This window comes from Podarcis filfolensis (assembly GCF_964270895.1).
Source record: "Podarcis filfolensis genome assembly, chromosome: 3".
Taxonomy (NCBI): Eukaryota; Metazoa; Chordata; class Lepidosauria; order Squamata; family Lacertidae; genus Podarcis; species Podarcis filfolensis.
The window spans coordinates 73816456-73938351 of record NC_139606.1 but is presented as its reverse complement, the minus strand read 5'-3'; the positions used below and the strand labels follow the sequence as shown (position 1 = coordinate 73938351).

At 40.6% G+C, this 121896-nt stretch overlaps 1 protein-coding gene across 5 annotated transcripts; it reads left to right on the top strand.

The window, feature by feature from the left end:
• The first annotated feature begins 803 nt into the window (after window positions 1–803).
• On the top strand, window positions 804–63383 carry WDR27 (WD repeat domain 27). Of its 5 annotated transcripts, none has more exons than XM_083606019.1 (26): window positions 807–1151; window positions 2944–3208; window positions 3766–3964; window positions 4510–4651; window positions 5182–5306; window positions 5540–5653; window positions 6054–6105; window positions 6676–6746; window positions 7684–7795; window positions 9142–9274; window positions 9988–10091; window positions 10575–10642; window positions 11972–12105; window positions 13022–13089; window positions 14181–14259; window positions 15084–15158; window positions 15416–15522; window positions 15814–15903; window positions 19043–19164; window positions 20042–20175; window positions 22277–22374; window positions 23025–23146; window positions 31532–31629; window positions 34152–34254; window positions 39984–40082; window positions 62825–63383. In XM_083606019.1, exons 3-26 carry the CDS (start codon window positions 3773–3775, stop codon window positions 62882–62884), a joined length of 2502 nt encoding a protein of 833 aa, XP_083462145.1. In that variant the 5' UTR covers window positions 807–1151; window positions 2944–3208; window positions 3766–3772; the 3' UTR covers window positions 62885–63383. The 5 variants fall into 5 exon arrangements, 4 of the variants coding, with proteins under 4 accessions (XP_083462148.1, XP_083462147.1, XP_083462145.1 ...); XM_083606020.1 differs by lacking the exon at window positions 807–1151 and adding an exon at window positions 1208–1429; XR_014546230.1 differs by lacking the exon at window positions 34152–34254 and having other exon boundaries at window positions 805–1151.
• The last annotated feature ends 58513 nt before the right edge of the window (window positions 63384–121896 follow it).

Here is a 121896-nt window from a genome sequence, read left to right as displayed (position 1 = left end):
CCAGCCATCCCAAACACAATCTCATGAATTATTATAATAGCGTCTGTATTTCTTTGTGGCAATTTATACACAGAGAACCACAGGAGGCAACAGAAACCTATACACCAAGAATTAATTGGCACTGTTTATCCATTCACTTAAAATGTAGTGCACAGCTTTCTGTTGCCTCATGTGGCTCTCTGGATCAGAAATACAGATTTAAATGGAATGATTCATATAATGCCCTCAACCCTGTTAGTCTAGCACTGCTAAGCTGCAACCTGAAGAACAAATGTTTATCTGATCTCAAGTGAGAAACAAGTCAGCTCCCTCTCGCAGCTCCCTGCACCCTTGGTGCAGTATGACTTCCCTATCTGCATGCTGTTCACTCTGATGGCTATGGAGAGTGAAACTGATACAAGTGAAGAAATGGGTAGGCACAGATGCAGCTCTTGCCTGGCAGCTGGCAGTGGATTTAAAACAGTGGTTTTCCATGTTGCAACTCTGCAACTGTACATTTCCCCCCTTTGCAGTGGAACCAATGAACGCACTTTCCTTAATTTTAAAAAGTTTGGCGTAAGAGTGGGTAAGAAATTTAGCAGGACGAGGGGTATTTCTAATTTGTTCTCACTGTGTACATAAATTGATACAGTGCTGAGTTCATCTGGGCATACTCCAAATTAATGTGAATAGGATTACAGCCATGGTCGACAGTCGGCCTCTTAATGTCTCTCCCACCCCGGCGCGGGAGATGCAAAATCTGCAGGAACCTTGCTACAAGAGGCGGGCAGGCACGCGCGTGTGGTCAACTGAAGGCGGCGGCTGGAATTGGCCTCGCGGCCTCGCCGTAGGCGTCACTGTAACCTAGGAAACCGGATTGCTCCTCGCACTCGACCGTTCGCTGGGGAAGGATTAGAGCCACCTCCTCCCTGGCCCCTCACTTCCGAGGGCAGGCGGGTGTCTCCACAGCAGCCGCGGACGGCGAAGACAGGCGCGGACCAAGGCTGTACCCGGCTGGTGGTTGTGAGGCAGAGACGGAGGCGGACTCGAGTGCGAGTTTCCCCTTCTCCGCTAACCGCCTGTGTCCGCAAGGGCTAGGAAGGGGCAAGCCCCGCCCCCTGCTCTCCGAGAAGAAAATCACTGAACGTCCCTCTCGCGGCGCCTTGCCTGACGTAAGTATTCCTGCGGGAGACCACGCCCCCAACGGTTTCGCGGCGGAATCCAGCAACGGCCAAGTGCCGGAGCCTCAGAGCGCAGTTTGCGTTCGGACCCCTCGCAGGGGAGTCGACGCTCCTGTTTCCTCCACAGCAGGAGGGCCATGGGCTGCTCCACTTCAGGGAAGGGGGCAGATGCGACCACTTCCCCGAGAGCTTCCCCCTTACACTTCTCACACCACGAGCCACGGTGAAGGACTCCTCGGCCAGGTTGAAAAGGACGCCAGAATCCCCAAGTATTTCCTCGAGCCTTTTCGGCTCTGTATTATTTGTTGACACTTAGACAGTGCCGGATTTACGTATAAGCTAAATAAGCTATAGCTTAGGGCCCCACTCTCTTGGGGGTCCCCAAAAAATTTGAAGAAAAAAACCCCTGGATGTACATTTCCAAAATATAAGATAAAAAAACAAATAAAATAAGTGGTAACTCTGTACTGTTATGTTATCGATGTTTGTATGTGATGCCAATAAAAGGTTTGATGATGATGAAATAAAATAAAAACTACATACAGCAACAGTGTTTTGTGTTGTGTAGGATGTAAGTCATGGGCCCCGCCTGCTAGCCTGCTCCCTAAAATATCACTGGTTTGCTCATTTCTATATATAGGGTGCCTACATTCTTCATTGACTGGTTGCATGGCAACATGTGCAAATGGCTTTAGACACCTATTAGGTCCATAAATTACTATATAGCATATATTCAACACAAAAAAACAGTGGCAATTTGTTGTTGACAAAGGACAGCTGGACATATAAAGGGCCCCATTGCTGTCAGTAACTTAGGGTCTCATCAAACCTAAATCCGGCCCTGCACTTAGTCTTAGACCTTTCCTTCAAGGAGCTCTGGGTGGGGTGTACAGTTCTCTTCCCACCATCCCATTGTGTCCCCGCAACAACCCCATGAGGTAAGTTAGGCTGAGAAACTGTGACTGGCGCAAGGTCACCCTGGCCTGTGAACTTCTTGGTTGAGTGGAGAATTCGAACTCAAGTCTGCCAGGCCTTTGCCTCTCTCAGCGGAAGTGCTGCCCAATGGAAGCAGCCGGCAATGCTTCTTGCTTCCCGCTCCCATATATAAAGGAGAAAAACAAAAACAAAGCGAAAACTGGTAATAATTTATTTCACCATTATAAAATGCCGAGTTTCTTTCCTATTTAGGACCTTGGGGTATGAGGAGATTGAAGCCCTGAATGAAAAACACTGACTTGGGGTGAGTGCAGCTGTGATGGTGCCCTCTAACTCCCGTCATCCCAGACCATTAGCCATGCTGATTGGAGCTAATGGGAGTTGGAGCCATTGGCACATGCAAACTAGACAGATGCAAAGAGAAGGAAGCCCCTCTCCTGCATTCTGTTTCTGCTGCTGAAATTCCTTACAGCACAGTGATCTGCGACTCCCTTGCCAGCACTTCCAGAGAAAATCCTGGCCCTGCTCATACACTTGTCTGCTTGAGACTCACCAGCCACCCTGGGAAGCAAATACTGTTCTGTCCTCCCATACAAAGCTGATGCCAAAATAATGTAGTACAGCATTGCACTGAACAAGCTTGAATTCTTGTAGGACACTGGCACTGAAGATAAAATTTAAAAAGTCTGAATTGTTTTACGTATAAGAGAATTGTTGCCTGTCTGGCAACACTGATGGAAATCCTTTGTTGTCAGCTTTTGCTATGTTGTTGCCAACAAGGGACTTGAAACTGTCTAATCCTCTTTGCTTTTTAGAAGTTTAATCACCAGCAGTTCTCTTTTCACAGTTACCCATCTTTGGCAACAAAGCTCAGCTTGCCTACGTTTTGTTTCAAAATAAAAAATGGGCAAAAATGGAATGCACAACTGAAGTTCCAGCATTCTGTGTTCATCCAGTTGTGTATGATTGGATGAAGACTATGGTCTTTCAAGAAAGGAAAACAAACCAGAAAACCAAACAGTCATGGTGATGTGGCAGTCCTAAACATTACACTCTTGGAAATGGATAAAGTTTGACTGTCTTGAGACATCGCAGTACTTTAACTGGAACTGGTAAGCAGCAGTGTTTGATGTAAAGATTTGCATTGTAAATTATCAGCTGGTCAGCAGCACCTGCAAACCCTGATCTGAAGACAAACGCTTCATTTGCCTACATGGTTTGAAATCAAATTGGGCAAAATTTCATTTCTTTTGGGGGGTTTTGCAGACCAGGTTGAAATAGGTGGGTGCATTGGAGCACTCCTTTCTGCTCGGTCTCCCTTGCTGATAACTGAGCAACTCTGCTGGCAGAACTGGGCACAGGATACCTAAATCCTCCCAAAGCTAACCCTCCCCCCTCCCGGCTCATGGCAGATGATGGGTCTGAATTCTTCTCTGCAAAGTCATGCCTATGCGTTCTGTGAGGCTTTGCCCTTGTCTTACTCTTGCATATTTATTATCCTTTAATAAAGGGGTCAATAATTTTGTGATGATTTAGCCATGTTGTCCTTCTATTAAATATCATAAATATTTTACTTCAACATCATAAATACTTTAAAATATTATAAATGTAGCTGCTATCCAATGAATGAGACATTTCTAATCAAATGCTAATTTGGTGTCTATTTCAGCTGTCCAATGGAAAGCCCTGTGGACCTCTGTTTTGCTGAAGAAGGATGTAGCAGCAGCATTGTTCTTGAAAAACAAGTTTTTAGATCCAAAGTGCCAGAATCACATGTCCAGCTTGCTTGTAGCATGCATTACTGTGCTTTTCCTTTGAATGGGAATGAGCTTTGTATTTTGAATACTACTGATGATCCTGACTGCCAGGTTGAAAACTTAAGTTCTTTCTGAGGATTTAGTTTATGTTCAAGAATCCATAAGATTGGCATGTAAGATGTATATTCACAAGAACAATAACAATGTTCCAAAGAATGCAACCCACTGTGCAGCACTCCTGTGCAAATTCTTTGAAAATGAATGGAAACAGTGCTTAGGAGACAATATAGTATATGAGCCAGAAGGGGTAGTCACTACGATCTGGGGTGAAAAAGCAAGGGCATCCTTTATTTGATAGCCATATTTGATACTAATAAAATTAGCAGCCACATTGGTCCTCAGTAATGAGTAGCTTTCCCTGAAAAAGCTACGCCTTTAAAAACGGGCAGATATTTGCTAGTTGGTTCTTAGACTGGAGGTATTTTAGCTGTATATTTATATTTTTATATATGTTTGAAATGTTTGTATTTAAATTCTATAAATCACTCTGAGATCAAGAGATAGTTTGTATAACTAAAATGAATATTTTGGAAGAAACTGATTGATTAGCTGCGTATTTTATATCTATTTCAAATTACCAAATACTCTTTTGTCAGCCATTACACTTACTAGGTCATCACCATTCAATTACTGCATTGGCATTTGGGAGCAAAGACAATCCACTCCTCATTTGCTCCGCTTCACGTGACTACGTAATAGTGTGGAATCTGGATGAATGCATGAATAAGTTTTTACAAGGTGAACACTTTGTGATAAAAATTCAGTGGGCGGGATTCTCCTAACCAGCCTCGATTTATGCTTGTGAAAAGGAGCTTATCAAGAGGGAAGATTCCATGGTTGTGGGAGATGCTGAGTGAAGGTTTTGTTGAGTTTTAAATTTCTAATTTCTGTTAGTTTTGTCTTTTGCTGTATTGCAGAAGGGAAAAAAATAACAATGGTACAGAGGGGCTTCTTTGTATGTTTTTGGCCGTAATTCTGTCCATTTACTTGAGAGTAGGTAGGGTTTACTTCTGAGTAGAATTGTATAGATTGCAATCCTAATCCCACTTACCTGGAAGTAAACTCTATTGAATTAGGTGGGACTTATTTCTATGCAGACATAGTTAGGACTGCAGCCTACGTTGCTTCAGAAATCAGTATGTTAATTAGCCAGCTTAAAAATATATATGTTGTTTGCTATTAAAAATAACTAGCTTTCACATAACTATTGAAGTTTTAGTTTTGTCAAATAGTCATAATAATTTAGTGTTATGTTTCAAATATTGCAGGAGTAATGCCAGAAGGCATTGTTATAGGAACACTTTTGGGAATGGTGCTTTATGTGCGATTTAGTCCAGATGATGAGACAGTGGCAGTATGTGCTGGCAATCGGATATACATGCTAAATGCAAAGGTGAGAGCCTATGTTGTCAAACATACCACAGTGTGATATTGAAATATAGCTATCTGTGCCATCAAAGAAGTAGAAATCATTTGAAAGCAAGTTGTACTCTGGTCCATCAGGTAGCTGTATTTTTCACAAGTGATGGACAAGTACATTACTTGAACTTCTCACATTTATTGGGATCAAACACTACCAATTTTATTTTGAAATTTTATCTTTTTTTCTTCTGGGATCAATTGCAGGATGAGGCTATACTTGCTGAATTGGAGGGTCACTTGGCTCCAGTGACTGCTGCTGAGTTTTGCTCTTGGGAAAAAAATAGACTTATATCAGTTTCTGAAGACAGAAGTTTTAAGGCAAGGAAATTCTCTTTTTGGTTTTTTTAAAAAATATTTTTATTTTGGCTCAGGCTATGAGGCTTAGTATGATGTTAAGACAAAAGGAGAAGCACTTAAATATTTAAACATATAGTGCTAATGTGCTTTGTTTTACTATAAAGAATATTCTAATTAGAAGAAGGAAAATAAAGACTGGGTATACTATATAATCTTCAAATCTGCTTTCCATGATCAGATATTAAAAGTAAACGTATTTCAGTCATAATTAAATTTTCTGCATTGCTTGGTCTGTGAGGTTCTGTTCCCATCCCATGGAATCAACAGAAAAATCAAATGGCTTTTATAAAGTATTACATTGGTTACATTCATTATTATATAAACTGACATTTATACGTTACCATGTTTTTCCCTCCAAAAGGTATGGGACTATTGTACTGGACTGTTAATATATCAGTCAGCAGTAATAACAGGTATGCTTTTAAAAATAATGAATCAGTATCAACCAACCTCTTTTTCATATAGAATAATACTTGACATAAGAGATGAGCATTTTAATCCATTCCAATATTGTTTTTGGATGAAAACAACAAAATAAATTGTTAGAACAACACAATGCAATATACATTCAGTTCCATATCATTACTCCCATTCTCCATGCTACTCCCAGTGACAGCAGTAATTGTACTTACCGTAGTTGCCATGACCCAGAGTCTTCACGTATATTTTCGTGCATATGTAGAATTTCTCCATTCCAAAGTGCCATCTTGTTAATTTCAGTGGAGGCAGCAGATCTCAATTGCATCTGTTACCTACATAGAAATGAATGGGACAGATGTTGCAGCTATGTGTGCTATGGAGTTCCTGTATCCATAAAATAGCATTATATTGGGATGCAAAATTATATTGAGTATTAATTTTTTTTTATTTCTGTGTTTTACTGTTGTATTGATTTGATAGTGAGGATTTTCTGTTTAGGCCCAGTGGTTCCTTATTTCTTTTTCTTTCCCATATTGTGCTTCTTATCTGCCTCTTTTCTCCAGCATTTCCTCTTCTGAGTCTCTTCATTGATGAAGAAAATAAACAGATTATCACTGGATGTGCAGATGGACAGGTAAGAAGCATTCTGGGAATTTGACATGTTGTAATTTGAGTTTTATACTCCTGTTTTCACCTACATCCTTATGTTCATGCCTCCTCTCACCTCCTTTTGTGCAACCTGCTTTGCACACACATTATCCACGTGTTAAGTTTCTGCCTCTTCCTCCCCACACACATTTTGAGTACTAAGCACCATTTCCAACTTCTGCATCCCTGCTTTACTCAAACATTTGCTGTTATTTACAGCTGCCATTTTACTGTGTGCCCCTCTATCCCTGCTTTACTCAAGCCTCTGGTGTTTAAGACTGCCATTTTACTCTGTGTCCCTCCATCCCTGCTTTGCTCAAATCTCTGCTGTTTAAAACTGCCGTTTTTCTCTCACCCCACCTTTACTTAAACTTCTGCTGTTTGTCCCTCCCTTTTTGCTCCTATGTCATGGCCATTGCTGTTGTGCAACCTAACTTCTCTTTTGCTCTGTTCTCCTCCCCAGACATTATGCAAATCCTAAATTGTGATGAGGCACTACAAATCCTCCAATGGGATCTACACAGTGTATATAGCAGTCTTCCTCAACCTCAGCCCTCCAGATATTTTTGAGACTACAGTTCCCATCATCCCTGACCACTGGTCCTGCTAGCTAGGGATAATGGGAGTTGTAGGCCAAAAACATCTGGAGGGCTGAGGCTGAGGAAGCCTGGTATATAAGAAGAAATCTAGCCCAAATCAAAGACAGTAACTTGAGCTGATTGCCTGAGAAAAAGTTGGTTGCCAAAATACAATTTCCTGAACAAGTTGGAGAATATGGAAATTTATGTTTGAGGTGAACTTTATTATATTTATAGGTTTTGGTATTTGGCCACACCACTGAATTAAGATGATAATACCAGAAACATTTACTTATTAAAAGAGAAGTTCAGAAAGCTAGTTTATAGTTTTATTCTCTCTTTCAGCTTTGGATCTTCAGCTTGAGTAGCGGGCATCAGTATCGCTGTGTGGTACATATAAATATAAAGAAAGAGAGAGAGAAGTTTTACAACAAAATAAGGAAATCTGAACAATTGGGTAACATGATGCTTCTGGAATACATTTTAAAATATTACTAGTTAGCCAATGACATGGTTAAAATGTATTTTTCATATAGATACTGTCAGGGAATCAGGAGCAGGAGCACTGGGGAGAGAGGAATTGGAGAGCGAAGGGGAAGAATCCGAGGGAAGCGTAGGGGACTATGACAGTGGCCCAAGAGATTCCATGAACTTCTCCAGCGAATCAGAAGATTCCCAGAAGGGGGCGCCGATGGTCAGGGCAAGGGGGGTCCCAGGGGGGACGCACCAGAAACAAGGAGCCAGAGGGGAACCCCAAAGCAGCAGTGGAGGATCGGGACCAGTTTCCCCACCAGAGCGTAGTGGGGGGGAAGAGTCACATCTGTCAGGGCCAGCGTCTCCTCCGGAGGGGAGGGAGAGTAAGTCAGGGCTGACCACGCCTCCATCGGAGAGTGGGGGAATGGAGGGGAGGTCAGTTGCAGCTAGCCCACCCGAAGGGGGAAGCAGTGACAGCAGCAGTGAAACGGTTAGGAGGAAAACGGCTGGCTGGGCGCGCGCGCCAAGTTCAAATGTACAGGCGCGCGGAACAGCAGGAGACCCGGATGGGGAACCAGCTCCTAAAGCCTGCCGGAGGGAGGGAGAAGGCTCAGGGGAATCAGCGTCAGAGGAGGCTAGGAAGGGCGAGACCCCGGCGGGCAGGCGGACCCAGAGGAGGAAGGAGCAGCGGAAAAGGTGGAGCAAGGCTAGGGTCTTAAATTGGTGTACAGGGGGAGGAGATTCAGAAGGGTCATCAGCGGTCTGACAGTTGAGACGTGGGGCTGCGCGCTGCGGCTCTGGAAGTAAAACTGAACTTCAATAAAGACTTTTGTATTTAATTAGAAAGCAGCGTTGGTCCTTTGTGAGCTGGGACCTTGGGCAGCCTTGACAGATACTTTTTACGAATCTGGATTAACTTTATATCCAGATGTCATAGGAATTGATAATACAGGCACACAAATCAAGAAGGCCTCCAAAATAGACAGCTCAGAAAGACTGATCTTGAAGGAGGCCTTTACTTATAATGTGAATATGTGTGAACTTTGTCAGCTCCAAAGAAGTCACATTCAATTGACAGTATGATACCGTCTCCTGCTGTGTGCTGTGATAGATAGTACTACACAGAAATTGTCTTATACTAGTTGAGAATTATCAAAGCTAATTTGGAGCTGTGTTTTGCTAGCACAAGTTTCCCAGGCTAGACAGCTCTGCCAGATGAGTTATATAGCAGCAGTGCATAGCTATGAACTTAGCTTATTGCTTCTAGCTTTCATTAAATGTCTTAAGCAACTTGTTTCTAGTTTAATAGGCATTGTCTGTTTTCCCTAGATGAGATTCAGAATCCTTCTAAGGCATATACTTCAAATAATTTAAGGGAAGAAGAAACAGTTGAAACTACCTTTCCAGTTCTCAGAATTGAACTCTGTGACAAGTCGATAAATGTAGGTGATGAAGAACACAGGTAAGTGCACTAAGTTTTCATTCACTGCTTGATAATTGTATGGCATGTAAAAGAGAATAAGAAGAAGAATTAGAAAATCATATAAAAGTATTTTGTGTAGGTAATATTTTATAGTAGGTGATGACTTTTTAATGCTGTATTACAGCCTTGCTGTAATAACCTGAAGACATTGTATGGAGGACATGCATGCCAATTTAATAATGTGTAGTGTCAAACCCTTGAATAAGCAAATTACAAATAAAATTTCACACTTAAAGCATCATAACTCCTAACCTTAAATTTCTATCTTCATGTCAGTGTTCATTTATATCTATGCAGCTGATGAGCCACGTAAAACCACTGTTTCCCCCTAACCTCCCTCCTTCATCATCTTGACACTGCACCTTTCTTTTTAAACATAAATATAAACATACTTTAAAGTGCAGGCTATAGCTTAGTAGTAGTAGAACATCTGCATTGCATGCAGAAGGTCCTAGGTTCAATCATCAGTATCTTGAGATAGGATTGAGAGATACCCTTTCTGAAATCCTAAATGTTCCTAAATGAAAGGAAGAACACATGTTCATGTGTGCTTATTATCCAGCTCACATCATGAGTTATCAGTATAAAAGCTATGAAACTTAAAAATACCTCATTGTATCTGTAACGAAGAGAATGCCAGATTTTTTTTTTAAAAAAATAGATACTCTATTTCTCTTTTTATTTTCAATTAGTTTGCCTACTGTGAATGCCCGATGTTTGTGGATAGGAAGCTCTACTGGTTTATTCATAATTAACATGGCAAATTTTGAGTTGGAAGCTGTTTTACATTACAGAGGTATGATAATTTATTATTACAGCTTGGTGTGATTTACATATGGAAAGTCCATCACTGCATAAGCGGAGTTCCATTTGCACAACAGATATTCTCCTTTCTCCGCTCCCTCTGTGTGCTCCTCAAAGTCTGCCCCTTTGGAGCAGATTTTGCTGATGGGCAGAGAGCTGCAGGCGACAGGAAAGGAGGGAGAAGTTCTGTTGCACAAACATCAACCCAAGGCTCATTGTTCATGTGTGACTGTCTTGTTTCTGTTTCTACTAGCTAGTTAGAATTACAGAGGTGTGCTTGTCTGCTAGCAGGTTTGACTTGTTATTGCACTGGAAGTTTATGCATTGGCATTAGGTTGATGAAATCAGTGGAATTATATTGACTTACCATACATATGATGAAATATTTGTAGCCAGTATTTAATTTAATGTGGAGCTTTTCTATATTAGCAAAGGAAAAGAATGTTTTATAACATTGGGTTTTGTGTGTGTAAAGATTTCAGTGCCCTCAGCATTCAGTTTGCTGGATCATGTGCTTTAATGAGGAAGGCAATCAATGGCAAGGTGAGTACAGTATTGAAATTATTTTTAAATATTAATTTTTTATTGTTTATAGCACAGTTTATTCTTCCTTGAAACTGAAAATTTAGAGGAACCTTAAATTTGGGGGGAAAGCAAACCTCACAGGGCATGCATGTATACAGTTGCGCATGGATCTTTATTTTTTATCTTTTAGAAAACACTTCCCCAACCAAGAAATGTGCAAAAGCACAGAGTCAGACAGTTGTGAATTTGCTTGTGTAGTTTTCTAGTTTTGTGCAAATACGAGAGATAAAAAATAATATACCGTATTTTTCGCCCTATAGGACACACTTTTCCCCCTCCAAAAATGAAGGGGAAATGTGTGTGCGTCCCATGGGGCGAATGCAGGCTTTCGCTGAAGCCTGGAGAGCGAGAGGGGTCGGTGCGCACTGACCCCTCTCGCTCTCCAGGCTTCAGGAAGCTATCCGCAAGCCTTGGGAGCTCCGCGGGAGTTCCCGTCGGGCTCCCAAGGCTTGCGGATAGCTGCCTGCATCCCAAAGCCTGGGGGGCTGGGGTCAGGGGAAGCTCCCCCGCGCCTGGGGGAGAAATAATTCCCCCATTTATTTCCCCCCCCAAAAAACTAGGTGCGTCCTATGGGCCGGTGCGTCCTATGGTGCGAAAAATACGGTATGTATAAGGCTACATACATGGAAAAGAAATGAAAGAATTGAGGAAGTAGTAGGCTTGGATAGGCTTGAAAAAGGGAGTAGTAGACAGCAGGGATTGAGCCATCCACCCAGAAACATCGAAAAAAATAGTATGTGACCTCAAATTTGTTGTTCAGTTCCCCCAATTCATCGGATTATCCCCATATCAGGTAAACCTCAGTTTACAGGGGGTAAGCATCAAGACTGGTGCTGTTGGAGAGTAATGTCATGTGGACTATGCAGATTAAATGGGAAGGCAAACAGCTGCAAACACACAGTGAACTCTGGTGTAGACAAGTCTCAATTAAAATGAATGCAGAGCTTCAAACACACATGCATAACACTGAAATAGCCCGTGTCTTACTAATTCTAATGCCTTGGATCCAAAGGTCTCCTGTGTGAGGATTCATGATTTTCACCAATTTCCCCACCCTTCTGCATCCCTGCACACTGCATCCCACATTGTCCCAAAGGGATTCCTACTCCAAAGGAGTGGATTTTAGAGGTGTTGAGGGGGATGCACAGAAAGGGGAGATGGGAAAGTCCTGTTCCATGAGCCAAACTCCGCCCACAGACATTAGGTTACAAACCACTGATTACTGTTTACTATGTTGGCATTATTTTGGTTTGAAGGGAGAAATGCTTCATGGACATGTCTCTGCAGGTGTTCTGTTTGCTAACTTCAATGTTTGAGAATAGAATTGCCTTACTGGAGATTAATGTTGCTGCCCTGTTGAGATCCCAGCAGAGTGAACTCCATTTAAGTGGAAGTGAGAAAGGCCTTTCTGTAGTTGCCAGGTAATGAATCATTAAGTCACTTGGTTTTATTTGAATCTCTACCAGTTCCACCATACAGCTAGCATGTGTAACAGGTTAGAAGATAAACTGTTAGATATAGGGTACATTCAGATGTGGGGATTGTAGCATTAGTGCTTCTATTCCAGATGCTAATGTTCCTTTTACATGGCATTACCTGCTGCATAATGAAAATGTGACTTTTTGATTGATATATACCACCATGTTGTGCTAATTTTAAATGGTGGGAAAGGACGGGATACTTGAATATTGCCCCAGATTTTATCAAGTGAAATTGCAACACAAAGCTCCTGTGATTTTCTGGGTTGATGGGTTGTAATCATCAGTTTCAAGTACAGTACAGTGGTGCCTCGGGTTACATACACTTCAGGTTACATACGCTTCAGGTTACACACTCCGCTAACCCAGAAATAGTGCTTCAGGTTAAGAACTTTGCTTCAGGATGAGAACAGAAATCGTTCTCTGGCGGCAGGGCAGCAGCAGGAGGCCCCAGTAGCTAAAGTGGTGCTTCAGGTTAAGAACAGTTTCAGGTTAAGAATGGACCTCCAGAACGAATTAAGTACTTAACTCGAGGTACTACTGTATTGATCTTCAAGCTCATGAGAGGAGCTGATCTTTTTTGGAAATCAGTGTTTCTAGCAGTGCCACAAAGTCACTAGTACTGCTCTTTCATAAATGGTTTATATATATATTAGTCTTCTGATTTGTTTGATTTGTTGTTGTTGCTGCTGTTGTTGTTAACCCACCCTTACTCTAAGATCCCAGTGTGGGTTACAAGAATTAAAGCCCAGTGTTAAAAACAATTTAAAACAGCATACAATTACAAAATCACAGTGGGTCCTAAAAATGCACGTCTCCCGCATCCAAAGCCCGGGTTAGGAAGTGTGTCTCTTCTTAGGTGCTCTCTTCTGCCAACCTCTCCTTTGTGCCTGAAGAAAGAAAAAAGCCAACTTGTAAGTAAAAAAGGTAAGTTTGGTAAACTTTCAACTAGTTTGGCACTTATTTATAAAAAGCTATTCTTTGTTTGGGGTGAAGAAGCATCCAAAAGGGATGGGTTATGACCCAGTATCACCTGGGAACACAGCTGGCATCAGATTAGGTATCTGGGGTGGTAACCAGCCATCTTTTGTCTGTCTGTCTGTCTGTCTGTCTGTCTGTCTGTCTGTCTGTTTTTTTCTGGGGCTGTGTTATTCTTTCTGTTCTGTTTTTATTGCTCACTTTGTTAGCTGGTTTGAGGTTTTTGGACTGAAGAATTGGATTAAATATTAATTTATAAATAAATGCTTTGGTAGAAGATACTCCCAGGTAAATTGATGTAAGATCAGATTATTCCACTATATCCAGCACTAATTTCTGGATGCAAGATCATGTACATGTGGAGTTCTACTTGATGCAAGATTTTTCCTAGTCATTGATGGTACCTGCCTCTAAAACCTCCTCCATCTTGAGATCAGGCTGACCCACACATTATTTTTGCTCAGTTGAAACTTTAAAACCTATTTGTTCCTGTAGGCTTCTGGAACATCATGGGGAGGGCATCTTATGTATAATGTAATACTGACATTATAGGATATGATATTTAGTTTTGTTTTTGTATTATTTTTATTATTAGTCACTGTGGACATTACAGGAAGGGCGGTGCATAAGAAATCAAATAATATTAATGCTCTCTGCGGTGGAGACAAAATACAGTAAATACGTATGGGAAACGTTTCCCTCAATTGAAGCAGTGAGAGAGGCTACACAAACAGGGACAGTAGATTTGCATTACTACATCTCTGGAACTCAGGCATGTTGCACAAAGCATCCTGTTTGTTCAATTTAAAAATAATTATGCTTTTAAAAGACAGAATTATATAGCAGAAGTTCAACATCTTAAAAGCTGAAACAAAGTAACCTGAACTTCCTGGGTATCCATATTTGTAACTGTGGTTGTTAAACGTATTTATTTATTGTTTCTTAGTTGTAATTATTAACTATTTTATAATTACAACTATATAGTTGTAATTATAACTATTTATTTATTTATTTATTTTTGTATGTATTTTTAAACTCAGGTACAAAAAGCCCAATAAAAGACCAGCCGCTGGTCTTCCATAATAAAATTAAGTCCTCAGGTTACACGTCAGCGCCACAGTGAGTACATATTATGTAATTATTTTTAGTGTTTTAAGATTGATTTTTAAATTTTATTGTAGGAAGAGAAGCTGCATGAATGTCACAGCATATTTGACATATGTAAAATGGGCTAAAGAGTAAAAAATATTAGTCTGACACTATTAAAACTAAGGTTTAAAGAAATGCTTGTTCAGGAAACTGGCACATTCACAAATAAATTAAAATTGTAAGTCTAAAATTATGCAATTTTAGCAAAATCTGCATAGCTTGGTCTACAAATACCACTATTTTTCATAATTTATTTGGATTTCTTAGTGATGGGGTGGGGCCAGGAAGTATGTAGTTCACTGAAACCTTTCTGTCAGCTATTGGAAATCTCCGTCTTCTGAGATTCCTGCGCTCTTTCTGCATCCCTTCAGAATCACAGCATGGCTTTATATGAGTTAGTGGCTATATGTGTATTGCCAGCCTGATTGTCCGTGTAACTTAGATTTTGATATTCCTATACTGATGCAGTTATTTCTGATTGCTTATTTAATGGGTTTGAATGCAAGAATTCCCTTCCTCTGAAAGAAGAAGCTTCCTCTTGCGGAAGAGAACTTTTGGATTCAGCTCACTGTTGTAACAGTAACACCAAAATGTTACAATCATTTCGTAATCCATAGAAAATGAAGTTACTGGACATTTACATTGTATTCACTTGTCTCTAGTGAGTTAGGAAAACATGGTACCCTACCTGATGTATTTGCACGTTTACAAACCTATACATTAAATGCAAAGAGACATTTCTTGTCAGGTCTTGTTTGGCCCTATGAACTATTGCCCACTGTTTTCCACTGCAGAATGACCATGTTCTCTCCAAAGACCAATGCAAAGCAAAACAATCTGGAACTGAAGTGCAAGAGAAGTTGCAAACGGTAAGCAATAAAACTGACATGTCTGAACAAATGCATTAATGACACTGAAGCAGAACTAGTATTATCCTGCATTTACACAGTGGGGGGGAGATTCCAAATAAAAGAGGCATTAAAATTATTTTAGCAGTATGTAACTTCTATTACACCAACACTTGTTAATGAGAAAATATTGTAAATTTAATGGTAATACATTTAAGTGTACATCACAGTTTGTCATTTATCTTTTTAAATGTTCTCCTGTTTCTTTACCATTGAAGACGAAATAAGGAAGACTATCCACATGTCAACATCCCTCCAAACAAATCTGAGAGACAGATTATCGTAGCTGATAAGCCAACTTCTATATGCTGTATTCAGTATTCAGGTACAGAAAAATGTTCATGCATTACATTAGATGTCTGCAGCATTCACCTGCTAAACATCATTTTTACGTACATAGGGCTCATAAAGGTTCATTCAGATAGCAAGCCTGCCTTGATTTTCAGCATTGACTACACAATCCTGTACATGTCTACACAGAAATACATCCCATTGACTTCTGAGGAATTCTTTAAATGCAGCGTATATATAACTACAATATATATTTTTTAAATGATTTGGTATATTCATGGTTTAGAATTATCAGATTAAGTTCCTATACTCCTTATTCTTACAGGGGATGGAGAGTTGTTGGCTTGTGGCTTGGCTGACAAAACTTTGCTGGCATTCAATTCAAATCTTACAGGAACACCAACAGTTTATTCAGGTAAATTAATTCCAGCCTTTTTCAGTCTTAGGTCTTCTGTTTACTTCCTATTAGTGCAAGATACAGCACTTTAAGCAAATGTCGTTTTTACTATGCTACCTGTTTTTAGCGCTAGTACTGTATATTATTGCTATGATTTCTTTTTCATTTTAGAACCTTGAAACCCACCATGCTCGGTTTCATTTCCACTAATTTGCCTATTTTGTCTTATATTGCTAAACCTGACTGGAAGGTGAAATTTTCTTCTGTTTGTTTTCAGGGGTTGATTAAATCACTGAAAAGGTTTGAAGGGAGCTTACAGGGGCTGTGGAAGCAGAATTTCCTTGGAGGTGTGGGCCTCTCTGCTGGTGGTAGCAGCAGAGCTGCTCTCTTTTTTATTTTTGCACAAATTTTCCAACATAACAACTGCAAAGCAACATACCAAATCTTTGGTTATCACAGCCTAAGACCCCTTCTAATGGTTTTCTACATTTCTTTCTGATTTTGCATTTTATTACTATGCTTATTGCTATAAATCCAATCTTACACCAGCTAATCTTAATGCTTTCCCCAATAATTTATAAAGTCCTCCTTACAAAACTTCTTGTAACCCTACAAGCGATGTTAAGTAATTACCATTGTCTTCCAGATACAACATAAATTTCTTCCAGTCCTTTAGGAAAATCTGGTCCTGCTGGTTTTGAATTTTCCCTGTTAGTCTCGCCAGCTCAGCAGCAGCAGAGCTGCTCTCAGTGCCTGCCTACCAGACTACAATACCCTCTGCTGCCGCCTCCTGTCATTCCAAAAGCTCAGGAACAGGGCCTTGTCTAAGGCATCACATGGGGAAATTGTGGCTGCCCCCCCCAAAGGCTGCCAGTGGAGCCCCCACCTTAACCTAGAATGCCTTGGAATGACACCACTGCCAGGGGATCCTGGGAAGAACGATAATGGCTGTTGGTTAGCAATGCCCCAAAGAAGGTCTCCCACTGCTTCCAGTAGGTTTACCCCATCTCAAAAATCCCCCCTTGAAAACTCACTGAAACCCGTCGTTCATAGCTTATGGAGATTGGTTGTGACAAAAATGGAGAATCAGCGTATAAATTTATAAATGAAATGCATACATGTATATTGCAAATTTAAATTCAGTGCACCAGGGGGCAGTCTAGGACTTTCAAATACTATATCTTTAACATTAACAGTTTTCATCTTTGTAAATGATATGTGCTGGGTTATGACAATGGGATGTTAGATCGGCTCTTTTAACACTTTGAATTTGTTTACAGTTTATAGGATTGAAAAATGAAGTGGCCACACTGAACTGAAGTTGCTAAATTAATGTTCTACAATACCAGTCTTCCCTTTGTAAAGAGAGAAGTTTATTTCTTCCATAAGTGTTGATGAAACTTGCAGTTCAGTTACAATTCTGATTTGCATGTGAAGCACAATAAAGGGCATCATTTAACACTGTAGTAACAACAAGTTTAGGCTAACCATGCTTTTATACTGCTACCAACTTGCAGTATATTTATATCAGAATGCCTGGCTAAAACAAACTGTAGTCGGAAGCAATCTTTATACTTGAAATAAAATTTAAGGAATATATTCCTGTTCATCATGGTAAAATTCCAACTGCACTGTATATTCTGTTAAACATATTACTGACGTGTATAAAGTAAAACATTCTGAGACTTCTCTGATTCTAAACCTAGACTTCTGAAAAAACAAGAACAAGTGTGTCACAAATTCATACTTTTGCTATGTGTATTTATATCTCTGCCTCAGAATTTTTCATAATAATAAACTGTTTTTAAAAAGAGTCAGAGCAGCTGTGGGCAGGTGGGCAGAATCAGGCTATTCTTGTTTCTTTCCCCAGATCCTAGGCTGTAGAGATGCTTTAAGTGGGGTTGGGAAATTCCATTTTCTTGGTTTCTCAGGTGTCACATTTTCCATAAGAATGTCTGGCAATACTGGGAAATTCTGGGATGTGTAATTGCCTTGAGAAATTTTCATGAAGGGCAAACAAAAAAAATTGTTTATGTGTAGTAATACTTGTTTCATTATAAATCAGCTCAGACTGCAATTGCATAAATGGAAAAATACATAGATACTAGCTATTTAACTTCAGTTTCCATGCCTGTTAAACCAGGCATCCTAGTGGATTCAGAAAGAAGCATTATGCCATTGCATATTTTACTGATTGCATTCCAGTACTAGAAATTGATTTCCCTAGATAATAGGAAATTTATATAAATATTTGGTTAACGGCATGTTGTGATCAGTCTCGGATTTGCTAATGGCCTCTCCTCTGGACAAGCATGTTTTGGCCAAATAAAGTTCTACAAGAAAGACAGTATCAGGACATGAGAATTAACAAAATGAAGTATGAGCAAGTCATCTCTTCTCACTAAAATATTTAGCTTACAGGGAAAAATGTAGCCTGTATGTGGCCTGAGGATACCTAAACCTATAAGAAGGAGGAATTCAAGTTGGAGGGTGAAACTGTACACTGCAACAAAAAGAAAAGGGATTTATTGGTAAGGCCGATGAATCCCTACTTTGCCCTTCCTGCTCTGCTGAACAATCTCTGTAATTGGCACTTCTGAAGCAGTTTAGTTGTCCAGGATGGGAATTTTGACAAATAAGGGAGATGGCTAACTCCACACTGATTCCAGGTCTCCCTAAGTCCACCTCAGCAGGAAGAAGAATAGGTATCTTATTAGTTAATAGAAAATCCATTACAGTGGTACCTCGGGTTACATACGCTTCAGGTTACAGACTCCGCTAACCCAGAAATAGTACCTCAGGTTAAGAACTTTGCTTCAGGATGAGAACAGAAATCGTGCTCCGGGGGTGCGGCAGCAGCGGGAGGCCCCATTAGCTAAAGTGGTGCTTCAGGTTAAGAACAGCTTCAGGTTAAGAATGGACCTCTGGAACGAATTAAGTACTTAACCTGAGGTACCACTGTATTTTCCTTTGTGGATTGAAATTTTAATTTAATTATTTAAAACCCCTCTTTGTATCTCCACATACATTCATACATTATTATATATAAGAATTTTCTTAGATGAACAATGATCTTTCTGGGGGGGAAAGTCTTCTGATTTATTAGGAATGTATGACAGACCTGTTTTCCAAAAACATTTTTTCTTTATTTTTTTAGGGCATGATGGTGCCGTTAACTCAGTTGGTTGGAGCCATGACAACAACTGGCTTGTTTCATCTTCTGAAGACAGAACATTAAGGATCTGGTCAGTCAGCAGTGCAGAACCTGCTTTATGTCTGGTAATAAACATCTCATGACAGTTAGATAGATTTGGGGTACTGTTCTCTATGATGCCTGTTCTCTATGACCCCAAAATCATTTGGAATGTATTTCCAATTGCCACCTTAGTAATTGTGAAAAAAATTCGAGGATAGATTAACACTTCTAGTTAGCAATAGTGATGGCACTGAAATTATCAAGCACATAAAACTGTGTGTTCTGTAATTCATGCGCACTTTATGACTTGAGTGCCACTCGCCTCGAAGTTCTCTGGTATTTCAAAATGGTTGCTAAATTGTTACAATGCTCCACTTCCATCATGGGCCATTGCCTGGAATGGAGAAAGAGGTGTGTGTGTGCGTGCGTAGTCTACACACAAAGGTAAATTTTAGATTTGTTAAGATTTGTCCATGTTTGCTTCTGACCCCACCCAATGCTCGCTTGTGGCTCCATAAAAGTTGCCAAGAAGGGAATGTAGCCCTCATGCTGAAAAAGAGTTCTCCTCCTCTAATATAGAGAATGCAAAGAAGAAATAATTGATTGTGTGTGTCAAAGAGGTTGAGGAGAGATTGGCATTCAGGACATTGTAATTTTTGTGATGTGATGTTATTGTGGGAAAGAGCACTGAAGTCAGACTAGATTCTTTGTAAATGACTGGATTTTCAGAGTGACATTGTATTTTCTTACAGCTTTAGGCCTTGACTAATTTAATAGTAATTATAAAGAAATGGACAACAGTGTAAGATGAAGCAAGATTTGTAATTTAGAGAAATCACCTGTTAGTCAGAAAATTAACAAAAGAAGTAATCTGACAGTGTGCCATAAAGAAACCATCTGTATTTTTCTGACGGAAAATTATACAGTATACATAGTTAATTATATATATTTTACTTTTAGGGAAAGGAAATGTTTCATAAATCCATTCGATCAGCACAGTTTTATTATATAGATACATTTATATTGTTGTCTTGTGGAGCAGAGTTTCACATGTTAAGATGCTACCTTGATACCAGCAAGGATGAGATGAAACGGTAGGTAAAGTCTTATGATTCTTAGAAATACCAAGTATTCTTTAGATCCTGTAAGACACCTAAACAAAGTAATGAAAGAGGAAAAAATAAAACTGCAGTCCTATGGATAGTTACTTTGCAGAATGTGCTATGGAATAGAGTGGGACTTTTTAATATACATGCATCAGATTTTGCTATTAATGTTACATCTTGCATCAGAAAATAAAAATAGGAATATTGTTAGCATGAAAATTGCCTCTGGTCACATTCAATTCTATTGCAGTTAATCTCATTGAACCTCAGATTTAATTCTGCCCAACACTACCTTGGAATCATTACTGTCTTTTCGGCATCTTTTGCTAAAGTATTATTCTATGTTATTTCTAGGGCTGTAAATTGTAGTACAGGCCTATGCATGTTTACTCAAAAGTAAACCCCACTGTGTTCAACGGGGCATAATTCTAGATGTATTGGGTTGCAGCCTTGATCAGTTTGATCAACAAAAGTTATAGTTTAGGATGGGGGAACCTTTTTCAACTCTATGGTCACATTCCCATCTGGGGGCTACACGCCAGTAATGAGTGAGGCCAGAGGCAAAAGTGGGTGGATCATCAATGAATATAAACATTACCTTTGCACAGTGGGCAAGTTTCTACACACAGCCTCACACACCCCTGTGCCTTCCATCTAGGAAAGCAAGGACACATTCCAGCCATGCAGAAACAGTTGATTGAGGCTGTGAAGCTAGGCTGGTAAAAGATGTGCTCTGCAGAAAGGAATAGCTTGGGAGGAGGTGTGGCTTGGAGAGACTCCCAAGGGCCAGAAAAAGAGACCTTGAGGGCTGCATTTGAGTGCTGGGTCTGACGTTCCCCACCCTGCTTTAGTTAATGATTTGATCAATTGTAATCCTGAGAGCAAATTTTAATTATTGTGGTTGAGAGTTCCGGGAACACTTGTCTGTTTTTGAGGCTAATTTGGTGTTGCTGTGTTAATGTAACAAGGAATGAAAAAGAAGGTATTAAAGATGGCCTTGCCTTTCATCAGTGAACATTACCTTATAATGTAAAAAAACAAAAGCTATCTCACAGTTCCTTCCAAATGTGTTGATTTCTTCCAAACAGTTTACAGGCAGATGCTTAATCAGATAAAATTCTTTAATCAGTGGACAGTAATGAAACACTTTTCATCAGGGTATAGATCCATTAGCAGTTGGATGTGAGGAATTTTAAATATGCAAACAAGTTAATACACACATACATCAACCAAAGTTACACAAGTTTAAATCTCATTGATTTCAGATGTCTAAGATGTTTATTTGGGGGGATTATGCTATTAATAACTACTAGGATCACATTTTTTCTTTCACTTAACAAATCAGCTGATTTCATTGCCTGTGCTTAGTTCCTTTACTGGATTTAATTCAGTGCTGAATGCCAAACAAACAATAGCACACAGAAGGAGAGAGGGGGAAAAATTAAAACACCCACAAATTATCCTGACAGCCAAGTTTGATATAAGTAAAGAAACACAAAAGAAAAAGTTTAATTTGTCCTGATGTTTTGTTTGTGGCTTTCTTTATTTCGATTTCCCACTAATTTTGCTTGTTATGTACCATTGTGCTATTACTCCCATTTCACCTAATTCTTCACTCAGTTCTTTGATGAGTCAGATTTGGAAAAATGCTTGTATGGAAAAGATTCAGTGCAACTATAGACAGAAACATCAGGAATGTGTTAGATCTCTTAATTAGAAGAACATGCTAACACAGTCTAAATTATCCACTCACTTCTTCCTCCCCTCCTTAAAAACTGTGGTGTTTGATCTCTGATGCCATAGTCACACATGCAAGTTTGCTGCATTTCGACCAAGAGTTCAAGCATTTCTTCCTTCTTTTCCCAGTAATAGGAATAGACAGAAATACAAAAGAAAATTAACTGATGCAGTGCTTTGAGATGTACACTAGATTTAAATTTCATAACAAAAAATTATGTAAAATATTTTTACATAGGCATCTTTTACTTTATGTTTGTAAGTATAAGAACTGTTTATAAGATACCTGTTAAACTTTTCATTGTTTATTTCATTGTTTTTATTATTTGATGTTATTTATATATTTCTGTAGATACCGAAATAAGAGCATTTGTAAATCAGTACAGAAATTCCCCATGGCATCTACAGTGGAAATTACCAGCCTTTCAGCAGTCAATGAATTCTATTCTTGTATCCTCTTATCAGTTATTACCTATGTTCAGCATTCAGTCAGAAGCACTTAATTTGGAACAATTGGCATTAGCCTCTTATCACGATTACTAAGCTGCTACATGTGTTTTAGTCTGTAGCTTATTGTTGATTTTAATTAGTTTTGAATGTTTTTTAAATAAAAAATATGTCTTTTATTGATAAATTTTAATGTTTTATGTTTTTGTGTAAACTGCTTTGAGGTTTTATTACAATCAATTGGTATATCAATTTTGTTAAATATAAATAAATAAAATTAGTCCCATTTAGTTATGTGGAACTTTTGCACAAGTAAGCATGCATAGGCTTGCACCCTTAGCTAACTTCAGTTCTTTAATATAATGATATGATAGATTTATCTTTTAATATCATAAAAAGCAAAGCCATTAGCTTTACTATGCTGCTATTATCATGCTGTAAAATCATTAGTGGTATAAATTTGGAAACATGCATTATGATGATGCACCTTTGTCATTGGTGCTATTTCTACCAGTGTGTTGAACAACACTGGCTAGTAAAGTCAGGCAAAACTGCTTAATTTATTTAAATGTAGTGTGCATTTTGCTTGCATATGAAAGAGATGTACATACATATACACAGCTTAACAGAACTTTAACTTACAGAGATAACAGATATTATACTGGCAGCTGGTAGCAATCGAGCACTAGAAGTCTTTGACCTCAATGTGGGTTGTAGTGCAGCAGTGATAGCGGATGTTCATTCTAGATCAGTTCACCAGATTTGCCAAAACAAGGTAAGCCTAAGATCTCTTAATAATTTTAATTAAAGCTTATATTCTAAATGGCGATGAGCATGAAAGACTCCTGTTCATAATGGCACTCCCTTTCTTGGAAAGATTTAGAATTTTACATGTCTAATAAATTGGATAGAGACGCATCAAGCTCTACTTCTCAACCCACATCGTTCTCTAGCTTGTTGCTACAGTGTTGTTGTTTAGTCGTTTAGTCGTGTCCGACTCTTTGTGACCCCATGGAACCAGAGCATGCCAGGCACTCCTGTCTTCCACTGCCTACTGAAGTTTGGTCAAACTCATGCTGGTAGCTTCGAGAACACTGTCCAACCATCTCATCCTCTGTTGTCCCCTTCTCCTTGTGCCCTCCATCTTTCCCAACATCAGGGTCTTTTCCAGGGAGTCTTCTCTTCTCATGAGGTGGCCAGAGTATTGGAGCCTCAGCTTCACGATCTGTCCTTCCAGTGAGCACTCAGGGCTGATTTCCTTAAGAATGGATAGGTTTGATCTTCTTGCAGTCCATGGGACTCTCAAGAGTCTCCTCCAGCACCATAATTCAAAAGCATCAATTTTTCGGCGATCAGCCTTCTTTATGGTTGCTACAGTAGTTCATCTGAATTACTCTCTACTGTGATGACCATAATTATGAAAAAGGAAAGCAACACCATGACTCAGTATGGGAAATGTTTTGTGAGTTGGAGAACTGGTGCTAACTTGCATATTCTATTTGAATATGGGTAGCCAAGCATATAGCGGCATAGTCAGTGTGGTGCTGTATGATTTGGCATCTGCTTTGCCAAATGTTCTGTTGTGCTCTCAGACACCCAAAAGCCAGAGGCATAAGCAGCGTTGCAACATGTTTTACACATACGTTCCAGAACATTAAGAATTAAATAAGGATACTTTTCAGTGCCTATTGAATGTGGTCCAGATATCCCAATTATGAATGCTCATATGATTGTGTGTGCACGTTGAGGGATACTATGCTGAAAAATTAAGAGTGCCGTTCAAGTGCTGAAAGCCAGTGGTAGGAAGTAAGAGGCCTCAAAACATGGTGCTTCAGGCAGGGCACCATCAGCTTTAGATCTGCTGGATCCAAAGCTCACCAGCTATGCCAGCCTTGGGTTGGCATAGTGAGGCAAATGCCCCTCCCCATTAACCATGGTTGGTGTGAGATAGCGGGGCTTGGGATACAGTGATATATCTGCTGCTCCACTCTATTTCACTTTACTACTGCACAGCACTAGTTAGGATTGTTTGGGTAAACCATTTTGGAAATCCCTTTCAGATGTGCCACCATGGGGGCTGTTGTGTTCTGCTGTTTACACACATCTGGCACACATATGCTTCACTGGATTTCAGCCACCATCTTCAGTCCCTTGAGATGTAACTCATACCACACCACACTCAGTTGGCATGCTTTACTTCAGTATGCTTCTTACAAGTAACTTGCAAACATTGATTTGTACCCTGATATTTATATTTACTTGGAAGTAAATTTCAGTTAAGCATATTTCTAAGTATTTGATGCTTAGATCACAATCTCAGTTAAAAGATTTTTTAAATGCTGGATTGGCATCATTAGAGCTAAAACAACATTGCTACTATAAAAAATGGTCTGTCAGCAGTTCCATTTTAATCCCAATTTTCTTCTTGTATTTATAAAACGAATATAAAAATTCACTCTTGGCTAAAGCTTGGTAGTCAGAAGGGGGAAATGTTCCCAAATTTAATCTAAATAGATTCCACCTTCTAAGTTTCAGTAGTGCAAAACAGTTCTTGTGGTTTCCGATATTTCTTGTTAATCTATAAATCAAGGTTTTAAATGCAGTTTTGAAAGCTAAGTATTCTGTAATCTAGACTTTATTTTTTATTTCAATGACATGAAACTAGATCACTCTCTTAGATGTCTGCTACAGAGATAATTTTAACAGAACAAACTCCATTAAAAAGTTGCATAATCAGTCACATGGAGGAAAGTAAGTCCAAACAGCAGCTTTTTGCTGCTGTTGCCACCCATGTCTCCTGCTCCTGTCACATTAGTGGTATGCATGTGAGTATGCAGGTTCAGAACAGTTTGACATGGTGGGTAAAGTTTGGCTTGGCAAGGACATATCGTGGAACCACATCCTGGTTTACATGTGGTATTAGTAGGAAGCGTCTATCCTCATCAATTTGAGCTAGTTGTCCTTAGCTTTTCCATGTTTGGTTGCTTCACTGGTTATGCTTTCTCCACAGTTAAGGAACTGCAAGCTTTTTTAATGTTTGGAGTTCTGCTAATATATGTCCGCTTTCAGGTTATGAACATAGAGGCTGTTCAGCAAGCTGACACGTGGAAGGGAGAGGGAGAACTCATTTTTGCAAGGTTTCCAAATATTACATACCATTGAGGAAAGTGTTTGAAGTTGCCCTGAGGGTCACTTCACACTTCACTGTGGCTATGCCAGATTTCCTGCAGGAAGGTGTGAAAGGAAGATGCACGTTTCTTCAACCTGATACTTGTGTACTGATATTTATGTGTCTGCCTTTATGGTTTATGGTTATTTTTTTACAATCTTTCCCAGTCTGCATCTGCATTAGAATTGTTTTTGGAGATTTTAATTGTTGTTGTTGTTTTTTTTCTTTTGTGCTTGCTGCCCTGGGCTCCTTTGGAAGGGTAGGATAGATATTTAATCATAATAAGAGCTAAAAAAAATACTAGGAAATAATGGAATAAATCCAGTACAGCCATAAACATTGTTTACACTCTGAATCAGCACTTCGGGTCCTACTTAATACTAGATATAGGATCGATTGAACTTTTATGCTTGTAGTTCAGTTTGCAATATGCAATGGAATTTGCATGGGGCCATTGGTAATCCTGTGTAAAATGCTCTTGGCATCTCATTAATGATGGTTGCCAGGTTCTGCGATACGTAGAACATAAGTTGTGGTGTTCAATCACTGGAGAGTAAAGTTAATGTCTTACATGACTGCCTAATATATTTGCTTGGGATGTTTTGGACTACAACTCCCATCAGCCCCAGACAGCGTGGCCAGTGATAGTATAAGTTGTATTTTAAAACACCTGGACAGCACTAGGTTGGGGAAGGTTGTTCTAGAGAAACAACCCTGTAGGGGAAAGCTTCATAGGAAATAGAATGGTATTGCAAAAGCTATAGCAGCTTGATGAGCTGATTATGTGCAAGATTCTGATATAAGTGTTTAATGAAAGAAATGAAAAGAAAACCTCCCTATTAACACTTATTCAGAAACAATTATGCACAAAGATGTCTCTGTATAAAAAGTAAACTGACTTTTTATATTGACTTGCTATGTCCATAGACCCTGATTTAACCTTGGACTTGAAGTAATTTACAGTCATGGTGGTATTTTTTTTTTCTAAACAAAGGGTTGCTTCTCCACTTCAATCCTGGGCAGATGACACAGAATCACTGCATTTTCTAATTTGCCAAGTTGTTTCAGCAATATATACAAGAAGTTTGGGGGTTACAGACACGTTGTGATATTGTAGTTGTTCCTCATGCCCAGTTTTGTCTTCCTGCTGTGCTTAAGCTCATTGGTTAAGCTACAGACAGCAGTCCGTCCTCAGTTCTGAATGTCTTTTCTTTTGTGGTTTTAAAGCAGTTCCTTAGAATGACTTTAGCATAGGTTTTGTGGTTTTCTGAGAGCCTGGTCTGGTATAACACTTAACTTTACTAAACTTCTGCAGTATTATTTGTAATACATCGATGCTTTGACTTCTTCTGGCTTTTCTTTTTCCTCTGTCAGCAAAGTGACTTCAAGTTATTTAAGTAGAGCACATTTTGAAGCTGTGGACACACATTCATATGGGGAGAGAAATTGGAGCTTGTTTTTATGGAAAATTGAAGATTACAATCCTAAATCAACTTTTGCCATTTTGTAACATACATTAAAACTTTTAAGTAAAATGCTTAGTGGTAAAACTCTATGGCCACACTCCAGCAAGTCCCTTCAGATGGAAAAGCTTTGGAAAGCTGCTGTTAGAAGAATAAAAAAGATGAAATCCCACCGAAAGCAAAAGTGATATTTCTCTGGATCATAGCCTATAACAACTACATGTTGATGAGATAGATGAGATGCTGACTTTTACATCATATTAGTATAAGTCAGACAATCTCTTTTATGTAAAATTATCAAATCAGCCTGTAGTTAATAAATCATTCATTTTTAATGCAACATGATGCCCTAATTTTCCTTATATGGTATCATTATGTATAAAATCCATAATTGTTTTGTTGTTGGGCACAAAGGCCATGATCCAGCACAGTTTTAAAGTGCACTCTTAAGCTTGTTGTTATTGGTGGGCTTAAGCATACTTCAGTCTGTGTTGGACTACGGCTACCAACAGAATTTCCTTGTTTCAGTATCCCTCTGGTAGGAAAATAGGTGGTAAGGGGACACCTAGCTACTTTAAATGAATTACAATTTCCAGGGCTTGATGAGCTATACCCAAGGGTACTAAAGGAGCTTGCAGATGTAATCCCAGAGAGTCTGTCTACCATTTTTGACATTTATTGAAGAACAGGTGATGTCCTTGCAGACTGGAGGAGAGTAAATGTTGTCCCCATCTTCAAAAAAAAAAGGGGGGGGAGTAGACCCAGGTAACTACTAACCAGCTTGATGTCGATACCAGGAATATCCTAGAACAGATAATTAAACAGGCGGTCTGTGAGAACTTAGAAAAGGATGCTTTGATTACTAAGACTCAGCATGGGTTTCTCAAAAACAAGCCATATCAGACAATTCTCTTTTTTTTAAAAAAATAGAATTACAAGCTTGGTGGATCAGGGGAATGCTGTGGACGTAGTATACCTTGATTTCAGTTTAGCTTTTGACAAAGTCCTCCATGATTTTCTTATGGAGTAGCTGGTAAAATATGGGCTGGACGAGGTAACTGTTACATGGATTTGTAGCTGGTTGACTGACCAAACCCAAAGTGCTCACTAATGGTTCCTCATCATCTTGGAAGCAAGTGACAAGTGGGGTGCTGCAGGGATTTGTCCTGGGCCAACAACTTGGAAGAAAGAATTGAGGGGTGCTCATCCACTTTGCAGATGACACCAAACTAGGAGGTCGCTAATGCTGCAGAAGACAGAATGTCTAAAGGGCAGTCACGTGTTAGATGGAGCAAGCTTGTTTTCTCTTGCTCTGGTTGTGAACTCTCCTTCCTTGGAGGTTTTAAAGCAGAACTTGGATGGCCATCGGTTATGGATGCTTTAGCTGAGATTCCTGTCTTATAGGGCGTTCCTTCCAACTCTGCAATTCTATGATTCTATAATCCTCCAATGCTGCTTATGTACCGTATTTTGCGCCCCATAGGACGCACCGGCCCATAGGACGCACCTAGTTTTTTGGGGGGGAAATAAAGAAAATTTTTTTTATTTCCCCCCCAGGTGCAGGACTGGAAGAACCAGGTCGGGGAACAGCGGGAAGGCGCGCTCCGCCTCCCCGCTGTCCCCCAAGCTTGTGGGGCTGGCAACGGGGAGAAGTGCGCTGAGCCCGGGACTGGAGGCAGCTCTGCGCAGCCATCGGGAGCCGGGCGGGACTTCACGCCCCGCTCCCGATGGCCGCGCAGAGCTGCACTGAGCCTGGGACTGCAGGCAGCTCTGCGCAACCCTCGGAGCCGGTCTCCCGAGGGTTGCACAGAGCTTCCTGAAGCCTGGAGAGCGAGAGGGGTCAGTGCGCACCGACCCCTCTCGCTCTCCAGGCTTCAGCGAAAGCCTGCATTTGCCCCATAGGACGCACACACATTTCCCCTTCATTTTTGGAGGGGAAAATGTGCGTCCTATAGGGCGAAAAATATGGTATATATGGCTCACACCTAACAGCTTGCACAATACTATTCAATGTCTCTGAGGCTGAACAGGAATATAAATCTAGGTTTCCCAGTTCAAAGCCCAACTTTAGCCAAGGAATCACACTGTCTCTTAAATTAAAGTAACTATCATAAATATAATTGCTGGTTCTTCCTTACCAGTCACTTAGAGGAAGTCATTTCTTCATTCTACAGCAGACAGAGAGAAGGGAAAAACACCCCTCCTCCTGTCTGTGTTGAGACCAGCTGCCTTTGAGTCTACCTTAACTGTCATTTAGTTGCAACCATTCCATCAGGCTACATGAACTGTTAACTTCCCAGTTGCTCATTACAGAAACTATAACATTAAGAATTGGTACCTAAGTTTACTTTTTTCCTCTTCCCTACTCGTCCCCTTCTCTCTTTTGCATTGTGTCTTTTAGATTGGAAATATGAGAGCGGGAAGTGCCTTGTTTTTAATAGTTACGTAAGCTACTCTAAGAGCCTTTTTGGCTGAACAACAGGATAAAAATGCTCTAAATAAATAAAAAAATGTAACTAAATATTAGCAATTGCCACAAACTATTTGAGGTTGTTTGTCTGAAGATGTGCTTGCTGATGCATATTTGATTTGTAACCTCATTCTAAAAATGTGCATATACCTTTAGCAGGAAATGGTAGTATAGTTTTAGTTCTCATGTTAAAACTAAGGACTAAACTGCGTCGATTGTAACTATGTTAGAGACATGCCTTTAACTATGTCAGGGACATGCATTTGACTCTTATCCATGTTAAGCATAGAATCTTCTGCAGAAAAATAACAAAGAGCTTTTATTGTCCTAGCTGTGACTTTCACACTATTATCTTATGCACCAAAATGCATATGGCTGGAATATGGATTCAGCAGTAGATTTGAGTGTCAGATAATATCTAATGCACAGGTAGTTAACCTTTTTATACCTACCACCCACTAATGCATCTTTCTTGATGGTAAAATTTCCTTACCGCCCACCAGTGCTCGATGGAAGGAGGATTCAGCTTGTGCCGTAGAACCCCCTACCGCCTACCTAGAATCCTGAAAAACCCACTAGTGGGCGGTAGGGACCAGGCTGACAACCCATGATCTAATGTATGCCAAAGAATTGAGACACCAGTTTGCCATCTTGGAATAATTATGCACAGAGTAAGATATGCTATCTTATCTATCCTTCCACTGATGTATGATAAAAGTGCAGGATATTATTTATGCAGAGATAACTTTGTCTGCTGCTGAAACCAAACATCATCTAGTAAAGAGCCTTACAATTACTTAGAAATAACATTGATTCCAAAGCTGTTGAAGATGCAGCTGCCATTGTGATGAATATACCTTTCAGATGGTTAATAGAGCAACAATGCCTGGTGAAAGAGGACAGCTTCTTTCACTACAGGGATCTGAAACACATATACCCATCTCTGTTTTATGAAGAGAATCTTGGAGGTTGCTTTTCATGATTGTTTTTGACACAGAAAAGGTTCATGGAGAGGCGTAGCCTTGCAAATCTGTGTTTTAGTTGTGATCCCTGCATTGCAGGGAGTTGCATTAGATGACCCTTGGAGTTCCTTCAAACTCTGCAGTTCTATGATTCTTTGAAATCTGGAGCTAATTTGGGGCAATAACATTTAATAACAGCACTTTGGGTAGACCTTTCCATGACAGTTACTGATGTCGTGAGTTTTAACTTTTTTATATGGTTGTTATTATATGGTTTTATGTTTTGTTGTTGTAAGCTGCTTTGTTTTTTGTGAGGAGCAGTATACATTTTTTATAAAATAAATAACTGGCCAATTTTACTTAAGGAACATCTTTGTTTTTCTGGTATTGGAGAGGGAAAATTTGTGGACCATTTTCTTTCACAACAATCCCACAGCAGAACTCCGTCTGGAAGAGCCACTGGAATTCTGATACTTTAATGTTTAAGTGATGACTAGGACTTAACCTCATTGTACACAATGAGACTTAATTCTGAGTAGACACAAATAGAATTGCACTGTAAATGAGATCAATAGGAATTCAGAGAATATTTGTATGAAATGGCTATAAACTATTAATGGCAAGGGCTTACAGTTACTTCTTTGTAAGAAAACACAACATTGGTAATACCGGATCTTATTTCTTCTAATATTTATATGACCTTTACCAGGAAGGAAAATATCCCTTTGTCAATGCCAACTATTGGAAGACATCTCAATTCTCATTGCCAATACTTTCCACATTTGGTATACTGGGAATAACCTCTTAGTTTCTTCCTAATGATTTTCCTACCTACACTTTACTTCAGCATTGTCTGTGTTTTAACTCCTGTTAATGTGAATGAATTTGTTTATTTTGCTTGTGACATAATACCTCTAATTTGGTGATTCAAGCAACTAGCCTTCTCAGAAGTTGTTGCTGCAGTAATTGAAAGCTGTTTCAAACAAGTGAAATTGTTCAGCCTTTGCTAAGATGCCTATACAATTTTTAGTGCAATTTCCTTGATGGTTATTATCTCTTGCGTAGGACTCAGCAATTTTAAACTAATGTTTTGCAGGGATCAGCTTTTAGCAGTCAGCAATATGAAGCTTACAACCTTTTCTTAACAACAGCCATTGGTGATGGCATCAAGCTCTGGGATTTGAGAACACTGAGGTAACAACAGTTTATTTGACTGAGCCTGTGCACAAATGCTAACTGTGACAAAAGTGGCTGGATTGTCACTAGGCACTATGAATCTAGGATAATCTCTGTTTTTGTGAACAGCAAATCCCATTTTTTCTCCTCATGTTCAATTTATATGTCTCTTTTTCTATCATGTTTATGTGAATTCTTTTTAACATTTATGTGTCTGCATATGCCTAGATATGTACTGATGATTCTGCAAATTTACGTTTTGTATAGAATAACAGTTACAGTCCAAAGCACCAGTAGACTCTGTAATATATAGAATCAGATTCTATTTTTATTCTAAACCATCCTATTCTGACCTGAAGCCTTCCAGATGTTTGGGACTACAGCTTCCATCTGTCCTGACCATTGACCATGCTGGCTGGAGCTAATGGAGTCCAAAACATCTAGAAGATGCCAGATTGAGGAAGGCTGCTGGGCAGAGCAATCCCAACCAGTCAATTATGCCAGAAGGCAGATGTGCTAGTATATGATCTTTGTAAATTTAAACTGCATCCTAATGGCTCCTCACCATCTGGGAGAGATTAGGTTGTGGCATATCCTGCTACCCCACATGCCTGGTTGAATTGACCTTCAGCTGGTGTAAGTGGCTTACCCTGGTATATCTACTTACACTGGCTGAGAGAAAACCTTCTTGCCATAAGGTAAGAAGGCAAAAGTTATGCCAGTGTAAAGGGCAAACACAGTGCTTGTTAAGAGTGGGAAATGAGAGTGTCACAGCCAGGGAGAGTTACGCTGCATCCTAACTCCATTCATTGGTCCCAACCACAGAGTTTGGTGTACACCATCAAAAATGCAAGTATAGCTAACATTTAAGCCACGAGAGTCAGTGGAAGGGCAGAAAATGCAGATTTACACTCCTCCTCCCCCAGCCCCTTCCCCAGCCAGGAGCAGTTAAGATACAGCTTATTTTTCGCTCTATAAGACGGACCCGACCATAAGACGCACCTAGTTTTAGAGGAGAACAAGAAAAAAAATGTTCTCTCCCTCTCTGTGCAGCGCCTCTCCAGCAAAGCGGGAGGAGAAATGGAAGGGGCTCCGTTTCTCCTCCCACTTCGCTGAAGGGGCGTTGCACAGCTCTCCCTCTCTGCGCAGCGCCCCTTCAGCGAAGCGGCAGGAGAAACGGAGCCCCGTCCATTTCTCCTCCCGCTTTGCTGAAGGGGTGCTGCGCAGCTCTCGCTCTCTGCACAGTGCCTCTCCAGCAAAGCAGGAGGAGAAATGGAAGGGGCTCCGTTTCTCCTGCCGCTTCACTGAAGGGATGCTGCGCAGTTGTAAATAGCCCTGTGGTTTATGCAGTGGGTGATATATGAATAACTTAAATAAGTAAATAAACCTGCCTCTTGGTAGATTAGGATTGCTCTGTCCAAATGCAGGAACATTTTTAATACAGGTGCACTTAACCAGGGAGATGGTTTAAGTCACATTTTAAAATCTATGTACATTTAAGAGCGCACATGGCAGTGAATCCTATTCTAAAGCAACGGAACTTTGGAATTAAGTAATGAAACACACCCTTTTAATCTTGAAAACTTTTTTCATCTTATCTGACTTGAAAAGCATTTCATATGCAGATTAGAGCAGAAGAACAGAAAAAACATATATGGGGAAAACGGTGTTTATTATTGAATTGTAGAGGATGTAGAAGTGAAGTGTGTTTGAAAAACTGCTTTGGAAGAATGTGGCGGCCAGCTTAATATCAGCTGATTTTTTTGGTTATTGTTTTATAATTTAATCTTATCCTTTTTTAGAGAGGTTGTAAGAATGTGCCAAAATATAAAGGTTTATTACCCCTACCAAATGTCAAAAAGTAATAAAATGAGATACTTTGGGGGTTGGACTCTGTTACATCCTTATGTTTTTGTAATCAACTGGTCTAACTACAATTCATGAAAAATGAAAAATTGGAAAGTTTTTCACAGGTCACTTATCTGCTGCCTCCTTTTCAAACATTAATTTAAGTAAAGCAGTTGAATGGTAAAATAGTTAAAAGTAAAATCTGGGTAAGCAGTTTAACTGTATTGTAGCTAATGGCCTTGCTGTATGATGTGTTATTAATGTTGTCAGGTCTTTTTTATAAGAGTCTTTCTTTCCACTCCTGTTTTTTGTTTTCTCCTCCCTTATTTCTGTTTCCACACTGTTTCTTTCAGCGGCATTAGTTGATTTGATGTGATGTCATAATGAGATTGTGTTAGTTGGTGGGTTATATCCCCAGCTGTCATTGACTTAGTGGGCTTAATATCCACTGTATGCTTAGAGGGCTTGTAGAGACTTTAGACCCTGAATTATAATTCTATAAATTCTGTGGGCCTTCAGTGTGAAAATACTAATTTCCACTAGCCCATCTTTTAGTGTACACCATGGACTGTTGAATGAAATATTCAGAGGTTGTGAACCTTCTTCTAATGCATGATTAAACATAGAAGCAATTTGTTTATTTTTAAAAAAAGAAGTAGTGCTTTATTTATTTAATTAAACCCTTTCTGAAGGTGTGAACGTCATTACAAAGGTCATAGTAGCCGCTGTCACCCTTGTGGAATCGCTGTTTCTCCTTGTGGACAATTCATTGCCTGTGGATCTGAAGATAAATGTGTATGTATTAGTAGTTTATTTCTAGTGTATATATGCTATTGTAAATGCAGAAAGTTTTGTGATCTCTTATAGCTTTTTGAACTTACAGGAATTTGGAATTGTTGACCTTTTAATTGATTCTTTTTTTTTTTTACCTGAACTAAATTCAAGAATTCCATCACATCTGTGTGTTTATTTGGATTTTGGAACTTGTTGCATATTTCATAAGTTAGCTATGCTATTTTATTATTTCATGGAGAGGATGCATCTGTTTATATGAAACTACACCTATGTCTGGTAAATCCAGGTGTGAGTAGGTAGAAAGATGAAGACCAGGACTAAGGGAAATTGAAATTTGAATACTGTGAAAACATAGGCTGCCATTTCAGCTTTCCATGCAGGGAATGGGAAAGGAATTTTAAAGCAAGGTTTAAAAGCTTTTTCCTAATATATACAAGACTATAGTGTAAAAAATAAAATGGAAAATGGCACATTAAAAGATAAGATGCTGTGGCTTAGGCTATGCATGTTCTTCAAGAGTAATTACATGAGCTCTGAAGTATGGGAAGGGGTTGGGATACCGTTATGAGGAAACTGAGCCAGGCCCAAATTGGCAAGATACCTATTTTAGTATTTATGTAATTAGGAGGAATGTTCTGTGGTTTTCCTCGGTATATTTGGGGAACAATAATGCAATTGAGGATGCTACTCAAGGAGGTGATGGCTGATAATTCACTTCTACCTCTTTTAGGCTGGAGCATGCCCTACATCCTGAGCTTTGCCTCTTGTAATTACGGTTTGCCGACCCAGATTAAGTGGGAATAGCCGCCTGTTCACCCAGTATGGATTTTATTATGTGATTCTGTGCAGAAGGGTCTCGCTCCCATCTCCCCATCAATTCTGTTAGCCAACAGTGATATTATTCTTGACTCTAAATAGTGGAATCCAGAAACAAATCTGTTATATAAGCTTCCTCTTTCCTGTTAAGCTTGCAACGATTGTTTTTGTGACATACGCAGTTCCATTTAGAGAGTTTAGTGCTTCACCTCTTCTTTTAAAGAAATGTGTAATGAATAAGAAGCCAAAAGAAGCAATAAAAGTAGGATTATTAATCATAAACTGCCTTCCACAAGTGTTGGATGGGGAAGAATATGTGTTTGCTGTGCTGCTTAGAAAAAAAATGGAAACCATATTCCCTCTTGATTCAGGGACAGGTTACTGTAAGCAAGAGTTTCAGGTGCTTTGCCTCCTGTTTCCTCCTTGTAAAAATAGGTTGGGGAGCTATGAACTAAGAGTTCTCCATTCTCCAAACCATTCCTGAGGAAGCTTCACCGCTCTACCACCCATTCACTTTGGGAGGCTACAGGGGGCTGCAGCCAAGGGGTGTAAAAGTGCTGTTCTGTTTGCAGTTTGTTGAATCCAAGCTAGTATTTTAATTCTAGTGTTGTAGCCTTAGCTCTATGAATGTTGTGAATTATAAAAGTACCTTAGAAGAATTCAGGAAAATAAGTGTTTCATGGGGAGGAGGGTTGGAGAATAAAATTACAGCAGAATCCTAACCATGCCTACACAGAAGTAAGCCCTACTGAATTCAATGGGGCTGACTCCCAAGATAAGTGTAGTTAGAATTGCCACCTCAGTTGCTAGTTGGTTAATTAGATGCCACCTTTCTCTAAGGTGAAAGTATACATAGGATTCCCAGGTGGTCTCCCACCTGAGCACTGACCAAACTCAGACCTATTTAACTTCACCATGGTAGTTATTATTATTATTATTATTATTTATTTCATTTATAAATTGCTTCCTGAAGTGATTTACTGTTGTCTCATGTGCCTTCAGACCATACTCTAGGAGTTAAGTTGACGGAGTGCTTGTGTCTGGTTCCAAAATTTACACACACTTAAATAATGGATAGGAGCATTCTGGATGACCTTCACCTTGCCCTGGGACCTGAGAGGTCATCCATGACAAGCATAGTGATGTTAAATTCTCGAGAATATTCTCACCTCACGCAGACTGTTAATATCCTATTTTTTTGGCCAGAGGAATGAGAATTATTAATATTACAGAGAATAAAAGTAATTCTTAGAAGAAGCCAAAAAGAATAAATATGTCCAGCATGAAGTGCAAATGTTTATCATGAACACTGAAAACTGGGATATGAACGTATACTCCTAAAAGTATGCCTTGTTTCTTGATTATTTCATTGGAGGTTTAGGCCAGAATAGTATGTGAGGTGATAACTATGGCTTCAAATACTGGTTGTCACCAAACACCTGTAAAAAGGGGACTTAGGGGTGATTTCAAATGGGAAAATGGCAAGCCAAGGAGTGCTGAACCTTTTCTTTGCTTGCTGCTTTTCCTCTGGCAGTGTCATGGTGGCCCCTGAATTCCGTGAGGACCCTGCCCTTCCAGTGACCCAAGATTTGGGTGAGCAAGCCTTTGGGAATGACTCCCCCCCAGGTTGGCTTCTAGGAGATGCCCTGGAAGAACCTTTAGGGTAGGTTCTTGACCCACCCCTGGCAGATGAGTCCCCAGTCAAGTCAAGGGAAGGTTGAGTCACCCCCTTCCAATCCTCAATAGAAATGGTGCTAGGAGGTCCAAGCCCAGGCAGCTGTTGGTCAACAGAGTGCAAACCTGCGAGTCTAGTGTCACTGCTTGACTCTTGAGAAAAGGATTTATTGAGAGTAATGGCATTCCTCACCTCAGTAGAAAGGGCTTTTAGAACAGACTCGAGTATGTGCATCTGGCGTTGGTTATGTAACATTCCTTCAGCTCTTGCTCCTGGAATCTTCTGACTGTCTTCTAGCTGCCACCCTCTAGATCTTGTGCTTGACCTCTGCTTTATACTGCTCAGTGCTATCATGTTTTGGACCTGAGTCTGCAATGGACTCTGTTGTGCAGTCTTGCCCCTACTCCAGCTACACCAGCTGAAGTCGGAAAGGCAGCCTGTTTCCCCTGCTGCTTTGACAACCTTCTGTTTTCCAATTGAAATCACACATATACACATGATTTACATTAGTTTGTCAGGAACCACTGTTTGAAGAACTTCCACTGTAATGCAGTTAGGATTGGAGATGGCATAATCCTTAACCATTGTTAGGGCCAGGAATGAGAATTGATTTCATGGAGATAGGTGGCATGTGATTCCATAACCTGCTTCTAATCCCTTAACCATGATGTAAGCATTGGGGTGCTGCATTCTGTTGGTAGGCCAATAGAAATATTAAACAAAATTCCATGTTTGTTGTCTGAGAATCAGCTGACAGGGTTGAAGTTGCCATTTAGTTTCTTCTAAAGTGATTTGTATTGCACAAGTGAAACATTTAAGAACGTTCTTCAATAACATTGAAGCAGTGCTTCAGTAACATTTCCTGACTGTGTGTATGTTTTTCAAAAATTCATAGTTAAAATGCCCATCAATCATCCTCTAAGGCAGTGATGGCCAAACTTGGCCCTCCAGCTGTTTTGGGACTACAATTCCCATCATCCCTGACCACTGGTTCTGTTAGCTCGGGATGATGGGAGTTGTAGTCCCAAAACAGCTGGAGGGCTAAGTTTGGCCATCACTGCTCTAAGGTTTCTGACTGCACATGCAAAAAGGAGCAGCAAGCCTGTATTTAGCGATACACAGTGTCATTCTGTGTGTTTACCCCATCTTCAGCCTCTTGTTACAATGTTATAGAAAATTAAACTAGAAAATGGATGGTAACTGGGCACATCTTCAACATATGTGGTATTATAGTGTCCCTGCTCAGCTCACAGAGATAGTGTGTTTCATTATCTACTTAAAAAAATATATATCTAGAAAGAATTTACATCTTGGTGCTTCTTTTTTGTAGCCCTAATATAACGACACCAGCAAATTCTCCTTTGAACCTAATTGATTTTGAAAATGTGCTGAGAACAATCTGTACATTTCCAATAAAAGGAAACAGAAGTAGGTGTGAGGTTACATACTCAGGAAGGCCATATGGATGTGAATAGTAGAAGTAAACTATTTTTACTTCTAGCTGAACTGGGGCAAAGATGAAAAGGAAATATCAGTAGTTTCTGAATCAGTCATTTTTATTATTAGGAATAGGGTTAAATATGAAAAAGTGAATTTACTTTGGCTTTAGTAAACCAGATTTATATGCACATGTGAATTTTCACTATTTGTCCATTTCCTTCATGGCTCTTTTCCTCTCTTTATAACTTGAAGTTTTAAGGAAATATGTAACTTCTACCACTAAATCACATACCTGATGGATTTTCAGAGTAACTGCTATTCATTTAGTATTTTTCCAGAAAATTTAGTATTTCAGAATTTCTTACTGGTTAGTAATGACAACATGTGATTTTATCATTGGTTGTAAATCACTTTGAGTGGTCTTTTTTTAGCAGGAAGTGATACCTAATTTTCATAAACCTAAACCTAACTTAAAGTAGTATGAATGCAATTGAAATCTAATAAAACTAATCAAGAGGTGGGGGCAGAAAGCAGTAAATGACTGCTACTACTGAGTGGAAACCAAGAGGAAGGAGAGCCTCATGATCTTACTAGTGGTTATTTGTTGTGTATGGCCCAAACAACCCCACGTAGGTGGAATTTTCTTCAATGCACTGGGTCTCACAAGGCCTTTGAAAAGGCTTTGCACTTCTCAGCACTGACACAAGTTGATGATAAGCTGTCTTCTGCATTTGGATGGATAAAAAGATAGAGTATAAAAATACTTGATGAATGTCTTCCTCTAATACTGTGTGTGTGTGTGTGTGTGTGTGTGTGTGTGGCAGCAGCGTGTGAAGCCAGTAACTTGTTCTTTCTGAAAAGAAGCTAGCACCATATTTCTAGTCTCAAGGAATTACATGTGTAATGTGTTTTAGACCGAGCTGCCCAAAGCATCAATTGAAAGTCCACCTTTATAGTATGGATATATCAGCGAGACTATGCAACTGCACTGACCATCAGTTTACCTGTAGATGGAATACTATATGATAGTTTTTTACCTATATAATTCCCTGAAGGACTGGATCCTCCTTTGTGTTACCTACTGAAGTGTATGTGGGTTCCCATGAAGCGAGACACAGTGATAACAGCAAGAAAGTTTATTGAAGTAACAGAACTGAACAACGGGGGCAAAGCAACTGCTTATATACTCTGAAGGCCTGGGCCACTCCTACTCTCAACGTGATTGGCTGTCTAAATTCCCAAGCTGCGAATCACAACTCAGAGTTTAAGGGCCAATGGCAGTAGCCCAAATTCTGAAATGTTCTGTGATTGGATATCATGTATCAAATCAGAACACAAGGGCTCAGAATCCTTAGTCCAGACTCAAGCTCCGGCAAACACAGACCACTGAATACATAACACCTACACTGAAGGTACAACTCCTTGTTAACTAGTTGAGCTTCTTATCCATGAGAGGCTACTAATAGTGCTCTCTCAGCTTATCTCGGTGAAAATCATGTCATTGTAAAAAAAAAGAACAAGCTGGAAAAGCAGTTTAATATTTTTGGAGTTACTTGAGATATTACTAACATTACAGTTATATTTATATATTGTAAATATATTGTAACTTAAAGTGTGATGAAAAAGAGTCTGTAAATACTTTTCATTCTGACCAAACTTAAATTTGATTCAGTGATTGAAATTTATATAATGGTATATTTTTTTTACACTACTGAACCCTGCTTGTTGTTTTTTTTTTCAAAAATGCAAATTACATTAGGTGCTTCTGACAGCTTTAATTGTGTGTTACTTCTTTCAGGCATATATATATGAGATGCATTCAAGCACTTATTCCCATAAATTGACTGGACACACAGAATCTGTCATCAATGTGGCTTTTAACCCTTCATCTCCTCAGGTATTTTTCTTTGTTTCTCATTTATGAATTTTAATTTCTAATTGCTTTTAGCATTAATCAGATACTGATTTCCCCCCACTGCTTTTTCCTATGCCGTCGTATTTTCTGTTATTAATATCATTAAGGGTCAATTATATTTGCCTTATTTATTAATGTTTGTGGAATGACTTTCCCACTGAAGTGCATCTTTCTCCAATTTTATATTCATTTAGCTGTCAGGTAAAAACCACACCTTTTGTCAGGTTTTAAGAGGCTAAGTTATGTCATTTTCATGGTGCAGCTAATTACATTATTTATATATTTAATTGGATTTATTTTGAATGCTTTGCACCACCTTGTCCCTATTCCTCCCAGTAAGCAACAATGACTACTTGCCAGGAAGCTAACATACCAGCTCCATTCCACCCAGCACGCCACTTCTGGTGACGTATAACATTTCTGAAAATACAATCATTTCACAATTTAATATAACTGATTATTTGTAAGAAATGTGACTGTATTTCAGATAAAGTTATAGTCGTACCTTGGAAGTTGAACAGAATCTGTTCTGGAAGTCCGTTCGACTTCCAAAACATTTGAAAACCAAATCGCAACTTCTGATTGGCTGCAGCCAATCAGAAGCCATGGAACCCTGTCGGAGGTTTGGGTTCCAAAAGAACATTCACAAACTGGAACAATCACTTCCGGGTTTGCAACATTCGAGAGCCAAAACGTCCGAGTTCCAGGGTGTTCGGGATCCAAGGTACGACTGTACTTTAATTGAATATATCCTGACTGATTACCAAGTAGGCATTGTAGTATAAATGTTTTAAAGGGACTTTTTCATTGTGTATTTTAATTAATTAAATTAATTTATTAAGAATCTTTATATTGTATAAACTTGTGTAATTTTTTTATGCTTGTAAACTGCTTAGAAGCCTATTTTAGAATTAACTGATAAATAAATGTGATAATATTTGTCATTAGCGAAAGAATATTTGAATCTTGCTGTCATTTAAGTGGGTCATTTTAGCTAGTGTAACTTTGGAAATCCCCCTTTCAGTTACAGTTGTACTTCAGTTACAGATAGAGGATGTTTTCTATTGAATTTTGGTGTGGAGGTACCTACCCACTGGCCAGTAGGGAAATTTACATCCAATACAAGTTTCCTAGACAGCAGAATTTTTAGGGCTGAAATCATCAGAATTTATTTATAATTGGATATAAGTAGTATTGGATGGGTCTAAAAATACAAGTTACTGAATTTTTACTGGCTACTAGGAAAAGCTTGTTTTCCCTGGTGACAACATCTGGAAACATTGTTCTTCTTTGGTTCATTGCCACCTGTTCATTTAATCATCAGTAGCATGTAATTTTCCACAAGCAAGCTATGTTTTGTAGTGATAGGGGGAAATCATTTTTCTTTTCATCATTCACCAAATTTTGGCTTTGACTTTGCATTAAATTAGGTTATTCCTCTGTGGCTTGCCGTGTGCTTTCCATCATGTGAAAGATTGCAAGATTCTTTATTAAAAGACAAGCATCCTAATTCTCAAAGTTGTATTGTGATTGCAATAATGCATTAGTTGTGAGGCAGAAAGCTCTTAAAGACAGAGATTTACATGTGGTTTCTTCACAGCTGACCTAAACTGGGTAGATTGGAGATATGGAATCTCTAAGTCACCTTTATGATATAATGGTTTCCAAGAAGTAGAATTTATCAAGTAGAAATGGAGTACCGTTTTGCACGTGGCAAGTAGAGAGACGGAAGTAAAAGGAAGCATTGCTGTTTATAATAGAAAACACAGGGAAGAACAGGGGTGAAAACAGCATTAATTGAAATGTCCTCTTAATATAAGAGAAGTAGCCAAGACACATTTTGGGACATACACATTCACCCATTTTTTAAAAGATAAATTAGGGGTGTGCATTGCATTTAGACAAATTCCGAATCTTGAGCTGAATTGGATTGATAAGACTGCATGACCTGAAGCAGGATCCCTCTGAATTGCCACAAATAGAATCAGGGACATCTGAAGCAATTCAGGCCAGTTTGGAGATTTCAGTGTCTAAAAAACTGCATGCTGTGTTGAAATGTTTCTTCCCAAGCTTGTCATATAAGAAAAGACATGCGGGGTGAGAGGAAGGAGGGAGAGCTGGGGTGTTTAGCTTTGTAACTGACATATCTAGCTTTTAATCAGGTGGAATGATTTTACCTGGACTCTCAAATAAGAATGCTTTGGGGAATGATTTTTGTTATCTTTAATATTTGTGTACGCTTGACATTTTGTCTCAGAGGCTTTAAGCATGCTAAGACATCAGAAGCAATAACTAAAGTGTAATAAACATTTCTATTTTGACTAGACAGCATAGAATAATTTAAATCATCTTATTTATTAAAGGAAATATGATCAGAAGACTAGATGATGTAAAAATTGAATACTGCTTCTTTCAGAAATTACTACTTACTTCTTTCAGAAATAACTGCTTACTAATAATGGCATCATTTATGTCACCACAAAATCTTTCCCTTTGTCATTGTGATTTCAACCTTTCTGGATGAGACTTATTTAAGCTGCGACAAAACCAAGGGCAATATGACATCAATAGTGTGTGCCATTTGGAGTCTTTCAACCATATTTGTACTGAGTAAATCTTTGTACATGGTGGATTTATTAGCTTCTGCAGTACTAAGTCACGTAACACTGCGATTTAGAACACTGAGTTTGTTCCTTTTCACTTTTATTAGCAAACAATTTGTGAACATTCTCCAAAGCCAATTACTGTCTGTATTTTTCAAATGAAGGAGATTGCAGATAATTAACTTCTGCTTCATTCTTTTTCACTGCTATTTTTCCTACTTTAAAAATATTTTTATGACACATTGTATGATACTCAGAAAGATGTACCTATTGTAAGGGGAAATTGGATGGGCGCTAATAATTTGCCCAAGCCAATCTGAGGTTTCAGAAAAATGTCCCTAACAGCTCTTGTTATTACTGAAAACCCTTTTTGCTCCCCACCCCCAATCCCAATACTTTTCTTCACTTCTCTTTATTTCCCCGTGTCAGTACATGGGAGAAACGAGAGAAGGAAGATTTCTTTTCTCTCCTTTCTCTCTTCTACCTCTGTTACCGGGTTCCACTAGGTGGTAGTGCACTATGGCACAAAGCCTTGGGTATTATGGGAGATTTAGTTATCGTGAGATCTCCTGCAACTTGCTGTAGCTCTCAGGAGAACTACTACTCCCATGTTCCCTTGGTATTTGTTCTGTGGCAAAGAGCTACCCAGAGCATCACAAACAGAGAGGGAAGGCGGAAACCCCCATTATCTACCCTCCCACAATCACCACTTGACAGGAAGCAAAGAGAAGTAGGGCAGATGTTTGAAGGGCTAACAGGGAAGGCTTTTGTTGCTGGTGAAGGATGACGCAGGGAAACTAGACATGAATCTCCAGCTTGGAATTTCATCTGAGCTGGAGAAGAATTCAAGGGTTTCAAAAAAAATTTCTTCTTGTCTGAAGCAGGCTTCTGTGAATCCCAAAGTTCATACCTGAGCTTGACTTGGAAGAACTTTACTAGCATCTCTAGACGTCATATAATGTAAACTTAATTGAAGATCTAACAACTGGGCAAAGTTACAATGTAGTAGATAGGAAAATAGAGGGGTCTTGAAACAAATTCTCATCTCTAGACTATATTATTTATGTGCAGCTTGTGAGGTAGCACACATACAATTTTTGCATGCAATATTCTACCTTGAAAATAAACATCAGGAAGCAGTTTTCCTCGCAAATCTTATAAAAATGAAACCGTTCAACATAAAAGCATTGATGCCAAACCCTGCTGCATCTTTCCAAAAACAATTGGGTTGGCTGTTTTTCTCTCAAGCCGGATTGTACTTTTATTGGAGAGAATCAGCTCTTAACAGTGTTGAAATGTTGTGTTTTCTTTTCTGCCAGATGTTCTAACTTTATATGCCAGTTATAACATAATAGCAAATAAGAGGGGGAAAGCTCAGTGTAATCCCATGTATGTGCATTTGGAAATATGTTCCTCTATATGCAACCAAATTTATTCCCAGAAAGGCGTACAGTTTTACAGATTTTAAATTGAAGTCTTTTAAAACCAACTATGATGATATTGGTGACAATGGACAAAATTCTACATATTCATAAACATTTTGAGATAAATTTAGGGTACATCATGTTCCTTGTATCCAAGATCAGCTCATGCAGACAGAATGCCACTTTAAGCCACAATTAATAAATACATTCTTTCAGCAGAAATTCATTACAACCTTTTTAGGTTGCATTTCTTCATCTAGCATCTCTGAGTGTTCTCACGGTTGATGTATCTGTTCTTTTAGCCACACAGAGCTAGTAGCAGGTAGGCAGTTGTGTGTGTGGTTTAGATTAGGAAATAGGAAATAGCACAGGAGGAAAAGACTAAACACACCCCACATCTGGTGCTACTTCCCCCAATTAAATTAGCAGACCCAGGAGTGATATGGATCACTGATCTCCCATATCCCATCTAGTGGTCCTTATGGGGACCTCAAATCAGGTATTTCAGTATATGCAAAGATTCTGCCAGGAGTTTGAAAGATGGCAGAAATTCTTTGAAAGAACCTTACGTTAAAGTGTTTCAGGGAACAAAATAATGACACCTGCTGAATTTTGCCCTTCTTGGTGATTCTTAAAGGGATAGAAGCCTTAGGTTATGTTACATCATATCAACTGTCCTAGTTCCATGTCTACAAATGTTATTTATATCCCTCCAAAGGGAAAACAACATTTTTTCTGTGACATAACACTGTGAAGTAAATCAGGTAGTGAGATTTCTAAAACTATGAAGTAAGCTTCATAAGCAATGCAGATTTAAGTTTTGTGCACCACCAGAGATGTATTTATGGGAGGGCAAATGGGACAATTGCCCAGGGCGATAAATTTGAGGGGGTGGCATTTGCAACACCAGCAGGGTACCTGAACTCTTATCTTTCATTTAAGAAGAAGAAATAAATAAATGTGTAAGCCTAATTCCACCCCCCCTTCTATGAAATTAATAGCTTGACTCTGTTTGTAAACACTGTTACAAAATCTTTTGAATAAATACATTTTTGTGGTTATATAAAAATAAAAGAAACGTAATTGAAACTATGATGAATTTGTTAGAATATTTGGTACTATTCCAGGCACCAAAAATCTTTTTTGAAAACAATGTCAACAGATCATAAAATGTTCAATAAAAACATGTGTTCTTATAGTCATAAACATTTCTGCTAAGCATTTTCCCAGCCATCCTTGCAAGATTATGCTCTCACCTTTTGGTACTCATACAAAATGACAGGTAGTCAATGGAATATTCCTTCACTGAAGAGCTGAATCAAATTTTATAGAAAAATCTGTATAAAAAAGCTAGCCAGCTGTCTGGAAGACAGATATAAAGATTACATGGCCATTTGGATAAGGAAAAGGTTAGTGGAAATCGGAAAGTTTCAAACCTGCTGATCTAATGGATGAAAATCTGAGGCTGTAACTCTATGCACACTTATTTGGGAATAAGTCTTATTAAGCTCATTGGGCTTCTGAGTAGACATGTATAGAACTGTAGTATTAATTTGAATTGAGTTTTTAGATTGTATGTCTTTATGAAAAAACTCCATTGTGAGATTACTGTCCAGGCTTTTTGCCAGGCTACTTTTATGTCTTAAAATGCAATTTCAGCATCATACCTCCCAGTAGGGACTGGCACAGCACTTGCCCAGATTTTAGGACTATTATTCTTTTTATTAGTATCTCCTTCCCGGTCACTTTCTTTTAAAGCAGTTCATTAGTTACTTCCTGTTCCCTCACTGTGGCTGGCGGTCAAATTCGGTGTGGCTGAAATATGAAAGTAGGTATGGTGAGAACTGCAGTTTTCAAGCCTGTGTTTCAAATGACTCACCAGCTATTCGTACTCGTTTAAATCATTTTCTACTACTCATTATGATATTAAATTCAGTAAAATAAACTTAGCTTCATGTTTAAAGAATGTGAGTGGTGGTGTGTTGGTGGCAGTCTCTGGGCTGCACTGTATTGCACTTCCAGGCTGACCAGATGTAAACATGGCTGGGCCAGATGTAGAGCACTGGAGTGGTAGCAGCTCAGGGAACGCAATCCCATGTGCAGTGTGGCAGTATAAGAAATGGCCATCAGTTGTGGGTGAGCAGAGTGGCTTAGCTCATTACAGGGGATGGAGAGACAGTTTTGTTGAGAGCTGAGGGGCTTAAGGTGCTACAAAGGAAGGGAGAGATCAGTAAAGAAAGTCAGAAGCAGCAGGTGACCTGCTGAGCAAGGGAAGTACAGTCTGGGCACCAAAAACCCATGTTAAAGAAGATCTGGAGGAGAATTTGAATGAAAGCTATAACTTCTGACTCCCTGGGGAACCAAGGACCCACCAGAAGGATCCTAAAGAAAGTGTTTGTTCATTATAATACCACTAGCCTTGATTAGATAGTATTTGGAAGTGGGCTGAGTTTGAAATTCTGAAGTAATTTTAGATGTCTTAGTGGCTATTGACCCAGGAATATACTTGTGGGAATTATATGACAGTTATATTTTCCTTTTGCAAAATCGGTATATTGATTCTGTACCTGCTCCTGCCTGTACAAAAAAAAGGACTTCTTTGCAATTTTGTATTTTTTGTTTGAGACAACATACTGAATTTATTATTGTGAATGTTCATTGTGCTACAGTGTGGCACAGTGAACACTGTTATGATACTTGAAGTAGAGATGTAGTGTGAAAAAACCCTCTAAAAATTGCAACCAATCTTGAGCCAATCCTCAAAAAGTGTTGTAGATATAGCCTTGCGTGTCATTCCTTCCATCTTCCCTTCAAACAAAAGAAAGAAAGAGAAAGGGAGAAAGAGAAAGAAAAGCATAAACTTGCAGAATTGATGATTTTCTAGCATTTGAGTGGTCCTCAAGTCCTGGACATATAAGACAAGTTGCTGGCTTTGATATGACATTCTGTGCTGAAAACCTTCATTTTCGGTTGGGATCATTTTCACTGCTGCATAATTCCATGAAAATGGCAACCTACAGCCTCATTTTTCATATTCATATATAATTCCCCAGAGTTTCATGATATGGCAACTGTTGTTCAAAATGGCATTTTACACGTGAATAAAATAACCAGAAACACCAGACATACAAGGTGTTTCAAAATTTATTTAGTCCCCCCTCCCCCATGTTTAGTTTAAGACCTCTTCAAGAAAATAGACAATAGATTAATGATCTTTTATTGAGTTGATAGTTTTGCTTTTTCCTTTGGCACATAGGGAATTTTTTTTTTATGTTAGGAACAAAATCCGACATGCTTAGGACAACAAAACCTACTTTGGTTCAGCATGTTACGTAGGTCACAAAAAAACACATGCTCCCTGCCCCTTCAACAAACGAAAATAAAAATCTGAACGTTTTAACTTTTTCTTTTTCGAATTTGTTAAAAAATTAAAGAAACTGTTGAGATGATGGCTAAGTTTTTTTTACATGTAACAGTTCTTTTGCCAAACATAGCACCAAAATGTGCAACTTATTTTTTTACAAACAAACCAACCTTAGTGAAGTGTCATTTGCTTCACATCAAACCTTTTGTAAAGTCATAAAACGTGTTTAGCTCATCCCCCCAGCTCACAAAAAACAACTTGTAGTAAGAGAACTAATTAGAAGAGAAAATGCTTCTGAAAAGAAGAGTGATATTGGAGCTCCTAGCAGAAAGATGGGGGCTGTGGAAACTACTGACACTGTACAGTGTTTCTGTAGAAGGGATAATGTATCTTGCCAGCTCTCAGGAAAAAGAAAGAAACCAAAACTATGAAAAACAGAAAAATGGGGGAAAGGAGAAAGTACATAAACAACTCCCGGTATACAGGTTGAAAGAAGAACATGACATATATAGTAATGAGCATCCCAAAACCCCTTTGGGATTTCAAAAGTTTGTGAACTTCATCCAGAGGCAGTTGGGTTAATCTCTAGTAAGGATCATCAAGTTTTCTACTGTGTTTATTGTGAGAACTTAAGTCTTCTTTTGGCAGCATGCAAAATTGAAGACAGAACAAAGAAAATTAAAGAACCAATTGAATTGATTGTGTGTGATAAAAACTCAACAGACTGTAGGATGCAGAGATTCCAAAGTTGCAACTTGGATAAGCTACGCAATATTGAATAGAAGATTCTGGTAAATCAGTGGAATGAAGATAAACTGGAGCTGTAGTCTGTTACCTGGAGTGAAATAGAACAAATGCTGTTTAGTCAAACGAGAAAAATATTGAAGCATGCATACAGTATATGTAGACAAGTCAAAAGAGCTTCAGAGCCAAAAGGAAAAAATTGTGGCAAAGTGAACTGATTCTGCAAACTGACTTTGCAGAGAATTATTACATAGAGTATCAGAATGAAGCAACGCAGACTCATTGGAATACAGAACAAGGAACTTCTGTAATAATTTACACTGCTGTGATTTATTATAGGCAAGTCACTGGCGAAGAAGTGCAGGTGTATGTTGTCTTTGATGCAACTGAGCATTTCTCTTTCATTGAAATTCTTCCAGATTTCAATGCAAAACATGGCATTGAAATTGGACTCATTATCCTATGGGCTGATGGTGCTACTGACCACTTTAAGAACAGGTATTCCACAGTGACTTCATCATTTACAAATCCTGGAACTTAAGTAAATCTTCCCATGGCAGAGGACCACATGATGGAGTTACCAAAAGAATTGTATGGGACAGAGTTTTGAGAGGACAGGCAGTGATGCACAATGGATTTGATCCTCCCCCTTAAACTTGGAAAAACTTCAGAAAGGAGGCCATCTAGACAAGAAGATGGGAAGGAGGGGAGGGAAATCAAGGACTATGACAGTTTAATGGTTGAGATAAGGAAAGAATTTAAACATAATGAGCAATATATTGAAAGAAAACTACTGGAAGTACAAGATACGTTGGACAAAAGATTGGAGGGGGTGGTGGGAGAATTAACAGGAAAAGTTAAAGATCTATCGGTAAGAGCCAAGGTGCTTGAGGACTCAATGAAAAGGGTGCAAAAAGACACGAAGGATAATAAGAGGGATTTGGACAGGATTAAAGTAGAAGTTAAGGAGATAGGTAAAGTACAGGAAGAATTGTTGGATAGTATGGCAATGACCCAGTTGAGACAGAATCAAGCAAACCTGAAATTTAGAGGGTTCCCAGAGGAGACAAATGAGAACATAAGATTTAAAATGGTGAAAGAGCTGGCAAGCTGGTTAGATAGAAAGGAAGAAGAGATAAGCTACTCGTTGGCAAATATTTTTCGGATAAAAACAAAATCAGCTAAAGCCAGGGGGAAAAGATTGCCAGGAGATGTATTAGTTATGTTCAATTCGATGGATATGAGAAACGAAATACTGAAACAGAATTATAACAAAAGGTTATATATTGGAGGAAATCCAATTATCATATACAAAGAAATTCCTTCGAGATTTCTTCGAAGGAGGGATGCCTACAAAAAATTAACTAACCAACTGAAGAAAAATGGGATCCTATATAGATGGGAATTTCCGGAAGGAATTTCATTCTATTTTAAGGAAAAAAGATTCAAACTGTCCAACCCTTCAGAATTAGAAAAATTTGCAAGAAGATATGAGAAAGAACTCGGAAAGATGGTGGGGCGGGAGGAGGAGGGTGAACGATCGGGGAGTGGGGACGGAGGCGGAGAGAGTGGAGAAGGAGAGAGGGAGACAAATTCAGGACCAGAGAGGGAAGGAGAAGAGATAGACGATAAAAAACAGTAGATTTAATTTAGACTTGTTATCTTATTATTTGCATATAAGTGATGGCTCTAAAAGTTCTGACCTGGAACGTGAATGGACTCAACAATAAAAATAAAAGGAACCAGATTGCGCATATTTTACTAAAAAAGAACCTCGACTTAATCTGCCTACAAGAGACTCACGTAATAAGAAAGCATGAGAGAATTTTAAGCAATAAGAGATTAGGATTGGATTTTGTGGCTTCAGATAGAGTTAAGAAACGAGGAGTGGTTCTATATATAAAGGAAAAACTTGATCCAAAATTACTGTATAAAGATGAACAAGGGAGAATGATTGTAGTACAGATTATGTTTCAAGGAGTAAAGATTATTGTCGTCGGACTATACGCACCTAATGACAGAAAAGCAGTCTTTTTCTCTGAATTAGGTATTAAGTTAACAGAGTGGATGGATCAAAAAATGATAGTGATGGGTGACTTTAATGGGGTGGTGTTACCAAATCTGGATAGATCAACAAGAAAACAAGAGATTAAGGAAGGCAAGCTACCACAGACTTTTTTTGATTTGGTTGATAATATGGGACTAATTGACGCGTGGAGATTCAAAAACCCTACTGTAAAACAATATACTTTTTTCTCAAATCCTAACCAGAGTTGGGGGAGAATAGATGGTATTTGGATCACTAAGGAATTGATACAGAACTTAATCAAATCTGAAATTCTCCCACAGACTATATCTGATCATAACCCAGTATATTTAGAGTTAAAGGGTAAAGAGGCTAGAGTACTTAGATGGAGAATGAACGAATCTCTATTTAATGATCAAAAGATAGTGATTAAGGCAAAAGAAACAATTGAAGAGTACTTCAAGTGGAATTTAAATAAAGGGACAGCTTTAGAAACGGTTTGGGACGCAGGGAAAGCCGTCATGAGGGGCTTTCTAATTCAGAAAAACAGCCATCAAAGAAAAGAAAAAGAGAAAAAGAAGGAGGAGATTTTAGTACAGTTAATGGAGAATGAAAGACAATTAACTATTAAGCCAGGTGATGAGACTATAAAACAAAATATAAAGTTATTACAAGCCCAATTTTCTATGATAGTAAACCAGGAGATTGAGTGGAAAGTCAAAATGTTGAAACAGAAGAGTTTTGAATCCGCTAATAAAATAGGGAAATACTTGGCCTGGCAACTAAGAGAAAGGAAAAAACAAAATATGATCTGTAGGATAAGGGATGGAGATAAGATAGTGGAAGACCCAAATGAAATAAAAAGGTTGTTTCAGAAATACTATAAGGATTTATATAAAAGAGGTAAGGAGACAGGCTATGATATAGAACGCTATCTGAAAGAACATCATTTACAACAGATATCAACCGAAGAAAAAGAATTATTAAATCAGCTGATTACAGAGGAGGAGGTAAGGAAGGCAATATCAAAGATGAAAATCGGTAAAGCGCCGGGGCCAGATGGTCTGTCAGCCAAATATTATAAAGTACTAAGTGACCAAATAAGCCCAACCCTATGTGAAGTGATGAACAATACTTTAAAAGAAGGGAAGACCCCGAATACCTGGAAGGAAGCCTATATTACATTAATTCCTAAAAAAGATGTGGATGCCTTAGAGGTGAAAAACTATAGGCCAATTTCATTATTAAATAACGACTATAAACTGTTTGCGGATGTAATGGCAGAAAGATTAAAAAAAGTATTAAATAACAGAATCCATAAAGATCAAACGGGCTTCCTTCCAGGGAGACAATTGAAGGACAACGTAAGAAATGTGATAGATATCATTGAATATTTGGAAACTAGAATAGACAAACAAGCCGCTTTGATTTTCATTGATGCCGAAAAGGCCTTTGATAACGTTTCTTGGTGCTTCCTGACAGAAAATCTAAAAACGATGGGGCTGGGTGAAAGGTTTAGAAAAGGTATAGAAGCTATCTATAATGAACAAAAAGCTAAGCTAATAATAAATAACTCAACATCAGAATTTTTTGACATATCTAAAGGGACTAGACAAGGCTGCCCCCTGTCTCCTCTGTTATTTATAACAGTACTTGAAGTACTTACTAAGAGACTGAGAGAGGCAGTGGAAGTGAAAGGGATTAAGGTAGGGATTAAAGAACATAAGATAAAAGCTTTCGCGGATGATATTGTATTAACTCTAGAAGACCCAAAAAATAGTATGAAAGAAGCCTTGCAAAAATTTGAAGAGTTTGGAGCGGTATCAGGCCTCAAGATTAATAAAAATAAGACTAAAATGTTGACTAAAAATCTAACTAAGGAAGATATTGTAGAACTAGAACAAAAGATGGGAATTATGACAGCAAAGAAAGTGAAATATCTTGGAGTGTGGATATCAGCGAAAAATATTAACCTATATAAGGATAATTATGAAGTCACTTGGAAGAATATTAAGAAAGATCTTGAAATCTGGGAGAGATTGAGGTTATCTTTTCTGGGGAGGATAGCAGTTATCAAAATGAACGTTCTCCCCAGAATGTTATTTTTGTTCCAAACCATTCCGGTACTAAAAGGTCTAAAGCAGTGTAAAGAGTGGCAAAGAGCCTTAGCGAGATACATCTGGCAAGGCAAAAGACCACGAATAAAAATGAAAATATTGGTGGACAAAAAAGAAAGAGGGGGATTCTCTCTACCGGATCTAAGTTTATATTATGAAGCGGCGTGTTTATTGTGGCTGAAGGATTGGATAAGATTGGAAAATAGGGACATCTTGGACTTGGAAGGTTTCGATAACAGGTACGGGTGGCACTCGTACCTGTGGTACGAAAAGGTGAAAGTTCATAGAGGCTTTCTAAATCATATTTTTAGGGGACCACTATTCCAAGTATGGGAAAGAAATAAAAATATATTGGAAAGGAAGACACCTTGGTGGATTTCACCAATAGAGGTGTTAACTATAAAAAAAATAAACATGGAAGGGAAGAATGCCACCTATGAAGAACTAACTTGGAAGACAGATAAAGGGATTAAACTTAGACCATATGAAGAGATCAAAAATTTATTTACAGGGTGGTTGCAATACCACCAAGTAAATGATCTGCTAAAAGAAGACAAAAAGAAAGTAGGATTTGAAGATAAAAAATCTAAATTTAATGTAGAAGTTATAGAAGGTAAGAACAAAACACTGTCAAGGATGTATGATATTTTGCTGGAGTGGTATACAAAAGATGAGGAGGTGAAGGAGGCTATGACTAAGTGGGCGATAGATATTGGATATAACATCGACTTTGAGAGGTGGTTGGAACTATGGAACAAGAATATGAGATTTACGGCATGCACGGCACTAAAGGAAAACCTGTGGAAAATGATCTACAGGTGGTATCATACACCAGTGAAATTAGCGAAGATTTATAAGTTGAAGGATAAAAGATGCTGGAAATGTAGAGAGGTAGAAGGTGACCTCTACCATATGTGGTGGTCGTGTTGCAAAGTGAGAGGCTTTTGGGAATTGGTTTATAATGAACTTAAAAAAATCTTGAAATATACATTTCCCAAAAAGCCAGAAGCTTTTTTGTTAGGAATGGTCGGTAAAGAAATTAAAAAAGAAGACAAGACCTTGTTTCTATATGCTACGACAGCTGCAAGAATTATGTTAGCACAAAATTGGAAATTAGAAGTAATACCTAACATAAGTGATTGGCAGGTTAAAATGATAAATTATGCTGAGCTCGACAGAATATCAGGAAGAGTAAGGGACCAAGACGAACAGAAATTTCATGATAATTGGAAGAAATATTTAATGTATATGGAATCTAAATCTCAGGTGACACTGGCGGGGTTGAAATAACTCTAACAGCGGGAAAGGCCTATGTAAAAGAGTTAAAAAGTACGCGAATATATAATTTATTCGATACTTACCAAAGGAGTGGAGGGAAGTCCAAGGCTCAGTTGAGACTAGTTCAGTTATGTATTTTATTTATGATTTGTGGATATAATTTCTATAAGGTATGTGGTGGATTTTTTGTTTATGTTTTTTCTGGATATATGTGCAAATATGAATAAAAATTTATAATTTAAAAAAAAAAAATAAACTTGGAAAAACTTCAAGCATGTTTGCTCGTCATTGAGGAAAACAGAGGAACATAAAAAGACCTCAGTGAGGTGTTTGAAATGTAAATCCCATGAAAGGCATACAATCAGCAGAATGTGTTGTCAACATGGAGTGATTTAGAGTATGCCTTTATCTAAACACAGTACATGAGGCATAGGCAAACTCGGCCCTCCAGATGTTTTGGGCCTACAACTCCCATCATCCCTGACTACTGGTCCTGTTAGCTAGGGATGGTAGGGGTTATAGTCCCAAAACATCTGGAGGGCCGAGTTTGCCTATGCCTGCAGTAGATTATGCCCCAATGGGAAATGTAAGTATCCTGAAAGAAAGCACAGAATCGGAAACAGCCACTAAAGTACTGGCTTCAGTTGGCAACTTTGTTATTGTTGCATTTGAGACAAGAAAATTGAAGGGAAAATGATAAATGTTGTGTTGAAAAGAAAACAAATCGTTAGGGTGTTGCCACAGGCAAGTATGAATTCAAGTAGATATTACAACTTCCTACAAAGACCTGGTGCTGACTTGCAATTTATAAATGTCTAGTTATGTCTAGTTATGTGTCGTATGCACAGAATCTTGCCTTGGAGTCATTTTATTTGTATTTATCTGTCAGTGAACAATTATGTTGGTCACATTGTGTTGCTAAAGGGTCATTCACTCATGCCAGTGTACTGCAGCAATTCAGGCAGTATGCAATTACTTCTACTTAGAAGTAAATCCTACTGTGTTAAATGGGACATACTTCTGAGTAAGTGTATATAGGATTGCAGCCTTTCTTGGTTTTTCTCCTATTTAATTGTGAACTTTCAGAAACTCTTAGATCTAGGCTCGTTTTATATATGAATATTTGGCCTAACGTTTGTGAATAATGACTCAACATCAAAACTTTTTGTTTATACTGCAGAATATGATACTCTCTTCAGTGAAGAAAACTGCTGGTCTGGCAGACGTGCTTGGCTTTTCCTCACTGACTTACCAGGACTTACATAAACTTCAATAGGCTTGTTTAGCATGCATCCTTTTGTAATTAAAGTGCAATGGATTATAATTGGTAGACTTATACATTTGTATAATTGGTAGACTTATCATATGTCTAGAATTAGAATGTTAGCTTTATTCTTTTAGTCTAGTTCAGGGTTTCCCAAACTTGGGACTTACACTGTTTTTGGACTACAACCCACATCATCCCTAGCTAGCAGAACCAGTGGTCAGGGATGATGGGAATTGCTGTCCAAAAACAGCTGGAGATCCAAGTTTGGAAAGCCCTGTTCCAGTTTATAATTCCCAGCTACTTAGTTAATCAGACTTTCTAGCTGTACTTCTGTTGGGTATTTTGGTTTCATTTTATGCTGCCATCTTTTCTAATAAGTCCACCTCATTTAAAATTAATGTCTGACTGAAGCCTTGATACTAAACCCAGTATTAGTCACTTGCTGTTGAGTAATTTGGTGACTTTGATGCTCAGGGAGCAGAGAGCTGTGTTTTCTCTCTCCTGCTCCTTTAGAATCAGAGGGTGTCCAGTAAAGGTCTGGGAGTCTCCTGACCCAAGATGGTTGGGCAGAAAGAATGGTGGCAGTGTCCCTTGCAGGGCTGGTGACAGACCCTGAATATCTGGACCCTGGGTTTTGGATACCAGTCCTTGACAGTCACAGCCAAGAGTGCCCTCTGCACCTACAGTGGTACCTCTGGTTACATACGCTTCAGGTTACAGACTCCGCTAACCCAAAAATATTACCTCGGGTTAAGAACTTTGCTTCAGGATGAGAACAGAAATCGCGTGGCGGCAGTGCAGCAGCAGTGGGAGGCCCCATTAGCTAAAGTGGTGCTTCAGGTTAAGAACAGTTTCAGGTTAAGAACAGACCTCCAGAACGAATTAAGTACTTAACCCGAGGTACTACTGTATATCTAGGCATCAGCTGTGTAGTTTCCTAAAAGATAAGCTTCTTGAGGTTGCAAAACTGTTATGTTATGACACTTTCTCCAAATTACCTGTTGGCTAAGATTGTTCATTAGTAGGACCAAGGGAGTTTCAGTTGCCAAATTAATTCTGAAACCCTACGGGAAATGGTCTCCTCATTAAGAGAACTGGGGCCACACAGAGAGATGCTGACTGTTGTAATAGGTTCATTCTGTGTCTCCCAGCAAGTTTGTCACTTAGGAAAGAGAAGGATCGAGGATTTCATTGGCTGGCTGAAAAGTTTTAAGTCTTCTTCACAACCTGAAGCTGTACTAATTGAGACTTTTTCACACAACTGCAGTTGATAGATGCTAAGAGTCATATATACAGTTCCAAGGCATCTATTATACAAAAGGCAGTTTGGAATAATTATAGCTCAGCACTGCTAAACATAGTTTGTTTTTTCTTCCTGGAACAGTACCCTTTCCTCATAAATTCAATATTTTTGTGGGCTGTATATGATGATAGTTTGGCTGCTGACTCTGCCATTATTTGCAAAATATTTTCCTTTAAGGAAGGTGGATGGCTCAGTAATAACATGATTTTTTATGATGTGGGCACAATGAGGCAGACAGAAACATCTAAGAATATATGTCCAGCAGCAGTAACATCTATGTGAACTCACACATTAGAAATATAAACTGCAGAAACATATGTAGCATAGTTATTTGTTCATTCACTTAATCTCTAAGCCATTTTTTCCAGTAAGAACCCCAGGTGAGTGTAGCAGATCCAGTGAAACAAAAATAAATTATTTTAAGACAACTTAGTGACTCCATCCAGAAAAGTGGAACCACCATGCCCTAGAGAAATTGTACCACCTACCACCAGCTTCTCATCTTGTCCAGATTAATCTTCTTGGGTACAACAGCATTCTCCTGATCTGTGATTCTTAGCAACTGGCATTCAGAGCCTGCCTCCTGTCTCTGACAGTGGAGCGCAGCCCTCCTGGCCAGTAGCCACCTATAGCCCTCTCCTCCTCCGTGAATTTCTCTAATCCTCTTTTAAAGCCATCTAGGTTGGTTTGGGATGGGAAAAGCAGTTACTAACATGCTTCTCTTTCCACCTCCACTAGTTCGGTTGTTTTCAGGGGCAAAAACACTTTCCTTGAATTTCTCTCTCTCCCTCCCCCCCATCCCTTCACACCTCAGCATTAGGTAATCATAAAAGCATACCAACGAAAGTAGATAAATAGTTACCACTGAGACAGAAAGGCAAATGGTGTTTCCTTGTGCTCTGGCTTCCGTCAGGTTGTCCCGTTGAGCCAGAAGCAGTTTAGTCCTGCTAGCCACATGACCCAGAAAGCTGTCTGTGGACAAACACCGGCCCCCTCGGCCTGAAAGCGAAGTTGAGCGCCACACTCCATAGTCAAATTTGACTGGACTTAACCATCTAGGAGTCATTTACCTTACTTTATCATACTAGGTAATCACCACAGAAATATTTTTATGGGAAGGCAAATCTCAGGATAGATCAATCCTACTGTAAGGGAAGGGGAGAGTCCAAGGCAGAGGAATCACCATATCCAAACTCTGCCAGGTTTACATGGGCCAAAGCAAAATCATGGGTGGGGGCAGATCTTACCTGGCTATTTACATTAATCTCTCTTTTGATTTCCAAATTTTCCTGCCATTGAGTCCTATGGGAGGGAAATTCACTACTCCATATCCATGACTGGTAGATAGATTTTTGCTGTTTTGCGGGTGTGCCAATGGCACAAGGGAGCTTTGGATTTTGAAGATCTAAAGTCTCCCTCAATCCCCTGGCATGCCTCTTTTTCCTCCCTTATACATCTGACATTAGAAGAGGGATGGCTGTAGATGTTTCTGTGGTCACATCAAGGAGGCCTCCAGTGGAGGACCTCCCCCTCTATGAACAGAGGGGAAGATCCACTGTGTCCTATGGCTCCTTGAATGCCTGTTAAGCAACTATGTATTTAGGATATCCACCTATTTTTATATAAGTGACAAAGTTTAGCCATATAAAACCATATATATTTGTCCCCATCTGCTGCTGGGTGTAAGTTATTTGAGACCTTAAAATCTGAAAACATACAGCAAGCTATATTAAGGAGATTATGCATTTTTTTAGTTGTTTGCTTAGCATGGGACTGAATCGTTTTGATTACTTTGGAAGCATAGCAAAATTCCGTTTTTGTTGCTTGACTGCTAGAGATGACACTGCTTTCATTGACAGTGTTCATTTATTTTTGTAAGGCAGCAAAAATGCTAGTGCTGCTTATAACAGGCTCTGTGTCTTCCTTGGCTAATATATGAAGTCATTCTTAGTGGTTTACAGGAGCACATTTTGCTTGACAATTTAGGGGTGCTATTCTAACATTATCCATCCTCAAGCTGTCAAGTGCTCTGTAAGATTTTAGCCATATGTGAATCTTAGCTTGTTGTCAAATGGCTCAAAGGATTTTAGGTCATTAATAATTCTTACTTTGAAATGAGTAATCACTCAAAATATATTTGCATTTTACTCAAATTACAATATTTGTTGTATTTTTCATGCTGAAAGAAATATAGTTTACCATATACTAACAATAGCTATCACTCATTCTTAGATGGAAATGCCATCTTTAATATTTTTCTTCGATATTATCATAACAAAAATAGTTGAGCTGGCTTTTTTGAGAAGTAAGCAGTTATAATTTCAGTCTTTATGCTGGTCCAGCAGATTTATTTCCAACAGTGTGCACACATAGAGTACATCCATTTGGTGCCTATTTCCCCATCCTTTCAAGATTCTATCCCCATTTTACAGATATGCAGATAAGGGCATAAATTAGCAAGTTCATTTGAAAATCCAGGTCAGATCAAGCTTCAGGAGCAAGAGGCCCAGTATTTTGGTCTAACCACCATTTCACCCAGCTTTTCAGCAGAATTATGCTTTCCTAGAATGACAGCATTTTCTCGAGCTTATGTAAGTCTTGAGCAAAAGCACAGAAACTTATTTTCTTCACATTAGTGCAGATTATTGTGGTTTGCTGTACCAATCTTACTCTATCTCAATATGCACTTTTCAATCTATATTTTCACCAAGTGGCAGTTTCAAAATCCAAATGTCTGTCATCATACATTGAAGAAAGTTTTAGCTTTAATAGATGCTGCTAAAAGGCAACCGCTAAGTATCACTAGGATTTGCAAAAAGTGTCCAGAGAAGTAGTCTGATGTCTGATCATAAAAATGTTTCTATTCAGCAAGAATACCTCTGTCTGATGGAACTGTCTCAAAGTTTTGCTAAGGTCTGATCCTGATTTGCCACATTCTTTCTAAATGAAAACTGCCTCAAAATGTGATTTGTGTAGTAGCCCTAAGTAATATAACCATACTTCTGGAATTACATATAATCACAAAAGTCCTTACTGTTTAAGCAATTAAGTCATAACAATTTTAGAATGACACAAAAGTTGGATCTCAAGGAGTTCACCATTTATCTAGGTTTCATCTGGTATCCAGGCAAAGGCTATCAAGGGACAGTATTTGTGAAAGTTTGAAATTATATATCATCTCTGTAGCCTCCCCTTCTTAGAAATAATTTCCCCCAGTTTTTCCCATTACTTGGGAGATAATATCAGGTTGAGAATGATGTCATATTAACAGCGTGAGAAAACAGTGCTCTCTTACCAAAAGAGAAGACATATTAGAGTTATTTTAAGCCATCTTTTTTTTAAAAAAAACCTTAATTTGAGTCCATACTCTTTCAGCCATGTGAATTCTGAATACATGTTATAGACTCACAAATGGCTATTACAAATGTGAGTGGCAAACCATTATACATTTTCATTGTTTCCATTACATATTTTTAAACTCTTTGCACCACAAGTCAGAATGGGAGAATCACAATTATTGCGTAGTACAGAGGAAGGCAAATTTCTGTGGTGAGAAAAAATTAGGTGGGCAAAATACCTGATGTAATTTACATACCTCAAGATGTCTGTTAGGCTACACTTATATGAATGCATATACCACACAAGAAGCTTACTGATCGTAACAGAAGATAGTATAGCAAGCAAATTATGATGACTGCATTAACCACAATGTCCTCTGGAGCCTAATTTATGCTAGCTGGGAGATGGTGATTGGTTATGGCGATGAGAACAATATTGTGATAGGAAATGGCTTAGGCTGCAATCAGCCCATTTACCAGAAACCATCTTGCTCCTCCCTCTGGCAACCATCTTGCTCCTCCCTCTGCTTATTTATGCCTTGTTCCCTCTCCTCTACCATCTCCAGTAGGGCAAGCTGTTCAGCCCTCATCCCTTCAAGGAAATGCAGAGAACAGTATTGTTTACATCTGGAGCTGTGCAGGTGCACATTGAAATGCAGCCTCCCTGCTCCAAAACAAATATGAGCATCGTTAATATTCCCATTCAGTGGATAGAAAGTTGAGCGTAACCTTCCTTCCCACAGATCCACTGTAACATCTTAAGATGGAGCAGGGGAGGAAGGTAGAGAAGGGCCTAAGTGGTTCTGCAGGAGGAAGTCACTTCCACCCAAACAGCAATTCTGCAGTGTGCTGCTGCTTCATGTGATGTAAACAGCAGTAGTAAAATGCGGTAACTCAAAGAAGTTGACATGAAGCTAGCATGAGACTTTCTGGACTGGTGAGTTGGAAGTACAGTGGTACCTCGGGTTACATACGCTTCAGGTTACATACGCTTCAGATTACAGACTCTGCTAACCCAGAAATAGCACCTCAGGTTAAGAACTTTGCTTCAGGATGAGAACAGAAATTGCGCAGCGGCAGCGCAGCAGCAGCGGAAGGCCCCATTAGCTAAAGTGGTGCTTCAGGATAAGAACAGTTTCAGGTTAAGAACGGACCTCTGGAACGAATTAAGTACTTAACCCGAGGTACCACTGTAGTGTTATCAACACTAGCAGGGGTGAACATTGTGATGCAAGAAGCAATAATACAGATATATATTAAAAGTCCATTCATCTCTTAGGCTACTTGTCTGGGCAGAGAGTAGCTGAACAAAACAACAGTATTCTTCAATAGTTGTAGGGTAGAAAGGAGAGATACAGGAAAGTGAGTTAAATAAAAACCTTTATGCACCACTCTGCCACTCCCTTTTTGCAACTCTGTTTGTATGCATTTCCTTTATGTTTGGATTTTCAGCAGAGGGCACTATACCATAATGAATATCATGGAGCTATAATGGCCGTTACTATAACTGATGGGTGAGATACAAGCCTTCATAAGTTTTTTTTAAAAAAAACAACAACACCCCCCTCCAGAAATATGAGAAACAATGCACTTTTTCCTGAAGTAAATTTCAAAACTTTGTCATTATGTACCCTGTGCAAAGATGGAGTTTAAAATGAAAGTATTATAAGTGATACTGCACATTCTGTAATTTAAGATGCATCATTCAGACCATGAGACTTTGTAAATGGTTCACCACTGTCTAACAGCCGCAAATAGGACTCGTGCTTTCTTTGTCGGGTCTCAGATGCTGCAATAGAAGCAGGCGTTTTCAGTTGTGGTCCACAAGCCCCAGGCCATTAATATGCACCCGGTGACTTTTTGTTGCAGCTATTTTGTTGTTTTATGAAAAGCGTTAATAAGAAAAACTCATTGCAAAATACGCACCCATTGACTGTGAACAGATAAAATCAGAAAAAACTGAGAACTCAACATCTGTGCAACAACTGGTGGTTGGAGCAGCTTCAGCAGCTCCTGAGCCTGTGCTGATTTGTAAAAGAATAGGGTGCCACTGGCACAGGATTCCAACTTCTGGCCAGGCTTATGTTCAGCTGTGAGACAGAATAAGTTGCATTTCCGGGCTAGGAGCTTGCGCAACTGCTCTGCTCAACAGCATTAGCCTTTACAAATATTGCATAATACAGTGCCATGTGGAATCCAAGATAACCCTGGGGCTTGCCCAAGCTTGGCTGCTTAAAATGACCCGCAGGTGTGTTGGGAGCAGGGAGGGCTACATCAGCACAAGCAGATTGCATCACAACTGTTTATTTACCCATCACCCCATGGGGTCAATACTCCCATTGCTCCTTGTGTTCTGCTTTTCATTAGCCTCATGGGACAATGAAAAATACTTAATTTTTTTCCACTTGATGTTGCTACTGCCATTAATTCTAGAAAACAGACATGTAGAAGTAAGCGTTATCCTTTTCCTTCCTTTTTTTTACCAGAATATTTGAACTGAAATGTGAATTAATTCAAAATGTACTCAGACTCATTTTCTCAACCCTTTGTATAACAGCTGCCAGTGCATGGAGTGAAAAATACCAAAGAGTTAGAATTGGCTTTTTAGTAACTTTCATGATCCATGCAAGTGCAAGCCAGTTAATTGTTCCAAAGCCATATTTGGAATTTGCTTCATTGTGCTGTTTTTCTTATTCTTGTATAATTGCTAGCAATAAAAAAACTCTTCAGGCTTTAAAAATTGATTTTCTGTTATTTCCATTTTGAAGGTTCTTAGCTTATAAGTACTTATATGGCAAACAGCAGCAGCATCAATAACCCCCAACCAATCTCCACATATAGCATAACATTTGGTTCATGTATATGTCAGAAACCACCTAAATACCATGGGGAGATGGAGTGGAGGGCTGCAGGGGAAGCAGAAATAGGAGAAAATAGCCTCCTGTTCTCTTATAGTAGTGTTCACTCTGTTGGATCAAAAGATGTTCTGCAAGCAGAAGGACAGCACTGGATTTCTAATTCATCACAGTTCTTTATCTTGGTAGTAATAATTGGCATTTACACCACAGGAACCAACTAAAATGAATTCTAAATAAAAGTAGACTTCCCAAGCAAACATGGACATAATACATGAAAAGTAAATTCCAGACGCCTTTTAAATTTTTATAATAAGATTTAATAAGGTAGCTAGGCCTTTGGTCAACCATTATTCAACACAAAGCATTCTATGCCAATCATGTGTTTTCTGTTTTGAATTACAGCTCACCACAGCCACCCTGGATGGCAAACTGCAATTGTTCCTACCGGATTGTCAGCCTTGACTTCCTTGGCTCTGCAACTTTAAGAATAAGGCTCCCCGACAGAAAGGAGATATTTGGTTACTGGGCAAGTTACAGCACTTTTCTGTTTTAAATATAGGCTTCCAGATTATGTCTGCCCTGGGATTTGCTCCAAGGTCTACTCTGCTGGAAAAACATTTTGTATAAGGGTACAGAGTCCTTTCTGCCACTGTCCTTGCAGAGCATTCTCACATTCAGGTTATCTTGGACTGCAACTTTGGAAGTGCTACAGAATAGGCAGATGTATAATATTATGTTGGGTTGTTTCCCATTATTAATAGCTCTAGCCATCCTAGTGCAATTTGTCTGGAAATACCAAGTAAGATTTAAGAAAGCTGGTGTCCAGCAGCATATATACACTTTTTGTTGTAGTTTGTTGGGATTTCAACAGTTATCTCTACAACCAGACATTTAACAAATAAACCTTTGTACCATTCTTGGCTAAACCCTTATGCCCAATAATAAAGTGATATTCTAGTCATTTGTGTCCTTGCCTGTTGATTCAACGTGAGGTTCTGAGCATTACTGAAACATACAAGCAAAGGTTTACTATAGTTCAGACACCAGTGGATATGATACCAAACATCTTTCAAGACTAAATGTTATGCGGTCCTTTTCTCCTTGTCATGTATAAAGACTCTGGAAGACAAATCACATTGGATTTTTGGCTCCTTAAGAACCAGTACGGAAAATGTGGTTTGCACAATTTCGCAACAGGTTGCTAAATATGTCACTGTGGTATATTCAACTTTTACATGAATTTTTTAATCTAATTTTGAAGAGCACTTTGAGGATAATCTTTAAAAAGCTGTGCACACTGAGTTGGGTCTGACTAAGTCATACTCAGAGTAGATCCAATGAAATAAATGTCATTCTTAGAACTATTTCCCAAAAGAAAACCCAATTCTAATAAGAATGTCAATACCAGTAAGAAGTCCAACCCATCCAAAAGTCATCTTGTTCAATCCATCTTTAATTCACTGGGGCAATACTATGACTGTGCTTAACTATCCCACTGAAAAAAATGTAACTTTGAAAAGTATTTCTTTTTGGTAGAATTACTTTGACCCCACTTCAGGCCCCACTTACCCAGAGCAGTTTACTAGAGGTGTGTGTATTATATACACACTAGGGATGCTGCAGTAATCTGACAGGATTGATTTTTATCTAGATGTTATAATTCCATTGGTGCAAACCATTTTAAAATTATGCTTAATTCTATATTATTTGCCTTCTAGTTGTGGGGCCATTGGGTAGGTGTGTGCACAAATTCTTCAGAAGGGTTGTCAGAGGATGAAAATAGTGGTTAAATGTTGAAAGTTGTGCAGCTACTTTGGGGAAGGTTCAAGAGCCCAAATGTGTAGCAAAACTGAAGATCCCAGTGACAACAGTGGGGTAGCTAGATGGCACTATTATACCCCGCCCATCTGACTGGGTTGCCCCAGCCGCTCTGGGTGGCTGGTATTTTGGCAGTACCAATCATGCTGATTGTTCTGGAAATCAAGGGTATTAAACTTGGTTCCTAAAGTTTCTATTGATATCAGCGACTATGGGGCAGATAAACACATTCTGACAAAATAACAAGACAGTTATTGCATACCAGTGTTTGAACCATTGCATAATAACCAAAGGAACATTTGGTTGCTACATTTTTTACATCCAGGAAACTGTCAGAATGATTTGTAATGAAATTCTTATCATCGGATGTTCACTCTAGGATTGGTATCCGTCAGCTGTTGCTCTTACAGCTGGGAACACTTGTCAAGTGGCAGGCTTCACTGTTTTGAGACAAATCAATAGTCTATAGTAGCTCAGCAGAGCAATGCAGATACAGAGTAGACAGAGCTGGTTTTTCTCAAGAGAGTTATAAAAGCATATTACTGATAATGTAAAACAAGTAGCTGAAGCTCTGAGGAGCTGTGTAATAGTGACTCATTCTGAATCACACAATCTAATGATTCTGACCCTTTATGTACACCGATCAAAGTCAAACATCTGGTTCTGTGCTTCAGATAATTTGTGGCATTTCATAAGCCTATCTTTGTTGAAAGAGCAGTTTCCAGTCATATTATTGGTCTGCTATACTAGGCTTATTCAGTGTTACATTAGAAATGCCCACATGTCTTTGAATTCTGCTGAGAAGGGAAGTTTTAGTTCACTTAAAGGTGAATTTTTGGCTTTCGAACTTCCTCTGTGGACAATATGAACCTTTCTTATGCTTGCTGATCGCACAAGGGCAATCTGGTGTGAATTGACATTCAACCAAATGCACAATTGTGGCCCTTTTCCCTTTAAAGTGGAATAGCAATTGTGGATATAGACTACACAGGTTGGATCCAAAGTTTGTTTTCGCAGGTGGTAGTATCCTCTGAGAAGAGTTCCACTCAGGATGCTTCTGTCAGTGGAAAGGATAGGAGAGGTGATTTTTCCTAATTTCTTCTTTCCTCTGCCAACTGCTACTTCCTGTGCTGTTCTGGAGAAAGCAAACCTTGGATCCGACCCATATTGATTGCACGAACCGTTGACTCATCCCAGAGAGTCTTCTCTCCACATTTTCTACAGATTCACAATAGCTATGAGTAGAGCCAGGGTGTCTGAAAAAAATTATTGTCTCTTATAGGGAGGGTTGTTGACAGGTTTTGGTCTACCCATAATTCATCTGTTGCTGTTGATTTTGTTCCTTTTCAATTGTTACATTTTCGGATATTTAATTGCAGACCACCCTGAAGATCTCAGTGTGGGATACAAATAAAAATGTGAACCCACTCATTTTGGTGCTCTTCATGAGAGACCCTGCCATCAGAGATTTAGGCAGGTGGTGACCAAAGACAGGACCTTTTTGGTTGTGGCACTCTAATTGTGAAAAGAGGTGTTGTGCCTATGCTACTTTCCACCAGATGCCAAATAATAAATTTACTGGCTGCCTTTTCTTTAGTTGAGTTTTACACCCATTGATTGTATTCCTTTTTTGCTGTATGGTGGTTGTTTTTATAAAGAAATGTTTTATGACTTGATGACTTATCGATTTACGTTTTTAATGTTTTCTTGGATAATTAATAGGAAAGCTGGGATATAAATGTATGAACATATAAAATATAATAAGAAGGAGAATTTAGCTTGTGTGCCACTACACTATATGTGATTGATGCTGACAGTGAACCAGCTGTAAATCGTTACTTTAATGCCACCTTGAAGTTCATCAGTGAATCTTTTTCATGCAATATGGCTGCTTTGATCCTTGTAAGATGGGAGAGATCGGTGCATTGTCTAAAGCGGGGAAGTGTTCCCTAGCTTCAGGAAATGACAAGGAATTCCCATACCCGGTTTCTGGCTAAAATGGGGGAAGCAAAGAGACAATCCTGCTCCGCTGGTGGATTTCCTTTTTTGAGAGTGTGTGGAAATGTTGCTGATGTTGGGAAAGATGGAGGGCACAAGGAGAAGGGGGCGACAGAGGACGAGATGGTTGGACAGTGTTCTGGAAGCTACCAGCATGAGTTTGACCAAACTGTGGGAGGCTGTGGAAGACAGGAGTGCCTGGCGTGCTCTGATCCATGGGGTCACGAAGAGTCAGACACGACTAAACAACAACAACAACACGGAAATGTTGCTAAGCTCCAGTAAAATCAAGCAACCATCCAGCCATTTGCTGCTGTATCTAGACAGATCAGGTCCTGGAAAAAGAAAGGGAGCTTTTCCTGCTAGTATTGCTGAAGATGAATGACTTTCTCTGTTTCCCAATGCTGAACATTGGCATGTCCTAGAACACAGAAAATTGAAATTTATGTTAAATACACATTTAACTTTTTTCATTATAACTACAACCAAAAGTACAAACTACATGGTTTTAGAACAGTTCAGGTCATGTTTCAAAGTAAATTAATACAGCAAAAGGTAGATGGAGCAGATAATAGTTAATACGGGTGAGGGAGGGGAGGGAGATTACCAATGGGGAAGAAATTTGGTTCAGCCAATTTACACTTTCCAAATTGAAACACAAATCAAAACACAGCTATCCTTCAGAACTCATTTCTTCAAATTTTATGATGCAGTCCTCCAGCAAAAAGAAAATGTAGAAAAAAGTGCATATTAGGGATAGTATGTACAGAAACAAATATATAAATGAAAGCAATATACAAAATACATTAGGGGCAATCGCTTGTAAAATGTGTATATTAGACTATTTTGTCTAATAAAATTATATATTAGGAGTCGTATGCACTAAAATGCTGACAATTTTTGGTGATGACTTTTTAATACAAATAATCACAAACTGATGCAGAAATCCAGTAAACTGGATTTAAGATTGGAAAAGTGAAAGCTGAAGAAAAAATAATTGATCGGTTCACCCATCCTGAGTGCATCTTAAGCCCTGTTTCTACCTTTGAATATAAGGGTGTTAGAAGCAAGTGCCTATGTCTGCCTGTGAAATATTCAGTAGTATCCAATGTGGTGGGCAGAGCTGCCGAGCTGCACTTCTGACACCAGCGTTGCTATACTTGCCTGGATGGGGCTGAGATGGGGCAGAGCATCAGCAAGGAGACAACCCATTCCAGCACTCCTACCAACTGCAGCTCTGCTCCTCCACCATACTGGACACTACTAGAAATAGTGGGTGGTGCACAATTGCCTTTTCCACAGATATTGTGCATTGCCTAACCTTGTGTATCTATTTGATAATAAGGACAAATGAAACTCAAGGGAAAGTACTCAGCCATCATAAATCAACAATTTATTGCATAACTGGCAATTAACTGGCAGCAGCTTATTTTTCTGGCTCCTGGGAAGGCTTGTTTCTTAAATATGGTAGCTTCGCAGTTGTCACTGGGGTTCTGTAATGAAATGTTTTCCGAGGAAAGCTTGAGTTGATTTGCATGTTGCACTAATAATTTGTTTCATGTCTCCTTCCTTTCCTATACTTATTCAGGGCCACTGGTGGTATGGCTCTAGCTGCAGTGTTCAAACATTTGACTTCCACCACTAGAATTTTCCTTTGCTAAGTAAGGTCTGATCCTGATTGAAAATCATCATTTCAAATTATGACCGAGATATATGTGACAGTGGCAGACCTGTCTCTTTCAAAGAGACCCTTCCCAAGTCAGACATCAAATAAGTAGTAGAGGTCCAGTTCTAAGGATAAAAAGCAGTGCAAAGTTCTTTTTAAAAATAAAATAAAATACATCATGTTGAAAGTTGCTTAAGGACAATAGTAGCTTTTCACCTATGGATTGGCATTTTTCTCATCATTCAGTGGAAGTTGCTGCTCATTGGGACCATTAGCATGGAAAGCAAAGATGCCAACTGTAGGTGGAGCCAGAACAAATGACTGGCAGAGCCAGTCAATTACAGGCAGAGCTAACTAATTCTGGTTTTGTTCCCACATAGAATTCTATAAAGGCAAATACTCAGACTGAATTGGAATAGCTCAGAAATCAAACTTTTTCACTTCAGAAAATGTACCCCCAATACAAGTGTAACCCAGACTTGTATTAATACAGGGGTAATCCAGCCCTCCTATAAATTATCCACTCTATTTCCAAGCAAACTTAACTTTGCAAATGGGGCTGGTGTTTCCCTGCTCTCCCATCCCCTCTGACTTCCCTCTTCTCCCACCCCCCTTAAAATAAAAGATTGGTTAAGCACTTAAAAGCTGAATTTGCACAAGATACATGCATATGAGTTGTAAGTCAACTGTATTATTTTTTATGTGAAGCAACCAGAACTGTGCACAGTATTCCAAATGTAACCACACCATAGATTTGTATAATAATATTATGATACTGGCAGTTTTCTTTTCAATTCCTTTCCTGATTATTCCTAGTATGGGATCCACTTTTTTCACTGCTGCTGCACAGTGAAAGACCCATTGAATCCCAAGAGGAAAAGATGCTCTTGAGCATGCATCCTTGCCTCAAAAGTGAAGCCTATATGGCGTATCTGTTGCTAGGCATCCCTCCCCTCTGCCAGTCCTACCCCTTGCATGAGATAGCAGGCTGTGGTTGGCAGAGAGGGTGGAGGCAAACTCATTGTGACTTGGGTTCTCCAAGATGTCTCAGAGAAAACTCCGAAAGACCTGAATTTCCCCCAATTACTTTCAAAGATAAACCAAATTAATTACCAGTCGAGTTATTCTTGCACAATGATTCTCAGAACAATTAAATTAGCAGAGGAAAGACTGTAGCCTTTTAGAGAAAGGAATGCTTAATTCCTGTGTGCTTCTACTAATGAAGGATAAATTGTTTCAAGTTGTTTCTAAGACACTTAATAAAAATAGTGGAGAAGTGTGGGAGAATTAGCCTTGTTTCAATTTTGAAATGGCACAGAACCTCCATGTTCTGAACATTGCTTGAATTCAAGTTCTGGTTAATTCTTTTTCTTTGCCAGTCAGCCTTTTACAAGGCAAGCAAACACTGGTAGCCTGATCTCATAAATGTATAGCGGGAAACAAAACAAAAACAATTTTACAGCTAGCTGGGAAGACCACAGAGTCCCCACAGTTCCAGTTGCTGAGTTGATCTTTAAAGTTTGTGTGAGGTCAAGTGTGATGCTAGAGCCAAGTAAGCCTTGGATGCTTCAGGGCCCAGAAAAAGGCCCATCCATGGAATAGTTTCACCTCGTGACAGATGGAAGTACAGTAAGTGGTAGGTTGAATTCTCACAGTATGTCATAGTTCATGTTAACTGTCCCCTTGATAGAAAAAAAGTGCCACTCTTGAAATGGTGGTTGTCTTGAGACCTGCTTTCAAGCAGGCTGGGCCCTACCATTTGGTAGAGTGAGACAACTGCCTCATACATAGCAGATGAAGGGAGCGGGGACAGTGATGGACAGCTTCCGTTCTTCTATGAGGGTATAGAACTTTGTGGGCCACATGCCGTTTCCTCTGCCTGCCTAGCTAGATTTCTGCTTTTAGATACTATCCTGTTGCCAGTACAGTGGTACCTCGGTTTAAGAACTTAATTCGTTCTGGAGGTCCATTCTTAACCTGAAACTGTTCTTAACCTGAGGTACCACTTTAGCTAATGGGGCCTCCCGCTGCCAACGCACGATTTCTGTTCTCATCCTGAAGCAAAGTTCTTAATCCAAGGTACTATTTCTGGGTGGAGTCTGTAACCTGAAGCGTCTGTATCCCGAGGTACCACTGTATTGAAATAAGGACCAAGGACCAGCTGTTGGTGCAATCAGCTTCTGCATTTGGAATGGTGAAGGCACCAGCTTATCCTTTCCTTTGGGTTGCAAAATGCCTTGGACCATTTTCAGCTCCTCAAAGGAGATAGAGGTGGCTCTTAGAAAGAGATACAAGGGAGAAAAATACATCCTAGCAAAGCATCCTTGACACCAGTGGGGTGAAATGCAAGTTGGAGAATTAACACTAAACACATTGTTCCTTTTCAAAGATAAAAATGGAATCCTTGGAAAAAGGAACTAGAAGAGAGAAAGGAGCCAACTTTACCAGACACAATGCTTGTTTTGCAAGCGTACAATGAGAAGCATCTCTAGGATGCAATAAATGTGCATTAAGCTCTTTATGGTGGATTTTCTACCCACTGGTGAGTTCTTCTGTCAGTCCTAGGCTCTGTGGTTTAACCCACAGCGCCACCCGCGTCCCTCCGAGAACCCAATTAGGACCTGCCTAAAGGGACTCCAACAGGTGTGAAGCTGGTTGGAGGAACAATGCAATAGCATTTTATAACAAAGCACAGAATACATATGCATTTGGAATAACATTGTATGAACAGGGATGGAAAAACCCAGCACTGGAAATGCAGTGAGTGCAAAGTAAAAGGGAATGTGAACATAGCCTTACATTCCCAAGCAGGAAGAAAAACAGGAGAGCTCTTGTAACTGAATGACATTGACTTGGGTAACCAGTAGGGGTGTTGCTAAGTACATTAGGAATAGGTCCCTGAGGCAGCTTAGATACATTTATGGAGTGCCTCTGGGCAAATTCAGATGGTAGGTGGCTAGAATTGCACTTTGCAGAATGCCCAAAGTGTAAGCAAATTTATATATAAAAACAGAAATAAAAAATGTTTGGGGCTCCTTGGGCCATCCCTTGAGAATGCCCTGATGACCAGCTGAACATTTGCATTTCTGTGCAACTTGGGAAGAAAATCTCCTCTAACCACCTTCCACTCTCTTAAAAATTATTGACTGTCTCCAGCCCTTTGCAGAGCTCTGAGCACTGTAATTAGGAACAGGACAGAAGATTATATGCATTCCAATGATGTGTCATGAGAACATGTATTTTGGGTGGAGGCAGCTATGTGGAGTGAAAAATCTGTGTAATGAGAAGAAACCAAAAGGGAATAAACCAGATGAAAACCTGCAAGCTCTATACATTTTTGGACATTTACACACAGGCCACTGTTATGCATTACACCCACCTAGCTTCAACCTGGACAATATTTAAAAGGCAATAAATTACATGAAAAGCAAGTGGACTGGCAGTCAAACTTTAAAGGGAGTGTGATTAATAAATACATCAGACACAGTTCCCAGAAAGTCAGGCACTGCACTGAAACCCATTATCACACACTCAAGTCCTCACTTACTCACTTCAGTGGTGCTGGAGCATCTTAAAACATCACCACAATGGAGGCTGCTTGTCAGTAGCATTGGCCCACCCTGATGTGTTAACTTTGCAAGTGAGTGGGACCCTGCAGGCCAAGTGGGTGGCAGCCATGTAGAAGAGACCCATTTGATTGGTTGCCTCATATGTGTGGTCCAGTTGCCATTGGTTAGTGGAGTGGCACGCTGCAGCAAATGAGGCTTCTCTGCCACAGGAGTAGCATATATATAGATTTTCATCCATCTCATTTTACTGAATGTATACAAGCATTTGCAGGATGGAAATGGGGCTGGGAGATGCACTGTGTCAAATCTTTTCTGTCCTCACCCCAACCTTACAATGCCTAAGATAGTAACGTCACACACCAAATGTAACTGACCTGTAGATAGGACTCATGAACAGAAAACAGATGCATCATCTGTACCTTTGTTACCCATGAAAATCTTTCAATAAAAACTATTTTTAAAAATCCTTTCCAGTTTTTTCCTAATATGGAAGAAGTAATGCATTGTTCCCAGGGCTCATTTGGCCTCATCCTTCCCATTCCTTTTATGAGAACAAAAAAAGGGGGAGGGACTCAAATGCTATTATTTATCAAATTTACACCCCACCCTACCTTCCAAAGGAGCCCAGGGGGGCAAATTTCTCTGTGTGAGAATTATGTCTAGTTGTTGTTGTTGTTTAGTCGTTTAGTCGTGTCCGACTCTTCATGACCCCATGGACCAAAGCACGCCAGGCACTCCTGTCTTCCACTGCCTCCCGCAGTTTGGTCAAACTCATGCTGGTAGCTTCGAGAACACTGTCCAACCATCTCGTCCTCTGTCGTCCCCTTCTCCTTGTGCCCTCCATCTTTCCCAACATCAGGGTCTTTCCCAGGGAGTCTTCTCTTCTCATGAGGTGGCCAAAGTACTGGAGCCTCAGCTTCATGATCTGTCCTTCCAGTGAGAACTCAGGGCTGATTTCCTTAAGAATGGATCGGTTTGATCTTCTTGCAGTCCATGGGACTCTCAAGAGTCTCCTCCAGCACCATAATTCAAAAGCATCAATTCTTCGGCGATCAGCCTTCTTTATGGTCCAGCTTTCACTTCCATACATCACTACTCGGAAAACCATAGCTTTTACTATACGGACCTTTGTTGGCAAGGTGATGTCTATACTTTTTAAGATGCTGTCTAGGATTGTCATTGCTTTTCTCCCAAGAAGCAGGCGTCTTTTAATTTCGTGACTTCTGTCACCATCTGCAGTGATCATGGAGCCCAAGAAAGTAAAATCTCTCACTGCCTCCATTTCTTCCCCTTCTATTTGCCAGGAGGTGATGGGACCAGTGGCCATGTCTAGTTACTGTTCAGTAAATGAAGAGTGGTGCAACAGTTGTCAAGGATCATGTTTGGTACTTGGTAATCAAGTAATCTTTGTATTAAAAAAGCTATGACAATGGTTGAGCAGTAATGTGTACTACAACACACCTACCAGCCAGGAAGAGGCTGAGAGCAATGGGAGGGGGGCAGATAGAGAACCAAAAAGAAGCTGCAATGTAGCCACAAAGTGATGGGTTGGCTCTATCATCCAAAAGCGGACTAAGGTTGCAATCCTAATCCCACTTACTTGGGAGTAAGCCCCATTGAATTCAATAGGATTTACTTCTGAGTAGATGTAGTTAATATTGTGCTGCAAAACCCGTAGCACTATCGAGAAAGCGGAGGGGGCATGTAATACTGCTACTGTATTTGATTTCCATTGTCATGGTGGCAAACATAGCTGCAAAATTAAGACTTGCCTTTTCATTTTCGGCTCAGCTTTATTTCTGGAATTGAAAAAGCAGTGGAAAGGAGCCTTTGCTGTGTTTCCCAGGTTCATTACTGGCTCCCTCCAGCTATTGGAAAACAAACAAAGTAGAAAGCAAGCCAAAGGACAGCCCTGGAGGCAGTTCCACGGACAGACAGAAACAGCCCAGAAGCTACAAATAATCCCAGATGTACCTGGCGTTAAAGATTTTATGGAACTAAAAATAAACTTGTGATCATATTAATTCATCTTTACTAGGCTTGGTGTTTTCTTTCCTTGATAAATAAACAAAATATGCAGAAGTAATTAAGTAAAGGTGCATCCACCATAAACTGGAGGTTTATCAAAGCATAACAGCACCCCATATTTCTTTCATGCCTTAATGAAGGAAACAGAGCAGCTTTTCCAGTGGACACAGCTTAGTGGGTGGCTGAAAACAATAGCCTGGAATCCCAGAAAAGAGAATTAAGATGGGTTTGATTATCAGTGTTTTGCTTTGGAGTCAAACTTTTCTTCCTTTTTTCTTTTGCTTCTGGGACACAAAGCCAAATGTATTAGTCATTAGAGCAATCAGACATAAAAGTAGCATATCCTTGGCCACACTGTGAAATGGATCCAATTTGTCATTTGTTTCCTTCCACTCCACTCTTCCATGGTATGTTTCTTGCATGGGCAACTGAAGAAAATCAAACTGAAGAGATTTAATAAAATCTATCGTGAGAGGGAGTGCTGAGCTCCTCTTCTTCTCTCTTTGGCAATCACTCATAGCCAAGTAAGATTCTTCCATGAATATGGTCTTAATGGTGTATCCATAAATTACTGTGGAGGCCAATTCTGGATCCACACGTCCTTCCACAGTGGGGACATAGGTTTCCAGGCAGGAGTTGATGCTCAGAATTTGCCAAATGTATCTTCCTCTTAGCTTCTTTCTCCCTTTCATCTTGAGTTTGTGCTTCAAAGTCCATGATGCCTTTGGTAGAGACAATTCTCCAACTTGAATGCTCGCAGGCCAGTATTTCCCAATTATCCGTGCTTCTACTGCATTTTTAAAGATTTGCCTTGAGAGCATCTTTAAACCTCTTTTGTTGTCCACCGGCATGTCACTTTCCATTCTTAAGTTGGGAATAGAGTTGTTGCTTTGGAAGACGATAAAGGTAAATGACCCCTGGACAGTTGAGTCCAGTCATAGGCAACTATGGGGTGCGACGCTCATTTCCCTTTAGGCCGAGGGAGCCAGTGTTTGTCCACAGACAGCTTTCCAGGTCACGTGGCCAGCATGACTAAACCGCTTCTGGTGCAGTGACCAGTTTAACGATGTTGATGTTGACGATTCATTGCTTTGACTCATTGCTGAGCTCCTGTACTAATGGTGGCCTGATAAAGTGAAATGTTCTCTTCTTTTTGGATCTGGGAGAGGCAGGAGAGGAATGGTGTCTGAAATAGTCTGTGAATTCAGCATTGTGGGCCTGATTCTGTGGAATTCCTCCAAATAAGATTAGATGGGACCTCCGTGCAGAGCACCAGCCCTTTCTAACCCAGCAGGCATTTTAAGGAAGTTTTCTTTTTTTATGATCAATTTAAATTGATCTTATCCAGTGTATGCTTTCTGTAATTTTTTTTATATATGATATTTATTCAGAGTTTCAAAAATACATAAGTATAAAAAAGAACAGAAAAATACAACAGAAAAATATATCAAAAAGAAAGTACAAAAAGAAAAAACAAGAAAAAAGAATACAAATCCCATATTGCATCTTTTCATTTGCTTGTTTCTTGGACCTCCTCACACCTCCCTTTTTGTATTCTAGCTTAATTCGTTGTTTCAGCAAATTCTTCCCATATTTCTCAATTTTTGTTTAAATAATTTATCTTAACAGTCTATCTTATTTATTAACTCAACATATCCTTTCCATCTTTTGCTATATTCTATTGTTCAATTTACATTAATTTCTTTAACCTTATCTTGCCTTAAAAATCTTAAAATTCAAATTTTAAACCATATTTCTACATAACTCCTTAAATCCTTTTTACTAAAGCCAATTGGTTCCATTCCAGCATAATCCCTGATATTTCATTGGTGTTACACTAATTCCAAAAATAGAAAGAAATTTTTCTTTTTATAGACTTTTTCTTTTTCTCTAGTTTTTATCCAACATCCCTTCTTCCTGGTCTCGGGTTATGTCAGTCCTTTCTAACCATTGCATCCAGTCCATCAATCTGGTGATCTTATGTCCGAGGCCCTTAAGTCCCTTCTATGGCCCTTCTGCAAATTTTCTTGTTCTTGTTTGTGCTTACGCTCTTCTTTGTCTTTTGTTGGTTTCTTTCGTAGTTTCTTTCCTTTCTCCTTGGGGAGTGGGTCTCTGGGGAATTCCAGACGGTAATAGTCTTCATTTTCCTTCATGAAGCTAGCCCATTCCCCGCAGTCCCACTCCCCGTCATTGTAATCCAAAAACTAGTTATCCAAAAGATAATTGTCAACCTGTTTCATAGTCCCACCAGAATTAAGAGCTTCCTTGACTCCAGACGCTTCCAGCCACACTCCAAGTTCAATCTTCCAAAGCAGCGGCTTTTGTTCCTGCAGGACTTTGGGTCTCACCATTTGTGTTGCTTGGGGTATGCTTTCTGTAATTTTTATGTACTTCACTTAGAAATGGGTCTTACTCCAAGGTAAGTGAAGATGGGGTTTTACCCTAAAATGCTTTGAAACAGCTAAGTATTATTAAGATTGCTGTAACATTTATGTGAGAAATACTTGCTGTAAATCTAGGGAGCAGAGTTAATACTTCCGCCAATATAAACAGGAATCTGAAAGTGAATTTGTCAAGGATGCGCTCATGAAAAAGGCAAAATATTCACCATAAGAAAACCATTTGCTGACAAGCACCTCTCATAGGAACCCTTATTTAGACAGATGGGTTTTTAAAGAGCTGGGCTCAACAAAACATCTTGGCCATAAAACATGCAAAGAAATGATTCCCACCCATTTAAAAATTATATTAAGCACAATAGTGACTTTCACTTAGAGTCTGATAGATGGAAGTGCTGGTTAGCCACACTCACCCTGGAATGGAAATTGAAAATATAAATTCAGAAATGTACCATATGCAAACAACACCCACTTTATTCATCAAAATTAAACTGTAAACACACATCTCAGGAATGAGGAGTGAATGTCCTACATCTCATAACATGCAGGAAGCTTTCCTCAAGCATATGGTTTGCCTTCCTCCACCTCCTGCTTTATCCCCCCCACAAATGCATCAGCTAGTCATGAGTCCCTCCTCATGTCCCTCTGGCAATGTCTCCACAACTGCATCTGCAGCAAGAGGCACTTTAAGACAGAGATGAGGAACTGGTGGCCCTCCAGATGTTGTGGGACTCTGACTCCCATCAGGCCCACCCATAATAGCTAAGGGAGGGGTGGAGGAGCAACATCTGGAGAGCCCCTCAATCTTTTCCCCCAGTTCTGCTTTAAGAGTTAACTGTGATTTGTTCACACCCCTCCCTGAAGGTGAGCAGCTTTTTGAAATCAACAGCTTTTGTCTGTTGGAATCTTTACAGTATTAAGAAGAGAGAGAAGAGGAACTCCTTAGGCCTTATAAGTAGACTAAGCTGAAACAAACGAGCTTTCTCGCTGCAGTCTTTGCTTTAACGGTAGTTTCATGGGTGATTCATCCCTTTGGTTGCTCCTTGAGACCCATCTGTACCTTGTGGTTTTTTTGTTTGGTTTTGCAGGGTACAGCTTGTGCACTAGAAAGTCTGTTCAGGAACCTGGAGGTACACATGGATGTCAGGACTGGGACCAGTGTTCATGATTCTGACCTTTTACCACCTCACATTTGTCTTTCCTCACTCTGAAAGGCAGCACGTTGGAGCCTCCTCTGCTAACTGCTTGGCACCAAGGACAGCAATTGTTCCGTTTTGGGTGTGTGCGCTTTACGTTCTTAACCTTACGCTATAATTGTGTGCTTAGCAGAGGTTTTCATTATTGGATTACATTTATTTATCTGAAATATTTATAGCTGGCTTTCTGAATTTAGTGTGGTTTCCACAGGGAAATAAATGATAATGACTACTTTAACCTCCACCAGAAGGTTTGCTCCCCTCTGCATTCTGCATAATGTTCCAGGCTTCAGACAATCAACCCTTCCTTCTCATGAACTCATTTCTTTTCAAAATCTTATCGTTAGCAAGTTCTTCTTTTGAAAATATATTCTTTCTTACTGTCAAAAATTTTGTTCTACACTTGCTTATTGTAATGTTCTTTTTTCTAGTCTTCCTTTACTTCTAAAATCGCTGGCATCTTTTGGTTTATAATATCTGCATCCAAACATGGCGGGCAGTGCAGGGGCATGTACCTAACCTCCCATCGCCAGCATCACTACAGCTTACTGAGAGGAGGAAGGGAATGCCCCTCCCTGTCTCCATCCCAGTAACGTGCAGAGGTCAGGTAAATACTACAGCCCTTTGAACTGCTAGTGTCCATAGCACATCTCCTCTTCTTTGCCCATTAATCAAATAAAAAACAATAAGGCCATGTTTCTCCCCTTCTTTTCTCATGGCATTGGCTTCGGCTCCCTATCATATCAATTTAATTTTACTTCCTTATTTTCAGTGCAACATTTAACATGACAGCAGAGGGTTCATCTGCTGGAAATATGCAGAAGTGTATTGTGATCATGAGATAGGTAACATCCAATAATGATCTCCTTGATGCCTTATTTGGGGCCTGTGTAGGGACTTGAATCTGCTTACATTATGCCTTTTAGGCTGCATCCTTTAAGGCAGTGATGGCCAAACTTGACCTTCCAGCTGTTTTGAGACTACAACTCCCATCATCCCTAGCTAACAGGACCAGTGGTCAGGGATGATGGGAATTGCAGTCCCAAAACAGCTGGGGGGCCATGTTTGGCCACCACTGCTTTAAGGGGTTAGCTTTATTGTATTAAATGAACACAGCACAGTATTTATTATGTCTTATAATGGACTGTGTGAGCTTACATGTAAAAGATAAGACTTGCATTGTATGTGAGCAATATCAGTCTTGACTGATTGCCAAGCAAGATGGTGAACTCATGGATCAGCAGCTTCAAAGCCATGGGAATGACAGTGGCTAGTACTGATAGCAAGGAAGGCAACTTGCCAACCCTTTGACCATTGGTACATGGCTGACTGCCATGTTCCCAGGCACCAAAGTATAAATATGTGAGCCTGGAGCGCTGTTATAGGCAGACAGAGATCCCAACATGGATGGAGGTCCCAGACTTGAGTTGGAGAGAGTTATGGAGGCCCCAACCCCTAGAGCAATCATTTGTGGTGTAATCTCTGAATGAATGAAGTGGTCTGGGAAGGTTTATGCTATGTTAGTGCTTGAATGTTAAGTAGTGCGCCTTACTGACCATATATGTGAATTTTTAAATACTACTCATTTAGCAAATAAAACCTGTAAACCTCACCCCAAAGCATGCTAATTGCCTCTGGATCCAAAAGAACAACTGGTTTGAGTAGAACAGCTCCTTGGGAGACAAGCTATTATCTTCTTGTGCCTTCTATCACATTCCCCCTCATTTACTGTTTTGCTAGACTAAAATGTTCTAAATGTGGCTCGGAGCCATTTATGAAGGCAGATGGGTTGTCAGAAACAGAATCCTTGTCAGCGCAGCATGTCTTGCCTTGGTGAAACGGCAATATTCAAATCCTGTGATGTGCATGTTCTCTCCCTTGCTCTACTCTCTGTAGGCACAAAATTTTCCAATGGATATATTCAAATGGAGAATAATCAGATGATGGGTATGCCTGCGTAATTCAGCCCTGCATCTTCTCCATCTGTTAAGTATGACCCAACTGGAAAATTGGAGCAAATCTTAGGGATTGCTTTCTTTCTTTTTTTTTTTTTTTAAGAATGCTTTCCCTTGCTGTGCATAGTTTCATTTGTTATAGATTGTGGCAGGAGAACATTACACTGAGGAATCTGTCTCTCCCTTAGGTATAATATGCAGATAAAATATAAGTTTGTTTTAGTTTCGTTGGTTACTTGGAAAGTGGTTCCCAGTCATGTCATTGATTCGACACAAGCTTCCATCTGATCATATCCCTCCCCATCCTCGATTCAGTTAGTGATTCTGATAGCAGCATACAGTTGGGAGCACTTAGTGGGTTTCTCAATCATGCACGCATAAAAAGCCTGCCTTTCGTAACTCTGGAATTCCCCTTTTCATTCTGCATTGCCTTTCACTGAAATCTTCTTTCTTGACACATTGCTGCTTGGTTGCACATCCATGTTTGCCTTAAAGGAAACATATTTTTATTGTTCTGCTATCATGATTTAAGCCACATGCTGATTTTCTGGGCTATGGATGGCATCTGCAGCTTTGTGTGACGTTGCCTGAACCAGAGAAGTTCAGTCTAACTGAATTAAACTCTGCTTAATATAATCTCCCAGGAAAACAATAAAGAACAGGAGAGTAGTAGCTATTTATCTACATAGCCTTACATCTATATCTGTGTGCATGGCATGGCCAACAGAATGGCCAGAATAGCAATCTTTACCGCGATTTGTATTTTTTTTATTGGTGTAACATGTAAACTCTGCTACAGATGACATTTTTACACAGCATTTATCCTGATCTGCTTGCACATATTTTATGCAGACTATGTTCAGTTTTTTATTTTGCATTCATTCTGATTTGTTTGTGGGTTATATATTTGTTTCCCCATTATTCAGCCACCTCACACTTTTCAGTACAATTTCCCATCACTTTCTAAACTGCAGAAACAGAGAGACGTTGGGGCAGTTCCTCCTACACCTTCACTGTGTGTCCTGAAGAGATAAAGAAGCCAAGAAGTCCAGGCCAGGGAGCATATTTACCATCGGCTCCCATTTGGCCTGAGAGAACTCTTGTCACTCTACATTTTATATAACACATTTGTTTTAAAACAGTACATTTCCATGGGTGTCTAGGCAAAAATGCAGTATATAAATCCAGTAAATAAAACCATGTACCACCAAGACACTAGTGTCTCCCATGAACTTCATTCCATGGAAACCTAAACTGAGTTGTGTGCTGGTACCCCTGAAATCTCTTACCACTTGGAAATTGGTGTGCGTGTAACAATGCTGACTTGGCTGCATAAGGACTGGCACTCAGATAATGAGATCTGTAAGTATATTGTTGCACGTCACCCCAGTCTCTGAGCGGTGTGAGATTCCAGAGGATCCTGACGCTTGTCCAGGGTTTGGTTTCCTTGGAATGAGGGACAGCAGAAACTGTGGTGTCTTTAGGATATATGGTTGATTTATACATACTGTATATACAACCCAAGCCTATGATGGAAGGGCTCACAGCACCAACACCCCCAAAAGGTCTTGCTTCTCCCATAGCCATAGTCTTGTGTCAAGAGTCCAGGTTCCCAGCTGGATAACACAGTAAGCGTGGATAATTAAAAAGGAGGATTTATTGCAAAAACAAACAGATAACTCCGGACGGCTCTAACAAAGCCTCCAGCATCATTAACTCAAGATGACCCTTCTGAAGACTGCTTCTGGTGTCTACAGAAGATATTGAACTTTCACACCTCTCGTCTCTTGTTTTGCTTCCTGTCCATCAGCTCACCCATTCTCCAACTCTGAGGACTCATTGGATCGTCTCCAGTCTCTTCCTTTACCAAGAAACTCTCTCTGTGTCCATTCGCTCCTGTTTGAGCTCCCTGAGAGCTTTGGCTGTGTTCCATCTCGCTCTCAGCTACTGTCTTATCAGCCCGCCCATCAAGGTCAGTCTGCAGCTGCCAGCTCTCCTTTGTCTGGCTAACTTCAAAGCCTCTCTGTTCCTGGCTGCTTTCTGCCATTGACTGCAAACCTTCACTTGGAGCTGGCTCATTCCTGACACCTTGGATCCCAACAGATAATGGGCATGGCTTTGTCTCTCAGCGTCTGAATTATGCTTCGGTTGGGTATTACATACCTATTGATGTTTAGGCATGGAGCACTTTACTCACAGAGTCCTATCTCTCTTTACCCTTTTGCCAAAAAGCTGTATCCCCACTTGCTTATTCTATGTACGTGTTGCCCATGAATTACACATTGAAATGATCTTCCCCAAAGAGATTTCTGTACATGGCTGGATGTTTTCAAACAGCTCCAGAAATATATTTCCTAGTATTTTCACACACGATTCTTTCTTTCTTTCTTTCTTTCTTTCTTTCTTTCTTTCTTTCTTTCTTTCTTTCTTTCTTTCTGTACAAAGGTCTGAGTAATCAAATTAAGATTCAAGATTCAAATGTCAGACATAGTTGGAACTGAATGACCTTTTTCAAAAGTTCTTTATCAATGTGTCATTCCCAGGCGGCGGCTGCTGCTGATTAGATATCATGTGACGGCATGTAGCATATGGAACACAGTGCAGCACAATAAATCAACAAAGAGGAATGAGTGTCTTTTGAGCGGAAATGCTTGGCTGCAAGGATGAGATGCCAATTTGTTTTTTCTATGATTAGTTCATTTGATTCAAAACTAGTACCGATCAACAGTTAATTACTTGGGACCAAGGACAGCATCAAATTGTCAGCTGTCAAATGTATATATGATGAGAAGAACAATCTGATTAAATCCAATTGCTAAGAGAGACATGTTCACATCTCTGCCCTAGCATGCTAAAACATTCAGATTATGAAGGGAGATAATGAACCACCCTCAGATTACAATATGGTGAACCTATGCAATCTCTGCAAGCAAAATAATTTACTAAGTTACACGTAAAGCAACATAACTGGCCTCTGTCATTCACACACCCTGCCACATAGAATACCTTCATTTTTGCCCCATTTTAAAAATAAAATCCAATCATCTAGTTTGGTTGCAGTTCAGTGGTAGAGCATGTGCTTTGACTGTGAAGGCCGCAGGTTCAATCCCAAACATTCCCAAATTGCCCTGGGAATGTCTCTGTTCTGCAACTCTGGAGATCCACTGCCAATCAGTGTGGACGATATGGAGCAAGATGGCTCAATGGTCTAATTCAGTTTAAGGCAGGGTCATGTATTTCTGTGCCTACACTCTTCCCATCCCTCTTGCTTATGACACATTCAAGTAATATGATTTGTTACTTCTTATCTTCCTTATTCACGCTTCATATTCAGTATTAGGGTAGATGAAAGAAACCATCTGGCATTACTAAACAATGGCTGCGTTTCTAAGCACATGTACTTTAAGAGTAAGTCCCACTGGACTAGTGGGACTTACTGTTGAGTAAATAAGAATATGGATTAGGGGCAGCTCATCCTGTTTCATCACCCGAGAGCCTGGACAAATGAGGGTCCACATGAAAAAGTGTTAAAACTAAATGGCACTATAATAGCATTTGTATAAAAGGTAAAGGGACCCCAGGCCATTAGGTCCAGTCGGCGATGACTCTGGGGTTGCAGCGCTCATCTCACTTTATTGGTCAAGGGAGCCGGCGTACATCTTCTGGGTCATGTGGCCAGTATGACTAAGCCGCTTCTGGCAAACCAGAGCAGCGCACGGAAACGCCGTTTACCTTCCCGTCGGAGCAGTACCTATTTATCTACTTGCACTTTGACGTGCTTTCAAACTGCTAGGATGGCAGGAGCTGGGACCGAGCAACGGGACTGGGATGGAGGTACTGCTCCATCGCGGGGATTCGAACCGCCGACCTTCTGATCGGCAAGTCCTAGGCTCTGTGGTTTAACCCACAGTGCTACCCGCGTCCCAATAGTATTTGTATAGAATGGCACTATAATAGCAAAATGGCACTATAATAATAGCAAAATGGCACTATAATAGCAAAATGTTTTTAGAACTAGGCTGCAGGTCGATCACGAAGAACAGCAGCATCTTTTGCACAGTCTAGGAAAGCAACATCCAAGCCAGCAAAATACTTTCCAGGTTATGAACATTTTTAAAACTGTCAAGGGGAATGTCCTAGCCTTCTCAGCAATGAAGATGCAATGGATTCCAGAAAATCTCTCTTTAAAAGAAGAAGAAGCAAAGGGGAAAAGATTTTCCAGGCATTAATTCAGAACAAGAGGGGTCTCATTTCCAAGATCCCAGGGTGTTGAGGAGCTCTTCCATGTCGATCTGGATCCCATTGGAAGGAAAGGCAGAGAGCGCTTTCCAAATTCTCTTGGCTCCAAGGCCTTGAGTAATGCTTCTCTTGATAACAACAATAAGGTGACACTAGGTGGATGGAGAAAGGTGCCAACATTTGGTTTCTCCTCACAGCATAAACATCTGAGGCTAGTTGCTGGAGATTTGTTCTCCATAAAGCCTCTATGGAAAATACTACAGAGATTTAGTGAGCCATGTAGAAGCCTATAAATTGTTGTTCGGCTTTATTGGTTAAATTCTTAATCTTCTTGATTTCCCAAAGATAGCAGAGAAGGAGAACACTTTGTCTCAAGAAGCTTGTGGGACTAGCTGATTAATTAAATAATAAATGTAATTTCTGCGTGAGTAAAATAATTATTCTGAACTAAAAAGCATACCTCCTTCACTTTTAGGTGTCTGTGTATGTATAAGAACATAAGACATATAGGATCAGACCAGAGACCTGCCTAGTTCAACATTTCCCTCCTGCAATGGCCAACTGGATCCTACAGGGCATGAGCAAAACAGCAGTCCCCACACACGATCTCTATCTACTGGTATTCAGATGGAGGTAATACATAGCCATCATGACAAGTAGCCATTGACAGCCTTCTCCTCCATGAATTTATCAAATTGTCTTTTAAAGGTGTTCAAACTGGTGATATTCACAACATCTGTGTGTGTGTGTGTGTGTGTGTGTGTGTGTGTGTGTAGATCAGTGGTACCACACACATCCTTTGCATGTAGAAGGTTCCAGTTTAACTCTCCATGTGGGGCTGGGAAAGACCTCTTTCTGAAAACCTGCCAGTCTTTCAGTTTTGTTCAGTTCTGAACTAGGTAGACTAATGGTCTGACTTAGGGCTGTCCACAATTCCCCTTGTCCGAAGAGTTTGGATTTGATATCCTGCTTTATCACTACCCGGAGGAGTCTCAAAGCGGCTAACATTCTCCTTTCCCTTCCTCCCCCACAACAAACACTCTGTGAGGTGAGTGGGGCTGAGAGACTTCAAAGAAGTGTGACTAGCCCAAGGTCACCCAGCAGCTGCATGTGGAGGAGCAGAGACGCGAACCCGGTTCCCCAGATTACGAGCCTATCGCTCTTAACCACTACACCACACTGGCTGGAACCACACTGTCTGAGAGGTTTTTCATTTGTCCAGGAAAACCCGCTGTTTACCACTGAATCAGAGCAAACATCGATCCACAGAAATCCTGACTGATGTTTGTTCTGATTCAGCGCTAAACAGCGGGTTTTCCCAGGGGAAAGCGGCCAGACAAGCAGAAGTGTCATTGAGCCCTTTGGTATAAAACAGCTTCCCATGATCATCTGTGTGTATGTTGTAGCAAGCACCGTCTTAGAAGAAGTTCCTTTTAGGTTTATGAGGGGGGAAAGGAATATGTCTTTTAAGATGGTGCTTAATTACTTCTTTTAAAAAAATTGTAAATTATTAAATCTTGAGAGAAGGCTTAAGGAAGGTAAATTATTCTAAAAAGAAAATGTTAAATAGACGTATATTTACAAGCATCAATAATGCTTTACACACTCAGCAGCTCACATAGTTTATCATTGACAGACATCATACATGACTTCTTCATGCTTACTCTTCTTTCTAAACTTGTAAGGCGGCTAACTGAATTATTTTCATTCCCTTTGTTACCATTAGCACCCCCACTTCCATTTTGTTTTGTTTCTGTAACCATCTACACTGGCAAAAACAGTCATGCTCCAGAAACATTGAATGAGTACAGGCTTCCAGCTGCTGAATTCCAAGCCAAGACCCAGCTGTATGTCATAACTCGAGGAGAACATGTTTATCTTTTCTCCCACTAACAATCTGCAATGAAATCAGATGCTTGGCAGGAGGGGCGGGGGGGAGGAGGGCTTCGACGCCTCCCCCTGCCCCCCCGCCAGTTGAATGACAGCTCCAAGTTAGCTATCATTCTTTATTAAGATAGATAATAATGCAGTACAAAAACAATGCTTTGGCACTGCATTTTGGGGCCTGCATCCCACCAATTGACAACCAGACCCACTAGCTGGTGTCCAGTAATAACAGTGTAAGGGAGGTGGGGTCTTTGGCAGGGGAAAAAAACACCCATTCCTTTCTGTCAGAGGTTGTTTGGGGCATATTTTTTCTTGATCTTTCTCATTAACAGAAAGCAGTCCCCATGCTGGCATACCACAATCACTTCCTTAGGTAACATAGCTGGCAGCATGTTGCATACCCTCTAACATTTCTCTGATGAAAATACAGACGTCCTATTCCATGATGATGATGATGATTTTATTTATACCCTGTCCATCTGACTGGGTTGTCCCAACCATTCTGGGTGGCTTCCAACGTATATAGAAACATAATAAAAAATAAACATTGAAAAAAAAACAACAACCCTATACAGGGCTGCCTTCAGATGTCTTCTAAAGGTTGTAATTTACTTATCTCCTTGGCTCAGGGATCACATAATTACATACCTTCCAACATTTCTCTGATGAAAATAGGGATCTGATGTCCTAAGGAAAAGTGGGACATTTCAGGATCAAATCAGAAATCAGGATGGCTTCTGTAAATCCAGGACTGTCCTTGGAAAATAGGGACACTTGGAGGGTCTGCATGTTCAAGGCTGAGGTACTGCTGGGCTGAGCATAGCATGCAGATCCAGGAGTTTGCTAGGGTATCTCATTTTGAGTACTTTAGTCCTTGCACTCAGAAAGTTTAAGAACACAATACTGCTTTACACTGAGTGGCAACAGCTCTCTCGGATTTCAGCCAGGGGTTTCTCCTTATCACATTTATATTCCACCTTTCTTTCGTGGAGCTCCAGGTGGCATGCATAGTTATCTTCCTCCAAATTTTATCCTCACAAGAACCTTGTGAGGTAGGCTGAGAGATTGTGGCTGGCCCAAGATCACCCAGCAAGCTTCATGGCTGAGCAGAAATTTGAAATCTAGCCACCTAGGTCCTAGTCCAGCCCTGTAACTACTGTACTCCATATCATCAACGCTCCTCCTCAGCCACTATATTACACAGTGATGATAAAGGGCAGATCTAGCCAAATGCCATATTGGTTCCCCAAACATAAAGCTCCATTTCTCCTCATGATCTAAAAGGCTGCTGCTTTTCAACTGCAATTTGTGGCTGTGCTCCTTATATTGTTGGTGAACATTTTCCTTAATGTTTGGGACTCAAAATCTGGCCACAAACGAGGCGCTGAAAACACATGTTAGCGTCAGGTATGGAGCAGTTTATCGAGACTCCTAAAATGAATAAATGTTCACAGAGTGTGCTAAAGGAAACAAAAACATTTTATTCTGTGATTTATGTAGCCCATCATAAAACCACAGTTTGCGAGATGTTCAGTGAGAGGACATTTCAATCGTTTTCTTTCATCCTGGCATAAACAAGGGTGTTATATTCCAAATGGATATAAACCACCAAACTCCCTGACATTCCAGCTATGACAAGTAATTGTTGTTAGACTGGCTGGGGCTCCAACACTGACTTCCCTGTAGTTGGAAACCTATTTCTTCAATAAGGCGAGTGGGAGGGGTGGGGGGACTCCACTACCATTTTGGGCTTCCCACAGGCATCTGGTTGGCCATGGTGAGAACAGGATGTGAGACAAGATGGGCCACCAGCCTGATCCAACAGGCTCTTCTTAGGTTCCCTCACTCATGGGAGGCACTTTGATCTCCATGACATCATTTAATGCCATGTTATTAAAAGACCTACTGGGTATTGGTTCGCTCAGGGCAGGACTTTGCAGAAGTCCAGGGTCCACCTCAACTTAAAAACACATCCCTATACAGGCCTGCCTTCAGATGGCTCCTAAAGGCTGTATAGTTACTTTTGTCCTTGTCCAGGGGTTGCATAACTCCATACTCAACCAACAGTTCTCTGCTGAAAAGAAGGACTTTCTAAGGAAAAGTGGGACATTCTGGGATCAAATCAGAAACTGGGATGGCTTCTGTAAATCCGGAACTGTCCCTGGAAAATAGGGACACTTGGAGGGTCCGGAATAATAGACAACATATATGACTATCTTTTAGGATAGCATTAACTGTTAGTGATGTCCCTAGTGCTTTACTACTATCCATTACTATTTTTCCAGAAAAAGAGATGTCAGAACTTCACATGAACACCTCCCTTGTTCTCTTATAATGGCAATGGCATTCACCTGAGAGGTGCAGGAACTGAGATCCGGTGAGTTCCAGCTGAAAAAAAGACCTGTTAATATGTAATTAGATTTTGATTCATCTTTTATCAGAATATTTTACGCCTCCTATAAACGTTTCTTATTTGTATTTGTCTTCCTCTGATGCACCAATTCTTCCAGTATTTCTACAGAAGGAATAAATTCTTCTTGTTTTAATAGCGGGATCTTTGGTTTTGTACTATGGCTCAATCCTTATTTTTGGCTTTGTAGTGACTTTTAAAACCAAATGTTTCTTGTATATGAATTTTTCCTCCCCAACCAAAGCACTCTGGGGTTGACGATGTGGCACCCTTGGTCTTCCCGCCTACAAAGTGTCTGAGCCCCTCTTCACTGCCCCCTAGGTTATGAAGATTTGAGGGTGGTTACCTTTAAAAAAAAAGACATAGAGCTGAAGGAGGAAGTTGGAAGCATGACATAATTTTCAACTTCCTCTTTCAGCTCCTACAGGTATGTGCTCTTCAAGTCTCAGATTAATTCTACTGAGGCCAACTTCGGCACAAAGCCTTTGGGAAAGTTGTTAATTAATAAATTAATAAAAGCAATGTATGTGCACAAGCACTTTTTGCCTGTCTCTCAGCGGTGGTGAACAGTAACATTGTCTTCTCTGAAAACATGAAGAGATAGCATGCTTGATGTTTGAAATAACCTTCATATTATTCATAATCATAGCTGTCAACGTTTCCCTTTTTTAAAGGGAAATTCCCTTATTCAGAATAGAATTCCTTGCAAGAAAAGGGAAAAGTTGACAGCTATGTTCATAATTATTCCCAACTTCAGACTGTTCAGCTAAGTAAATATTTCATTTATTAGTTACCCTCCCAAAGAGATTGAGAATATACAAATCAGGACATAATAGGGCTTTTCATTCATTTCTAACCCCATGTATTATATTGAATGCAAGGAGAGGAAAGTGGAAAAGGCACCACATTTGCAAGGGAACCATCACTAAGTCTCATACTGTGTGAAGCCTAGGAGGAATTTCCTTGGCTATTGAAGACATGTGCATATAATGAATCCCATTAACTCTGTATCCAGTTTGGTAACATCAAACATAAACCACTTTTAAGCTAATTTTCAAAACAGTTTGCCATGACGTCCCCCCACAAAGAATGCTGGGAAAGTTAGTATAGTGAAGGCATTGAAAATTATTGTTAGGAATATCCTTAGTCATTCCTAATGCCTTCGCAGAACTACAAATTCCAGAGTTGCTTGGTAGGGAGATATGGCAGTTTGATACTGCGGGAGCTTCCAGATATGTATTTGTTGTGGGATCAGTGCTGCTCATTCCTGTAGCATCCCCAGAATACCATCCCCATCAGAATGCCAGCCTATATTCTACTGCCCCTATTTAATCAAAAGCTACCTTTTCTGCAGGGATGCTGGTGGCGCTGTGGTCTAAACCACAGAGCCTAGGGCTTGCCGATCAGAAGGTCGGTGGTTCGAATCCTTGAGACTGGGTGAACTCCTGTTGCTTGGTCCCTGCTCCTGCCAACCTAGCAGTTCGAAAGCACGTCAAAGTGCAAGTAGATAAATAGGTACCGCTCTGGCGGGAAGGTAAACGGCATTTCTGTGTGCTGCTCTGGTTCACCAGAAGTGGCTTAGTCATGCTGGTGACATGTCCCAGAAGCTGTACGCCGGCTCCCTCAGCCAATAAAGTGAGATGAGCGCCGCAACCCCAGAGTCGTCCGCGACTGGACCTAACGCTCAGGGGTCCCTTTACCTTTACCTTTTCTGCAGAAAATCTGGTAAGTTTAAAAAAGTTTGTTGCAAAAAACCCATTTGTGATATTTGAATGGTCCATTTCAGTATTAGACCCCCCAAATGGAAGCAAAGAGGGCTATATTTGTAAGGCTATACATACACTATACCTTTGGAGTTCATTCAAAACACATTCTTTCCCTCAAATAATTCTGGACACTATAGTTTGCCCTTCAGAGCTACAATTCCCAGCAACAAACTACAGTACCCAGAATTATTTGTGGGAAAGAATGTGCTTGAAATGGTCTTTGAAGGTATAGTATATACACAGCCTAAGACACAGTTATAATAACTGTGTTGTAATCCTGACACACTGCATGCATGCCCTGATATAACAACAACATATTACACCACATCAGTGGAAGAATTGGTTTTTAAGCTCCAACTTTAAGGACTCATAATTTTAATCTGAGAGGGCATTGGTTCAATGCAGTTGGTTTGGTGCTTTAATCGCCTTAGCTGTCATCCCACATTGCTAAAGTGTTGATCTGGAGGGGTAAGCAGAACTTAAGAAAATTGAATAACCAGAATGTAAAGTCTTCTGAAACTAAATGAAAAGATAGTTTTGTACACTCAAGGATGAAATTGATAAGGCTAACTTAAACAAATGCATAACAGAATTTGCAGCTGCAGTAAAGACTGCTGAACTCACATGTTTGTGGCAAACATTTTCTTGCAACTAAAGATTTAATAAAGATGTGTCAGTAGGATAATAATAGGAGGGCTATTACTGTGGGCCAGTACATGTGGCCTGACATGTGCATCGCATATGAGCTGCACAGGGAGGAAGCAGCTCTGGCAGCCTCCTGTATGATAGCCATCCTTCAAACTGCAGTCGGATCTGCTGATCAGATGAGAAGGGGTTCCTTAGAACAGGCACCAACATGTTTGTGTCACCTAAAGAGAGCCACTCTCTAAAAACCTCACAAGACAATAGCTAGGACAAGATTGCATCATGATTTCCTGTCAGACCTGAATCCTTATTCATGGCAGAGTGTAATAAAGAACATGGGCTCTTAATACATATTTGCACGCCTTTAAAGATTATTTGGCATCCTGTTACCATCACAAAATGCGGATCATGTCTGTACCCACAACAGCCCTGTGAAGTAGCATATTACTGTTTGTTTGTTTTTTCAAATCACAAATGGACACTTGAGGTTGAGAGAAGGCCACAGATGATCTCAGATTCAGTGGCACATCCCATCAGCCCCTGCCAGCATGGCCAATGGCCTGGGCTGATGGGAATTGTAGTCTACCAACAACTGCTGGGCAGCAGGTTAGTCATTACTGCTTTAAAGCAGTATGTTCTGTATGTTCTGACCATATCATATCATATCATATCATATCATATCATATCAATGGCATATTATAGCCTCTTTGTACAGGAAGCACAATCAGCCCCCTGGAACCTCTCAGATAGCTACATTATAATGAGCATTCCAATTTGGCAGGGGCCTCATGCTATAGCTTACTTAGCATAACGGCAAATTGTACCGGACTTGAGTACTTCAGCTATTTTGGACCAGTGATGTGCCTTCCCCAGATGTTGGCTCAGAACAACCATTTCCTTCAAGCAATTTATCATTTCAGATGTCACCATCACCCTCAAACCAAAATTATCCTATTACCTTAGCACACAAGCTGGCTTAACCATACCCATCAAAGGGGAATCCAGCAAAACACTCACTGCAACTCTGATGGGACGCACGTGCCCTTGGTTGGTAGACTTCTGTGTTATTATTTCAAATGACTGGGCCAGCATCCACTTCAGACCACTTGAAGTTGGTCTTCAGTAAAACACGGTAATTCTAGTAACCATATATTATGGAGGATGAATATTGAACAGACAGCCGTGCAGGATGGAAAATACCCCATGAGTGTATTGTGGTTTTTCTTCATCTGCATTATTTTCCTTTAGTGCTTGTATGTGTATGCAATTCCTATCTGTAGAGGGAATGTGCTGTTCTTTCTTTTGCTGGCAAAAATAGTTTAAACTTCTATGATGCAGGCAGGCTTGCCTGATTTGACTCTGTGTTCAATCTCTGTTTCACATTGCAGTCCCAAGGACAACCTAGAATGTTGTGGTGTAGCTGTGGCTGCCACCTACATCATTGCTGCTTGCTGCTATTGTTGTTCAAGGTCAGTTGGGTGCAACTGCACTTACTAGGTCTTTAATTTTCACTCTATAACCATTCATGGAAGCTTATTAGAGCTTATCGTCCCCCCAGAGCACTGGAAGACATCAAGAAGTAATCTGAATTTGAGAAAACCAACCTACTGGCTCTCCCAAAAGAAAATCTGTAAATGGGTTGGCTGTTAACAGGGGTGGAGCAAGCTGATTGGGCACCTGAGGCAGCGCGTGCGCCCTGTGCCCAGGGGCAGGGCCAGCCGCCTGTGGGGCAGGGCGAGCCGGGGCAGGATGCTCTGTGGGGCCTCCGAGGAGTCTGCCTGCCTCCTCTCACTCAGCCGCCCTACAGCTGAAGGGGAGGGGGCGGGCGAACCACTTGAGGCAGCGTGGAGCCTGCGGGTGCCCAAGCCACAGCGTCACTCCCAGGAGAGATGTGTGGCTCGGGTGCACTGCAGGCCTCATGGTGAGCGCCGCCTGGCATTTTGTCACCCCCCTCAGTGGTGACACCCGGGGCAGCCCGCCCCCACCACACCCCTTTCCTCCGTCCCTGGCTCTCAACTCTCCCTCACCCATTATACCATCAATAGTTAAGGCAGATCTTAATACCCCAGAGCCATTGGGAAATGAAACAGGAAAGGATATACCCCAGCAGAGACATGTTGACAACATTTGAAATAATTCTAAGATAAAACACTACACATTGTAACAAGACCTTTTTTTAAAAAAACCTTTTTAAAAAAACCAAACACAAAAATAATTCACTACCTATAAACTGGGGGTGGGGAAGCATGTACTTTCAATAGCTGACCTTAAGTGACTGTAGATCAACTAGTATGAAGTAAGAAAATAAAATGTCTCCTCAAACTAGGGTAAATAATTTATTTAGGAAAATTCCTAAGCATTTCCTTTTTCTCTTTGATTTATGCAACATTCATTTCTTTAAATAGTTTCTTTTCTTTATTTGTGCTTATGTTGGCTTACGTCCTTCTCAGTAGATTTTATCATTTTTAAGAGCAGTGTTAACAGAGATGAGCAAGTTGGAAAGTGCGCCGAGACTATTTTTGGAGAGTTCACAGTAGATAATCTTTTAAGTCCTCTCCAGTCAATTCAGCTGGTAACAGCTCAGGCCAGGAGGAGGGAAGGAATCATCTGGATCTGCAAAGGGCTTCACTGTTCATGAAACTCAAGGGGGCAAACAGCTGATAAATGAAACCGAGGGTTCAATTTCTGGCTCAACACCATCATCAAGCAGAGCAACAGTGTGAAAGTTGGTTGTGATTAGGTTTCACTGAAGTAAATGGGACAAATTAATATGCAATTTTTATTTCTACATTCCTTCTCAAGAATTATACCAGCAGCATTTGATGTTACAGCAATGGGCAATGAAGCCCAGAAGAGATGGAAGGCAACTAAAAGGTATTTTAGTCCACTCTTGCTGATGCAAGAAATCCACCACTACAGCATCCCTGATAGGTGGCCATTCAACCTTTGCTTAAAAATGTCTAAAGAGACCATCTGCTCCACTGCCGAACAGCTTGTATCACACTTTAAAACAAGTCTCTAAGGATGTATCTTCTATAATTAGAATAAATTTACTTTTATCCATTGCAGTTTCTTTTCTTGCTGATCTTATGTTACTGGGATGATCTGTTGAAATATGCACCCCAGTTTGCACTAGATGGCGCTGCATCATATTTTGACATGGGTCACATTGCTAAAACAGCTTTGGTGATTCTCTTTCTGAGATAACCATTTCACATGGTTTTAAATGCAACGTAGTTCAAATTTAACTTAAAATTGAGCAGAGGACCATCAACAAGCATATTCTGAAGAGAAAATGGAGGTGGGGGGAGCACTTGGTTTGAGAACAGAACACACAATCGCATAAAGTCAAATCTGCGCAATCGAGACCATTGTAGTTTAGATGTCCTCTGCTTTACCGCTTGATAGATGCTCTCTTACTTACCCTGAGTGACCTCAAGTCATTTCATAGACCAGGGATAGGGAACCTGTGACCCTCCAGAAGTTGTTGGACTCCAAATCCCATCATCTCCAGCTGACACAGAATCATAGAATTATAGAGTTGAAAGGGACTATGAGGATCATCTAGTCCAATCCCCATGGCTGATGGTCAGGGATTAGAGGAATTGTAGTTTAGAAACATCTGTAGGGTCATAGTTTCTCTGCTCATGATGTGGACTTAGTAGGCCTGCAGGTACTTATTGGCAAATACAGCTGTTTCAGGGCAGTACAAATAGCAAAGGAGTACAACATAAAAGAAACTGAACAAGAGATGTTGGAACTACAATGTGAGACAGCTGGCAAATGTGACAGACTGCCTCCTTGTCACTTCTCTTCCCTGGCTAACTAACCATAGCTATATACGTAAGCACAGCACACCAAATAACATATTGTTGTTTGACTGCTAAGGGGACAAGAAAAGGAGAGTCTCCCTTGTCCACACATTTACAGTACTGCTGAGCCTTACATTGAAGGAGGCAAGTTATGATCAAAGAGTAGCTTTCTGGGACAATAGTGATTTTGAAAAAGAGTGGGAACCTTTTATATTATATTTGCAGAAACAAAGAAAGAATATTGACGTGATGGCAGGATTTAAATAAACATTCACAGACTTCTGGAGTCGGCACCATCGGCAATGGCGGATTCCCTCTAACTCGGAGGGAGATAGCTCTATGGAAATCGGGTCTTGCCGCTGTGGTGAAGCGGGGACCCTTCAAAAAACCACAGGCGGGTGAAGCCTGTGACCGTGGGACTCGGCGGGCACCTTCAATTTGCAAAGGAACCCAGTTATGGGCTCCGGAGCGAAACGGGGTGAGCGGCGCGGTGCTGAGAGTCAATTGCTTCTTCCGTGGAGTAAAGCCGCACAGCTGTTGTCGGAGAGCGCTGACTTTTTTCCTGTGACAATTCGGCCAGCAAAACAACTACCGTGAGTAGGTTGAATTTAAAGATTTGAAAATAAGGGAAGAAAAAGCACTAATTTGGTACCGAAAACAGGAAGGTGTAAACAGGAAGTCCGCCTTCCGTTTCTTGTAAACAGATCAAAGCAAAGACTATTTAAACTAAGACCTGTAAAACTGCTTTAAAAGGACTTAAATCCTAACATCAAGACAAAATATCTCCCTCCCTGAATTGCAGGAGAGGGGAGGGAAGAGAAGAGGGAGAAGTATTTTTGCCTGCAAAAAGAGAGGAAAAAGAAACAAAGACCATTGCTTAATGCCTGGGAATGGGCTGTCAAGTGCTAATAAGATTGTCGTATTGTGAATCGCGCTGTTTATGGACATTGTAACCTTTTGACAGTTAACTCTGCAAGAGAGATACTTTTGATTCTGACTGGCTTCTCCGGACTTTAAGGAACTGTAAAGTAACTGAAATTGAAATTGAAACGGTTGTTTACTTTGTTAAATGGGGGATTTGGAAAAGTTACTTTAATGCAACAAGAATTGACTGTTACTGTGTCCCCCTAGAGGAACTTTGCAATTGTTACAACTGGCCAGGGAATTTTCCACTCCAAATTGGCCAGGGGAATTTTCCACAGCAAAATAAACTCCGGCCGTGGGACTGACCTTGAGCTTCAGATAAAGTGTTATGGCAAACTTGCCTCAGGAAAAACAACAAGATCTGGGAAAATTCGGCAGCAGCGAAGAGTATCAGCATCTGGCCCTTCTGCACCATCAGGGGCAGCACCTGTTCAAATTGATCCAAAAGGAATGGCATCTGAAGATGTTTTAGCTGTGGCATTAGGCAAAATTAATGAATCTCTGGAAAAACTGAGTAAACAAGTAGCTGAAGCATCAACTATAATTGATCAGAATACTACAAGCATCAATAATTTGGGACAGAAGGTGAATTCTAACACAGAATCTATTGAGAAATTGCTGCAGGAATCTACTTTGACCCGAAAGACAGCTGAAGAAGCAAAGGAAAAAGCACTGGCCGTAGAGGAAGATACCACCGATATGTAGGCAACTTGAGGACCACAGGTCAATGTTATCTATGATTGAACTGAAGGAAAGACAGACAAATTTAAGGATCAGGGCAGTACCTGGAAGTCTGTATCATTTAATTCTCTTTTTTTTTAATTCTCTTTTCTCTTAACACTCTTTTGATGTCCGTTTTTCACAAACAATATGACTGGAAATAATAACTCTTGTAAATCCTTATCTCTAGACGCATGTCGAAAAAGAAACATAAAAGAATTAAATGATACAGACTTCCAACAGATTTATAGTCCTCAAAAAATCGAGGTATGGAACCAAATATCATGATATGTGTTAATACACTTTAGAATTTATATACTTTATTATATTTATGATCTATGGTATTGAAGAACCTGATTTATTTTGACATATTATTTGATATTACCAGCTGAAGAAGGCGTTTACTCCGAAACAGGGCCCTGTCCTGGTCACCACTACTGAGTCGTACATCTGATTCACACTCCGGATACTCCTTTTCGGCCCTATTTGATTCTTTATTCCTTATTCTGATTCTATATAATATGGACTCCTTTTGACTGCCATTGAGACTTGTACAAAATAATTGTTGTGTACTGGTATTTCATGTACCTCTATACTATATCACTGCATATTTGAAACTACATTATTCCTGTACTTAAACGTTTTACCTTAAAACTATCGTACTTACACGTTGTGTTTAAATTTACTTAAAACTATCGTACTTACACGTTGTGTTTAAATTTACTATCAGCTTCAAATTGTTATTCTTAGCAGAATATACACGTTTTTCTTTTCAACTCTCGAGTAGGAACTATTCCTTATATTGAAACTTGTGGCCTGAGCTCTTGGTATATCTTTTTTAGTGTATTTCCAACAAGAACTCCAATTTCTTTAAAGTGTACTGGAAGAAGCAAAGATCACCAGTGTCAAAGCAATGATTCAACATCAACTTCATTGGACTGGTGATGTTGTTCAGATACCTTATTATTGTCTCCAAAAGCAACTACTCTATTCCAAACTTAAAAATGGAAAGCACAATGCTGGTGGTCAACAAATTAGGTTTAAAGACTCTCTAATCTAATTTAGGCAAATCTTTAAAAATGTAGTATAAACACCGACAATTGAGAAACACTGGCCTGTGAGTGCTCCAATTAGATACCATCCTTTACCAAAGGTGCCATGGACTTTGCAGACGCTTGAACTCAGGACGAAACTTGCTAAGAAGAAGGCACATTTGGCAAACCCTCACCATGATCAGCTCTTGCCCAGAAACCTGTGTCCCCCACTGAAGGACGTGTGGATCCAGAACTGGTCCCCACAGTCACTTTTGGACTCACTGTTAAGACCGTGTTCATTTTCATGGAAGACAATCTAACTCAGCTACGAGTGATCACCAAGAGAGATAGTAGTTGTACAAAAGTCGCCACCTGCCTTGGGAAACAGAGGAGAGGGGAGCGAGTGATGGCAGCCATTGGATGGGCGAGCAGGCATATAATCTGCATTGATAATAGCAAGTGGCTGCAAGAGACTGTGGGCGATGGTGGGCCCTTTCATAGCACTTGGACCTTGGCATCTGCCCAAAGAGGCCAACCCCTTATGCCACCTTTTTGTGAAGCTCTGCATGTTCCAAGGACTTCATAATTTCTACTATGAGCAGCGAAGAGTGGAAATGTTCCCAGCACTCAAGGGAAATTCATTTCCTTTATGTAGAGGACTTTTCATCATGTGGCCCATCATAAAACCACAGTTTGCGAGATGTTCAGCGAGAGGATATTTCAACCATTTTCTTTCATCCTGGTATAAACAAGAATTATGTACTCTTCAATAAGGGGTATCTGGTGAGCCTAGCAGAGCCATTTAGGAGTCCAACTGTCTGAAATTCAGCCTGTTGTCCCCTTTCAGTGGGGCACAGTCAATATAGCTGGTGGAGATATAACTTTATACCCACTTCTTTCTCTACGGTGGTTTCCTCGCCCTTGGAGTCTGCCAGACTGCAAAATCTCTCTCTATACAAATGTATACATTGTATACATTTAGCAATACGTAATCGGTTGCATACTGTGCTATATACAGTAACATATATTTTACTAGGGATTTATTTTCTTGTTTTATTATTTTATGGTCTGACAGCATGAAGCAATCAGAGTAAACGTGCTCTTAGAGCCAGACTCTAAATGAATCAAATGATTTCCCCTCCTAGAGGAAGTGGTTTCTCTGTACAATACTACTTCAAGAAAATCTCCTCTAAGCTATCACCACTCATTTCTATTTTTCAGGATGCCTTATCGTTCCTTCTCAGGCTCAGCTGCTCTTTAGAAGACAGTGTCTCAAGGTTGCTTCAGACTCCTCTGTTTCCCTACATAGGAAGCACATTGTGTGGGTAAGAACATACACACAAATGCGTGTGCAGATTAACATGTGCCAATGCTCAAGGAGTAATTTATCTGTTGAAGTTTGCAATGCAAGAGTCAGTACACTGGGTAAAAGTCTTGACTTGAATGGAAACAGGATAAACACCTGGTTTTGTGAGGGGCCATTTTAAGGCACTAACCTGAACATCAACTAACAGTACAAACATCCTCCTAAGGCCCTGTGCCAGTCACTTCTTTTATCTTTGCACCTCTTTCCCAGTCCCTTGCCCAACTTCATGCCATAACCCTCTGTATCCTCACTTTTCTTGCACTTGGAACTTTCTTCAATTAGGCCCCGAGTAAGGTCTTTCAGTCAGCCAAACCAGCTTCTCTCACAGCAGCCGCACCATGTTTTTCAAAATTATACTGCAACTGACCTTTTTGGTGATGAGCACAGAATCCCAAGAAGCTCTGCTTCCCCCCTACATTTACAAACATTCCAACATTTCTCCGATGAAAATAGGGACGTCCCATTCACAATGATAATTTTACTATTTATACCACCCACATCTTACTGGGTTGCCCCAGCCACTCTGGGCAGCTTCCAACACGTAGAAAAACACAATTAAACATTAAAGAAACCTTCCATACACGGGATTGCCTTCAGACGGCTCGGGGGTCAGATAACTCCATCTGCGCTCCTCCACATGCAGCTGCTGGGTGACCTTGGGCTAGTCACACTTCTCTGAAGTCTCTCAGCCTCACTCACCTCACAGAGTGTTTGATGTGGGGGAGGAAGGGAAAGGAGAATGTTAGCCGCTTTGAGACTCCTTTGGGTAGTGATAAAGCGGGATATCAAACTCTTCTTCTTCTACAGCACGTGCAGAAACTGCCTTCTTGACTTTTGGACCCACTGTTGGTCTAACAGTAGAAGCTGTTTTTATGGTGGAGTAGACAGCTTCAGGAAGGGTGCAGATGGCGCTATGGTGTAAACCACTGAGCCTCTTGGGCTTGCCAATCAGAAGGTCGGCAGTTCGAACCCCCACGACGGAGTGAGCTGCCGTTGCTCTGTCCCAGCTCCTGCCAACCTAGCAGTTCAAAAGCACACCTGTCCAAGTAGATAAATGTGGTGGGAAGGTAAACAGTGTTTCCATGCACTCTGGCTTCCGTCACGGTGTTCCATTGTGCCAGAAGTGGTTTAGTCATGCTGGCCACGTGACCCGGAAAGTTATCTATGGATAAATGCCAGCTCCCTGGGCCTGAAAGCGAGATGAACACCACACTCCATAGTTGCCTTTGCCTTGACTTAACCGTACAGCAGCCTTTTACCTTTACCTTACATTTACATGTGAGGGATGTGCAGTGGCATCCTGCATTCCAGATCTGGCATTGAGGTTGGAAAAGATAATTTCAACCTTACGATTCTATAAAGTATTTCTGAGGAAGAAGAAGAACTCACACACACTATTTACCATGGCAGGAAATGGACCAGTCTCCTTATGTGTTGAGTAGCTCCCCTGTTTCTTTCTCTTGGAGTGGAGGGAGGGTGGGGGTGAGCTGAAGACTGCTTTATACTGCCCTGTGAGACTGCTGTGTTAGCAGGGCAGAGAGGCAAGTAAAGGCCAGCAAAAATCTTTACCATGGGAATCTTATCCTGTAGCTCACAGACAGAACGGAGTCCCTGCTACAACTTCCTCACTCCAGGGACTGTAGCTGTGTTAGCAGAACAAGCGCCTGTGTTCTCTCAGACACGGTCTTCGCTTTCAAATGCAAAGGCTGCAGCAGGAAAAGGGAATCTGATGCAATTGTGCTGCAGCTCCCAGCTTCTGAGCGTGAACTCCCCCCCCCCCCCACCAAAGGACAAGGCAATCTGCATGTAGCATCTGCTGTTGAGCTGTAAGACTCACGAAGAAGAGTGCTAGCAGAAAATCACCCTTTGTACCCAGGGACCCCAAGCCAAGGCTCCTCCTCCTCCTCCTCCTCCTCCTCCTCCTCCTCCTCCACAGCTATTCTAAATCAGGAACTGAAAACTTGCTCGCTGGCCTGTCTGGTTTGAAGACGCAGCTGCGAGGAAGCTCTCCTAAAAGGGTGAGAGCGACTTAGAGCTCTGTGGCTTCATGCTCTTGAAATGACAAGCCCCAAAGAGTTGTTTCCCCACTGTTGCCAAAATAAAAAAAAATGGTGCAACCCAAAGCAGGAACCTACAAAAAAAGATTCTCATCTCTTTCCAAACTGACAAGTGCATTTCAAGATGTAACCATGGACTGAAACAGAGGGGACACACTTCTGTGCAAATGTTCCATGCACTTCCTGCGATGTTTGAATGCGCCCACCCCATATGCCGTACACTGAGTCAGACCCCTGGTGTGGAGAAAGCGACTTTCCCCTGCTTCTCTAAAACCCCGAGATCATCCAATGCAGCAGAATGGTCATTGGGAGATTTGGGACTGACAAAAGGAAGGACTTTTTTACACTACGGGGATTTGCTGCCACAAGATGTAGTGACTGGTGAAAGCCAGCAAAAATGGGCTTAGACAAATTCATAGAGGAAAAGGCTATCCCCATGGCTCCTAGAAACGATGGCTGTATATTACCTCTAGTATCAGAGACAGCATGTGAATACCAGCAGTTGGGGAACACGGTAAGTAGAGGTCTCTTGCTTTCGTGTCCTGTTTGTGGGCTTTCCCAAATGCACCAGTGGAAACAGAATGCCAGACAAAATGGGTCTTTAGTCTGATCCAGTACAGAATTTCATCTGCATTTATGTTTTTTTTAAAAAAATAATATTTATTAAGTTTTCCATTTTAATGATCCAATAAAATCCACATTAAAAATATTCTTAATTATAACACAATCACAAAGACCAGATTTTATGCCAATTATTATATCTTTGGTTGACTTCCCCTGCTCTGAAGTTCTGGAAGTGATGATCACACATAGTACTGCATTCGTTAAACAGTATAGATATATTTAGTTCACTATTTTCTACATTGGCAATGGGTCCCTGGCAGGGATGGAGAAGTGGGTTCAGTCAGAGGGCTGGATCCAGAATTGGCCTGCCTCCATAGGCCATGCAGACTGGTGGGTACAGATGCCCACCTGTCAGTCAACTGTTATGTGATTCAGTCTTAAACCCATGGCTGCAAAGATTCTTCCTCTGCAACCATGAGTTGAATACAAAAATAATTCAAGCCCCAGCTTCTTTCTTTGCAGCTGAGGCTTGAATTGCAGCTGCAAATGAAAAAGCAGGATCTTTCTTTCCAGCTTTAGTTTGTTTTTGTTTTATTTTATAACAACAACAACAACAATTTATTATTTATACCCACCCATCTGGCTGGGTTTCCCCAGCCACTCTGGGCGGCTTCCAACAAAATATTAAAATACAAAGGTTTATGAAACATTAAAAGCTTCCCTAAACAGGACTCCCTTCAGATGTCTTCTAAGAGTCTGGTAGTTGTTTTTCTCCTTGACATCTGGTGGGAGGGTGTTCCACAGGGCGGGTGCCACTACCGAGAAGGCCCTCTGCCTGGTTCCCTGTAATTTGGCTTCTTGCAGCAAGGGAATTGCCAGAAGGCCCTCGGCACTGGACCTCAGTGTCTGGGCAGAATGATGGTGGTGGAGACGCTCCTTCAGGTATACTGGAACGAGGCCGTTTAGGGCTTTAAAGGTCAGCACCGACACTTTGAATTGTGCTCGGAAACGTACTGGGAGCCAATGTAGGTCTTTCAAGACTGGTGTTATGTGGTCTTGGTGGCTGCTCCCAGTCACCAGTCTAGCTGCCGCATTCTGGAATAGTTGTAGTTTCCTGGTCACCTTCAAAGGTAGCCCAACATAGAGTGCATTGCAGAAGTCCAAGCGAGAGATAACTAGAGAATGCACCACTCTGGTGAGACAGTCTGCGGGCAGGTAGGGTCTCAGCCTGCGTACCAGATGGAGCTGATAAACAGCTGCCCTGGACACAGAATTAACCTGCGCCTCCATGGACAGCTGTGAGTTGAAAATGACTCCCAGGCTGCGCACCTGGTCCTACAGGGGCACAGTTACCCCATTCAGGACCAGGGAGTCCTCTACACCTGCCCGCCTTCTGTCTTGTCAGGATTCAGTCTCAATCTGTTAGCTGCCATCCATCCTCCAACTGCCTCCAGACACTCACACAGGACCTTCGCTGGTTCTGATTTGAAAGAGAGGTAGAGCTGGGTATCATCCGCATACTGATGAACACCCAGTCCAACCCCCCTGATGATCTCTCCCAGCGGCTTCATGTAGATGTTGAAAAGCATGGGGGAGAGGACACAACCCTGAGGCACCCCACAAGTGAGAGCCCAGGGGTCTGAACACTCATCCTTCCCCCACTTTTTGAACACGGCCCAGGAGGAAGGAGCTGAAACGCTGTATAACAGTGCCCCCAGCTGCCAGCCCCTCTAGACGGTCCAGAAGGATATTATGGTTGATGGTGTCAAAAGCCGCTGAGAGATCCAGCAGAACTAGGAAACAGCTCTCACCTTTGTCCCTAGCCCGTCGGAGATCATCGACCAGTGTGACCAAGGCAGTTTCAGTCCCATGATGAGACCTGAATCCCGACTAGAAGGGATCCAAATGGTCCGCTTCTTCCAGGTGTGCCTGGAGTTGTTCAGCAACCACCCGCTCAATCACCTTGCCCAAGAATGGAGGATTTGAGACTGGGCGATAGTTGGCCATATTGGCAGCATCTAAAGATGGTTTTTTAAGAAGTGGTTTGATAACTGCCTCTTTCAGCGGGTCTGGGAAGGCTCCTTCATGGTATCTGAAGAAGTGTGCATGCACACAAAAACTTATACCCAGAACAAACTTAGTTGGTCTCTAAGGTGCCACTGGACATTCATTCATTCATTCATTCATTCATTCATTCATTCATTTTAACCTTCAGGTGTCAGAGACTGAGCATTTTGCACGCAAACATGTACTCTGCCCCTGAACTCTACCCTCTGAGTACACCACCCCAGACCACTGATTGATATCATTCTGACACTACATATGAATCGACCCGATGCATGTGATTAGGACACGTTTAAACATAACTGAAAGTGTTTGGAATGTTTACATACTCCTAGCCTATGCTGCATCTGTCTGAACTCTATGCAGAGGAAGAGCCAAGTGGCAAACTGTTTGCTTAAGCACTCCCAAATGCAACCCAGCCATTTTTAATCACAGGAGCACAAACCAACTCTTTTGTTGTTGTTGGCAATATCATGGTTCAAATTACACAAATGGCTTGCTATATATAGCAGCCACTCCGCACGGCTGGCAGTGTGGATGCATTGGGCCTTAAGTCTTTTGCAGATAAGCATAAGAACATGCAGGAGGCAGTGGGAGACAGAAGTGCCTGGCGTGCTCTGGTCCATGGGGTCACGAAGAGTCGGACACGACTAAACGACTAAACAACAACAACAAGAACATGAGAACAGCTTGCTAGATCAGGTCACTAGCCCATCTAGTCCAGCGTCCTGTTCTCAGATATCTGTGTGAAGCCTGCATTGGATGTACATTGCTGACCTGGGAACCCCCCATGTCAGGAGCTTACTACCTTCCCCAAAGCACACTTCTGAGACAGTTTATTACAGATTGTGATAGGGAAAAATAATTGGACATTTCTTTACATCAGTGGTGCAAGGCAATGCAGCCAACAGGAGTCTTGCTTCCCTTCTTATACTAAGAGACATGGAACAGAAGCCAACCATGAGGAAACTGGGTTTATCCCCCCCCCCCCAGCATCAACTGTCCCATAAAGGGAGCATATAAATTTTGACCCACTTACCAGGGGAATAAGGAGATGGGGGTGATAGAAAATCAAGTATAGGTAGTTTAAAACTACCCAGCTGGCCACTCCACCAAGAGAGGTGAATCATTCCTGGTTTAATTCAAAATTCTGAGAATTGTGCATTACTTGATAAGTTGACTCATCAACATTCCTTGGAGAATCTGTTAGGATTCAAAGTGTGTCACTTTTGCTGCAATGGACAAATATCTTCTTGCCCCCGGAATCCAATATTATAACTCACAGCCATATAAAATCCTCCACTGAAAATGAGTGCATTTGAGGTGACATTGGGCAATGTGAAAGTGGTGATTTAAGCTTTGTGATGTCTTCATACATGATGCCGGACATCTCTTGATGCTGTATTCAACACAGAGAACATGCACCCCTCATAAGTGTACAGCAACTGTTCAGTTAATGAAAATGGGGATGTTATTGAGTGCAGGGAATGGGGGTGTGGGTGTGAATGGGACTTTTCTGGCAAAAGGTGTTGTCAAATTGGAATTACTGGTTAACCTGAGAAACAGTGTTACTCATATATAATGAACAAGGAATTGTAAAGTCTTTTTTTTACAAATGAGCACAACTCAAGTTATTTTGGCCAACTGGCAACAAACTGCAAAGTTTGCAGGGGAGCTCTTGCTGCATTGTTGGTGCTTTGACCAAGCAAGCACAACTAGGTGCTGCAATTTTTACTTATATTTAAAATATTGCTTACCAATAAAGCTGAAACTGACAGAAAGAATTGTGAATCCTGAAGAACATTTCAAAAATTGGACAGAAGGAGATGCATGCAGCATTTTACTACAGAGGAAAGGAGCAACTTTAGTTAGCCTCATCCCAACAATCCCCTCACTGCAAAAAAAAAAACAAACCCTTAATTTTATCTTGTCAATAAATGAAACATCAAAAAATACAACTGAACAAAAAGCAAAGTGAACAATTTCCACATAAATTATTACAAAGATTTTTTTAAAACCGATAAACAATAATACCAATAACAGCAACATCTCCCTGCAAACACCCCCCCCCCAAGCAATATGTAGTCCAAGAGTCTGTTCAGCAGCTTCAGCTTTTGTAGCTGGAGTCAGTCAGGACCCCAACCTCCCAGGCCAGGTGGAAAAAGGATGGAGCAGGTCTTATAGGACTCACGGTCGAGATGGCCTCTGGCCTATTCAGCAGCCTCAGGTTTTGTAGTTGGAGTCTGTCAGGGCCCTACCCTCCCAGGCCAGGTGGAAAAAGGACTCACAACCAAGATGGCCAGAGACCAGGCAACAATTCAAAGTGCTGGTTTTGAGCTATAAAGCCTTAAACGGCTCAGAACTGCAATACCTCAAAGACCTGCTCTTTCCTTCAGGTATAGGGCGGTATATAAATTCAATGAATGAATGAAGGACCCCTCAACCTCAGTGCTATTGCTATTGGGTTTTTAACAGCAAATAGCTAAGCAAATAACGGGAGTCCTCTTGGAAGACAACCCCTCCACCCAACCACTTCCCTCCTCCTGTTCAGGCTGCTAATGTTGCAGCAGCAGCAGCAGCAGCAGCCCCAATACTGTTGTAAGCCTCTGGTGTTGAGAAGCCAATCCCAGGTCTGTGGGTCTGGTTATATTTAGACCTCTGTTCCACTATCTTGAGGGAACAGCACTTCCTCTCTTCTGGAAAAGGTAATGTCTGAGGATCAGGAAAAGTAATTTCAGATGTCGCATTAAACCATGACTTCCAACCGCTCCCCCCCCCCCCCACTTCTGCTTAAAAAAATATATCTGAAAAAACGAAACATTTTTTATATTATTTGTTCTGAATTTTTATGCAAGTGGAGGGTGTTGGAGGGTGTGTGTGTGTGTGTGTGTGTGTGTGTGTGTGGTGCTTTAAGAATATAAAACGGATCCCAGTCAAACGATTTACCATGAGTTTACCTTATTTGAAAAGAGTGCAAATTGGCAGGCATTCTTTCAACGCACAGCCACACCAACTTTTGGGCAGTCATGCAGTTGTTGAAGGCATGCCAACCTTTCCATTATAACAACCACCCTGTCTTCTCGTTTTCAAGGGATCGCAAGCTTGGCTGCATCTTTCTTTCTTTCTTTCTTTCTTTCTTTCTTTCTTTCTTTCTTTCTTTCTTTCTTTCCTCCAGACTCAAAACTTGGCATTGGAGTGTCCCATCCCAGGTGAGAGAGAGAGAGAGAGAAAGAGAGAATATGAATAAGCCAATTTTTGGTGATATATATATATATATATATATATATATATATATATGTCTTAATGCATGAGCCAACTAATTGGGGTATATGGTAGCTTTTTGTGGGTGGGGTGGAGTGGGGTTACGACATCAAATTGTAAACATAAGTAGGTTATTAAGTGCCCCCCTTTTTTGCAGGGCTGCATTGCTTTTGCTAGCTACACAAAAAGCATATATGTAGAAGATCCTCCCTGCCTGACATAGAGCCATACCTATTGAAATTCTACCTGTTGTGTTGCTGTTAAAGGCTCAGAAACCCTGCCATTGAAAAATGGCAAACCTAGTCACAGTTGAAAGAATTACTTTGCTGTATCTTTGTGTTCATTATAAGAACCGGGGAGTGGGGACTGTATAAAACTTTAATCTGTTCATAGAAAATAATTTGGAAATCTCTGTTTTCTTGCTCTCAGTTCTCTTGGTAATCAGGAACTCCTTTTTTGAAAGTCTTGTTTTCCTACATATGGGAGTGTCCCCAAATCTCATCTCCAACTATCTGGTCTACTGGGTTGTTTTAGGGAGCTTTCAGAGGGGAGTTTATTGTGGAATTGGTGCTGAGATGTTTCACAGTGTCCACATAACACTGTTATCAAATGCCAGACCATTTTTATTTTGTTTTACATTTAATCTGGATTCCCCCTCAATTCAGATTCCCCCTTTTGGTAGAAAACGTAAGTAGAAAAACAACCCATTACAGTGGTACCTCGGGTTAAATACTTAATTCGTTCTGGAGGTCTGTACTTAACTTGAAACTGTTCTTAACCTGAAGCACCACTTTAGCTAATGGGGCCTCCTCCTGCTGCCGCACCGCCAGAGCACAATTTCTGTTCTCATCCTGAAGCAAAGTTCTTAACCTGAAGCAGTATTTCTGGGTTAGCGGAGGCTGTAACCTGAAGCATATTTAACTTGAAGCGTATGTAACCCGAGGTACCACTGTATATACCAGCACATTTCAGGAGTGAGCAATTCGTTGTGTGTGACATTTTAGTGGCTAATTTCTATGGCCACATGATTACTTTGGTTTGCTCCTCCCCTCCATAGCCCGGCCATTTTGGTTATGGTAACCCCAACACCAAAATAAAATACAGGACTCTTTATTGCCCTTGTGCAAGATGACAGTATTATTTTTATTTTGTAAAGCAACAAATGGAAATGGATATCACCACCCATGCAAAAACACCCAAGTACAAACCTCCATTTCCCCTATTGTGAAACATGATAAATAAGGGTTGGTAATATTTGCTCTAGTGCACTGCTAGGGATTATTATTATTTTTAAGGAAAGGTGCTATTGCCCTGGTACAGATATATTTGCATGCATGCCTAGAATGGGGAAAGGTAGTGGGGGTGGGTGGCTCAGGGGGAGGAGAGGGGGAAAGCACATTGTACAATGTTAGGGAAATCCCGGCCACAATTTCTACAAGCCAGTGTCAAACACTGTCTGTGGACAAGCTGAACTTGTTGTTCTACAACTTTGTTATTATCAAACTGTCACATTATAATGTGAAGAACTTAACTCCGTACATATGCTTCAGGTTACAGACTCCGCTAACCCAGAAATAGTACCTTGGGTTAAGAACTTTGCTTCAGGATGAGAACAGAAATCGTGCTCTGTCGGTGCGGCAGCAGTGGGATGCCCCATTAGCTAAAGTGGTGCTTCAGGTTAAGAACAGTTTCAGGTTAAGAACGGACCTCCGGAATGAATTTAGTACGTAACCAGAGACACCACTGTACTTGCTTCTTCATTTCCAATCCTTTACATTTTTTATTCATCATCGCAGAAATTTTCAAGCTTACATTTAAAACCACAAGGGCATATATATATATATATATATATATATATATATATATATATATACCTCCACAGTCACTTATGGACTCACTGTTAAGACTATGTTCATGGAAGACAATCTTTCTCGGCTACGAGTGATTGCAAAATAATAGATGAGTGTGCAACCCCAGAGTTGTCCACGACTGGACCTAACAGTCAGGGATACTCTCTCTCTCTCTCTCTCTCTCTCTTTCTCTCTCTCTCTCTCTCTCTCTCTCTCTCTCTCTCTATATATATATATGTCTCTCTCTCTCTCTGTGTGTGTAATGATGAAAGTTGAGATTTTTCAGGATGAGATCCAGAATTTGCAGGCTGCATAAAAGGCTCCCAGAGGCCATAAGTTGTGCAGTTGAGAACAGAACTGACTAGACATTTGAATAGACTGTTTAATACATTATTTGCAGAGTTAGAGAAAGTGTGTATGAAGTCATGGAATCTCATAATAGTAGATGACCCTCAGTCATCTAGTCCAACCCCCTTAATGCACGAATCTCAACACATACACATACACTGTACCCAAATCATACACATCTTTATTTTCTTTGGGCTTTTAGCTTCTCTCCCCTCCCCCCACTCTCTCTGTGTATGTGTGCAAGTGCACTCTGCTATGTATGTTCATGTGGATACAAATGTCTGCATGTTTTAATGTGTGTGACTGTATCTACCACTTCATGGCATCCTGCATATGTGAGTGAATGTATAGGTGTGTGTGAATGTGCCGACATACATGCACATATATTAATGTGAACATGTGCATATATGTGCATATGACTGCTATGTATGAACATGAATATGTACATGCCTTATGTGGTTATGTTGGTGAATGTGCTTCTGCATTTGCTGATGGTAATTTCAACTGGAGAAGACATCTGCTGATCTGATTTGGTCTGCAGCTAGCCAGCTCTCAGCCAGTGCACTAGAATCTCTCTCCCCCCCGCCCCTTCTGCCAAGTTTCTTCCTTGAATTATGAAGGCTCAGTTGTCCTTTATCCCAGAACCTGGTCACCTAATTCTGGCTCTGTGTAGTTTTACAAGAAAGCCTGAATGTGCCTTTTGGGTGTTATATCGGCACTAAACAAAGCAAGGATGTCACTTTACGACAAGTAAGGATAAAAATGAAGAAGTAAGACATCCTAATTACAAAAGGGTGGGGAGAAGGATATAAGAATGGACCTACTGACTTTGTGCTGCTGTTCCAAAGGTCAGAGTAACAAGTGTTGAAATCTATTAAGTGTTTGCCAGAAATATTCCCGTAGGAAGAGTAGTGAATACCAGCTCTTTATATCATTAATTGCTATTGTGGTTCTCAAACCTTTGTAGTTTAAAAATGCTATAACTGGAACTGGACAGAATGACTTTGGAGCTGCACCACAAAGAACCAAGTAAATCAAATAAATGTTTTATGTCACCTGCTAATGCTTTCCCGTAGCCTCACAGTTTCCATAATTGTCTGGTTCGTGTGAGGAAAAAGAGCCCCCTTCTTCCATTCACACGGCTTGCACACTTGCCAGCTGGCATTAGACGACAGCTGTTTCATATTTTGCTTAAGAATATCATAAAAAGCAAAAGGTCTAATGTAGTATGCACCAAAACGTGTTGTTCCACATTACTAAAAGTCATGAATTGAATTGGAGGAAAACCTCCTTTTCCAAATGTTATTCCACAAGACATTCAAGCCCGATCACTTTCGAGAGGCAGTACTTATTAGTAGATTCATAAAGGAAGTGGCTATGATAGTGGGAAGTGGAAAGGTCAGCCTTTGTTATTCACTGGTTATATGGCACCCAGAATAGTTGTAAGCACCTTGTAAAGTTATAATGGAATCTGCACAGAATGCATTTGAGAGGTGGAATGGACTGGGAGATTTAAGATTTCTGAAGCATAACACCCACGTGCATATACATTTCTTTTCAAAAGTAATCCTCCATTGTATGGATTGGAAGGGGGGGGGCACTTGCAAATTTCTGAGACCAAAACTTCAAAGCATAACCCAAGAATTGATAGCCAGAGCTCACAAAGTGCTTCCTCCCATCTTCCTATACCTATTGCTTCTTAAACAAGCCTTTCTACTATTTTCCATGAAACCATTGGGTAGCCCTCAATGGGGAAGTTGTCTTAGCTTCCCCCAATCTGTCCCACCTACAGTATCACTTCAATTTGAGGGCTTCCTTGGAAGGAGGCAGAAATCTGAAAAGCTTCCTAGCGAATTGACACGGAATCCTCCGCTGATTTTCCTCACTGATTATTTTTCTCATAGCCAGCACTTGTTTTGCTCAGTATTCACTCTTCAGCACCAAGCAAGAGAGTGTGTCCTATTAGAAACTATAAGTTAAAGAGCACCATCAATGTAGAACATAGAATATGACATATGAACATAAGAAGGGCCCACAGAGTTTAGACAAAGACTCAAATGTGTTCAGCATCCTCTACTCACATTGACCAACCATGGGAATGTCCTGCAAGCGAGATGTGAGCACACTGTATTGTAAAAAAGGAATGTTTTATGTATCATTAGTACAGAAATTTAAAAGGGACAGAGCTTCAGGAAAATGATTGTGCCCATCAGCCAGAATATCTAAGAAATGAAACCCAGAGAATGTTGGGTGGGGTGGCAGTGTTCTAGGCTAGCCCTGCAACTCCAAGTAAGCAAAGTCCAGCTCCTCCCTGCAAGCACTGTGATTGGAGAGTGCCGATTGGGGTGTGATCATTCTAGACCTCTTGCCTGTCCTCACTCTGCTGTTCTCCTTATATGCTGTTGCGGTTACTAATTGCAACAGTTTGGAGACCGGCTTTCTGCGAGACTGCTTGAGCTACAACCTAACCAGGATAGGGCACAAATCAGCACAAATTGGATCAATTTGGTTTGGGATTTGGCTAAATCCAATACACAGCCCAGCCTAATATATGCCTTAAACTGATAGGCAATCTGGGTATTAAAACAGAAAATGTCTTCAGAGGCTGTCTCCTTTCCCTAATACTTTGCAGTAAAGGTTTTGATAACAGCATTTTTGTATATGCAGCCTGCGGTTTCTCCATGTAATTTTGACTTTATATCTACAAATATATTTTGCACAGGGAATGAAAATTAGGTTGCTAAAGAAGAAAGCTAAGACGTTCATGTTTGATAGGAAGTTTGATTCACAATTTTAAAGCAGGGGGAAATGATTGGAGCTTACAAACAACCTCAGGCAGAAACCTATAAAAATGCTCCTTGTTTTGCTTCATCTGGTCTGGTCTACAGTAGTGTCATGAACTGGCAGGACAATGAGGATAAGGAGGAGGAGCCCGGGGAGCTGTGTAGCCAGGACTGGGACACACTGGGGCAAGCTGGGAATGGGGAAGGAGAGGCGGGTGTGCTAAGCACTCACAGGGTGACCCATCACCATAGCCAGAGGGGCCCCATCTCCATGAACACAATGGGCTCTGAGACATAGGGAGCAGTGGACGGGGCGCTCCATGAGCTTGAGGCAGGCAAGCACCCTAGCTGGCCAGGTGGGGCTTTCTAGCTCTGGGAGGAGGTGTATGATTCCTCAGCTGAACTAGGCTTGGGACAGGTGAAGGTCACATGCCTCATCAAGCCCAGATGCTGCATTCAGCATGCAAAGTATAAAAGGGAAGCAGAGCTGAAGGGCTGTGTCTGTTCAACTGCCCCCGTTGATAGACCTTAGCTTGGATGCTCCAGGATCTCTGTGGGACTGTACTTCGGACATGTGGATTGACCCTGGACCAGGGACTCAACATACTGACTTCCTGTCAGGTAGGCCAGGGGTTCAGGACCACTAGTTTATACCATGATTTATCAATAATGAAACAGTGCATCCATTAAAAAGCAACTTTTTGATAACTCTTCACTAATTTATTGAGAACAATCAAGTTTTTTAAAATAATAATAATGGTTTTCTTCAGTGGTTTTCTACAACCAAGTTGGCTCAGTTGTTTTAAGAAAAGGGAAGAAGCTAACAGTCACATTACCAGGAATGTTGTACAAATCAGGAGCAAATAGTTTTGACTGATTCACATGCTTGGGAAGAATAAGGCAGGCACTTCATCTGAGTTCTATTATATGTAAAAGAGAGCAGCTCAATGATTTTGCAGAATGAATTTGTCAGTATTTTTTTATTACCCATTGTGGTGGATAAATAGAACCTTTGAAATACCAATGATGAAGTTGGCTCTCTTTGTAGGTCATTTCCAGACAACCTGTTTATTGCTCATTCGTCCTGATTTGTTTGCAAAAAGTTTGTGGGGAGGCTATATGACCTCTGTTGTTTATTGAGCATTCACGAAGAGCATTGCTTTACGGGGTGGCAATATGACATCATGTCAAACGGTTGTTATCCCACACTTTCCAGTGCATTTGCCCAATAATTTGCAAAAAGTCAATGGCTTTGATGGTGTGGTGGTGAGGAATGAAAGGTTTGTTGTGCAAGAGTTCCAAATCCACTTTAACTACACAACCTGAATTTGTCAGTGTGCAGTTGAATTCCACTCATAAAGTGGTCACCTAGTCCCCCTCTTTTCCCATTTATGCTGCTGTATTCTACATGACCATTTTGGGGATGGCATTCTCCAGTTCTTTCATCCAGTTCTTCAGAAGAAAATGTCGCACAGGAAAATGGTGGAAGAAACAGAAGAGAAAATTGGCCAAGGGTATGTGTAGATGAGGGCTGGGGGAAAACTGACTTGCCTGGGGGAGCAGATAAGAATCTCCCCTATGCTTCACAGTTCAAGGTTGGTGGGACTGCCCATGTGTCAATCACCTGACGTCACATTGCCATGGTTCTGTCACTGCACCATGCTTCAGAATAAAACCTTCCCTTACTCCAGAATGTGTACTCTTGGCATTGAAATTGTTCCCCATTATATTGCAAGTGGGGGGGTGGGAATTGTCTTACACAGCACTGTTACTGCGGTCTAGGTTTCTGAGTCTCTAGCTGGGGTTTGTGCCAAATCTATTGGTGAATGTCCAATGTATCCAGAGGACAAAATGCACATCTTTTCAAGAGGAGGAAAAAACATAAGTGGACAAGGTTTATTGGTCTATGGAAGCGTGAAGCAGAAACCCAGTTCATGTAGGGCTCTTCTAGACCAACTGAACATTCATCCTGATTTGTTTTCACGATGTCCACTGGTTACTGAACACTCCTTCTGATTCAATTGTGCAAGAATTACATGTCAAGTTATGGTTCTCCCACAATTTCTAGTGCATTTTCCTGATGGCAAAAGGCTGTTTTTTATTTTTATTTTTTTGGCAGGGAGAGCAGGTGTGTTGCGCAAGATTGCAAGAGTGCCAAACTCACTTTCATCACGCAACCCTAATTGGCCAGCACATGATTGACTCTCACCTGCAAAATGGCAACAGCCTGGAAGGGACTGTAATTTTCCTCTTTCAAGGGCAACAACTGTAATGTTACAGGAGTCATTCTAAAGTGCTTAATTCCTTAACCAGCTCTGCTACCCACACAAATGGCATTTCATGCACAGCTTATGACCTAACACCAGACTTGCCCTATTAATTTAAAAATATAGAATTCAGTTTCTTTGCCATGTGTTCCATCACTTCACTTCTGAGCACTAGGTACAGCTGAGGCAATTTAGAATCCCAGAATCTTATTTCATACTGAGCATCCCAAATTTCAACCTTAGAAGGCAGCATCGGTCAAGAGGGATGGCAAACTCAAGGTGGTGCAATCCTAAAGGTAAAGGGACCTCTGACCATTAGGTCCAGTCATGGATGACTCTGGGGTTGCGGTGCTCATCTCGCTTTACTGGTCGAGGGAGCTGGTGTACAGCTTCCGGGTCATGTGGCCAGCATGACTAAGCTGCTTCTGGCAAAGCAGAGCAGCGCACAGAAACGTCGTTTACCTTCCCGCCGGAGCGGTACCTATTTATCTACTTGCACTGCTGTGCTTTCCAACTGCTAGGTTGGCAGGAGCAGGGACCGAGCAACGGGAGCTCACCCTGTCGCAGGGATTCGAACCGCCAACCTTCTGATCGGCAAGCCCTAGGCTCTGTGGTTTAGACCACAGAGCTATCTGCAATCCTAAGTGCATGTAGTTAAAAGTAAATCTCATTGCCTGCAATGGGACTTACTCCCGGGTGATGGTGGCAAAGGTTACAGTCCTTTTCTCAGTTCCAGCAAAGTGGTGTAAATCACCCAGTGTTGCCTTCATTGGGAACAGAGGTTGCCAGTGACGTAGGAAGGGGGGTGCCGTGGGGGGCGGGGTGACAAAATGGCAAAAATATGTGTTTTAAAAATGTGGCAGACTCCTTCATCAGAGCCTGGCTCTGCACCAGAAGGTACTGTGCCTTGGCTGTAGCGCTTGTGCCTGGCGCAGCTGTGCCCTGAACAGGGGAGAAGAGCAGGCGTGTGGATGGCAGTGCTGCTGCCCACCTTCCTTGGCTGCAGCACGCCTGCAGCAGCAGCTCTTCTGACCTGGCGGTAGAGAGCAGCCCTCCTCAGTCATGGCGAGGTGCATCCGGCCGCAGCAGCTCCATTGCCGGGTCAGGTTTGACCTGGTGGCAGAAAGCATGAGTATCAGCAGCAATACTGCCGCCCGCCTTCCTTGGCGTTGGTGCCTCGTGCCCAGCTGTAGTAGCTCCGTCGCTGGGTCATGTCTGACCCGGTAGTGTAGAGCAGGGGGAGAGTGAACAAGAGCTTCCCTGCCCCTCCCCTCCCCTGAACTGTGGCGCACGGGAGGGCATCCTTCGTGCCCCACCCTCCTTGGGGGCACGCCCCATGCTCCCGCCCCGGGCATATGCTCCGCCTCTGGAGGTCGCATCACAATTATTTGCATTTCTCAGAACCAAATTTCTCATCAGTAACATCACATGATGGTACAAAGCAATGATTCTTCGACATCAACTTCGTTGGACTGGTCATGTTGTGTGGATGCCTGATGATCGTCTTCCAAAGCAACTGCTCTATTCCAAACTTAAAAATGGAAAGCGTAATGCTGGTGGTCAACAAAAGACATTTAAAGACTGTCTCAAGGCAAATCTAAAAAAATGTAGTATAAAAACTGACAACTGGGAAACACTGGCCTGTGAGCGCTCCAGTTGGAGAACAGCCTTTACCAAAGGTGTCATGGGCTTTGAAGACACTCGAATTCAGGACGCAAGGGAGAAACGTGCTAGCAGGAAGGCATGCTTGGCAAATCCACACCGGGATCAACTCCAGCCCAGAAGCCCATGTCCCCACTGTGGAAGGATGTGTAGATCCAGCATTGGCCTCCACAGTCACTTACAGACTCATTGTTAAAACTGTGTTTATGGAAGACAATTGTAATGGTTATAGGGGTTGCTCGTGCGTAAGTTGCCGCCACTCCTGGCTAGGTTACCTGGTTGAACCCTTTCTGTCTGGACAGCCCTTCACTTCGTGGCTGTTTCAGTCGCTGGCAGAATCCGTCAGTGGGCGTTTCTTGAACTTCTTCCAGCAAAGAAGTTCTTTGACGCCAAGTCTCCTTCTACTCTCCCTGCGCGGAAGTCTTCTGCGCAGGGAGGGTGTGGGCAGCGGAGCACCCGTGCTCTCTCCGCTGGTCTCCGGTGAAGAGTCCTGGAGCCTCCTCTCCGATTCCCCCATCTGCCCCCCTTCTCCACTGGTGTTACGCTGATTTCCTTCCCCAGCAGATGGGCTGCCTCTCTGCCTGCTGGGACTCTCTCCGGCATCCCTCTGGAGCCTTCCCTCCACCTCTGGCTCCGATGGCAGTTCCCTGACAACAATCTTACTCTGCTATGAGTGATCACCAAAGAAGAAGAAAAGCTTCTTAGCATGTCAGAATGCAGATGGGGATTGCATGACTGACTTTGAATAGCTGGATTATTAGGCAGAAATAGCCAAGTCTTACTTTCTGCCTGATGTACTAGCTTTCTGTGTGTGGTTCAAGTGTTCAAGTCAAGCATTCAACCCCACAACTGCATTCTGAAGTGACACAATCCAATGAAGGATGTATCATGTGATACTTCTGAATGTGGAATTTATATTTTTAAGGGAATGCTATTAAGCTTTATCGTGTGCATGCCCACATGTGACAACCAGACAAGACGACTTTCAAGAAAACCTGTTTAGTAGCTGGAGTGCCAGTAGAAACCATTTCTTTCTGCCAAGAAACAGTGGGAATGACAGAATTTCATGATAGGAAGAACTATTTTTGAAATTTAATAGCAACATAATGGTATCATCTTCAGGAACAGAGAAAAGATTATATACAGAAACAGAGTGAAGTTCAGCAGTTTGCTGGAGTATGTAACAAATTAGATATGCCTTGGTGTTCATTTCCAGACAGATTATTTTTTTTACAATGAAATCAGTATATTAATTGGAATATATTCAACAGAATATGTCTTTTTAAAAGAACTACTTACTTCTAATATAGAAAAAATAAAATGGTTCAGAGGCCATAGCCTCTGAGTTGAGTAAGTGGGTTTGTTTACTTTCTAGCTGGCTCCAGGTTTCTGGGGGCGCTTGGGCACAGGATCCCACCCTCTTGACCCCTCAAACCACGTTACTTCTTTACTCTTTGTCCCACTCCTTAGCTTTTCCTCTTTGCTTCTTTACATTCTCACATATTCCTTTTCTTTCTTTTCTTCCCCTCACCTTCCTTTGCTTCCTTTCCCCTATTGGTGTCTTTTTTTGTCTCCTGCTCACCTTCCTTCTCCTTTTGCTCACTTTCTTCTGCCTTGTGTCACCTTCCCTGCCATTTTATTTCGTCCCTTGGTAGCTCTTGCCCCTTTCTTTTGTCAGCTTGCCAGAAATAAAAATGAACAAGAAGTTTGGGGGAAATTCAGCAGCCTCAGAACCTAATGTAGCTGGCAGTTCCCTGTTGACCCTCTGTGGGGTGTAGTTTGAGTTAATTTCCCAGATTCTCCCACACTGAAGTAATGTATAGTTGTGGTTCCATTAAAAAAGTATTTCTTTTTTTAAAAAATTAAATTTGTGAGCTCCTAGCATTTTACTTATTTCTTTTTAAAGCTATTAAGACATTTCCACTCCAAATAAACATTGAAATATTGAAGTTGCAGTCCTGTGCACACTTACATGAGAGTAAGTTTTATTCAAACAAATAGACCTTATTTCTGAGTAGACATACATATGAGTTGCTTATTAATTTAATTACCATTAGCTAAGGTTCTCCTTTCCTGGCAAACTGAGTCTCCTCTCCCTTTCTGACTGTTTCCCCCCTTTTTCTGTCACCTTCTGTGGATGCATTTCCCCCCTCCCTCTCAAAACCATCTATTTCCTTGCACTCTCCTTGCCTGAGATGCAATGCACAGAAAACAAATCTGCAAAAGCTCCAGTATATATTTTGTGTAATATATACATTGTTCAAAGCCATTTCTCTTAATATAGGACATTTTTTGTGTTATTTTTCACAGACATTCACATGCACACATCACATTGGCATATACATTTTGGTACACATTCATTGTTTGCAGAACTGCATTGCAAATTTCAGAGAAGTGCAAATTTCAAAGGATGCCTGTGTTTTGGTTCGCATATTGTTTTAGAAGGTGTGAATTAGGGAAGTTCATCATTCAATGGCAGCTGAGTCAAATTTCTCTCCCATTGCTACCTGGAGGATCTCTCTCTCTCTCTCTCTCTCTCTGTGTGTGTGTGTGTGTGTGTGTGTGTGAGAGAGAGAGAGAGAGAGAGAGAGAGAGAGAGAGACAGACAGACAGACAGACAGAGACAGATTGAGGGAAAATAAGCCACTTTTCCTCAGCCAACACCACTCTCTCCCCTGGCCTACAACACTCTGCTCTGTGGAATCCCCAGCAGCTGGAGGATGAGCACAGACACACTGCAAATCCACCCTCTGTGTGCATGTGTATCAGGGGAAGAGAATAAGGCGTCTGTACCATCAGTAGATGGTACAGTTTGTGTCAGACTCCGACGGAGGAACATAGCACCCTCCTTGTCCTTGATTCCTTTCCTTGCACTTTCCTTCTCATGTTTTCCTGGATTCACTTGCCAAGTTACTAAGCCAAGGTCTCAGTACAACAGTCTGGTCTGCAGCCCCTGCAGCAGCTGCTGCTGCTGGTGTTCAATCCCTTCTCTTAACAGAATACAGGAGGAAAGGCCAAACTCTCTCTCAGACTTTGGCAAACTTCCCTTGATTTGTTTTGTTTTTTTGGTATTCTTCTTTCAGAAAGATGTTGCTGCTGACTCCTGTAGCTTCTGTTAACAAGCAACCCACTCTTCAACCCCTAGAAAAATATGTCCTTTTGGGGGGGGGGACACTCTACTACCTCCTTTAGAAAACTTCCCTCTTATCTGAGTAGAAACATTCTGTTATTACTTAGCAGGGAATGGAATGGGCTCTTTTCAGGGATATTTCCGTGTATTCTCACTCCATAGATTTTGTGGTTGAGTTCTGGCAATGAAAATAGACGTGGAGACCATGTCTTGGGGCAGATTTGCATCTCCCAGAGGTAATCAAAGACCTATTCCACTTCCCCCAGTGCCACATTTTATGTAAATGCACCCACAGAAGAATGGGGCAAAAAAATCTTCACCACTTAACTGAATTCTGCTGCTTTCATTGACACAATTACAAGCTGTCTTTGCTGCACTTTGCACTTTCTTGTGATAATATTGTGTATTTATCACACTAGCTTCAGTTTTCTAGCTACTGCAACAGCAACTGTGGGATAAATATCAGCCTCATATAACCAGCATGCTTAGCTCTAGTTAATGCATGAAGGGGTTAAGACCACAGATTAAGAAGTCCTGCCAGACCTAACTAGGTCATGCCCCTTCACCTTGGGAGGACAGGATACCTTTGTTCATTCTCTTCCACCATGTGAATCTGACCAGAAAGTATGTCTGTGCTAGATGCTTCATTCTTAGACCACATGCTTTAGCCAGCAATCTTTGTGTTTCTATACAAATAATATAGAAACATTTTACGACTTTTTGGAACCAAGTGCCTGTTTTGCTGCTGTATTGAAAAGCACATTAATTTGACTTTTAAAGAACTTGTAAGTAAACCATTTTTATCGTACCAGACATGTGGTTTCTTTCAATGCTATAGGAAGAAATGTGAACTTTGGGAAGAAACTTAGAAGGGGGTATTTTAAATGTTTAACAGCCTATATTTCCATGCTTTACTTAGCTGCATGTTTTGTGATTTTATGGCTCCTCTCACCAGGAGTGCACTTGCCACAAACCTGAACCTTGGCATCCAGTGGATTCTTCTTTTAACCTTTTAAACCAATTACTAACAAACATCAAAATACAAACCATAACAACACATAGAAAATGAATACAAAGATACAATAAAAGTAAAATCAGTCAAAACAATATAAAACAACAGAATCACCAAATGCACAGCAAACATTTGTGATCTTCCTGTTTCTTGAAATAGATGTGACTTTGTATTAGGCTGCTCTATTTCTTCACCCCCAGTATTCCTAAAGCAACATTAGCACCCTGGAAGCTCAAAGCAGTTCCTCGTCATCTATGTTCTGAACTGTTTAGTGACTCTGATGAGCATCTCCAAACTCAATTGGTCCTTTTTCACTCCTTCTGCCTCAGACCGAGCCAATCAGTTTCAGAGTCTGCTTTCAGGTGTATGCGGTGCCACTGAGCATCCAGACAGCATCCTCTTAGGCCACAGCAAACTAAAAGATGGCTCAGAGATGTAGTAGCACTACTTGGCTTTTCTGCCACTTACATAATTTGTACTCTCATTGGAAAATGAGGAAAGTCAGTTAAATGGAAGCAGAATTTAGTAGTATGAATTAATGAATGCTAGCATACCTGCTAATGCTTCTCACAACAGATCAGACACTGTACCTGTGGGCTTCTAGTTGTTGTTGGAACTCCAAAGCCCATCAGTTTCAATGAGGACGGCCAGTGGTCAAGAGTGCTGGTAACTTTAGTCCAAAAACAGCTGAAGGGTCACAGATTCCCCGTCCCTGCTGTGTAGCAGAAATGCTAGTGAAGTTTTTTTTTTTAAAAAAATAATTAATAAATTCTTTTTAATGCATTTGGAAGTCTATATATCTCAAAAAGCCTGAAATACAAGACAGATGATAGTGGAAAGGTGAGTAGCGTGACTCTTTAAAGAACAATGTCTTGACATGGTTATATTTTTGGAAGAACTGCATCATACATTGCAAGATACCATCTCACCGCAGAGGATTAGGTGTTCTAACTTAGATTGTATGATGCAATGCAGCTTTTCGTATGAAGGAAAGTATGCTAGTTTTGTAATAAGTGGCAAAATCAAGAAGTATGTCTATCCTGGGATATTTTATAGCCACTGTTAAGACAATACCATATAAAGGCATTCCTGTAATGCTGGTGTCAATACACTTCCTTATGGTGCTTTCATATGTGTGTCTACTTGGGTTCAATGGGCCTTGCTTCCTTATAGTGCAATCCTATAAAGTCTATACAAAGCTACCTTTTGCAGACAAGAGTAAAATGTCCAAGTAGGTGTATATATGATTATGATGCAATCCTAAACATTGTACACAAAGCTATGTTTTGCAAACAAGAGCAGCAAAGTAGAGAAGTTCTGTTTCTTTCAAGGGCTGGGATGAAGGAAGTGAGCAGTCCTTCAAAGCTCTGAATGTGGGGCTGCCAACGTCCCGTGCAGTGCGGTTCCCAAGGAGCAACTCCATGATTTTGTGAGGGGGCCCTCCCACCTGCCAATCATGCGGCATCATAATGACAGTATGTGATTGGCAGGTATGTAGCCCCACCCACCTTTCAAATTTGGCCCATGTGGCTGATCCTGATAAGGTTCTGGCCTGTAGAGCCAAAATGGTCCCCCACCCCTGTCATACATGAATACTTAGAAGTAAGCCCCACTGAGTTCAGTAGGACTTACTCCCACATAACCGTGTGCAAGTTTGCAGTCTTGCTATGTTTTTTTTCATCTGCAGCTATCCTTGTGTCTAGCTAGGTAAGCATATATTTGTTTCACGTGGCTGTTACCAGATAAATTCCTGCCCATCTAACTTGAGTAGTCTTGTCTACTAGTCTTGACTAGCAATGGCTGTCTGACCTTTCACTCCCATTCACTGCTGGATGTGTTTATTATGTGTTTACATTCCTTTGTACATGTGGATGAGATTTCTCTCCCCGCACCCCACTGAGGTGGCTATGACTTTCCTCTGCTAGTCAGAGCCAGTGTCACTCTGAACACCAGTTGCTGGCATTGACAAGTCAGGGAAGTGCTGTTGCACTCAGATCTTGCTTGTGAGCTTTTCATGGGTTGGCCACTGAGCTAAATGGGCCTTTGGCCTTAACCAGCAACCACTGCTTAGAGGCATGAGAAAGCCATTGGGGGTGGTAGGATTTCCATATGTGCAGCACAGCTTATGTATCATCTGCTTGAATTGCTCAGTTGGCAAAGTATGAGACTCTTAATCTCAGGGCCATGGGTTGGAGTCCCACGTTGGGCAAAATATTTCTGCATTGCTGGGAATTGGACTACATGACCCTCAAGGTCCCTTCCAACTCTACAATTCTATGATCTATGACCCTTGAGCAGTTTCTATATTGGGGTGAATGGGTCTTATTTTATTTGGATATGCAGGTCCTATTTAATAGGCAAAAGTCTCTGAAAAGGAATGCTGAGCTTTAAACATGTGTTTTAATAATTAGTCACCATTTCAAGATGAAGAAAAAGGCTCTAAATCAAGACATTTTATCTTGGAATGCTCCCTAACTACCTATGTCCATTTCCTTTAAGTCCTGCCACTGTGTTTCAGAGATAAAATCCATTCTGAATTCCTAGAAGCCAAATTAGAGAGTGATACATCATAGGCCGTTTCATCTTGCAGCTGTTTAAGAACTTTTTTCTTCTTCAGTATGCTTTACAGCCCTAGACTGTCTGGGTTGGGAAACTTCCAGCTATATTTTTCCAGCTGTAGAGATCCCTTGCTCCTCATCTTTAGATTTATGTCGCTTGCGATAATGCTATCTACCCTTATGTCAGCTGCCGTCTAACCTTCTCTTTTCAGTTTTTACTGAATCAAAAGCTCTGAGGGGAACCAAATCTCTGGTGCTAAGTATATGGATTTCCTCATTCCTACATTTGAGAAGGTTTGTCACATTAAGGAACAACAGCACAGCAATGCTGAAATGAGACGTGCTCTTTCGATTGTTTTACAAGACCCACTGAAGAGCTTCATATGTACCCTCATCAATGCACGGAACTCCTCCCAAAGGGAGTTCAAGGGGACTTTCCTATTCCCTTGAAAAGAGAGGTGTGTGTAAGCATGGGAACTCCCATGC

What these genes read in the sequence shown, in the direction of transcription:
- WDR27 (XM_083606019.1), top strand. Translation starts at nt 3,773, where the DNA reads ATGGAAAGCCCTGTGGACCTCTGTTTTGCTGAAGAAGGATGTAGCAGC. An exon ending in GGAAGGCAATCAATGGCAAG is followed by an intron (nt 10,643 to 11,971) that starts GTGAGTACAGTA and finishes ATGTCTCTGCAG; the next exon opens with GTGTTCTGTTTGCTAACTTC. An exon ending in CAGAACCTGCTTTATGTCTG is followed by an intron (nt 19,165 to 20,041) that starts GTAATAAACATC and finishes TTTTACTTTTAG; the next exon opens with GGAAAGGAAATGTTTCATAA.